Here is a 142,575-nt window from a genome sequence, read left to right as displayed (position 1 = left end):
TTTGTCCACCAAGAGATCTTTTTTGGCTGCCATCACTCATTCCTTTGCCTAGCAATCTCTTAACATGAGCCCAAGTCCTACTACAGTTGGAGCTCATTCTGTGGGACCAAAAGGCTCACACACATCAGTGGAAGTTCAGGTTTGTTATCAGGAAATGTTTCTACACCAGAGTGGTGCAGAACCCAGTGGTGGGTGTGAAACAAGTTCCCCAGGGCAATGGTCATGGCACTTTGCTGCCAGAGTTCAAGAAGCACCCAGACAAAGCTCTCAGACATAGGATCTGATTTTTTGTGTCATCCTGTGTTTTGGACCCAGGAGCTGGAATCAATGGTCTTTATGTGCTCCTTCCTACTCAAGATAGTCCATGATTATATGATAATTTGGATTTCACTGCCCTTCCCTTGAGCTCCAGTAAATCTGGTACCTTAACACTTCACACTTTTGCTTTCAGTCCCAAGTGGTCAGGGTTGCATTTGTGACAGACAACAAGGATATTGCTCGTTCTATAACCCATACGACCATTGGGACACAACAATGAGCATAGTTTTTCTGCTGGCTATCAAACAAAGCTTTGAAGATGACAGCAAGTGGCACTGGATCCCCTTTGAATTCTTATCCCATTATTCTGAAATTGCTCCCCAAGCTGCTCTGTTCATCCAGTACACAAGCAACCACTCATCATTGGTTGTTGGAATAAAAGATCAGCACATCTTTCTCCCTTAGTAAGGATACAAATACCAGTCCACCCTTCTAGCAAGAAAGGATTTTTTCTACTTAGTAAGAAAACATAAGGATAAATGTAGGTAATTTCAAGTTATCTGAGCTTTTATTGACCTATTATTGTTCAATTGCTTTCAAACAGTGCAGAGCTTAACTGTGGTTAAGAGGCAGGTTTTTAACCCACTGCATTCAGAGATGTCTGCTTTTGAACCTTTCAACTAACCCCACCAAAGGAGTTCAAATCCAGCTGAACAAGCTCACAAGATTTTCAGTGCTTCAATCACATTAAATAAATGGAGAAAAATACATATTTAGAATCAAGGTTGGAAAAGAGCACTAAGATCTTCTAGTCCAACCATTTCCTCACGCCTACTGACCACGTTCCTCAGTGCCACATCCCCACAGTTCTTGAACACCTCCAGGGACTCCACCACTCCCTGGGCAGCCTGTGCCAATGCATCACCACACTTTCTGAGAAATTTCTCCTAATATCCAATATATAGATATTGTGCATATATCCTTTGTTGACGGTTACCTGAGAAACTCCCCAAGGAAAGGCTGTTTGAAGGAATTAAGTGCCATAAGGTGAGAAAACACGGAGTGCTGCTTTACTGAATAGCAATTAGCCATACTAGAAATCACACCATAACATTAATTTTACAGCTACAAGACATTGGCCTAGAAGAGAATTAATACACTTGCACACACTCACTGCACAGTCATAAATTTTCGTAATGCAATTTTATGAGCCTCTTAAAAGGTAACCATTGCAAAAAAAAAAAAAAAAAAAAAAAAGTAACAGGAAAGACAGGGTAAAGTTCAGCAGCAATATTTCATTAGCAAGACAAGGCAAGAATACAAATGACTCAGCCTCCTTGGCCCTCCCCCCTCTCCTCTCACCTTTATGTGGGGAAAAACACTCAGAACTATAAAGATTTGTTCTACTGCAGGTAGCACAACAGCCTGGCAGGATGGGGAATTTTCAATGCAGACAGAGATCTGTCTGTCACTAAAGCAGAACTCACAGCAAAGCTTTTCAGCAGTGAGCAGACTGCCCATCGTTTCCACAGCTGGGCAGAATAATTGGCATTTCTCTTGTCCTTCTCCCAGGAAGGGCTTTTTCAGGACAGGTAATTCCCTTTTCCCCTTCTTCTGGCACAGGGGGACACCTGCATGTGGTCAAGGTGGGCATGAGTTGGAGCCCCGGGGTGCGATGGGAACAACGTGTAGATAGCACAGCTTGTACCAGAGAACAGAGCAGAGAACATTCACTCTGTGAATAGCAGAGTTGGGCATCTTTTTATAAGCACCAGAAATCAGAACTGCACACTCTTACCTAACAGATTTCACCCTTTTATTTTTTGTCTTCGATATACTAAACCAGTTTTCAGTCTTCTGTTTGTAGAGAGTGGTGTAGAAGTGCAACCTCCATAAAGCCCAGTGTTAAAGATAATAGGGGGCATCTTCATAACTCTGTGATTTCCAGGCTTCCACAATGTTTTGGGAGTCAGTGAGAGGAGATTCCAGATTCCAATTCTGTATTTTGTTTTGGCTGCCAGCTCCATCAATGGGACAAGGAGAACTCCCAAGACCAAGGAGGGCAGGGAAAGCATGACTAGGGATGGATTATAGGGAAGAAACTGCTGCAGAACATTTAGTTTCTAAAAGCCTCCAATCTCAGCAGCAACTGTATCTCCAGACATATACTCCCTGCCATTTCCTCAACCCTATAATGCATTTCATTTCACTGACAACCTCTCTGGTCCAGCAGGAAATGCAAGCCTCTTCACCTGCCTTCTTGAGCTGGGCTCACCCAGGACTATTCACGAGACCTCCTTGAAAATCTCCATGTATCAGCTTTAAGGAAGGATGAGTGCATCGTTGTTTTTGGAAGTGATTTGTGACTCTCACAGACTGTTTGACCATATTGCAGGAGATAAACAAAATCAAAAGGAACTTACTTAAAGGAGGAGCTGGGCTGCTGACAGCTTGATTCTTCCTTTCTTTGAAGAGTTGCTCCAGTTTCTAAATGGTCTGGGAGGATTTGTGTAACAGTAAGAGGTTGAACAGTCCATGGTCTCTGCAGCCATCACAACTGAAGTTTCCTGGAGGGATTACTGGCAGAACAGAGCTTTTTAAGGCATAATGCTGTTTCCTGAAAACATAACAAAGAAAATATCAGATTAAAGGAAGTATCTCATCTTTATAATTACTCCCGCAGACACTTGCCTTTTCCCAAAGTGCACACCAACACAACTGACCTTTCCTTTAAATAGGACCACACTGCAGATAATCTGGGCTGCAGGCTACTTTCACTTCTTCGGTCTGCGGATTCAGTGTGATGGAGTCACAGGAGCGCTGTGATTCAGTATGGCTCAGAGATCCGGTATTTCGTTTGTGACTCTTTTGTGTGCCAGGCAGAACCATTCACCAAAGCTCTCTTTGAAATAAAGAATTTATTCAACCAGGACAATTGATTGGTGTGAGCAATACACTCACAGAAGCAGAGGTTGCATGGGGCTGTGTCCTTGTGGAAGATACAGCATTGCACATGAGAGCTTCCTTCAACCTCGAGACTCACGTATTCTTTCCAGCAATGGCTGCAGAAAGTTGGCAGCCTCCTGGCCTTCCAGCACAATGATGACACAGATAAGGTCTATATATCCTATACATTCAGTTTCTTGGCTAAGGAACTAGAGCCAGAGACCTTTTTTGGCATGAAGCTAGCCACATTTAGCATTATTATGACAGTTCCTATTCCTGGATTTGCACTATAAAATAAAAATTCAGAGGGCACTTTCACCTGTAATCTTCTGGACTTGATGCTACAATCCCCCAGAATCAGGATAGTCCTTTTCAAGGGAACTTGTGCTGGTTTGCAGCCCAACCCACAGCCAAGGAGAACCTCACACAGAGAACTCAACAGCCCCATCCTCAACAGAACTGCTAAAGCAACGCATAAAAGGGGTTTTTGCAGTAGAGATGAGGAAATTGGGGTCTTAGCCTACTGTGTTTCCTGTCGTTGTTCACCATTTACATACATTGTCTTTTCTGCAGCTCCTCTTTACGGTCTTTGATGCTGCATTACTGTAGTTACAACACCTGGAATTTTCAACAATGTCATTTTGCAATTAACAAGTCAAAAGCAACAAATTAAATTCCAGTGGAGATCCTAAGCAAATGAATCTCCTGCTGATAGGTGACTATACATAGTTATCTGTTGCACTGACATAAAAGGAACAGCGGTTGCATAAACGTGTAAAGGAAACAGACTCCAAAATATTAGTCATGACCTTGTTAGAACAGTTGATACGGCATAATTCAGTCATGAAATAACCTACAAAATGAAATATTATGATTAGTGTCAAGAGCTAATCTCCCAAAAGCTCAGACATTGTAATGCAAAGGAGATTTTTAAAGAAACCCAACAAACTCATTTTTCATTATCTTCTGCCATCTTATTATTTCACAAGTGAGAAATCCATTAGCAATTCCGCCAAGAACTAGATGGAGTTCTTAGTTATCTAACACTGCGATGCTCACATCCCATGGCTATCTTGATGTCCCTGGAAAAGAAAAAGAGGAAAAGCAATGGGATGATAAATTACTGTAACTGCTTCATTAAAACTTGGGACACTGTAATTTTCAAGTTTATTTGGTATTATATTTAAATGAACCGAAAGGCAACATTGTACAGTTACTTTATAAAATAAAATCATTACATTGTACATTAACCAAAGCCCCATTAAAAAAAAAATCCTAAAAAGTCATTTGGGGACAGATTCTGTTCTTGCACTCCTACACATATGACTTATGGAGCTGATTTCTGCAGCTCTCCTGTTGTAGGAAAAGTAAACAGGATTCACCCCCAGAATACTATTTATTTAATTTTGTAATTCTTGCAGTTGCATTTTATCATGTGTAATATATCAAGTTTATAAGGCATAAATACGAAAAACAGTTCAATATGTTCATCATAATTTTAATTAAATAATACAATCTAAGACACTTTTTTTTTTTTCAATCACACCAAGGATTACAATGTACCTATAGCTTTAGTTTATTTTTCTTTTTAAATACAAAAGTCTATCATGTAGTATACAGCATATATGAGTTGATAACTGGTTCACAAGGTCAACCACAATATTCTCACAGGTTTCTATTGTAGGACCTCCCCTTGTTTTATACATTCTGCACAGGGCTGAAGGGTCCCTCCTTCCTGGGCCGCTCTCCTCTGGCAGCAGCAGCAGCCACCACTGCACCACCCTTATCTATTTTAAGCAAAGATGAGGAACTCAAGGGGAAGACTTGGAATGCCCATTTTCCATAGGGGAAGCTTAGGGATGCCCATTTTCTATAAGGGAAGGCAAAGTGGTGGCTCCTGGAGGTATCTGTGGAGCATGGAGGTGGAGCCGGGCTTTGCCTTCCCCACTGCCCATGGGCTCCTAGCACTGCTGAGATGCTTCCCAGACACTGCGAGAGCCAAATGGAGCTCAAATTAGGGATTTGTGCCAAACCATGTGCTGGCATGCTGCTACAATGGGATGGGTTGCCTCTGTGCAATGGGAGGATGGGCAAAAGCGTTTCAGTAAATTAGGGGTACTTGGGATGCTGAGCTCTTAGGTTCCTGACTCAATCTCCTCCCAGATCCTCAGGATATTTGATGTCCCTAATGCAAAAATTCCTTGATGCCAACGAATAACATTAGGACTTCCTGTCGCTACCTGGAACCAGTGAGATTTCTACATCTACAATCAACATAAATTGTGCATAAGGTAAAATGCAGAGCAATGGCTCTGCGGAGAGTATTCACATGTCTAAAATTAGACATCTTGCTGGCAGTTCTGAAACATCCCTGGGGGTTACTCTACCTGTCTATATTTACTACGTATGGAAGTTGAGCTCCTAAACATAGGTGCTCTGAATCACATGGTGATAGAAGGCCTTAGGGGAGCCCAAAATAGATGGTGTGAATTATTCCCTGTCTACTGTGACTCCATCCTGCAGCACCTGGAAGGAAAGAGAAATCTTAGTATAGAAATGGGGGAAAAAAAACCACAGGATTTGGGTCAGGATTGCACCAGGAGGTGCAGGTTTTGGTGTAGGCTGTGCATCCCATCCACCCAGAGAGGGACGGGCAGGGGACGCTCTCACAGCTGCTACATGGCTGTGAAGGAGCCAAATTACCTTCCGTAAAAAGCATTTACTGAGAGGATCTCATTTCTCTCAGAAGACCAGCAAGATCACGTTAATTCTTGAAAATACTTTTTTTAGATATTTTTTCCCATCTATCTGTGACAGAAGAGAAATACTGTCCAGGTATTTACTTACACACTGCATTGACAGGGAGTTTCTGTCATAGCTTGAGAATTCCTTTTAACCTGCTACGTGCATTTGGGATAGGGCATTAAATGGATGTTTCTCATGGGGTTACAGACTTCTTGCTGCCCAGTAGAGTCAACCATCGTTCTTAAGCACATTAGCACTAGGGAAGCAGAAGGGCTCCCTGCGCTGAATGCATTGCATTAACAGCAAGTTTCCACCAGTGCTGAAAAACTGTGCCCTTAATATAAGTGCTCAGTAACCACCAGCCCTGCAATTTGAAGAGCAATCTGAACTGTATAGAAGGCTTGCAGGAAAAGAAGCTCCATTAGTACCCATTATGCCATGATTTATGTTATGGGCTTAAAATAGCAAAATTAAACCGTTCTATTTAATCCACAGTCTAAAAAAAGGCACAAAGACTTTGTGACAAAATTATAACTGTTCAGATTACATTTGCAAGAACTTTAGCAGAGCGTTGCTTGGATTTGCCAGCTTTGCTTGCTGGCAGGAGTGAAATTGAGACAATTCCACTGTCTGCAGAGGTAAAGAATACCCTTTCGGCAAGGCATGTTTGCCAGCTCTATGCAAATGTTATTCAACAGAAGCAACTGAAACCTCTTTTGATTGCTTTAGAACATAATCTTTTTGGTCTGCAGCACATTGCACTTATCTAAGTACTCAGTGATGACAGTGGGTCTTAGGGCAAGACCAAATATAAAGAGCCCTTTTTAATCTGAACATAGAAATGAACTCTGTTCATGGCTACACAGTCTGCTTTCAATCAAATGATCATGATATGCATAAATACTATAAAATAAATACAATACATTCAGAGTTTTCTACATTGTAGAGCTTTAAGACATTTGCAGCTCCCCGATGTAATGCATACAGAACATTCCCTTCTATACAGTGCTTCCTGCAGGTACTCACACCTCCACCGAATGCAACATAGCTCAGACAAACCTCACCCTTTTTCTGGATTCTCATCAGTCTCTGGAAAACATTATATTGTCTCTTTAGGAAAAAAAATATTGCACTTCTAAAAATGCATAAAAATGGAACCAAGTTCCCATCAGCTCTGCCGCGCACACGGACCATTATTTGAAATAACACTTCTCAAAAAACGTTCTCTCTCATCATTTCACGTTTTGTCTGCGTTTGCAGCACTCTCCATCAGGATATCCTCAGAACGTTCCTCCTTAGCAGATTCCTCTACAGTTTTGCCACCGGCTGTTTGAAACAGGGAGTGAGCTCTCTGAGATGCGCCCAGCTGCAGTCACAGCTGTGTCCGTGGGTTCAGGATTTCATTGTACAAATGGGAACTACAATGACCAGGATCACCGTACAAGCGGCCGCTGCTATCAGGGCAGCTATCTTGCACACCTTTGCTCTTCTGAACTCGGCTTCTTTGCGCTTTAACAAGGAATCGTAGCCAGGAGTATAAATGTCTTCCATCCAGTACTCTAAGTTGTTCGGGTTTAAAGATTCTTGAGTCTAAAAATTAAAAGGAAACAGTTGTTAAGTGCCTGGGATCTGTCACCAATAAAGCAAGCAAAGCCAGAACGCCTCCCAGCTGCTGTCAGGATGAAGTGAGCTATGGCTGCTCCGTGCATCCCTCCAACTGCATTTCTCCCAATCCCACTTCCGCAAGACTGAAGGAAGAGGCAACAAAATACTGCAAGAAATAAACTCCCTCAATGGTATTGTTCTGCTGCAAAATACCCAACATACTTCTGATATGCTGGAAACGTCATCATCTTGGGTGGCATTTAAATAAGATCTCTTTAATCTCCTTGGCAGCAGAGATGTCAGCAACCGGGCTGTCACTGCTTTCTAAATTATTAAAGCCCAGCTGGTAGGAAGGGTTCCTCACACACATTCCTTACAACTGACATTTTATGAAGCTAACCCTAAATTTGAACCATGGGACCATAGGATACCCCAAGTTGTATGGGACCCGTAAGAATCACTGAGTCCAACTTCTGGCTCCACACAGGCCCACTCAAGACATTGGGGGTTTTTGAGTGTTTTATTTCTTATGTTTTTTTCTTCCTGTTTTTTTTTTCATTCATTACAATTTTTGAGCTCTTTGAGCTTTACATTTCCACCTTGCTTGTGGTTGTTTTTTTTCCCTTCCATCCTTTCTCCAAGGGAAAACGGGGAAAAATGGAAAACCCAAACAGCAGGCACTGTATTGTATTTAGTAGAAGAAAAGAAAGCAAAAGTGTGAAAAAGGAGAGAAAAAAAAAAAAATTAAAAAATGACAACTTTTCCTTAAAGCTGTCTCCTGTGTCTGAGTATCCAAAAGGCCATTTCTTTAAAAAATAAGGAAGATTCCCCATAGAAATCTCCCAGTGAGAATACCCTAACACAGACGTTTCTGCGCCATAATGGGCCCAATGCAAAGCTCACTGGAGCCAGCACAAAGAAACTCCAGCAGACTTGAGAAGGCTTTGGGTAAGCCTTTAATTGGCTCATTGAGATTTGTGGCCATGAGCTGCTGGCTGAAACCTTCCTTTGCCAGGAAGCACTATGTGCTTTATGCAAAGAAGCATTCCATGGCAGTACTGTATAGCCACCTCAGAAATAAACAATTAAGCAGCAGTTTCATGATCGTTTAACGGAGATCTCTATGACAGCTGAAGCAGAGACCATCAGCTGAGCCTTCATGCTGCACCATTCATCCTGACAGTGCCTCGTTATACACAGGACAAAGCACTGGGATCTCACCTGGACCCCATGCCTTTGACTCAAATGCAATTTTGCAATTTCTGCTTTAAAGGAAGATTAGGAGAAATTTTAAATGAGCAAACAACTGCATAAACAAAACCAAGGACAGCCGTGCTATGCTTCAAGGGAATTATACTTTCAGACCCCTCTGCATTGATATTGACCTTTTAACTACTTCAGAAGGAAGATGCATTATTAAAAAGGCCCATTACTGTTAGTCAGCTTCCTTTCCCATTTCATTGCCAGATGTAGGAATGTTCATTAAAGCATAATGTATTTACTTTCAGTTCTAATAAAATTAATCACTGAGGAAAACCCACTCATCAGTCTGCGTCTGTTCTTTAAGTCTGTCAGTAAGCTCTATTATGAAGTCTAGACGTGAGGTTTGTGGAGTAGATGCAATTCCTACAGTCCTTTTGGGGGGAGAGAATCAAACTTGTAAAGTTTTATCACCTTTATCCTAAAGATAAATGGTGGCACTAAGCTGCTTTCTCTGGTTTGCTCACAGTCGTGCAGAGCTGCTTACATGGAAGAAAGCAGTCCTACAAGGACCAGATGGAGAACACTTCTCCCAGGGGAGTTATGCTTCCAAATATCACCTCCCCAGTTGCCTCTGCTCAGCAGATAAGGGCTGTTTTGCTGCAGAGGAACTGCTTGTAACCTCTTCCTACTATAGCACATGGGCTGCAATGACAAGGGAAGGAATTTGGTAAACCCCTTGATGCTTTTAAATCCCAGAGAGCAGCACACAGCTGAGGTCCCTGTGCTGTTCAATTTCTGAGTGCATTTCAGCCACTGCAAGGAGCAAAGCTTGGTGAGGATAAGGGTGTTCACGAGAGCTGACCCTGGAAGTAAATATGCTGTGCCCAAATTCCTTCGCTATCATTTATGCAAGTTGCACTATAGCACTGTGGGGGTGACTGCATGCACTGCTGATCAGCCCTGGGCTGTAGGTCACTGTGCTTCCAACACTGCCAGCCCAGCAGCTAACCAAGGCAGCTTGCTCGGCTCTGGGGCATGCATATGTCTGCAAGCAGCCCAGAATGCCTGAGGTCAGCACCAGTCCCCTGCTGGCTCTACCTGCTGCTATATAGAATCATAGAATAGTGTGAATTGGAGGGGACCTTTAAAGGTCATCTCGTCCAAATCCCCTGCAACAGACAGGGACACCTAAGCTGATCAGGTGCTCAGAGCCCCATCCAGCCTGACCCTTCTTATAGCAGCTTCAAATATACAGTGATTTGGGAAAAATTAAACCCCAAATTGGGTTTGTCTTTCACTAACCCACTCTGCTGTTTTTTGTTATTCTTTTTAAGCTATATAGCTATGCCTGCATTAACAAGTTGTACAACCCGGTAGGAGCAGATCAGCAGAAAAGCAGTAAAGACCCTGGATCTCCCTTTCTGAATTTGAAGGAGGGAAGTGGCTTGGGACTACCTCTGATTTGGCCCAATAGTGGTCGGGAGTGCATCATTTGCTCAGGGAACACAATACACAATATAGTTTAAAATGAACAAACTCAGTTGGCACTCTGCAGTGTGAACCAAAATCAGGCAAGCAGTGACTATTGGAAGAATTAGCACAAAGGGACACACATTTGCAAACTGAACTAAAATGTGAGCAAGACACATTAACTGATCTGCTCTTCATGTGAGCTTGTTGTTCCAGCAGCCTCTTCAATGCCATAACAGCGATGTGTTTCAGAAGGAGTTACAGTATTGAATGTCTCCTACAAATACCTTGCTTCATGTTTCCAAAGTGGAAAAAGCATTAACACAAATTCTCTGTGAACAATTCAGACAGAATGAGGATAAAAGAAAAAGCAACAATGCTAGATTCCCCCCACTGCCTTGCTATGAGCAGTTCATCTCTGCACCCCGTTATCCCCATCTTCTTTGTTAGAGCTACAGATTTTGTGCTGGCCTACCAGACATTTCTCCATTACAGAATAAGAGGGAGCACCAACCTGGCAAGGATCATCATTCAGCAATCAAACATCCACATTTTTCTTTGTTCTTAGCCAGGATGGATAGGGATCAGCCAGACTAGTGGCTCAACACTAAATAGCTCCTTTCTGAGCTATCCAAATCCCTTCTTAAATGCATACTCTAGTAATATCCAGTCACAAACAAGCCATTCACATTAACAAAAAAAATGGGACTCACTTGTAGATCCAATGCTGCAATCTTGCCTTTATCCCCTGAATTCCTCGTGTATTCTTCTATGGTCCACGACGGCTGGGCACGTTTCACTTCAGCCAGTTCTGTCAACCTCATATCTGTGTAGAGCGGGTTGCTTTTCATGTGTGACTTGAGTGATGCAGGGTAAGGATGAGGACTAAAGACTTGTTCAATCAAGAAAGCATCTTTTGGCTGTTTGGGGAGTCTATGTGGCTGTGGGATTTCGTATTGCCTGTCTGCCTGCAATAGGGTTCAAAAGAATTTGAGAAAAGAAACAGGACTATGAGGGAGTTAAACACAGAGGATAGAGATATTCCTTTCAGACTCACCAAAAGATATTGCTTATAGGTCACAATAAGAGAAGTACCAGTTAGAACAAAGGCTTTGGTTGTCCTTAATCTTTTTTGCCCACCCTCTTCTCACAACCAGATCAAAGAGGTATTTTACAGACTTGGCTCTCCACAGCGTGAACACAAAGAAGATGCAAAGAGGAAATTTAGGTTTCGTGCTGTTTGCAGGCTATAAAACTATTCTGAAAATAGCCCTGACATGCAGAAAATCCTAGCTGACCTGGTAAAGCTATGAGCCCCATGCAAGCTTCCAGATTTGTGTTTCCAGATCAGATCTTGTCAGGAAGATGTCCTGGAATACTCTCCCCTTGACACCATACCACCCGTTGAATCAATCCGACGTGATCCATACTCTACCACAGAAGCAAGGAAGGGACTTTCAAAATCAGCATTTCATTCTGGACAGATGAATGTACAGAAATGCTGAGAGTTGTGCTTACTAAGGGTAACCCTCTTCCCCTTCTGCAATCTGCTAATAACCCATGGTTCATGGCTTCTTGTTCATCCCTTTGGACTTGCCCCATCAAACGTCACCCTCTCTTTCCTCAATCATTCTTTGCCCTCTATCCCCATCTTAAGGAGTCACAGCAAGGCCATCTTGTGTTCTTGGTAGACAATGGAGCTGTAGGATCCCCAGTGCCCTCTACCAGCCTCCACTTCCTTGAAACTGAAACTGCCCACATAGTACGCAGTTGTAGCTGAGCAGCAACCCTATCTCTGTGCAAGGACAGCCACAATAGGCATGTTATCTGTGAAGGCAGCAGTGGGCAGAGGTTGGGACAGATGGTCAGAGATCCTCTGACTGACAAAAACAAGACAGAGGAGGGTTTAAGACACTTGTAAATGGCTGTTACAGTCAGATACGTAACTACAGTTTGCATCTCATGGTGCACATGCAAAGATTCTTTTCCTGAGGGATTCAAAACCATGAATATATTTTTTTGCGTTTTAAATATGCTTCTCATATAATAGCCATCGCCATGCAATTTCAAACCATCTTTTTAAACCAACCTCTGGAGAATTTCAGACTGTAACAATTTTCCTCATGCTCTTTTCACCAAGTTAATTACCTGGCCTCCTTACATGACGATGATGAACATCATCTTCTTTCAAAGACTTCACCCAAATTACTCCTCTCTCTTTTCAAAAGAGCAAAGTGCTTTTAGGAACAACTTGACCATATTGCAGCTGCTCAGCACAAAATATGTAGGTACAAAATCACTCAATTACGATAACAATAAGGATAGGAATAACATGGCAGGGCAAAGAATTGCCATATCCTGAGGCTCGTGGTGACTGTGGAAAACATTCATAACTAGATTATTTTTAGGTGTTTATTATGGGAGCTAAGGTTGAAATTACCTCTTTAGATTTCCTGTGCCAGTCCTTGTTTTCTCCTCCATCTCTATCTTTCATTTCCTCGTCTGTGATGCCAACTTTGTTGGTGTAAGTGATGGCTCTCCAGTCTCGAGGAGAGTTTGAAATGCTTGCTATTTTGGATTCAGTTGCACTATTTTCCTCTGTTAATGATCTTGATGACCTCCTAGTAAATAAGCTTTTTTTTAAGGCCTTTACTCGAAGACTCTCACTGTTACTTCCGCTGGCGTCTGAACAGCACCATTCAGGATTGTTCTCTAATTTGCTCCCATGAGGAGTGTTGTGGCACTGAAATATCTGGGGGGAATTACTTTCATCTGACGCGGCATCGCTTGTCAATGAGTTGAGATCTATTTGCACGCTGACCTTCTCTGGCTGCTGAATTTTTTGATCCAGCTTGCTTAATTTTCCCAGGACCTGGGAGATTTCTTCTCGGACGCCTGAGAGCGATTCAAGTTTCTTCTCTATTTCACCAATCCTCAAAACTAATTTGCAGACACTCGTTTTCAGTTCATCATCCACGTTACTGATATCTGCCCGGACCACTTTATCTAATTTGTTGCAGGCACTCCCGTTGGAGATTTTAGTCAGATTGTGCTCAGGTGAGCTGTCACAGTCTGATTTATGCATCTGAGACAAGGAACCAGTGCTATTGTAGCACGAAGACTGCATCACTCCTGTGGACCCACTGATACTCATGTCATCCAAAAACCGGAAAATGTCACTGATATCATCACTCACTATTTCAGAGTCATCATCTGAGTGTTTAAGAGAGTGCCGCTCTGCATACTTGGCTTGCCCAGGTGCACACAAATCCTTACATTTCTTATGGTCCAGGACTTGCTGCTCCGTTTGTGTCCCAACACTCATGGTTCTGTCAATACTTAAGATTTGAACAGAAGTGCAATTAATGCTTTTGTCCTTAAACTTTTTGACTGGCTCGTGCTTTTCCACATCTAGAATGGAAGGAATTTCCTTGGGTTTGTGTCCATTTTGTTTCACAGCGTAGTTTGTCTGCATAATGGGTTGCTGATCCTTCGGATTTAGGTAGGACTGATGTCTGTCAGCTGAAGGGAAGTTTGGAGATGGGTTGTTTGAGCTCTGATACCGTGGCTTCTCTTCTGACTGCTTTCTATTAAAAAATGATCGTTCAAAGTCAGGTACCTCCTCAGTATTTAAACTCCAGCTTTTAGCTGGCCAGGCAGTTTGTTTGGTTGGCTTTCCAGTCCACTTTTTGGTGTCCTGGGGCCCAAGAATAGTCGTTGGGCCGAAATATGTTGAAGCTTGAAGATCATCTAAGCTCTCGTGCTTCACTCGTCTTTTATCTAGTATAGGAGAATAAACTGGATTCAAGTACTGGCTGCTGTATGGCATTTCAAAGCTGTGGTTGAAAAAAGTCTGCTTAGAGCTTTCTTTTCTGTTCTGAGGCTCTCTGTGTCCATCTTCTGGCTTTTTGTTGGATGGTATTAAGTTGGGAGATATTGTAATCAGATTATGAAAATCTTCTTTGAATATATTTCTTTTCTGGACACACGACTGCATCACAAATGGCTCATCGTTTGAAATGAAAGTTTCTTTCAGGCCTGTGCTTATAGGCAAAGAGTCTTGGTCTGAAATAGATTCATTTTCAATGTTCATGGGGAAGTACGTGCTCTGCATCTCACACGGTGGAGACGTGGCAATGGAATAGGATGCCAGAGCCTGCAGCCTGTCCAGAGATGCAGCCCGGCCCTTCATCTCCTTGTTAACTCCAAGCAAGAAGTTGGGCTCTGATGAGGGAACAAACTGCTGGCAGTCTTTGCAGTCCATCTTCCTGCATTTTGAAGACCTTCTGACTGCAAAGCCCTGGCTGAAGTCCTGCTCACTCAGCTCACAGTTGGGCACGCACTCTGCCATGTTGCAGATCTCCGTGTCAGACCTACATGACTCAAAGGACTCCTTCTTCTTCACTTTCTGCCTTGCAACTGGAAGTTTCTCCTTGGCCACTCCCCCGTTCATTTGTATAAGGTTGAATATCGTTACTATATCTGCTGCCACCATGATTTTCTTTGATTGCTGATTGTTTACAGTGCATCGCATTTTGTCTTTGAATAAAGTTGCTGGGAAATTAGGATCCAGGCAAGCAGTGTAAAACAGCACGCTACGGAGTTTGGCCAGCTGGGACAGATCAAACCTTGCACAGAGTGACTTGCAGAGATCCTGGTAAGAAACAGTATTCTGCTTTGTGTCCAGCTCCTCCAAGATCTTCACCAGAAAGAGTGAGGTTTCCTGGTTGGACTCCATAGTTTAAGCGTATTTTGTCATTTAACTGGAAACTGTGTTCCACTTCTACAGCAACACACAACAGCAAACAGAAAAGATTGTAAGTCACCCATAGATAATGCCCAGGACCTTGTAATTCAGCCACAGATGGGACCTGACTCTAGTCATGCAATCAAGGGATCGGTTTTATAACCCAGCCTCAAGTTTCCAACCTCCAAGGCTGTAATCCTAGCATCAATGAAGTCAATAATGCTTAAATGGAAGCAGGATTTCATCCAAGGAGGCTCATTTGTGTCAGTATCTGCCAAAATGAGCAAGTGAATAAACAGCAGGAGCTTTGCAGGGGCTGAACTCATGGCAGATGTACTGTGACAACCTGCTTGCTATTGAGAGAAGAATAGAAAGAGTTAAGGAAAAAAAAAATCTCACAATCTTGAAACCAATCCAGCAGATGCTAGAGGGCTGCCTGCCAATCAGGGAGCGTCTGAAGGCTGAGAAATATCAAGGACAGAGCACATCCTCTTCAGTGATATGATCCCAGAGAAAGCTGGGCAATGCAGCTCCATTCACCAGCCTGAAGAGACAGGGCAGAGGTGGGGAGAAAAGGCTGCACGTTTCTGTGAATAACAGGAATCACTGAAGCAAGCACAGCTATTGTGAGCAGTGCATTGGGAAGGTTGTGAAACCGTGCTTTTAGAGTGGGAACCAACCTCTGGCTGTTATGGATCTGGAAAGGATGCTAGCAATTCACTGGTCTACGCAGGTCACAGTATGCTGTAATCTGCCAATTCCTATGCCTGGTCACTTGTTATTCTTACTCCTAGGAATGACACAAATATTTCTCCTTCCCCAAAAGCTGTTGTATTTCCCCCCATTCATTCCCACCCTTAGATGTCCCTGAAAAAGGGCATCTCTATCCACACCAAGTGCAGAATGTCTATCTGAATGACAAAGCACAGGTTAGGCTTGCAAGGTTCCTTACTACTCCTTTAAAAAGTCACCCCCCATCCAAAAATATCAGAATTCCTGAGCACTGAGCAGAAACACTGAAAACTCTGTGCTGTGGCCTTTCATCTTGACCTGATGTTACACTGCTGATCGCTACCAGTGTCAGAAGCCAGCGTACAACAGCTTTCACAGCCAACACCACAGCAGCACCTTCCACAGGGAGAAAAAAAAAAAGAAAAAAGAAAAAAAAAAAAAAGCAGTTGCCTGTGAGGAAATCTCCATGCAGATTTGCCTTTTTATTTCAAAAGCATCTTCCTGCTGCCTACGATCAGGAGCTGAGTAGCAACAGCATCAATGTGTCCCTGTGATAGTAAACACCGCACTCGGAAACCAATGGCTACAGGGATTTTCAGGCACCTCCGCTGCAAGCATGTTTGCTTTTGAAGCTCCCGTATTATGCACAGCAGCACAGCTCTTCTGCTAACTGACAGGAGAGCAGAAATGTTATATTGCTCAGCGCTCAGCTGCAGAAAGTAATGCTGAAAGCTGCAGGAGGATGGTTGTACCCTTTTCCTCTTTATCAACTGAATGTGCTTGTGCACAGCCTCTTTATCACCCTGCCTTTGCATGTCTCTAACTTGTCACCATTAGGAAATGAAGCATCCTAGCCAAGTCCAAGCTGCTCTAATCCGCCACCGAAGCCACCGAGTGCTCCCAGAATTAACTTGACATGTGGGGCCAGCAACCAGGGGACCAGCGCAGCAACTCAATTTTCAGCATGCTATAAATCTGCCATTTGTGGAAATTGTGGCAGTCTGACGTTTTGCCACCTCAGAGCTGAATACAAGCAAAAGCAAACATCTCCTCCCTTCTGGAGCTTCACAGCTTCTCACCAAATCCACACCTGGACATGCATTTTCACAGCCTGATGTACACTTTGCTCTGCCTGCACCAATCTGCCAGAGCCCTGCTTTTTCCCCATTCGCCCTCCTGCTGAAATACACAAGTAGTCATTTTGCAATAAAATACTTCTTAAAGTCATTAACCCATTTTTCCCCTGTATTTCCCAGCGCACCATCTTTTCTCATGCCAATGAAAAGAAGCCAAGTAGAGTTTCTCAAAATTTTCTATTTTGCACAAAGCCATTCTTACAGCACTCTTCCCATCAGAGGTTTCAACTTCCTGCCAGGTAACTAAACTTCATGAATCCAGCATACAGAATCATAGTGGTATTTTCCAACCTTAATGATTCTAAGATCACCCAGCCCAACCATCAATCCACCACCACCATGCCCACTGACCACATCTCTCTGTGCCACATCCCCACAGTTCTTGAACACCTCCATAGGCAGTGACCCCACCACCTCCCTGCGTAGCCTCACCTCCCTTTCTGAGAAGAAACTTCTCCTAACACTCAACCTGAACCTCCCCTGGCAACTTAGTGGCAACTTAAAGCCATTACTTCTTGTCCTACAACTTAGGCGCTGCCTGCTTTTCAAAGTGCTGAGTGTCGACACCTTCAGAAGGGTTCAGAGGAAGCCTCTACATAATTCCAGGTCTCACAGTGCTTAGCTGGACCAGCACCAGCAAGGTGCTGGTAAGTCAGCTAATAAGGCAGCACGGGAACAAAGAAGTGACAGAGGCTTTGAAACAGGGGTTGTTGAGAGAACTGATCCTGTGGAGGTGGGATTTGGCCAATTTGCACAACTGAGACTGAGCTCTGGGAGTTGGGAATGGAAAAGGCAGGTTGCAAAATTAGACACAGGCCTTGAGGAGAAGCAAGCTAGCTGGGAGGTGAAATTATTACCCCTTCACTCCTTGGCTGTTCACAAGCATCTCTCCAGTGGGGACACGCTCAGGTGTAAAAGGTTCATTGAGCTTCAGACTGGCCGTGGAAGTGGGAGCACTCCTGTGTCAGAGCATCAGAAACTCTGCCAGTAGAATACACAACAGATTCATGCTGTGAGAATAAAATAAGATGCAATACCCCAGAAGGACTATATATGACAGCCTCCAAATCTTGTTTCCAGGCAAACCTGGTGCCCAGGCTTTTAGTGGCACGCAATGGTCTCCTGTCTCTTGTTATGCCTGTGACAGAGGCAGCAGCCTCCTGGCAAGTCATCGTAGGAGCTGCCACATCCCCAGCACTGGGGCCATGTTCATTCATCACATCTCAAAGCAGGACCAGAATAGACCTGGACATGGCACATAAATGCAAAGCTCCAAAATAAGAACAGGAAGAACTTTCAGAGAGGGCATAGAGTCATGAACCAGTCAAAGGCAGCAAAGAGAATGAAAGCACCCACAGCAAGCATACCAGCACAGAGGGGTGCTCACATGGCCTCAATTCCACCCAAGTCCTCCTGCCCTATCTTCACATTCAGCCCCCCCCCGACCAACTTTATCCTCCAGAGACACAAAGCTGACCAGGCACAGGGACAGGATCCAGCTTATTTATCCTCAGCAAGACAGCCTCTGATCAAACGTGCCACTTAACACTCCATCCTTAATGATTTTCTTCTATTAACTCCAGGAGAGTTACTTGGACTTAGCTTCCTCAGCCCCAACATCTGCAGCCCTAATAGCACAATTATATCACAGCATGGACTGTGCAGCATCATATTGCACGGGCAGTCGATGGGCTCTGGCTCTGACTGTGCACAGATGAGCTCCAGGCTCACCGCAAATCAATGCCTTCTTGCCCTGCACCAAGAGCAGCGAGCGGAGCTCTCATCTTACCACAAAGATCTCGCAGGCTCTGGGGGCACAGACCAAGAGTATGGCAGCCTCCATCGCAAGGAGAATGTGCTGTTCTCTTTTCTGGTGGCTCAACCCAGCGCTGGGGCATGACAGCTTCAGCCCAAACTCTGCCCCACTGCTTTGGAGTACACCAATCCCAACATGGAACTCCAAGTCCCACCTCTGGCAGTGGAAAGGTGCCTTGCACAAGCCCAGATAGGAGCTGCTGGCAGTCAGTTTGTGTTATCCTCCTCCGTGATGCCCTCCCTCATTTCCTTCCCTGCTCTCAGTGCCTCTGACATTTGCTCTCCCCATTTCCCACCGCTCACACATGGATGTGGTTACCAGAGTCATCATTTCCCTCTCCCTTTGGTTTGCTTTTGTTCTATCACTGTTGTTGACTACCGGGCCACCCTATAGCACTATCACCTCAACCACAAATAGATGAAATCCTCACATCAGTTCCCCCAGGAAGAGAGAGCTACTTCAGTGTGGGAGAACATTAATACAGAGGCTGTAATATGCTGTTTTACTATTAGCTTCAGCTCATAAATCTTGCAGCCTGTCTTCCCTGCGCCAGATACAATAAAACAAGGCAGGCAGGGTGCACTGCACGAAACATGGAATGCATGGAGATGGGGCTCCGGTTTTGTTTTCTCTCACGCTCACAGACACATCTCAATGCCCACACATTAAGAAATGCTGATGGACATGCACCCCGAGCTCTGTTTTCTTTCCACCCGATGGAAGCAAAGTCCCTTCCCACATGCCTTATTCCTCCCCCTGCCTTCTGCTTCTTAAGAAGAAAACTCAGGAGTGCACTTCAGAGCCCCATCCATGCGATAGGAATGGAAAAGCCCTCTCAAGCAGCTCTAGCTCACGCAGGGTTGGAGAGACTATACGCCCAGGATGGAGGGAGCTGTGCCGGCTCTGCGCCGTGCTGCCCTTTTAATTCACTCCTCTGGAGGATTTTAATTCACTCCTCTGGAGCCAGAAGGGAGGAATGGCTGCAGACAGGCATCCCGGAGGAGCTCATTCACTGGCACTGTTCTGTACAGGAACAATGCACACTTAGCACTCTCATGGGCATCACCACCGCTGGCCCCATCCAGGTTCACCTGGGGTGGGCTAACAATGGGAGAAGTTGCTGTTTTCTGGCACTGTTTGAGCAAGCCCTGTGAAAGCACACTGTGCTAACCCAGCTCCCAGCAGAGACCATGCTGTAAAGAGACTCTGCACTTCAGCTCCCCAATAAAATCCAGTAGCCTCCAAAGACTTCCAGGGCATCAGCTGACGGGGAACTTGTGGGTAAAGACAGCATGTCCCCACAGCAGTGTCAAACAGGGTTTGCCATAGGTTTTTCTCATACAATAACATCAGGCTTATTATTTGTATTGTTTGGTTATGTAACACGGGTTAAGATTTCTGTATGGTCTGGCAAAGTGCAATCAGTCTAAAACCGTGCAATAAATTACTTGAATTATTACTGCATCAGATGCTCCTAGTTATTCTTTGCCAACTACTGGCCAACAAGCACACGCAAACGCTGTCCTGCCAATGCACTATATCAGAGCAAACCCAAATTAAATTTTTTGCCAAAAATTTCTGTACAGTGAAACAAACACCACTGCAAACACTGTCAGACAAATACAGATCAAGTCAAACATGAGCGCTTCATTCCATCCATGCTCTACCTGCATTTCTACATGGCAAACCCACAAACACACTAGATCTGACTTCACTCAGATGGGCTCCTCAACCCAGGGGGTGCAGAATCTCCAACAGGGATTTGGGGGCCCAGGTTGGGGCTCACAGTGTTGGTCACCTCTAGAGACAAAACAATCTGTGCGGAACTATGCTCCATGCCAAAGTCATGGAGTTTCAAGATTTTTTAGTCTCCCCTTCCAGGGGAAGCCCAGCAAAGAGGTGACACCCCAGGTGTTAGCAAAGCACTGGGGGCTTCCATCCTGCACCCCACATCTCCAATCTGTGGAGGTACCGGTGCTGAGGTCACCTCCCACCCCCCAAATCCCTGCATTCTCCCGACAGATGGGGACCACTCGTCCCCTACACCCCATCCCGCACGTCCCCCCCGATGCTCACCTGGGGCTCCGCCTGCCTCTTGCCAGGGAAGCGCGGCCGTCAGGGCTGCCCCTTCCTCTGCAGCAGCCGCTTCCCAGCCGGGAGGAGGAGGAAGAGAAGGAGGAGGAAGAGCCAAAAGCCCCAGCAGGATGCCATAGCGCCGGGCTGCGCTGACAAAGGCGGTAGCAGGTTGGCACGGGAGAAGGAGGAGGAGGGACAGGAGGAGGGAGGGGGCTGCACAAGCCGAGCCTCCCCGCGCCGCCTCCTGAGCCCGCAGCTGCAGAAGGGGGTTCAGCCCGGCGGGAGCCAGCGCTGCGGCACCGGGGCTCGGCGCCCTACCAGGGATGCTACATCTTTTAAGCTTTATAAAATCCTTCTCACACGGTAGATTTCGCAGCCTCCCAGCGTCCAGCTTTCAGCCCCATTATGTCCTTCCCGCACCCCAAACCCATGGGTGTCTTGGTACAAAGGGGTGCATGTGTGCTGGGCTATCTTCCCACTTGTGGCTCGATGCGGGGTGCCTCGTCCCTCCAGCATCCGCCCCTTTGCGCCCGCCGGGCTGAGGACGCCGCTGCCTCGCGGTGCTTCCGCGGTACCGAACCGCATCGCACGGGGGGTTGGGGGCCCTGGTACCCAACCTCGTCTCACAGAAGGACGGTGGCCCTGGGTTGGGATGGGGTCACTGGCACAGGGAATGGCTTGCGCAGGGCAATCAGCACCTCGGTTGTTGCGTGATACACGTGCAGCACCAAGGCACTCTCACTTGCCAGAGCTCATCCAGCATCAGGGCACTATTCCATTGCTGATGGTCTACTTGCTGTGATACCCAGGAAATACTGCAGAGAGTTTTTAATAAAGGTGTTGCTAGGTGGATAAAGCCTCATATTTCATCTTCACAGTAATCTTCAGGAGGTGAAATGTCATGTTTTCTTTCCTAAATGAATCCACCCAAAGGACTGCATGCCGCGGACATCTGCCTCTTACTTACTGTGACAAACTTGGGTACAGATAATTCTGCTTTTCTGGAAAAAACAGGGGGCCAGGAGAGGGTTTTTGTCCAAAACCCACTGATACATAAAAGTCCTTCCACTGACTTTGAAAAAAATTGCACATGATTCAGTGTACATATACATATACACACACACGAATATATGAAAAGGGTAGATGTCACACTGAGTGACGTGGTTCAGCAGTACAGTGGTGATGGGATGATGACCTTTAGGGGTCTTTCCCATTTTTTTGAGATTCTCTCTCCCTCTCTCTGATATAAAAACATATGCATGCAACGACTAATAAAAGAAGAAAAGGTAAACATGGATATTGGCAAATGGAAAGAGTTTGTACTGAATTTATTCTCACCCACCACTTCACAGAAATGAAAGAGGCAGTGTCCTTGAGCCCCCTTTTCCATGCTTCTCTCTGAGAGTTCTGTGCTCTAAGTAGGTGCTTAGTTGTAAATTGCATGCTTAGATGACTTCAGCCCTACACCACATCTTGTAGAGAATGCCTTCAGGCAACCAGAATTCACCACAAAGCTCCCCACGTCCTTCAGAACTGCAAGTACTAAGAAGGCAGAAGCAAACCCAGGCTGCAGCTGGAGCACAGTTTGAGCTCTTCCCGTTGTTCCCTCACTTCCCCCTCAGCACACAGAAGTTATGTATAATAGATGGCAAGGCTCTCACAAGCTGTTTGTGACCAGTAGCAGATATTAGGAGTTATCTGCAAAAACTGATTTGAAACAGTGAAATGCTGCAGCTGGTTTCACACACAGTGTGTCCTGAACTGAAGGCAGCTCTGGAGAGAAGAGGGTTGAAATGTGCAGAGATGGCCCCAAACAGGAAACTCCCAAACAGCCCAGAATGCTGCAGGAACCACATCCCCCACTTTCCCATCTGGACAACAAAGACCCCAGTCCTCACCCTTCTAACCCACAAGAATCACAAGAATCACTAGGTTGGAAACGACCTATAAGATCATCCAGTCCAACCATCTCTTCATCACCATTGCCACCACTAGCACTAAACCATATCACGCAGCACATCATCCAGACGCGTCTTGAACACTGCCAGGGACGGTGACTCCACCACCTCCCTGGGCAGCCATTCCAGTGCCTGACTACTCTCTGAGAGAAGAAGTTCTTCCTTATGTCCAACCTGAACCTCCTCTGATACAACTTGTGGCCATTGCCCCGTGTCCTGCTCGTTGCCTGGGAGAAGAGGCCAAATCCCTCTTCACCACAACCTTCCTTCAGGAGGTTGTAGAGTGCAATGAGGTCTCCCCCGAGCCTCCTCTTCTCCAGACTAAACAATCCCAGCTCCCTCAGCCGCTCCTCATAAGGTTTGTGCTCCAGACCCCTCACCAGTTTTGTTGCCCTTCTCTGAACACGCTCCAGAATCTCAACATCTTTCCTGTAGTGAGAGGCCCAAAACTGAACACAATACTCGAGATGCAGCCTCACCAGTGCTGAGTACAGGGGGATGATCACCTCCCTGCTTCTGCTGGCCACACTATTTCTGATGCAGGCCAGTATGCCGTTGGCCCTCTTGGCCACCTGAGCACACTGTCAGCTCATGTTCAGCCGAGCATCAACCAACACCCCCAGGTCCTTCTCTTCTTCACACTCATCCAGCCACTCATCCCCAAGCCTGTAACGCTGCATGGGGTTGCTATGGCCAAAATGGAGGACCCGACACTTGGCCTTGCTGAACCTCATCCCGTTCACCTCAGCCCAGCGGTTCAGCCTGTCTAAATCCCTCTGAAGGGCCTCCCTACCCTCAGGCAGATCAACACCACCTCCCAGCTTGGTATCATCTGCAAACTTGCTGAGGGTACACTCAATCCCCTCATCTAGGTCATCAATAAAGATATTAAACAAGGTCGGCCCCCGTACCGACCCGTGGGGGACACCACTTGAAACGGGTCGCCAGCTGGACTTTACTCCATTAATCCACTTCACTCCAGGATGGGCAGCAGCTTCATTGGGAATCTCATGCCTGGGGTGAGAAGCATAGCAGCTCTCCCTGTCCCCATTCCAATTTTAGCACCATCATCATTTCCCCTCCCCACCTTTCCTAGACGTCTGCACTTTGTTTTCCACATTCCTTTTCCCTTTCATCTCTTTCCTTCAGTTGCTGGCACATTTTTCTTGTCTAACTCCTTCATAGCCTACACCTTCCTCCCAGATTCTCATCCTCCCTATTCAGCCTCTCCTCCCAGGTTTAGGGATGGTGACATGCCCTCAAGCCAAGGCTGCACACATCTGCCCTCCTCATGCTTCAGGAGATCTCAGGAACTCCTAAATCATTTCCTGATAAATCTCTTTTTGAGAGATAAAAGATGATTCTGTGATTTGGACATAATAAATTTCATTTTGCCTCGGCCCTGACCTGGCTGCTTTCATCCCATCAGAGTCTGGGCAGAACGTTTGTTTCTCTCAGAGGTTAAGACTAATTCCCAAACTTCCTGCTCTGTTAAATAGCACTTAGCAATAAGCAGCCTGCAGTTTGCTATTTTTATCCAGCACTCCACGTTTGCACTCCCTCAGATATCTCAGTAGGGTACCAATATTGCTTAAGTTGGCTTCTGTGGCCAGCGCGCAGTGCGTGATTGATAACGGGCAAACATCGTGTTCAGCTAAACAGGTTTTGGCACAGGATACTTTAAATATAGCAGCAACAAAAAACAGTCTGTTGAGCAGCATCCACCCATACCAGATGTACTGACTGGAGGTTATGCCAGACGTTCAAAGCAGAACACTTGACACGAATCCTGGACGATTTTTTCCCCTAAATTACTTACAAACAAAGAGAATGGAAAATCTGAAGCACAAAGTGGATAACAAAACAATTCCGTGAGCACTGACTTAAATTTTAAAACAAATTTCAGGATAGATATCAGGAAAAATCTCTTCTCAGAAAGAATGGCATTGCACTGGAATGAGGGGGAGTCACCATTCCTGAAGGCTCTGAAGAACTGTGGAGTTGTAGCACTGAGGGTCACGGTTTGTGGGCACAATGGAAGTGAGATACTGGTTGGACTGTGCGATTTTAGTAGTCTTTTCCAACACTAATGACTCTATGGTTCCCTCTGTTTTGCTGAATTCTTTTCCAGTGAGATGGGAACAACTACCTGTTCCTGGTGTAAGTGCCCGTTAGAAACAAGCCCACAGAGCAGCCCAATATTGTATGTTCAAGCATTCACAAAACAAACCTTTAAGACATGTACAAAAACACAGACGACTGAAGTGGTCACAGGCTGATACACCTGAGACCAGAAACTTCACATTTAAGCTTGTGTGACCAAGTGAAGCATTCCCACAACAACTCAAGTCTTTGTATTCATGACTGCTATGTTATAAATGAGCCTTCACCTGAGCTCTTTAGTTCAGCTTTTTCTGAACGCATCATTAACCACAAGCAACAGATTCAGGCACTTCTTAGGAGCAGCGCATTCAGACTCCCTTCCTTGAGTGAACACGCACACAAAAACACAGGTACAACTTGGTTTAGGGAGAAAAAGGAAGAGATAATTAAGGGCTATGTTTCAAACAAAGCTCCTAGGAGAAAAGGAGCATCTTGCAGTGCTGGAGGGCTGCGCAGATGGAGTCAGCATGGCTCTTGCTCATCTGTGCTCAGGTTTCACTCTGCTTCTGCACCGCTCCCTCCCAGTGTGACAGGTGACCACCTGTCTGCTCTGCAAGATGGCCATGGCCACAGCTTAGCAGCAGGCTGTGCACGGCCATAGGTTGGAGCTGAGGACATGTTTGTACCACATGAGCTCTGGGGAAGCTGTTTCCTTCCATACCACACACCAGAGAGGTGAAGGCTTTTCCAAGCTGTGCAAAGTGCATGCTGATTTCTTGCAAGTTCAGGTGAATCCTCTATGCAATCTGCCTCTCTGTTTGTTACTGGCCCATCCCCAAGTCTTACTGGTCATGGTTTTATAGAGGAAAAATAAAAATTACCCTCCTGCAAGAGGGAAATGCTGATGGAATATCTTTCACCTCCAGCAATGCTCTGGGATGGAGGCAGCCCTGCCTCGAGCCCTGGCACTGCTTCCCTAACTCATTGGCACAGTCTGCCCAGGGAGGTGGCAGGTTCTCCATCCCAGAGGTGTTCAAGAAACAGGGAGGTGTAGCACTGAGGGACATGGTTAGCAAGCAAGGGCTGATGATTGAAATAGGTGATTTCAGAATCATTAAGGTTGGGAAAGAGCACTAAGTGCCCATTGAAACCTGGAGGTCTTCTAGATGTATCATCAGGCATCAGCTTGCCCCCACTGGCAGCAAGGTAACGTGCAACAGTCCTTAAACCTCTCATGGACACCAAGGAATTCACAAGCACTTTGCTTTTACCACCCTGAGTAATTATTTGTAATTATTTGCTAGGATGGCCTTTTTATGGAAGCCTCTTAAAATGCCCATCCTGATTTTAGGGCAGGCAGAGACTATTATCTCATCAGCCTGCAGAATAACAGTCGATAGCATTTCACCCAATAATCACCATGCTTAACAGTTAGTATTTGATTAAAAATATCTTTCACAAAGACCTCAGCCTCCAACAAAGGCATCAAGGAATGAAGAAGCTATCATTGACATCAGGGATTTGTCTGGTACTTGATCCTTCTTGGGTTTAGAAGTGAAACTTTTATCACAGTTTTCCTCTTGGATGTGAGCACCTTTGGAAGGCTCAGCATCAGCATCCAAAGCCTCATCCACCCTCGGCATCCTCTCAGCTTTGTGTCCACAATAACCCCAGGTGCCTCACAGAAACATTGGGTACTGCCCTACTTGCCCCTTGCCCCTAATTTCATCTCTGAGGTTTCAAAAATGAAGGAAGAGCCTTTGTTATTCATTGGCAAGTAAAGGACAGAAAAATCCTATTTTCAAGGTGGACCCAAGGGCTCAGGGAAACACCAGTCACTGTAATGGAGAGGATTAATTCTGACTCCTTCCAGCAGATCAGATGTAGCATTTGTTTGCCTTTAGCTCTCACAATTGTCTCCCTGCTGTTTTAAGCTCTGGTTTCCCATCTCCCCTGTGAGTTCTGCTCCAGGAAGCAATTATTTTGGGAGCAGCCCTAGAATCACTGTGTTCACATCTGACAGTGGGTAGGATGCACCTCCACGTAACCTCTTTAGATCTTCTGAGAACTTCTTTAGATCTGCTTTAATTTCTATCTCCTTCCTCCATCTTTGGGAATAAAGTTCATGTATCAACCAGATGCTCCAAGGTTCTCACAAATTAAACAGTGTAGAGGGTACAGCCAAAAGGAAGGCAGAAGGTAACCGCTGTACAGGGTGCAAGGTCAGGTTCCTTGGGGGGAGACCTTTTATGGAAGAACCAGAAGAGCCATCCCACATGTTTCAGCCCAGATCTCTGTACCTTTCCCTGCTCCTAGTATCTGTTCCTTTGAGCCACATCTTCAAGAATTCTCATCCTCTTGTATTCTTTTTCCTCATAACAGCCCTGCTGTGGGTCACTGGATCATTCACATCAAATAACATACGGCATAAATAAGATGCATCACAACAACTCACTTCTATTAGCCAGGAAATCATGCTTCCTCATGCTGGGAAAAATGGCAGATGAAAGACAAATGACCCACGTGGATCACAGTAACTTAAATTACATTATGGAGACAGTAAACTGCTGGTGACACATCCTGTATGAGCCTCTTTAACCACAATAAATAGATTGAAACCTTCCTAGCATTTAATCTTTTCTCCCATTGACTACGAGCAGGTCAGAGAGAAAAATAATCTCTTCCTTCTACATCTCCACTGAATTTAATTAGTTATCCCAAGTCCATACAAATACATTCTCTTGCAGTATCTGACAGATTACATGCATGCTCAAGCCTAGATCTTCTATAACTGCTTTATCAGAGGGGACCATGTAGAACCACATCTGATGTGGCAGTTTTTACAGGATTTATTTAGAATATGGGAAATTTAAATACTTAAAGAGAAAAACAATGAGAATAGTTTAATTTTTTCCCATAGCAGACTGTTCTGGTTTCGCTCTTTTATGGCTTATATCAGTTTCACTTTTGGCACTCCATAATGCTCAGGTTTTGTTTTTTTGGTTTTTTTTTGTCCCCCCTTAGGTGAACACTGTGCCCTGGGAATGCATGCCTACAATGTTCCCTAAGATGTCTGCTGCTGCCTCTCCACAGTGACTAGACCTTGCATCAGTGGGATCCATCTGATCTGATCTGTCACAGAGGTGCCCTTGTATCTGCACTCCAGCAGGGCATGCCAGACTCTGCATCAGAGGATAAGAAGGTAATTGATCCCACAGAGGAAAAGGAAGAGCCTGAGGCCAGAGACACAGACTGGAGGAAGGCAACGTTTATGCTTTTACCTAAATCAATAGTACCCAGAAGAAGTGGCTTTTGCTGTAGAGTTATTTGCTTGACGTCAGGCAAGGCTCAGATCTGGAAAGGAGTTTGGTAACTCCTGTGGGTAAGAAAGCACCTACAAACTGTGCTTGGAAAGTGCAGAAAACTCAGAGAAGACACCTTGAATTGACTGCATCTGCAGACAGGCACGAGGCACAGCAGCAATCTTCCTGCTCCAAGTAGGGGCCTTTGGGGTGGTGGGTATTTGTCCACATTATTTTAGCTCCAGTGGCAGGTAGCACTATGTGAATTTATCATGGCAAAGAAGTCACTAATAAAATGTCTCAGGTTAGAGCAATAGTGATTTTTCCCAATCATTTAGTTTGAATCAAAACCAAACTAAATAATAGATAAATAGCACAGATCCTTTCCTGCTCCGAAGTTGGGAGGACCCAGGGTGCAACAACACAGCACAAACAAACAACATGAACAATTTGCAAATAGCTTCCTCTCCTCTAATGGCACTCCCCCTCTAACTTCCCTTTCAGTATGACTTGTGGAGGTAACAGCTATCGATTTACAACTATTTTGACCAGGAGTGGTGCTGCAGAAACAGCAGAAATCTCATCAGGTTGCTGACAGCTAATCTGACCACACAGCACGGGCACAAACAATTAACACCAAGCACTGACTGCTGGGCTCATCATTACCCAAAAGTATAAGGTCCTCTGAGGACCTGACTTCACATTTGGGTACAATTCAGAATATAAAAGCTGCACCTGAGTAATATGTGCCTGCAGAGGTGCTTTCACAGAGTACAGAGATACAAGCACAGGACCTGCAAACATGTTTTCCATTGACTGGAGTATACAACATCTTACTTATCACTAGTCAATTGATGACAAAACTCACCCAGCAAACTCATAAAAGCATTAGTTTGTATTTGTTGTTCACATTCAGAGACATTATATATCAAAAAGGTCAATGCTTCCCAACTAATTCAATTATAATGCAGCCATCTATCACACCAGCTCAGCTAAGACCACATTAGCTTGCAGTTTTTGGAGAATGATAGAAGTTGGAGAGTACAAACAGGATATTCTACCTTCATGACAAACCTCTCTGCAGCCACTCTTTGCTAAATGCTTTCCATCATACCTGAACTTCTTCCTGCAGGAGCCACAGTGGTTAAATATATTGAGACAAGGCTGCAACCTGAAGTTAAGCTAACTGCACCCAGCCTGAAAAATGGAGGTGCCCAAGAATGTTTTATTTGTCTGAGTTTGTTATTGCAGGTGTGGCAACTCAGATTCATTTGCTGGCCTTTTTCAACAGATTTCATCACAGAATGAACCTGTCTCGTTAATGCTTTCATTAATTACTCCTAGACAGAGCAGGAAGACGCTCATTCACTCAGTGGCATTAGGCACCACAGAAGGGTGTTGCCACCTTTGTAGGGCACTGAACAGGGTGAGCATTGCTGGGAAGGCGCAGAAACAGGGGAGGCACTGCCCCACATGAGCTGTGTGTTCAGAACACCCAGCTCAAAGCCAGGAGAAAAGTCACTGAGCACACAAACCCTGTGACACCTCTGAACTCACAGAGCAATCTGAGCCTCCGCTCCCCTCACAAAACCTCGAAGAGATTTGTGTTTTCTTCTTTACAAGGCTGTTGTTTCCCACCCCAGCAGCCAGGAGGGACACAGAGCACCCTGCACGCCTTCCTTGCAGCACTCATCACCCAGCAAACCAGCACCAAGACCAGGAGTCATTCCCAGCCCCAGAGATGGGGATGCAGCCCAGGATGTCATTCTGTTGTGTCAGATCTCAACACAGCACATTCAGGCTTGCTGTTTGCACACTGCCTCCCCATCAGATAAGATATTCCAGCATCTTCCCTGAGTCATTTCTTTCCCAGGGCAAATACATCATTTTCTCAAGTATTTTTACATTACGGCAGCAGAGCTGATTTGATGGCATACAACTAATGCAAGGCTTTGCTTTTACATTTTGTTGCAATCTGCAAGGAAATTAGATAGAGGGCTCCTGAGATGTATGCATTCTAAGTCTCTGTATCACACTGGAAAGTGTCAAATGATCTAGCAATAAACGAGTGGAATCCAGCAGCAGAGACTTAAGTGTACACAGTTATTTCAATGAGTGAGGCAATAGCAACATCATTCTCATTGCTCTTGCTTCATGTCATGCATGACAATTCTCCTGCATACCCAAATGAGCTCACGTACCCCTTCTGCGCAAATAGGAAATGCATTCCTCTACTCTGGACATCATCTCTTAGCTCGTGTTGATTCTTATTCTGCCGGCTGATAGATAACACCACTTTTGCCATCAATTTTACCTATATTTATACCAGCTGGAGTTATTCCCCATAACAGAGACCATTGCTGTTCTTTATAAATCTTATCAGGAGGATAAATCAAGAGTAACGCACATTGTTGTAGGCCTATGAATCCTCAACCAGCATTTACTCCCCGGTTTATGCAGATGAAGATGCTCCTCAATACACTTCTACACGCACAAGAAAAAAGTTACACGCTGTTCTATGAAGCCCAATGAACTGTAAATTGAAACCCTGTAGATTGCCTGTGCGTGAAGGCAGATTTTATTTCCACACCGAACAAACTCTTGGAAGAGTAACACATTCATTTCAATACTTACTGCTGGAACTTAAAGTGTTTTTTTCCTGGATCAAGGGAACTCGTAAGGAAAAAACTGCTGTTGGGGGAAGGAAGGCTGCAGCCTTCCCCATTCCTCTCACGTGATGTAAAATTTCTACTAAAGGGCAATGCCTGTTCTTCACAGGAAGAAAAATAAAGGAGTGACGCCCTTTGAAAGTGAATACGCGTCATTCCAAACTGATGGTTTAAATTAAATATTAAAGATTAAATAAATAAAGTCTCCGAAACAGAGTTTGATTTATGTAGTGCTGTGCCTTCAGAGAGGATTTGTGGAAGCAGGAACTCACGCTATTGTTCTTTGTAGAAAGAAGAGCAAAATCAATTTTTACAAAGCAAGATTATTTTGGGAGTCAGCTTATCAGAAATGCTGTATCTGGGACATCTGCTTTTCTCTCCCCCATCCTTCCTTTCATTTCTGGTGACTCCAGAGAAGACTGAACAGCATCCCAGATCCTGCCCAGAACTGGGTTACATATTACTGCTCTTATCAATGTGAGTACGTTGGGTTTTACTGCAGTCTCACCCATTTCCAGAAGAGTTATTTCTCACCAAACTCCAGACTCCTAATCAAATAGGGTGAGACTATATTAGTTAGGAGCCCGGGGCCCCAGTTCCAAACAACACTGGCACTGGGTGGTTCTTACTGGGTTCTAGGTTCCTAAAGCCCCCCACCCTTCTCCTCTGGAAAGGATACTAGGAACAAATGCTAATTAGAAGAGTGCTGATGCAGTGGCACAGGCTGCCCAGGGGGGTGATGGAGTCCCTGGAGGTGTTCAAGGGAAAGGTAGATACGGCACTGAGCATGGGTGGGTTGATGGTTGGACTGGGTGACATTAATGGCCTTTTCCAACCTCAGTGGTTCTGTGTCATGGAGCATCTCACTCTGCCACACAACTCAAGCACAACTTGTCCTGGCCAGGGCAGGAGAATTATATCAGAGCCTTTCACAGGAAAGAATTTTATAATCATGAGAAAACAGCTACAGAAGACAGGGAAAGTTCAAAATGAAAGTGGCAGGGAGAAATGGTGTGGGCTTGCAAGAAGTCACTGCAGGAATTCTGCTCTTAAACATGTCTGAAATCCCTCCAGAATGAAACGTTATTTTGGAGAAGGATGTTTTTTCATAGCCAGCATACAAGGATCAGTTGCCAGTGAACAAGCACAGCAAAAGAAAATACTGGAAAACAATTGGAGATTGTACTAGTGCTAATCACACTGATTAGCACACAACATTGGCCTCATTAACACAGCTGCACCTCAACTTAAACACATTGAGAACGCAAATGGACTAATGAAATGCACACAAGCATAATTAAACAGGTTCATTCCAACCTCCAGTCCACTCAGAGGGGTTTTCTCTCTTCCTGCCCTGTATGTGAAGCCATCTGTAAAACTGATGTGGGAGCTTGCATCAGGACAGCAAACATCTGCAAAACCCAGAATACTCTCAGGTCAAGCTGGATTTGGCTCCCTGAGTGCAAGCAATGAATGCAAACCCTGTTCTGTGTTGCACACCCACAGCAGGATATGGGCAGAGCAATGCATGGGCCAGGACCTTCAGTGAAGCCTCCAGCACATAACATAGCCTGGATTTTATATCACACACACATGCTTTCTCCAAGCTCAAAAGACAGACTGTTCTTGCTCAGCAGTGTTTTTCCCCATGTTTATTTTTTCCCTGAAAAAAGTTCAAAACAGTTGTTTTCTGTGATTTAACATGAAGGTAAGAGAGACAGGCTTCTCCATCCTCTTCCAAACAGCGTCCATTGCCACATGCACCTCAATTGTGTCATTTGGAAGACGTTTCCTTCATCTCACTTTCCCCAGGCTTTCTATTGACACCACTATTACAGAAATTGCTAGGTTTTAATGCCCTCTATCCCAAATGGACTGGAACTATTACATAGCTCAAGTTTCTTGTTTCCTGTTATCATCCAAAAACTGAAGATCTGAATAATCTTTCTGATGCTGCATAAAGTGCTGTTAGATACAAAGGGATTTTATCAGGGCAGAGATGCACCTCTTGCCAGGCATTCCTTGTATACCCTCCTGGATGCTCACAGGTGCAGACAGTGACAGATGAAAACATACAAATTCAACCTTCTTACACAAACCAACCCAAAGCTTCACTCATCCTACATCAGGTGAGGAACCAACAACCCTCATTCTATACAGAAAATCCCTCAGCCTAGACTCCCAGACAGAACCCAGCAGCTTTAAAGGTTAATTTCTAGGCACATATGTACGCTGATGGCTCAGCCAGCCTCATTATTAGTTTAGTAGGCTACAAAACTCTTAGTACATCTTGCCACGCTCTGCACTAGGACATTAAGCTGTAAGAATTTTCCTCTTGACACCAACATTTCATTATCTGCTTCTGTTGATTATTCAAATTGCATTAGATGTTGAGCCTTGCTAGATTCAAAGACCTCAGTGAGACGAAGGCAGTTATCTCCAGCACAGACAACACCAAGGAAGTGAGCATAAAGCCACACCATCCCTCAGGATAATAAGCAGGAGATGTGATATGAAGTACCAATGCCTGTCCCCCATTCCCTCCTGAAGATGTTCCATATCAGAAATATTCAATTTCACAACCTTGGTCAGACAAAAACAATGGAACTTTCACAAAAAAAAGAAAAGAAATTGGAGATTGCCTAGTTATTCTCTCAACTAACAGTGTTAACCCCATTTTCTCCTGCTAAGTGAATATCCTATGTGAGTTCAGTGCTAAAAGCAGCTGAATGTCAAAGACATTGATCTTGGCTCCAACTTTTGTTTTTATAGTGTTTGCATCTACCCTGTTTTGGCACCATGCTATTGGTTTCTATTAGTGCCAAAGTACCACTCTGTTTTGTTTGTGCTTGCTCACAGAGCCCAGCCCTTCGAGGGCAAACACCAGCCTGGGTACATGGGGAAGCTAAGCTGTCATGGGAAGAGGTTCCTCCTGCCCTACGGCATCTTTCTCTTCCCAGTACTTCCATGCTACCACCTGGAGGGGGAAAATGATTTACACGTGGATTTGCCACCTCATTTCTGTTCTGAAATCACTATGGACTCTGCCATGGGGTTCTGCCCACTGGCAAAGCATGACCACCCATTGCTGGCAGTGATGGGGAAGCAGAAGGAGCTGCAGCTGCACCCTCCTGACTTGGAACCACAGGGTCACTGTGAAAACAGTTCTCCCTAGTTTTGCCCTGCACAAACCACAGGATCATTAGATTTAAAGCTTATCTCTGACTTCTTGCAATAAACTACTTCTACATTCAGAGCATCATCATCCTTTCATTTCTGTTTCTTTCTCCCAGAATGCTGGATGCTGCCTCCAGCTCCCTGCCCGCTCTCCAGAACATGAGTACGAAGAATTCGCTGTCCCCTCATGATGATACACTGCATAAAGGCACATTAATCACAGAGCCCACATTCATTTATTCACAGCATTATAAACACAAAGAAGTTCTTTTGTTTTGAAGATTTGTTTCCTTAACAAATGAAGGTGGGGGTGCCGAAAGAGAAAAAGAGAGAAGGAAATAAAAGAGCTACATCAAAATATTAAATGTGGGAGAATATCGAGCCAATGCACTCACAGATATCTTGCCAAAATATTTGAAGGACTCCTATATCTGAAACCAGGACAGAATAATAGGAGCAGAAGCGTTAAATCAACCTGCTTAACAATTAAAAACTAAATAAAAGATGAAAAGAAGCTCTGACTGAAGAGATTTCTCTGCAGTCCCAAGGAGCTCCTGCTAAGCAGGAGAGCCCTTGTAAGGAGAAATTTCTTCTCTAAAGGAGCAGTGATGCAGTGGCACAGCCACCCAGCTGTGGTGATGGTGGTGGAGTCCCCATCCCTAGAGGTGCTCAAGAACCATGGGGATTGAGTGGCACTGAGGGATGTGGTCAGTGGGCATGGTGGGGTGAATTGAAGTTGGACTGGGTGACCTTGGAGCCACTCAGATTGGAAAAGACCACTATGACAATTATGCCCCAAGCCCACAGCGCTCATCTGAAGTTCAGCAGATGGAGAGAGGCTTTCTGGTGCTTGCCTTCATCAAGCCACAAACCTTAACATTGGGGGAAATGACATCTGCAGCTGCTTACCTTCAGGGGAAAGGATGAGTGTGGTGCTGGGAAGGCTACTTTGTGAGCATCTCCCACAATTACAAAGCATGATATTGGCAAAAACACCATTTGCAGGAAGGGTGATCACTCTCAAAACCTAATTAAGCCTTGCCTACAACTAAATGTCAGAGCAAAGTAAAGGTGTCTGCTCCAATTTTGTCAAGAGCCTTCCAGCATTTCCATAACAGACAGTTTGATTTTTGACAGAACCGTGATGCGCGAAGTCAAGGCTTGCCTGCAAACTGCAGATGATGAAGACATGATTAAGGGAATAAAAATCACCGCTGGAGATGGTGGTCTTAATTAGCTCCCACCCTCTGAATGTTTGCCTGCATTAACTCTGCTCTACGGCCATCTCAAGTGGGCACAATCCTGAGCAGCCAGCAATTTCCTGTAACACCCAGAAAACACAGTAACCTATAAAGCAGGAGGTGGATGCAAGTTATTAAGTCTTCCAAACTCCTCGCTCAAATTCCAAGCCAGCCATTATTTTGTAGTTAATCTTCTGTCCATTTGTGGTGATGAGGGAGACAGATGTTTAATTAGTTTTAACAAAAAAATTCCATTAAAAATTGCTTTGCTTCTACTGAGCTAGATTTATAACCTGTGTAGACAGCACTGAAAAGCCAGAGAAAAATATTCCGTGGGGAACACAAGAAAATGTGCATCTCGGAACATTTTCTCCTGCACTCGGGGACCTCCAAGGTCTGCAGAACTGGAAAGAGAAAAACACGTGCATTTTTCAGCTGTCACCATCACTTATTCACTTAACAAAGGAAGAAGAAAAGCCTAATTACTCATGGGTCCCTTTTTAATTTGCAGGGTTAGCGATGTTTAAAAAAAAAAAAAAAAAAAAAAAAAAAAAAAAAAAAAAAAAAAGAAAAGAAAAACACACTGATGAATTACCCCCGTGCTTACAGCAATAAAAAGAAAGCAGTGTTTCTGAGCAGCCACGTCCAGAGCAGAGTGCTGTCGGATTGCAGCCCACCCAGCTGCTCCAGTCTTGTGCTCCCAGCAGCCTTTGTTTACAAGATTTTAAGCAATGTTTTGCTCAGGGATCAGTTTCAATGCTACTCTGTCCAAACAATCTCATCAGGCCGCTGGTTTGCTCAACCTCCTTGTGCACCACTTCCCTAGCATTCCAGATTCAGCAAAGGTCTTAATCTTTATTTATTTATGCTGAATTTAAAAAGCACTTTTTCCTATCCCCCCCCCCCCATCTTTCTCCTTTCTTCCATATTCTATTTGCACTTAATAGGCCCCTTCCATCACACCCCCCAGCTGGAACAGGAAAACTCTTCCCATGCAGGCAAGCTGTCGTTAACGAATAACTACAAGCGATTTCTAGCTGACACTTTTCATCAGACTTCTTACTACCATTCTTTGGAGTGCAGAGATCTCTCTGCTCCTGGTTATTTCTGCCCTTTGGACCCTCCAGTTCCCCACACCACACTTGGGACAGCAGACCCATCCCAACCAGGCTGCTAGTATGCATTTCCCTTTGTAGTTTGCTTACCTCTTCTAATTAACATTGCAAGACTTGATGCTCTCCCTTAACCTATAAGGTCCTAGCACACACACAGTCACATCAAACCCTTCAATTAAATATTTGCAAATACCAATCAAGACAAATCTGGGGGCCCTGCACAGCCACATCAGTGCAAATTGGGTGTAGACATAGAGCTGATAGGGAGCTGAAAGGATTTCTTTTGATCACAATAAAAGCCTGTGAGCACAATGGCTTTCAGGCTGCATACTCCTGTTTTCTCATACAAAAAGAAACTGCAAGCAGCTCTTTCAGGGCAGATTTCGGCCTTATACTAAATTGAATCTTTTTTCCTTCTTTAAACAACACTGTGCTGTGGGATAAAGAGAGCAGCAAACCGCATTAGCAGGGGCCATTTTTTAAACTGCTGTTAAGAAAAGCAGGTCTTTGAGTAAACAACCCTGTGTCTAGACTGAGCCTGAGAAGCATCCACTAAATCCACTAAAACCACTGGAAGAGTCACAGGGCACACATGGGTCTCCTGCCCTGAGCACCTGACCAGCTGTAGGTGCCCCTATTCACTGCAGGGGAATTGGCCTTTAAGGGTCCCTTCCAACTCCAAGGATCCTATGGTTCTACAGGAAGCGATAGCAATCTCAGAGCAGCCTTGGGAATTTCCTGCAGCTTAGTCACTGCCTTTCAAGGGGCAGGTGGATTCCCATAGTGCTGTCTCCCCCCCCCCCCCCCCCCCCCCCCCGTCCCACATGAAGTAGGGCTCTGGGTTCCTGGGTATGGGGAGGGGGAAATAAAGACAAATCTCAACAGGGAAGAGTCACTGCACACTTTGCTCCCCTTGTGCTCTGCCTGCACAACTCCACCAGCTCCCATCGTCTCTTCAGTGCAGCATCCACCCCGGTGGCCTCCCACACCGCAGGATGGAGTCAAGGATAAATATCATAGAATGGCTTAGGTTGGAAAGGGCCTTAAAGATCATTGAGTTCCATCCCCTTGCCATGGACAAGGCTGCCAGCTACCAGACCAGACTGCCTAGGGCCCATCCAATCCTGCCTTGAATAGCTCCAGGGATGGTGCACCTACAACTTCTATGGACAAAATATCATTTGGTATGGTCCCAAAACTAACTGAACAGTTGAAGTTTCAGTATGTACTCAGAGAGATGGATTTTGAGCTCTGGGATTCAAACTGGATGACTAATATGAATGAGTTCATAGAAATGGAAATCATCCCCATCTGAAGTGGAAGAAAACTCAGAGCTTAGCACAGTCAGGTCTGGGGAACTGGGTAATTTCTGAGGATAGCAATAATTAAAAAAAGTAAATCTATCAAGGCAAAGATGGCAGCGGGTGCTAGGGAACTGCAAATGTAAAACAATGTTTAAGAAAAGCCCATTAATTCAATTGCAAATGTGTGCAAGATTTCTTGAACAAGTTATGAAGGGAACAGTAATTAAAAGATATGGTGGTTAATGGAAAGTGGTATAAAAAGTAGCACGATTTACAAAGGGAAGCCGACAAATCCAGTATCTTTCTTTAGAAAGATAACTGGTTCTCAGCAAGGGAAATATGGTAGATCTAATCTGTTTGGATATCTGTGAAGAACTTGGTAATAAACTGCTAGCATATCACCAATATTTCCCACTAAACTGTGTCCTTCAGTACAATATCTAAACATTTCTTGAGCACCTCCAGGGTTGGTGACTCCAGCACCTCCCTGGGCAGCCCCTTCCAGCATCTGATCACTCTCTCAGAGAAGAATTATTTCTAAACACCCAACCTGAATCTCCCCTGGGGCAACTTGAGGCCATAAGGAAATCCAGTCAGGATCTACTTCCCACATGTGCTTATGAAATCACCACTTTGGGAACAGCAATACTGTTCTTCTAAAAACTGAGTTGTCATTTTTATATGGTGCAAACAGATCCTTACTGGTAACATACATGAGTCCCTGCCCAGCTGATAGTCACATCTCACTTGGCACTAACCAGTTGCCAGCACAATATTTTCCTCATGCTTTGTTCTTGCCTTCCCATCTCTTACCTCAGATAAACATTAAAGGATTAAGGTCACTGCTGTTGTGGTTTTTTTTTTTTTATAGTAGATTAAATTCAATTTTCACATTTCTGATGCTTTATAAATCTACACGCAGAATGAGCTTGTTTCAAGGAGCTCAACAATTTCCTGTCCTTAGAAGCAGAATGTGACAGTGCTGTAAATCTCCTTTGTTTTTTAAAACGTTTTGTAGGAATTTCACATCATAAAACATCATGCTTCTAATCTCCCCAGTCATGTAGTTCTTTCCACAGTGCAGAACAGCAGTTTGGAGAAAGATACCTACCAGCAAGGAAAAGATGTTGGACCATCCTCCTGCCATCAAATGGAGGAGCTTACTGCATTTTTTAAATGACTGTTTATCCAATACTATGCTGCAAACCCAACAGCAATCACTGCAGAAATGCCCAGTGCACAAGTTCCCTCAGCCACGGGAAGATCTGATACCCTGCAGGAATGACATTGGTCCAGACTGCAGCCAACCATACAGGGCTCAGGAGATCTCTCAAAGCCATCCTCCTCTTGGCTTTCACAAACACATATCCACCCAAGCTCTCCTTGCTGCCCCAGCTATTTGCCCCACAAAGCATGATTTTCCCTTTACTAGCAGTGGCAGTTCACCAGCATGAATGCATATGTATGGCAATTAAAGAAATAAAATCAGGAAAGGCTGCTCACACTGAGTGGTGTAACTGCTATAAAATTCAAATCAGGCTGCGTGACCTCATACAGCTCTTCACCCCAACCACAGCAAGCCAGAGTATTAAAAGGAAATGATTTGAATACTGTAGAGCAAAAACAATATAGAAAGCTGGCACATAATTTTCCTGTCCCCAGGCCATAATGTAGCAGTGCTGCAAAGGTGCCTATTTTGGAAATACCACACAGGCACTTTCCATCCCAGCATGCTCTAATCAAAAGCATCCTGATCTCAGGTTCAGGAGCTATTTGCAAGAACAGCCAACAGCACGCAAGCTATCAGGGAGATTGCTGAAGAGCAGAGTTCTGCACCAAGCAGGCTTGCTAGGACATCACCTACTCAAGGATGTGAATGATAATTTGGATTATTTCTACTTTCTGTGGTGTCCAGCAGCAGCATTTTTCCACTACTTGAAGGAAGCTTATAAAAAGCAGGAGGGGGACTGACTTTTCACACAGTCTGATAGTGATAGGATGAAGGAGAACAGATTTAAACTAGAAGAGGAGAGATATAGGTTTGATGTCAGAAGAAATTCATTATTCAGAGGGTGATATGGCACTGGAACAGATTGCCATAGCTGTCCCATCCCTGGTCAAGGGCTGAAGGCTGGGTTGGATGGGGCACTGGGCAACCCAAGCTGGTGGGTGGTAACCAGACCATGGCAGGGGCTGGAACTGGATGTGTTCTATGGTCCACCCAACCAAGCCCTTCTTGGATCATGGTGTGGTGAAGAATGCTGAGGGGAGGCTGGGGGTGGGATGGGAAGGTGTTCAACCCATTGGGAAGGCACCTATAAGAGCAGCCGCATCAACAGTTGGACACTGGCTTGCCAATAAGCAACAGAAGTAGGACCTGTCATGATGTAATTTGTAATCATTTAGCTGCTTTAAAGCAGCTCAGGCACGCATCAATTCACAGCTCTGCTTTCCCTGAGACTACAGGTTCAGCCACAGTGGAACAGAAATCAATGACAATGAGCCAGAGCTCACTTTTTATTGCAGGAATAATGAATAAACAGCCATTCCTTGCAAAGGGTAACACCTACAATTGGAATCCTAGCAAGCTTAAAATATATGAATGTGGCAAGCATTTGATCTTTTATGAGAAGGGGCAGAATATAAATTTATTTCTGAAGAATATTTTGGTTTTTCACATCCCATGATGAATATTTCAGTCAAAAAAATCAAATCAGCTCACATTACCATACGTGTATCAGATCGTACCACGATACCACTCAGAAGGTAACCAAATAAAGTTTTTAATCTTAGATAACACTCAATAAGTAAAAGTGTTTTCTCACTATTAAAGACAATACCGCTCCTGCTTAACAGGTGGCAGAGGCTATGACAGCTTTTGAAGAGATTGCAATACTGAGCTGGACACTATGACAGAGTTGACAGTACCTCTACACTGGTCTTCTGAGAAGAAAATTTGATTGCAAAGTTCCAGTCTCACAGCATCTCAGGAGCTCACTGGGAGCCATCTATGTGTAAGAGGCTCAGAAATGTACAGATGATTAAGTGCTACGTGCAGGAAGTTATATATTTCAAGAGACAAGAAAGCTGACACCGATCTTTCACTATTTCACTCCAAGCCCTAATCAGCCACCACTGGAGCAGCACCACAACCACTTGCCTGGGGGTGTTTGTCCCCCTGCATGTTTTGGGGGTCCCAAGATCGCCAAGGCCAGCCACTCCAGGACTTCTTTGGACACCCCAGCTCCTGGCTTCCAAGCTGGCCCCTTCCTCACTGCCAAACACCAGAACACCACCTTTCTGCAGCACAGCAACCCTGCCCAGCTGGGTGCCCAATAGATACAAAGCCCAGCTACATCCCAGGAAATCCCTGCAGCCAGAATTACAATTGGTTGAGAATGCTTAACACCACCATTAGTTTCAAATGACCTGCTCTTAAGATGCAAGGCAAAAAATATCAAGTCAGGAGGAGTTCTCTTCTTTAATTAACTTCAGTAGAAAATAACTTTGTCAGATCAGGTATGGATGTGTTTGCTTTGGTTCACTAGATTTCCTAATAAACACATTAGCCATAACTTACTACTCCAAGCTTAATTGTGCAGCTATAACAGAACTCAATAAAGAGCACTGTTAACTCTTGCAAAGCTGCAGTTGCTCTCATTATTGCTCCCAGATGTCTGTGGCTGCCCTGGAGTGCAAGTAGCAGGGACCTCACTGACCCACGGGAGAGGCAGAAACAGGGATAGTAATACACAGTTCAAGAAACACGTCATGGAGTTTCATAAATTCTTACTTGTATGAGCACAGCTTCTCAAGGAGAATAAAGAGTGGGCAAGGAAAAGTGACAGAGACATGAAGAACCCTGGTTTTGTGTGACAAAGTCACGTTTCTATTTCTTCTGATGAGCTGAGCAGCAGCAATTGCTCCCTATGTAAGTATAGAGCACTGATTTGTGAGATGGATGCACTCCTCTACACGTATCCTTCAACCGCCGCAGAAATTAACCTCAGCCAATCCATCATTCTGCTATCAGCATCTATCACTGTGTATTAACTCTGGTGACAGGACAAAGTTCAGATATAGGCCTCTAAACCCTGCCTGGTGCAAATGAGCTTACGCAGCCCCAGCTTCTGTCATCTCATGAGAAGAAATAATACTGACTACCTCCAGTTTAACGAGTGCAGACTGCATATTGCACATTTACAGGTACCCTGGAGAAAGGTGGGGAGAAATGCACTGCTGATGAGTTATATAGAAAGCTCCCAGCGCCTATTAGACCTCTAATATGATGTTGCCTATTAAGGGGAACACAGGATGAATTACTGTACTCCATTCATTTTACGAGCACCAGGCAAGAGGTTAGTGGACAGTAAGAAGTTCTCTGACTCAAATTCAATCAGACAGCAGGTTAGCACACAAGTTTTCCAGTGCTGTTCCACCCATCATCACTTGAAAGGAGAAAAATGATCCTTGCTTAGCTGTGCTGATGGAGAATTATTATTGCCGTGCTGGGGTGGGGGGATTTTCTTCCCAAAATAGGCTCTGATCTCTGGCCGAGTTCTTTCACTTCTGCATCTTCCCCAAAGCCAACCATTTCCCAAACCACTCATTTCACATGCTTCCAAACTGATATAAATTTGTTCCACTCCTTGGTAAACTCCATTTTGGCCTAAAACAGTGGCAATTCCACAAAGGAAAATAAATTTGACTTCTTTTGGTCAATGGAGCATACTGGTCACGGACAAAATCTCCAGTTTTCTCCTTCCCCTTGGAAGGACATCCTGTATGTGGCCTCACATTGCTCAAAGCAGCTGTATTTGGGAATGGTGGTTGCAGATGTGCCCAGGAGACTAAATTGCCCCAGACAGGCTGGGGAACCAAGGCATCCACAAGCTCCCTTTCAAGTTCCCCTGCTCTTTTATGAATGCTCTGCATCAAAATGGTAAAAAAACAGCACAAAAACAGCCTCTACTGTAACACAGCAAAAGGCCCAGAGAGCATCAGTTTAGGTCAAGGGAAAGATTTAGAAGGACCAAGAGCACGGGAACAGTCAGCAGCAAAATATTGCCAATTAACATAAAAAGCACACAAGATGTTCATTCTATTTAAGCTAGTTAAATACAGAGATTAAATGCTATGAACTATTAAATAAAATTAAAGCCAAAATTAACTGCCATGCATGCTACACTTAGCCTTATAATAGCTTATTAGCAATGCTCGTCAAGAAGCATCACCTCAACACCGACCCCACGCTCTCCCATGCCCTGTCCCAGCACATGGGGTTGGAGCACACTCCTTGAGGGAGCCCAGCCCCATCCATCCAAGCCAGGAACAGCTGGCAACGGATCATAGCCAGCAACCATTGCCCAAACGATCAAGTGGCAGAGCTCTTCACAGAGCAGCTTTCAAGTCTCCCTCTGCTTCCTCATGCTCACTTAGCTAGTCACTAAAAATATATCGCTTGCCCCAGAGACCAAGAGGATTAAAGTCACAGATTTTTCAAGATATGGCTTTTTATAGGAAAGGAATTTGGTAAGCATATGGAAATTAACAGGCTCTCCAAAAAGGTTTGCTAATTTTAAATGAAGACAGCTCTGCATCACCAGATGTTTATATGCACTGACTGAAGGCTTAATTGACAAGCAATAATTGCTTATTCTTCCCAATATATGGTGAATTACACTTCTCCCACTCAGCTCATAGCACTGATTAGAAGCCCAGCGATGACAGGCAGAGCAACTCTGATGGAGTCATCTTGGAGAGCAGGAGCTGAACAAACTCCTGCACAGGAGCAATTCCTGCTGCCCACAGGAGCACAATGGGAGTCGTACTGAGCTTTGGCAGAAGTCCACAGTATTCATGAGGGCTGGGTTCCCACAGATCTACTTAAAGCAAGACTGAGCCACAGAAACCAGCAAGTTCACAAAGTGGGAAAATATTTTTCAGAAAGCATTTAATGGGTTGAGGAGCAGAAGTCCATTTGGAGTTCTTCCCAGAAGACGTGGAGATTAAGTTGGAGGAAAGCATTCTCACTGGATGTCAAGTCCAACAGCTCTCCAGCCCAGGAGCAGCATTCCTAACAGGAGGGTGCAAAATGGTCAATGTTGAAGAGGTCCTATACAAGACAACAAAACTTCCCCTTTATTAAGTACTGGTTTCAGTGCTCAAGCAAATGCATCAAGTGAGATGCACCACGGCAAGGCTTTACAAGTGCTCTCACAACCACCACCGCCCATACAGCAGTGGGACATGGCTTAGTGGGCTTGGAGATGGGTTGATGATTGGACTAGATGATATTAGAGGTCTTTTCCAACCCTAATGATTCAGTAGTTTCAAAGGCTTTGATAAGACTATCACACTGCAGCATTTTCCAACTCTTACCAGGTGAGAAGTTCTTTGAAACCCAAAGCAAGGATATTACAGTGCTCTTTTATTTTCTGAATGTTCATTCTGTGTCAATGGAAAGAGTTTCAGCTTTTCTACATTTTCTGCTCTGGATACAGTCAATATTTAGCCTAGACTGGCTGACAAACAGTTAAATGTCTCCAGCTCCTTTTTCAGTTAAGGCTCTCTTGAAAACAACCTATATCATATTTAATGAACTTGAAGCAATTAGTGCTTATTCAGTAAGTTTCACCGGACTTAATTTTTGTTTTGTATGCAAACAGCATTTCTGATAGGTTCAAGTACAGTGTTTCTTAAAATTAAAAACTGCTGCTGGAAGATGTAATCTAACATTTCCTTCAAACTAATGCCAAAGTTAATGAAAGCAATCTTGAAGAACGCTACTGTTCCAAAGAGCTCTTAAAATAAGAGATGGATAAGAAGGCACACTCAGTAATAAGGCATTTTCACAGAGGTCCAGGGTTCACCTTCCCTCACAGGGTACTCAAAGAGGTCATCCTTCCTGCCTCCAAGCATATTGGGTCTTCAGATACAGCATTGTTCCAGAAAGGGCTGCTGAAGAGACACAGCAAAAGGTAGAGAAGAGCTAACAAGACTCAAATGAATAGTTGCTCATCCGTCCTTTCCTCTTGCCTAAGGGAAGGAAAAGTCTGCAACAGCAGGAGAAGTGGTCCCAAGCAGCAGCAGAAGCCTTAGAAAGCCTCTAAATCCCCACATCTCTGATTTGCCTCCTATGTTTCAGCAGTGGGTTTGCTGGGTGGATAGGGAGTATTCCTACTTCATCCCCTGAAGACAGGCCCTATTTCAGTGCCAATGACTTGGCAAGCATTGCCAAAGGCTTTGCAGCTTGGGAAAACATCCCATGTTAAACACTGCACCATCACAGGCTTCTGCTGTTTAAGTCAGGGAGATGAGACAAGAACAGAGGAAAGCTGTGAGGCTGAATTGCATCTTTGAGGAATTTCTAGGGCTCCAGCAGTGATGCCCAATTAACAGAAACAACCAGTGCCAAGAGCTCTCCCAAAGCACTAGGCACAGATTACTTTGCAAAACACAGACATCAACTTACCACATTCACATACTGTGCTCTCCAGAGGTTCTACTGCATGTCACCAAGGAGATGCTTCTCCTTAATCTATTACTATAGGCTACAGGCTTAGAAGAAATACAATGAAAAAGAGAAAAATGAGGATAACCTAAAGAAAAAAACATCTGCACCTGCTCTCAAGAAAACAGACAGCTCATCCATCAGCCAAGAATTAAGCAGGAATGGTGGCTCAGTTTGGCGGCTGCTGCTGTACCACCCCAATAAACGGGGGAGTTTAGCCAGGATTCATTCATTCCACGTGCCAGTGAGGGTTGTTTGATACATGATTGGATGGAAAATATTGAGAACCATTGAGTGCTTCTGCAGCAATACTCCGATTGATGCTCAGGAAAATGAGTTACTACCCCTGTTTAGGCCAAAGCTTAACATGGCAAAGCTTGTCATAGACTGGCTTAGATTTAAAGGGACCTTAAAGATCATCTAGTTCCAATCCCCACTGTGAGCAGGGCTGCCAACCACATAATTCCCCTACTCTACTTACAGACATGGGACAACACGAAATGGATGTGGGTGTTCAGGGATAGCTACATGAATTGACCGTGAGATTCTCAGCTGCCCCATCCGCACTGTCCAGGAGGAATACTTGCTGCAAGACCATCTGGTGAGCTGGGAGAAGGGGAGCAGGAAGTGTTAAAGGACCACTCTGAGGCAGACAGACAGGTCTGGCATTGTTGCAGGAAACTTCTAATAGGGAGAAAAAGGAAGGGACAGAAGAGAGAGCGCTAATCTGAGACCCAAAACAGCAGGCAACAAGTGAAACTGCGCTGATGGACAGTTGGGAACACAGAGAAAAGAATTGAAGACGACTGAGAAGTGTTTTTAGGGCATGAAATTACAGGTGGAGATATCTAGCTGGCTTAAATACAGAGGCAATTGAATTTGAGCTCATTGGGGTCTTAGGGTCTAACACAGGAAAACCAGTGACCTCAAAAAAAAAAAAACCCACACCACTACTTTCTTCTTTTAGAACAACAGCTTTTGAATATTCTTGTTCTATCTATTTCTAGTCACTGAAAACTTTCAAGAGCAGATGTGACCCTTGGAGGCTTCTCTGCACTACAGAAAGGCGGAGACGCTGCTTTCTGCCATGGAATCGTGAGGACTGGAAAGGACCACTGAGCTCACCCTGTCCAGCTGTCAGCCTCTCCCACCATGCCCATTAACCTCATTCCTCAGCCATGGCACGCTGCCTTGAGCACCAGCTCCACATTCAGACAGAAAACTGCTATTTCAACCTTAAGTTCAGGGCCGTTGCCTTGGTGTCCTCCAGCTCCTAAACAGCACAGGCAGCTTTGAGATGGGCACTTCTCACCCTGCCATGGTGGCAGCTCCTGCTCCGTGGCACAGGGGATGCGCTTGGTGCTTCAGAAGAGAACAAGCTGCTGCAGGCGAACCAGCACATTTGAATTCCTGCCCAGCAAATCATCCCCCTGAACGGGAACTTTCAGATCAGCGTTTATTAATTCTGAAGTGTGATTTTGTTTCCAAGAAACTTTGTCGGTTGCAACAATAAAAAAAAAAAAAACTGCTGCGCTGGCAAAGTTTCTGATTGAGGAGAATTCAAATGACAGCACAAGTGTTTTGCTGATAACAAAATCATATACATTTGTTTTATAGCCATTGCTATTCACTGCAGAATATTTATGGCATATGCAGAAAAATTCTATGCATTCAGCACAGTTTAGAATCCTTTCCCCTGGATCGTACTTTTTCTGGCCAGAAGCTTTGTCTGGATTGCATAAACCAACACATCCACTGCAGAACTCTCCTGCTCCCACGTGCAAGGCACATAAACTCACATACAGCTGCTTTCCTCCTATATTTCCACTTAAACCCAAGCAATGTTAGTCTAAGCAGATACTTCGCTATAACCTGTTTCCAGGCAGCCTACCTTATACCTGTTGTTTTATCCAGATTAAGCCTTGTTTTTAAAATACCTCTTGCAGTTAAGACTGGGGGCATAAGGCAATTTCCAGCTCTGGCTCCTGCCTCACTCAGTTTGTCTAATAGATCTTTGGGCAATGCTGCAGATTACTTGATGTCTGCTGGATCTCATGTTGTCACCTCTGAAAAAGTGCTGATAGACACTGATGGCTGCAGGTCAGAGCAAACAGCTGGCAAATGGCTACTAGTATTGCTGTGGAGGAAGCTAGACTATCAAGCCTGGAGCATTTATCAGGCTGCAGGGAAGCTGACTTGCCTGCTAAACAGGGTGGTTGGCTTCCTCATTCAGATGAGGAGGGAGTAGGGACTCATATGGCTGTTTGCTGGAAAGGAACAGCTTTCCAGCCCAGCGATACAGCCTGCCTGAATTGCCACTATCCTGACAGCCAGGATATATTGCTTTACTCTTCCTTTCAGAGCAGAACTCATGGATTTGCAGTGCAGCTCCTAATCATTAATCATCTAGACCCAGAGATTTGACTTTCATGCAACTCCAACAGAGCCCTTTGATATTCAACAGACAGCTTAACCCCCAAGTGATGGCTCTAATACCAGGTTCAAACACAAGTCAAGACCATGTACTTCTACAACGCTGAAGTGGGAGGCACTACAAAGGGCCAGGACACCATCACTGGGACCTGCCTTCCCGAAGGACAAGTGTTCACTGAGAAGGTCTTCAGCCTATCTGCACCAAGTCAGGATATCCAGTTAAACTGTCCAGGCTCATGTCTGCCAAGCGAAGACACCCCAGGTACGTTCAGACAGGAGACTGCCCAGAATTTGTCACTTACCTACCATTGTTACCAAGCACAGCTGGTGTCCTGCATTTCTCATTTGAGCTCAATCAACAAAAAGGCTATTACTGTTATCAATATACCTCAGACTCCTGGAGTCATCAGACCTACAGCCCCAACAGCTTTAAAGTCATGAATTAAACCCTAAGCGTCATTATTTTAAAATTCTATGGATCATCTTAATGATCCATAGAATCATTAAGATGGGAAAGCTGGAAAAAGATAGGCTAAGATCACTGTCAACTCATCCTGACCATGCCCATCACCCATGTCCCTCAGTGCCACATCTTCACAAGTTCTTGATCACCTCCAGGGACACTGGCTCCACCACCTCCCTGGGCAGCCTGTTTCCATTCATTACCAGTCTTTCAGATATTGCTTTCTCTTCTAACAACCAGCCTGAACCTCCCTCACAACTTGAGGCCATTCCCATTCATCCTATCAGTAGTTACTTGAGAGAAGCAGCCAACCCCCACCTCACTCCACCTGCTGCAGTAGCATGCAAGTGCTCACATCAAAGTTTGCCCCTGCAAGGGGAAATTGTTAAAAGAACAGCTTTAATTTCTGTGTGCAGTAGGAATTAAAGAAAAATCCAACATGTTTGTCAAGCTGGGCTGCTCTTCAGTTAGTTTTCTGCTTTATAAAATAATCCTAATGGAAACACCTCTGTGCATACATTCAGTCACACTGTTTCAACACAAGAGGAAACCCTACCCAATATCATAGATAGCTTTAACAAATATTGGAAGGATTGCTCTGCAAATACTAGAGTCCTGCATGGCACTGGAATCAAGAACAGAGCTGGCAGGTGGATGTATTATATCTGTGCACAAACACACCACTCTCCTTCAGCAAGGAGGGCTCATGTCCTCATGGTGATATTCCCTACAGTGTGGGTCTCAACTCAGCTGACAACAGCAGAAGGCAAACTCACAGAATAACATCCACTACAAAAAAGTCACAAGGAACTCCCATGTTCACAGCCCCAGTAAGGTAGAGGCTCTGTTAAGAATGTATGACACTCAAGTATGACAGTAGACTTCATTCATAAGTGAGAGCCAATGGAAGTAGGATCATAGGGGTTGGAAGGGATCTCTGGAGATCATCAAGTCCAACTCCCTGAAGCCTTGCTTTGTTCCATGGGCATTCCATCTCATGCAGGCTGACTTTTGGGAAGTTGAGAGCAGATTTAGGAATCAGCAAGTGTTTACGTGAAGAAAGAGATCAGGCAATTTACATGGCCCCATTCATTTTAGGTAGATAAGAAAGAATCAACAAGGTAGGAAAAAACTGTTAAGATCTACTCCAATCATAAATGCTGGTAGGGCAAAAAAAAAAAAAAAAAAAATACATGATAAACTTTAATACCCCAAATAAAGCTGGAAATTTGGAGCAATTTGCAGATTCAAAACACACTCATCTCAGCTGAACCAATTAGTATTTCCTGCTACTAGTTGCAAGTTGTTCTTTCTGGAGAGCACTGAGTGCTCTAAAGCAGCTGTGTAACTCCTACAGGCACTAATAATTCCTCTAATAATTTTTAAGCCCCCTACCACACTGCCATTCAGGTCTCAGGGCTCATCCGTTGCTTCACAGAGGCCCTTTGTTAAGGCCTGATGTGACTGACTGTACACTGGCTGGGATGAGCCAACTCTCACCAAATACAGCTTCAACAAATTCTATGTAGCCAACCGGAAAGTTAAGCGCTGTCTTTTTCTCTGGGATTTATTAAGGTTGAAGTGGTTTTTATAAGAGTCTTCTCAATGCGCTGCTGCTATCTTCGCTTGAAGATAAATTAAGGTTGTGATCAGATTTTCTTTCACAGGAATTGACCTGATGGTCAGAGATGATGCCTCATGCATTATTCCACCCAGCGCAGGAAAAACCTCAACTGCAGCTTTCTGCAAGAGGCCAGTTTTGAGTGCTCAAGGAATCTGACCATTAGAAATCACTGGATAATACTGTTAACCAACAGCAGCCGTACAACATATTTGCTTTTCATTTGACTTCACTGGAGAACAAATAGTGATTCAACAGCTTAAACTCTGACCGCTTGAAGTGCACAGGGCAAAATGGGTTGCAAAAACACGCAGCTCTGTGCCGATGCCTACAATCGCATCTGTGCCACAACCACAAGAGACAAATACCTCTCTTATATGCAGGGCAGACAGGATCAACCCTATTTCAGCTGCTTAAACTTGCGGTTGAGCCAACAGAACTGCTGGGCAAATTCAACAAAGTTGCTTGATATCCTTCACTCCCTCAGAGACATGCTTTAAGTTCCCATGCATAGGTAAAGATCCTGAAATTACCATACATTCATAACAGGAAAACTACTGCATCGCAGACAATAAGAGTTAGAAAGTAATTTTTTCTGTGAATTATATTTGATGAGTGTAACACAAACCCCCCAGGAAGACAACCACCTTCGTGAACGTGTTGGTAGAACAAGCCAATGATACAACTGGGCCACAAGAGAGGCTAATGAGTTTCTGTAATTATTTCAGAAACTCTGCTCAGGAGAAGCTGAAGATTACTGCCATTGCTCAGCAGCAGTAGAATATGAAAACCAGGGCAAGGCCAGGCATCCCAATTCAACACTGACTCAACTCAGACCAGAAAAGGTGCAAAAAAAAAAAATTGTAGATGTTTAGCTAATCTCTGAAAAAGAAGATTGAAATAACTCATTTTGGTTTGAAAATTAAAGACTGGGGGTTCATTTACAGCCTATGACCAGATCAGGGAGACTACCAATATCAGACCCTGTCTGTTTATGCACCAAGTCCCAAGATCTGAAGAGATTTTGATCTCCACTGGCAACATAAGACAGAAATCATTCAGGCAGAAGAGGAATTTTTCTTTTGATTTCCAGAGTGAACTCATTGGTCAGTTATGGGATTAAGCCTTGGATGAAGGCAAGAAAAAGGTTTATTTTCTATACCAGCCTTTCTAGAAGCTCTCCTCACTAGATATTTCCAAGAAGCAGATACACTTTTTTCTGAAAAGGAAGGAGAAAGAAGTCTAATATTGGAAAATTAATAATTTAGGAGCAGAATCAAACTAATTGTAACTTATGTTCAATTATACAAGTGCAGGAATATCAGCACAGTTTTATCATTCATACTTCATCCAATAAAACCCTCAGGCCTTTGTCTCCACTCCAGTACAATCCTGCATCACAAGAATATTTTGGCATGGAGCAGAGGTCAGCCTGACTGCAGAACAGCACCTGCTGTAAACACAGTGACTCCTTCCCCTGTGGGATAGCATCAGGATGCCCTTTTCTAATAGGAAAAAACAACAACCACCAGACAAGCACAAGACCTGAGAGCTCATCATCCATGCTCTGAGGAACTGCATTTTCAGGACATACCCAGATTCCTCATCCCAGTCCCAAAGTGCCTGGAAAATGGCAGGGCAGCGCACCAGGTGGGGATCCAGCACCTGCTGGAAGACCCTTGGGCTCCAGCTGCCCGAGACCTGGGTGGGTTGGGATTTTATTCTGACCATGTGTCATTAATTACCCTCCGAAAGAGCAGGAGATCAATCCCACAATTTTTTAGAAAAAAAAAAAAAAAAAAAAAAAATCAGCTTTGGAAATCCAGCAATCGACTACACTGTGGCTGAACTGACTTGTGGCACGGTTTTGAGGAATTATTTCATTTTCCTTATTGATATAAGCTATGCATTCATAAGCAGCTCAGTGCCTCACCAGCCTCCTGCCAGGCTGAATATTTTAGCTGCAAGATGAGAAACGACAAAAGTTCAAGGTTGCCACAACAGCAATCAGGCTTTAGGTCTGCAAATACTGTAGACAGGTAAGCAAAATCTCTCTCAGCCTCAGGACATCTGAAATTCAATTTCATTTAATGAAGCCAGCTGCAGTGCACTGTGGCACGCAGCAGCACACAGCAGCGCTTGGCTGGAGATAGCAGTCACCCAACAGGACAACTCCATGGTGGCCAACCCAGAAGAACAAGAGCACAGACCCCCTAAAAAAAAAAAAAAAAAAAAACAACAGCGAGCAGCTGTATGCTTCCCCAGCTCACACAGAAGTAGCTGTAGTGGAGGTCAGAAGATTTCATCTATGGGGGGGGGGGAACCACAGACAGAAAGCCACACTGTTTTTCTTAATGGTAAGCCAAGATGAGCTTTACCCACTGCAGCTTCTAAACGGCAGTGAAGATGGTAGGAATTGACGCAGGTTGCCAAGAGAGTTGGTGGGTTCCCCATCCCTGCAGACACTGCAGGTCAGGCTGGACGGGGCTCTGAGCACCTGATCAGCTGTAGGTGTTCCTGTTCAGTGCAGGGCAGTTGGACCAGATGGCCTTGAAGGCTCCCTTCCAACTCAAACAATTCTATGCTGGAAAGAGCCACCAGAGCTTCTTCCCCAGTCAGGCAGTGTGACACCAGCACCCCACAGCCTGCAATGGACACTGGGGACAGGAACCTGTAAGCAGCACTAAGTGGGCACATATGGTCAGGGACTGCTTTCAGAACACAGCAATTTTGATTACATTTGTTCCTGTGACAGATTACAGCAGTTTACCTCAGGATTAAAGGCCTGCAGCTCCCATTCCCACACTGTGTTCCTTTTCTATCCAAACCTTACTTCATATTTTAAACTGCACTGGAACCGGATTTTTTCAAAGAAAAAGTTAGTAGCCAAACAAATACGCCCATGACATTGGATGAATGATTGCACATCTGAAGCAGTGATGTCTTCAGGATTAATCTTACCTAAATATTTCATTTCTCCATGCTGAATTATGAGCTCTTTTTTTACATAAATACTGCTGCAGATTATAGATCATTCCTGAAAGCAAGATGTGATTAAAAATCTAGCAAACCATTTGGGGAGGAAGGCTTCGGTATATAATAAGGAGGAAAAAAAAAAAAAAAAAAAAAAAAAAAAAAAAAAAAATCACTTAGTTGTGACTGAAGGACCTAGGCAGGATGACAAATTAGTCACTTATTTATGACAGTGTTCTGATTTTAACTAAGCTGGCTATCATAAACCTTTTGCTACCTTTGCCATCGTTGGATTATCATAATGAAACATTAGAGAACAAAGCCACTGGCAGTGGTTATCCCACCCCCACAGCTCTGCAAGGATTCAGTACTGTGCTCCTCACGCGTTGGGCTGTCAGTGCACTTGAGAAAATTAGAAAGCACAAGGAACGCTGTGGCAGGCAAGACAAGATGAGATGCAATCAGGGTAAATTACTGTCTGCAAAGGATAAATCCAGTACACAAGAAGAGAAAATGTTTATTATGACTATCAGACATACCCAGGTGCAACACCCACCAGAGGAAGTCACAAGGTTGCTATTTACAACTCATGGCAGAGGGCTCTCAGTGAGACCTGTTCAGCAACTGGAGCTGAGCAAGAAGCACAAACGCCGTGAGCAGCAATTTGCACAGCGTGAAGACGGGTGTACATTGCTGCAGCTAAGCAGAGCCAGATCTGTTATGCACCAAAGCCAGGTGCTCAACGCCATGGCTGGGCACCACCTCAGAGGGTCATAGGGTCAGCTAGAAAGAACTTGGACCTTCTATAGGACCAGTCCTGAATGGGCTTTCTAGTTGCTGTGCACATTCAGTGAGGTCTCTCTCTCCCATTGGTTGCTCTGTAAACAGGACAGATATCCAGCTTGGCAATGGAAAGTGCTCTAGGATACCTCACAGATGAGCCCGAAGGACAAACTAAGCCCAGCATCATGAGACATCTGAGTGTAACGACATAAGCTAGGTAAGTTACAAATCACATCCAAAGCTCTGTGTGCTTTCTGTGTCTGCCCAATCTCAGCAGCAAATCACATCCCATAACTCTTTCCTAACTAGGAGATAATCCTGTTAATTACCAACAGGCCAGGGGATATCTGCGTTCCCTACTGCCCCACTTTTTCAGGCACCTGGATAAATAGTGAGCTTCTTCCTGCAGGGAAAGGATTGTATCTGCACAGCATTAATAGTCTAAAGCCACTTCCAAAATAGCTTCCACCAGCTGATAACTTTATCCTAAATCTCAGCACTTCAAAAACAGCAGCTCCAAATATTCTCCCCGATCAATTTATCAAGATTTATATCAAATTTGGGATCTCTATCCCAGCTTGACTCACCCAATTTTTCAGCATTCTATAATCAAACCCTGAGAGGCTCATATTCCTGCGTGCCACATTTTTTGTTTTCAAGATGTTCCCACGTGATGAAATAGAAGCAACAGAGTCAGGCAATGAACAGGAAGAGACTATTTCATAAATGCAAAGAAATAATTAGAACTCAGCAATTGATCTCAGAACACGCACGTGCTTCCATTGGAAGGAGAATGTCATCCCCTGCTTTTTAATCTCAGGATCCACTGATATATTGTGAGTTTTGTGCTTCTCAGTGCCGTGCATTTACATCCATCCTGCTCCTTCCAGTGGGGCAGGCTTACCAGTGGGCTGTTGCCATTTAGTAATTACAAATATAAATGTCACTGCTGTCAGATAGCATAACGCACCTCACGCATCAGGACACAGGCTGCTTCAAATCAAACTATTCTAGTAAAGCCGCCTCCGTGCGAATGCGCATTGATTAAATTTCTGGGCATTAATCATTTTTAATAAAAACTGAATTTTGTCAAGGCAGCAATGAACTTTCCAGAAGACATTGGGATGAAATATCTCCAGAAGGCACTGATCCTCCAGACATTGCCTCGGTGCTGGGAAACTGCTCGAGTACATAATGTACAGCTGCAGAAACCATTCTATGACAACAGCTTCCATGCAGCACTTCAACCAAGACAAGTGCAGGAAACCTGAAAGCTGCAGCTCCCAGAAGGCCAGTTCCTACTGCACCAACACTCTCTGAAGAATAGAAGTGCGATGGCTGTAACCTGAGCTCCAAAGGAGTTGGTTTCCCTGTGCCATCAATCTCACCCCAGGAAGAGATTTCTATGCCCAGAGTCAAAACATTTTCCACTTCCCACTCTGTCACTCTCAAATCCTATCAGATTTCTTGCACTGGAAGATGGATTATCTCAACAGTCCTATGACAGATACACTGCTGAGGATGTCCACTTACTCAAAGAGAAAAGGGTAGATCTGTTCCACTTGTGTTTCTATCAGTGTCAGATCCACATACTGCCCAACGCCATACTCATCTTTGACATATCCCAGAAGCGTGCCACAAGACTTTCAATAGTCACACATTTAATTAACGTGCTTTGATGGAGGGACTTGAGAAGTTGCTTCCTAGAGAAGCAACACCCTGGGAAAACAAGCGGTGGCTATTGCCCCTATGCATTACATGAAGAACTCAGCACTGGGATCAAATTGCAGTCACGGTGCAGAGCAGCCACTTGGCACAGTGAGAGATGGCTGTATCAGTCATACCTGTGAGCCTTATTTACAGAAGCAACACAAAAATATTTGAGCTGGCAGCACTCTGCTCTGACAGCAAATACAGCTAAAAGTGTTTTCTATCCTATAAAATTTACAACTTATAAGAAGTATGGAAAACAGATTTCTCTTTACAGTCCTTCCACTTCTGACTGATTGGTATAATAAGGAAAAAAAGCCTTAAGAGCATGAAGCATTTGCTAAAACACAGGCAAGGATGTCACTACCGTTGCTCGGTCTCCTTACAGGAGTCCAGTTATGAGAGCAAAGGAAAGGAGGGAAATCTTGTTTGGAGCCAGACGCTGCCCAGCCTCAGCTTGCTGCAAACTCACCTGCCTTGGGGCTGTATTCCTCTCTGGGTAGAGCACAACAGCATAGCTGCACTGCCAGTGGTGCTGAGTGTGGTTCAGCTTGGTCCGAGCCAAGATGCTGGTGCCAGGCATGGCCCCACTCCAGGGGTGCATTGGGCATAGCCACCAGGACACCCTCATGGTCCATCCCAGTTCCTCAGCCCCACACTACTACCTCCATGAAAGCTGCACAATAAAACCAGATTGATAAGCTGAGTTAAAAACAGGGGAAACTCTTCCTAAGCAGATCCTAAATTTAGCTTAAGGCCACGCTGCAAAACCATCATTGAACAAGGCTGGTCTGCAGGGAATAAAGCACTGCAAGATGCCTCCTAGCCAGGCAGGCTGTGCTCCTCCAAGCAAACACACAGGTGGAACACAAGTTTCTCCACGCTGCTCTTGTGCACACCAGCACCACACACAACAGAACCCATAGCATCAGGGGACACCTCAGTACCCAGAACAAATATCTACCAGAAGAGAAATTGCACCACAGCACAGACCACATTGCTTCCTACTGAGTTAACAGCACATCTCGCATCTCCAAGCACCTCCTGCAGGATTGGAGCAAATTCAGGCCAACAGAGGATCTCTCCAGCACCAGGTGGAGCAATCCTGCTGAGCCCCAAAGCAAAGCTGCTGCTTCAAGCACAACAAAACCAGAGCACTCACCACACCAAACTCCAGCCAGGCCCCCAAGCAGCTCCTCTTCCTGCAACCAGCTTTTCTTCCACAGAGCATCCTCATCTCACAGGCACCAACCCAAAAACCTACCCCTACCACCATCCACCTGAGCCTTTATGATAATGAGCCTTTATTAACCATGGCCCTTAATGATTTTCAGGTGGATTCAATGCACCAAAAGAGCTCGCTTTCTTCACCTGGAGGTTCTAACCCCTCCTCCACTAAGCCTCCTGTTAGGAGGCCTTGATTTCTGTGCTTTGCAAGTTGGGTCAGCCTGATGGTGAAGGATGTTTTGGTAAAATTGATGTGTGCAAGAAGATGCTGAAATATCCAATGAGTTGAAGATCTTTACTACAGGCTCCTAGAGCTGGAAAATAATGATGTGTTGAAGTAACAGTGCTGGGCCTTGTGTTAGCCAGTTGTTCCCAGGCAATAGAAGGTCTGGGTCCCATCAAATCATTTTCTCTAAAGAAAACTTGAGGTTTTGATAAAGCACAAAGTTGAGTGGTTTTACAAGATACCCGTTTTTTACATACTTTTCTTCTCCTGTAGAAGAAAAACAAAAAGGCTCAAAACCTCAATTTCTTTGCTACAGAAAAGCTGTCACTGAGCTCCGTGGAGGTTTCAAGTGTGTTTTCATCCACACTGCATTGTGCCCTGCAAAGCAACGATGGATTTCATCCCTCGATGGATTTCACCCCCTATATGCATTTCCCAGGGAAGAAATGTGTGACTTTCGTGGCAAATCAGTGTTGCTTCCTGGGAGAGAGAAAGGAGGCCAGCGCAGAGGAAGAGGTGGCTGTCCAAATGCAAAAAGCCAACGGTGGCCTTTTCAGTTCTGTTTTTTCTTTTTTCCCATACAAAGTAACAAACATTTCTATGTGGTAAAAAAAAAAAAGTGAAGACATAAAGGCCAGCAAAGGGCATATATTGCACTTTATAAAAAAAAAAAATGTGTCTATAGATATAGAGAACACAGCCGTGGAGCTGAGCTTGCATCTCTATAAAGCTCTCATTCTGATCAGAATCTGAAAATCTTTTCACAACCCTTTCACACACCTCAATTATTTTAACCACTTAGCCATCACGTTCTGGTATTGATTTGAACACATACCAATTATTTAAGTCAATTGCCTATTAAAATTCATTTCCAACAAAAGGTCAGAAATGCAAATTGAAACCAGATGCAGTACATTACGCCTATCAGCGTTGTGATCTGCACACACGTTCATTATTATGTTCCTGCAGAAGTAAATCCTCTTGCCACGTTTCGCTCTGTTATGCCAGAGTGGCTATTATGGGCTCTATTAATTAAGAGGGTATCTTTATTATTATTATTATTATTAACAGAAAGTTTTAAGTCCTGCGAACTTCCACAGAGGTGTAGAAAGGCACTGGGGGCTGCCTACCTACAGGTTCTGCAGGTGGATGTGTGCCTTCTCTCCTTACAGATCTGAGCTATAAGGCTCCCAGTGGGGAATAACGGAGAAGTGGCACTTATCCTGGGTGCAGCCAGGGCAGCACCACTTCAGCATCACAAGGAGTCGTGTGCCAATTCACTCAAAGCCCATTGAGGGGAGGCAGCAGTCACTGCTTGTCACCCTGGATGCTCTTTCCTGTGAAGGTGGAAGGAGGGGGAATTTGACACTTCTGGTGGGAAAACTTGGTCTCTGACTGTCTCTGAGCACCTGAAACATCTGCAGCTTGGCCCATGTTATTGTTTCAGGATGTTGCAGCTTAGGAAAGGTGAAAGAGGGGGAGTGAGTGGCACAAGATGAAGAGATGGGGATGGAGATGAGCTCTTCCTGGGCTTCCGAAAACTCGTGGCCAAACATTTACCTGCTCCCTTGCATCTGTCCCTCAAGTCAAGCCCAAATGTCACTTAAATTAGGGGAAAATATTTTTGTATATTGTTTTTTAACTCGTGTTTGGAGCAGATGGTGTAGCCAGCCTCCAGCTGACTTCTCTTCCCAGCCAGACATGTACAGAAAAATCTGTGGGACCGTGACTGCAGGGTAGGTTGGTTCCTACTGGGGAACTGCACCATCAGCTAAAAAAAAGCCATAGGAAGTGCCTTGGAGCCATGTAACCCGTGGTTAAATCCCAAATCCAACCTATTCTCTTGCTTACTTTATTAAAACAAGAAAGAGATGAGCAAGAACCCAGCCCTGTGCAGGATGTGAAGGTCTGTGGCAGGCAACTACGGTCTCTGTGAATGCCATTCACTGAGGAAAGGCAGCTCAGAAATGACCAGCACTGAGAAATTACAGCAATTTGGCTGAGTTCATCCCAGTGCCAACACGACGGTCCCCAGGCAGGGCACACAGCTGATGCGAAACTGATGCTACACTTGATCTTAGCTGAAAGGCCATTAAAAAGGAATCAGAAGAGACTGGCTAAAAGCAATTTATGGGGTTACAAAATGATGTATTACGTGCACCACGGCTCCAGGTTTGCAGTAATTTAGGCTGGTATTGATTGAGGAGAGACTGGGGCATATTCCACCACCTTTTTAATTTCAGGCTGATTTGGCCACTGCTTGCAGGTCAGCAGGCAATGTGATGAGACAAAAACAAACCCAGAATCAGAGCAGTCAAAATCACCCCTCTCAGAAGTACCTTGTAAATAACTTTTAAGGCCGAGGAAGGAGAACAGAATGAAAGCTATTAAGGAAAACAAGACTGGAGACCCAGACTGAGAAAAAAATGGTTTCAAGGCACCGCTAAGAGGGAATATCATGCATACATCCTACCATTGCCTGCCTATATTTTCTCAAACAAATAAGCTGGGTTTATTTGTGTATTATGGTGCTAATTTTGATTCAGTATGACAAGGTTAGGTACCAAAATAAAGCCAAAATATACAGGGCTGCTTACAAAGGCCTCTAACCTTATCATTCCAGCCAAGGATGGATGGTTTGGTGGTATTCCAGGACATGCTGCAAACCTGAGCCTAAATCTCCTATGAGGGTAAATCTGGAGTGCTTTGCTCCTGCAGGTAGCAATTACAGCCCCAAGTGCATGGGCAGTGATGGTGAACAGAAGAAATCCATCACTACCTGAAGTTAGGAAACGGCCCATTGGCTGACATCAGCGCAGGATATTTGCTGCATACATTTACCAGGTGATATTCATAGAATTATAGAATTATTTGAGTTGGAACGGGCTCTTAAAGATCATCTGGTCCAACACCCCTGCACTGAGTGGGACATCTATGGCTGATCAGGTGCTCAGAGCCCCGTCCAGCCTGACCTCGGGTGTCCCTATGGATGGGGCACCCACCACTGCCCTAATGCACCGTGTGCTTGGGAGCCTGGCTGGAATCTGGCTGCAGGGCTGGGCTGCCAGCAAGGCCAGCTCCTCCCTTCTGAGCACAAGTTGTGCCATTAAGTGCAACCACCTGAGCACCTTGTTCCTCTGCTTCCGCTCCAGAAGGCAAAGACCTCCAAAGTTATTGGCAGATTTAATTAAAACTAGCTTTGAGATGCAGAGCGATATATAATGGTGACGGCTCATTCCGCATAATACTGTAATAACCCTCTCTCATATTAAACACAGCAGCAATATTGTTCACCAGAGATGAGGACATTAGCACAAATAATCAACCTGACTGCGATGAGGGTGCACTGAAACGGAGAGGAGGGCTGAAATGAGTGCTTCCTTAAGGTCCTTTTTCTTCCCCCTGCTCCTCTAATTAGATAATGAAGACAAGCAAAAAACCCTGGATTTGTACTCAAAAGTTGAAAACATCTTCACAAGGTTTTTTCAAACTTCCTGGGGAAATGCTTACAACTTTCTGACAGATTATACTCACCTTCCTTATATAACCATAAGCTCCTGCTGACTTGAAATCCCTCCGATACAAAATGCACTTCAGTGGCCATTCTGTTCAGGATCAGTTCATCCTTGGGAAAATATTACTGCCAGAATGCTACGTGAGTCCGCAGCTTCCACCTGGACGGCGATTTAAATCCTCTAAAGAGGCTTTAGGAATTCATAGCAGAGCCTGATCTACCTTGTGGGGGAGGGAACGTCTCTTTGGAGCTGCAGCAGCTGAAGGCATTGCTTGGCTGATTTTTCCACCAACAACTGGTTATTTTTGACTGTGAGTCTGTTCTGTTAGCCCAGTGCCTTGCTAATACCTCCTAACTGCAGGATGTGGTAAGAGAAAGAGTTGCTAAGGCCAACTTAAATGGAAATCCACATGCAGAGCAGGTGGCCTAAGTGTGCTCCATGTCTTCTTAGCAGATTTGGAAGGTTCAGAGTGGTCAGAAAGGGAAGCAACATGAAATTCAGATCTGGATTTCAGCCTCTCCCTTAGGTGGAGAATTTACAGAGGAAGGCTTTAGATTCGATTCATTTTGTAAAGGAACTGTGTAAGTCTCTACGCACTCTGGTTCACAAAGGTAAATAACCTCAGCCCCTCTGATCCCTGAGGAACGATGATTTACGACAGAGGTAATGTGCGCTGAAGAAAAACACAACTTGCTCCTGAAAACCACTGATTACAGTGATTAAAGCAAAGCAAAATGACTCTGGGCTTCCTTCTTCTCTCCTCTACACCTGCTTTTACCCCTGGGAAGCTGGAATGTTACCTACTCAGGCTAGAATGGGGCGCAGCTTTGGGCAACAGAGGTAGATCAGCAACCGGGACAACTTACCACAGGCTGTGATGGAGTCCGTCAGACAGACAGCCTAAAATTGGGCTACCAGATTTTCAAGTGATCGATGTGTTTCAGACTGGGGTTAAGTCAGAAGCATCCTTTATGTTGTGTTTACTCTGCGTGACAGAGCCATGTTACATATTGGAGCCATATTACATATATAATTGGTTGTTAGGTGAGGATTGCGGACTGGCAGGTTCGTCCTCTTCACCTAATTAATGTTTTTTTTCCTCATAGCTCAGCATGGGACTTGTTTTTCTTCCCCTGCAGAGCTCCATTTCCTGCCCACACCCCCTCACATCGCCCACTTATTCCCTCTCCCTTGGCCCTGGAACAACAACCTGGCCCTGCACACACAGGAACTGCTGGTTGTTCAACTAGGCTGACCCCCAGCCCCTAATCCCACTGAGGAGCTGGGGGCAGGAGAAGCATCTCACCCTCTGCAGCTCAGGCCAGTTTGCCTTGCAGATGCTGCATGGTGATGTGAGTCATTGGCCTTCCTCTCCTCTTAGAGCATGGACTTTCCTGGGGCTGAGCCAGCACATGTCACTACAGAGATGTGTGTCACAGGAGGGCCTGGCTCTGGCGATGACAAACCCTCTGCTACTGCTGCGCTGCCTAATGTGCACAGCACAGCACTGCCCCTGGCCTCAGAGGGCACAGCTCTGACTGTCCCCTCCCCAGAAGGAGGGGGAAGCCTGGAAACTTGCAGGGCTCCAGCCAGAAAGCAGCATCGCCCAGTAATCATGCACATCCCCTCTCTCTGACGGTCTCAGCCAACTTCCTTCTCATTTTGGCCTCAGAAACACAGCTGACTTCCCATCCTAGCCAGTATCAAGCAAAAAGGGCAGTGAAGCCAGGCTCTCCATGCCCCAGGACAGACTGACAGCACGTGAAATACTGTACCGGGTCCCAGACAGAGCAGTACAAGAACTACAGTGCAACCACAGACTGGGACAACTGGAAGGGGTTTGCAGAAAACCAAAATTAAACTAGACTGAGATGCCTGAGCACAAAGCACGAGGGAAGATTAAAGAGTAAATCTGTGTACTTTGGCTCAACAGCACAACTCCAACTATAGCCTGGTCTCAAAGAACAGAAGTGATAGGGATGCAGTACGTGGCTCCCCTATATCCAGGAGCTAGAGCTGCACCCTACACCTGTCTATGCCCCTACATCCAGAGAGAACAGAACAAGCATTACTGGGCCCGCTCTGCTCCAGTACCCGCCGTACATCCCAGTGTGCTACAGTGACACAGCTTGCCCCCACAGGGCACAGAGCCCCTTGCACATTCCTCCTCAGGATGGCTTCAAGTTGCATGTTAGCAAAGTGCTGGGGGATATAAGGACTGCCAACACAGGTGCAAGGAACAAACAGACCCAGGACCACACTCCTTCCAACCCCACCAACAGGGCTCACCCCAACAGTCCTTTGCTGGCCCTCAGGAGTGGCAGAATCTTATCAGATCAGCCCAATTTCCTTCACTTCCACAGCACATGCAAAGAAGTAAGCTGACATTTGGATTCTTGCAGAGAACAGCAGATCGTTTAGAGAGATTAAGAGCAGCTCCTCTCCCCCAGACACCATCTCCGCCCAGCTGGGCAGCAGGCAGGCTGTGCTGAGCAGTGCTGAGCAGTGCTGCTCCAGCGCCTCTCTGTGGATCCCAGCCCTCTTCCTCCTGAACACAATCCACCAGCTGGGATGTTTTTCCCTTCTTAAACATAGAGCCTGACTGTAGTACCTCTCAGCTTGTCACTTGGCCCGGGGAAAACTATGTTTCATCTTTTGACAGTCACCTTTACAATACCTCTGGAAGCTTTTCTATAGTTTCCAGCAGCGAAACAGCCCAAATTGGCTCAGATTTACAGTTGCCTGGGGCTCACGGAGCAAAGGGAATGACAAAAGAACTGGCGGGGGCATCCTTGTTGGAAGAGGCCAGCAGGTGCCCCTGATCCTCTGCAGAATGTGCCATGAGCTCAGTGCACAGCTCCATCACCAACACACGTGTCAACACCCTGATCGTATCAATTCTCTTGTATCCCTCCAAAGAAGCAGAAACAAACGGTCCCCCGCTGAAGTCATGAGGAAAAACAAAGGTTCTTCATCAGCCTCCTGCAGCTGCTTGTTGTTTTCCTTTCTCTGTGCAGCCTGCCAGCTTCTGGTTATCTTGGCCAAGCGCATGATTAGGGTTTCAGAGCAACTTCCAACTGCAAACAAACAAGCACATCTTGAGATGAACACACACAAACTGTTGGATGCACAGCACATCTTGCTTCTTAGCGGATCCTGCCCTACCTGTCCTATAGATGCAGGGAAAGCCCTGTCCTGATTCTGGGCAGGCAGCAGATGGGGTGTGATTAGAGGACTCAGGTCCCCAAGCCCTTCATGTGTGTGCAAACAGCAAGAATTAGCTGTTGGAGCAGCCACATATTCATTGTGCTGGCTGTCTGCAGAATGGGAAATCCTGCCTGGAGCAATCCCCCATGCCCAGATATGGCAGAAGGTCCATTGTTTCTTAAACTGCCACAGAAACAAAATAATTCAGCCGTTACTGCCACCACAGCAAGAGCAGAGCAAAGGATGGAGGACTGCTTCTTGTTCACTTCATTGCTAAACCAGGTGGTTCAGCTTAAACAGGCATTGGAGGCGGTTGGAACTTACCAGCTTGGCGTTGCACAGAAGCAGATGGCAAGTGCTCACACAGCCCAGTATCGATATCCATAACAATCAGACGAGCTGTGAGCTGTAAGCTGTGGCAGACGGAAAATGGCAGCACAAAGGGCCTTACTGGGGTTCTCAAAACCCTTCACCAAGGCAGCAAATAGGAAGGCTTACATTCAAACACTTGTATTGGAAACTGCAGAACAGTTGGGATGCTTCTTCTGTTTCCTACCTCCGCACCAGACTGGTTGCTTTTACAACCAGAAGAGCTGAGATCTCTCACCAAAACTCAGTGCAAAATAAGACGATTTGCTATGAGAACCCAAAATGGGACTTCGGTATGGGAGTGCCTGCTTAGCTCTGCTGAATTCCATGTATTGATGCGTTGCTGAACCTTCGGGGGAGTCACCAGCAGGAGATGTGGAAAAAATACAGCTCAGCCATGCACACAGGAACGGCTGTTGGCAGCTTTGGTACATTCTTTGTGGATTACACAGTCACCCTGGAAGCACAGTCAGTTGTAAAGAGATTGAAGCTTTCTGATGGTATTTATATAAATCTTTGTTACATGCATTAACACAGCCCCTCCTGAGGTGGTGGCTGCAGTGTCACAGCTCCACAGTGCCAGGAGCCAGGCCAGTATGTTTTGTAGATGCTTGAAATGCATACTTTCAGTCTCCTCTCCTAAATCCCCTCAAGTTCCTTTGGCTACCATAGGAAACAAAGATGTCCAGTGCAAAAATGCAGTCAGCCCCCAGCTGAGTGGCCGTATTCTGCAGCTAACACCAAGGTGCTGCCACACAACTACAGACCTGAAAATACAAAGGGATGGTTCACCTTTCTACGGCCTCTGACCTGCATTTGGCTCAGGTGAGGCCTGAGTCACTCCGCAGTGTCACTGCCCTGCTGTACTCTGGAGATGCCCATCTTCATGGCTGATCTGCTGCCTGGATTAAAAAGACCAAGTCTGAGCACAGGGATGTTGCTGCCTGCCCACCTGGCTCGGAGCAGTAGACAAGACATAGAGATGAGACTCAGCAACAAGAAGGACAGAAGACTGGAGTCTGGTAAAACACCATTTCTTGGAAGAAAGGCTTTATTCAGGAGGGAACTGTAATCACACCATATTGCTCTGATGTTCCAGGGCCCTGAGAGGACTCAAACACTCAGCGCAAATCCTTAGCTGAAGCATGCAGGTGTTAAACCTGTCACCTCAGTAATAGTTCTTTCCTACCTGGAGACTCTTCCATCAGCTGTGTTTGTCCCTGATGAGGAGGAGCTGAGCCCTGCTGGAAGGAGCTGAAGATTAGGAAAGAAGAGAGGCAGGCTACAGATCCTGGTGGCTGCAGTGTGGCAAGCAAGCAGGCAGTTCACATGACAAATTGCCCCAAGCTGGATAGAAGCAGGATGGATTTGAACAGAGCTGCTGATAAAATATCTGTGCTGGAGCATAGGTCTGCATGGCTGTGATAGAGCAGAGCCTGGCCCTCAGGTTGCAGGGCTGACTACAGCTTCTTCTGTCCCTTTATGTTCTGACTTTCCCTGCTGCTCATACCTGCATCCACTTCAGTACTCAGATAATGCTCCCTGAATCCTAGCAGTCACTGCTGCCTCACAAGGGAAGGAGAGTGTTAGCACAGCCCCTGCTATTCTCCCAGCTGACATCATACAGACAAGAGCATCCTTTCCAGCTTTTTAAGATTAAGGAACAGAGCTGTTGGCATGGGATAAAAGTTTTCAGTCCCTAACTGACCAGATAACACCATAGGATTCACTCTGGATACAAGGAATTTAGGGAAGCCTTTCAGGTAGTAAGTGCTGTAAGGTCATACCTGTGCCCATCTGTTCCAATTCAGATTGGAAAATTAAAAGTTAGTGATAAGAATGAACAGAATGTCATTGACGTGGATCTGGCTCCAGGTTAAGAATTGAAGGAAGAAGTGACCCAATAAGAGATATCACATTGCCATCTAGTGACAGCATGAACTCAGTGCACCTGCTGAGCTCTGCACCCGGTGCCAGGTTGCCCCTCGAACCAAAAGACCCACAACACAAACCTGCTTAAGTATGGAATTGACCTAGGAATGGTGGGGAGCAGCGTGGTACAAAGAGATCCCAGCTCTGCCTGGCTGTGGGGACCAAACGAAGAGGCACGCAGTTAAGCAAGCATTGTTATCTGACAGCCTTGCACTATGATTTACATTGCACAAATTCACCTAGAACCAGCACGCTCTTTACCTGGAATGAGAGGCCTGTCCCAGGCACCCAGATTTACAGCTGTGAGTTATCCTAGGGAGGACAGAAAGGAGAGGAGGAAGGGACACACGTTCTGGGCCGCTGGCAGGGGTGCAGTTAGTCAAACATCAACCTTATGCAGACAGATGTCTGTGTCACAGTGCACAGAAGAGCCCACAAGCTCCAAGATGAGAACTTGCATGGATGTGACACCACAGCTTGCAATAATGCACTTACCTTACTTACCTCTGTGCTTACAAATCTCTTAATGGCAGGTTCTCTAAGGACTTGAAAGGCAAATCTGGCTTCTCTGGAAAAGCCTCCTTCGGTAGGTAGGAGTTGACGTGAGAAAGGAAGATGGTGCTGTGACTGGCTCTGCTCTGTGCCCAAGGCATCTGCCTGCTGCTGCTGCTCATCCCTCAGTCAGAGACAACAACAGTGAAGGACTGTAGAGATGTGCCAATATGTACCGGTATATAACAGCTAGTCAGTTCTGAGCAATTCTTGTAGATTAACCCACGAGGTCATGTTGTGAGAATTTGTGCTCCCACCCTCCTCTCAGACATTCCCCTGACTCAGGATTATGCCACTGCTTGACATGTCTTGTGTACCACCAGCAGGTTCTAATAATGACAGTGGCACTATGTGGCAAAGGGGCTGATGTGAGGTTCCAGCCAATCCCCTTCCCTATGGAAACAAAGCCTGCTTCCTTTTGAAGAAGAGCCCCCAAAACCTGTCTCAGAATGATGCTGGAGTTGCAAGTCCCATCTGCCATGCAAGCAGGAAACCACAATCCCCAGAGCAGCAGAGTTGATAGAAAGATGGCAGGAGACACTTATTCTGTCTTCCAGGTAGAAGTTACTCTGTCAAGAACAGAAGGAATAAGAAAAAAGTGCCCTGGATACCTGGCAGAGAGCTGACCAGCTGAACATCAGCCCTGGAGCAGGAATACCTGTAGTTCTGGCATAACCACTGGATTTCAGGGCCGGGACCGACTCCTCACAAAACCAAGCTGTGTGGCATGGCAAAGCTATCTGAGTGAAACTAGTGGAAAATCTGAGCCTCCCAGCTGGACCCAGGCACTGTAACACCTTGCTCTTCGGACTGAGATCTACCAGATGCTGCCTCACCTGTCTGACACGTGCATGTGATGCTGAACTTCCTGGCCCCGCATGCTCTCACCAAACACAAAGACTCCACTGTACGCAGCACTAGAAGTTCCACAATGGGAGAGGCAGAATCTACACCACAGGGCAGGATGTCCCATTGCTGGCAGCTGCAGCACTCTGCAGAAAATGGATGCAGTGGATGAGACAATCCTCTAGAATGGCAGCCAAATAGTGGGTAACCTGGGGAGGCATTAAAAAGTCTGTTTTCAGATTTGCTCTCCTCTTCATTCCTCATTTCCTCAAATCGTGAAGAACTGCCTGAGTGACAGCTACTGGCCTCTGAACACTGCCACCCCCACAGAGTGCTCTGAGAGGGAAAGCAAGAAGTTCTTACCCTGTCCCCAAATGATTGAAGCAGAGATTGTGCTTCCCATCCCAGTGCACACTGGTACCAGCTGGAACATCTAGCATGCAGAAGGGGACAATAAATGTGGGAAGGAGATAAGGGAATGAAGAAAAGAACAATTCAGGACACCAAAACCCCACCAGAAAACTTTTGTTAGAGCTCTCACAACTGCTGTGGAACTGCTCCCACAAACAAGAACACAACAAGCCCTCCCTTACCTGTGATTTATTATTATTATTTTTTTTTTAAACTTTGCCTACTGCTCTCTCATTTATTTCAAACCAAGGAGCAAAGTTTGTTTGACTCCATGCTGGCATAGAGTTGACAGTTTAAGCCAAACTTTTGTTCTGGAAGATGGAATTTACAGAGTCAACCCAACCCAGAGTCACTGATCTCTAATTGGAGCTCAATGTCATGCAGTGACATAGTTCACATGTCAACAACTTTTAGCCCAGTTGGATTACCTGACAGGGTAATGCTGTACCTACAGGATCCAGCGGGGGAGGAGAAAATGAAAAATAGCATGTCTGAGTAAGAAAGGAAAGAAATATATGTAAAAGAAAGGCCTTGATAAGTAGCTAGCACTGCAACAGGATCTGGAATGATGCTAATCCCCTCTCCTGAAACCTTAGGATGAAAACAGGTGAACCAAGTCAGTTCCATCTGCACTTCACATGTCCCACACTGAAGTTTCATGGAACAGAATGTTGACTGGGACTCCCACTCACCTGAGGACCTCATCCTTGCTCTCATTCTCACCCTCACCCTCCAGATACCCCTGTAAGTGCTGCAAAAATTGCCTCCTGCTTCTCCCACTAGAAGTCCTCACTCAGGTGACTGCCCAAACTCCCCAAACCCAGCATGCTGCCATCATCTGCTTTCTTCAAGGCATCCAAAGGGCCTTGGAAATTTGCTCCTAGATCAGAAACGTAAAGGAAAGAGTCACAGCCCTGGGAGAAACAGACACTATGGAAATGGAGAAAAACCCAGATGCACATTCAGTATCCCATCTTCAGGGAGACACTGTCCTGAAAAGGACCACAGTGCATTTTCCTGGTAGAAGTAGTTCACCATTAAGAACATACACTAGGGAATTTACATATCACTAGCCCATTTTCCAGTATTTGAAGGGAGAAATTAGAAGTCATCTGAGGACCCAGCTCACCTTGCCTTTCTGAGGCATTTTGACATCATCTCAGTACAAGGTTAGCTCCCTCCCCATCTCGTCTGCAGAAGAGAACATTCTCATGAATCCAGGATCAAAGAGATAAGATAAGGGTGCTGTCAGGTTGCCAGAATCTAGGAAGCAGCCTCCTCTCTCTCTGGTGGCAATGAAGCCAAGGACATGCGACATCTGATTCCAGACACAGTGAAGTATTTTTTGTTAACAAAAGCAACACGTGAGATGGTTGGGCAACAAGTAGCTCCCACTACAAGATTGCAGGTAACCACAAAGACAGCACAGAGAGGAAGGAGGGAGGACATTTCCGAAACTTTCTGGCTATTCTGTAGACTTAAGGGCCATGATTCTTTTGCCACCTGCGTGTTCCAAGTACAGAAACAGCCCCTGACCTGTAATGGGTTTGGGTGGCTTCACTTTCAGCAGCAGCAGCACTCGGAGACTCAGCTTTACATCAATTTTGTCTGCAGACACAGGAGACTCCTGCAACAGAATAATGAAGACTCGACAAAAAATAAAGCTGCAGAAGCAGGACTAAAGGTTGCAGAGTACTGATGAGTGCAAGGAAAGATTCGACTTCAGAGAGCCTAGGACTTTAGCTCATAGGCATGCTTTGCTGGGAACAGAAAATCCTAAAGGGAGCCGCACTGCTGTGTCCCCACCACCACCCACACACTAACACACACCAAGGACTCAGCTAAACGGAGAAGTTCTGGTTAAATTATCTACCATGTCTGACAAGGAAGAGTGAGACCTCAGGTGGATAGAGGTGAAACCTAAGAGGGTGAAAGTGACACAGGAGAAGGCTTCGCACTGACTCAGCATTTAAAATTCCCCAGAACAGCTCGGAACATTCACTGAGGTCAGCTACCACCTCTGCAGAATCATCTCTGTGCTGCTCCAGACTTCTCTGCTGAAGAACAGAAGCGGCAGTGGTCAGTCTCTACAAGCTCTCTGTGCCAGGGTGGATTCAGCTATGAACCCACCAGGCTCCCCTCAGAGGCAATCTAAAACATGAACCCAAGTCACTGTCCTTACCAGGACCAGACTCTCCAATGGAGGTACAAGGTCTGATTCCCTGCTTTCTCCTTCACTTTCCCTGAGCGACACAAGGGAGAAGCTCTGGGAATACCCTTGCACAGGGCAAGGGTGGATGGGGCAACGCTGCTGGGAAAGGAGCAGGCAGTTTCAGGGAGGGGCAGCAGGAATGCTGGCCCTGGGACCAAAGGAATCCTGTTGGAAAGCATGTCCAGGGAGAGTACACATGTCCCAATAGCACAAAGGCCTTGTGCAATGCGGGCTGGGTGGCTGAAGCAGCTGCAGACACATCCCTCTGGGCTGTCAGACTCGTTCAGCCTGTATCTTGCTGTCACTGCTTGCAAGAGCAAGACCTGGGGAAAGACCTGTAGGCAAGAGGGTATAAGAAGAAGTTACACAGAGAGTGGGGAACCATTCTGTACTGCAGATGTGTGTTTGACCTCCTTTCCCTAAACGTCAGCCTTGCTGCGGCCCCTGAACTCCTTCCTGTCTCCTTCAGCCAGGAATCCTTAGGCAACCCGTAGACCTCCAGCCAAACTTTTGAGCTGCTTGCATTGGGAAACCTTGTTGAGCAACTGGAAGCAAGGAGGAAAGGTCTCTCAAGCAAGCAGCCTCCATTGTCTTACATCCTTAAAACATGTGGCTATTTTTTAAAATACAAAATCCCTGTGAGATCCCTGCAGTCCACCTCTCCTCTCATTTAAGGATTCATGTGCATGACTGAGACCGACACCACAGCCTCCTCAGCCTCCCAACGTCCCATGAGCACCACAGGAAGGAAAGCTGCTTCAAGGAGCCTTCTGGCACTGGAAACTGCACTGACCCGTTCCAGGGAGCCAACTTTTGGGATCAGCACTGATCCACACCAGGCCTTTTGGAGAAGACAAGGAGTGACAGAAGAAATTCTTTAAGCTGGAAGACGAATGGGGATGGTTAGAAACAGGATTCCTTGGCACCTAGAATGCTTGGAATATTTGAAAAGCAGTGGAAATCACTTCCCCGAGACTAGTCTAAAGGCAGGCTGATTCCTCTGGTCCTATATGGAAGGTATCAGGGACCTCCAGCAGCTGCTTTTGCTGCAGATACACCCCTGAGATCTGACATTCAGAAATGAGTTTGGCACTCAGGAAGCGTACATCACATCACAAAACTACCTGCGTGCTACTGGCTTAGTGAATAGGCTCTCTGCTGACCTCGGGAAATTCTGTCACGGGCAATTAGTGCTCTTCATGACATTATATGCCTGCCCTTGACCAGTGTCTCATGGTTGACAACTCTGCCTGCAGCAGAGGGGTTGAAACTGGGTGCTTCTGAGGTCCCTTTCAACCCAAGTACCATGATGGTGGTAACTGACTCGGTACTTACCACCTCGTTTAGGATTTTAATGAGCAGGAAGTTCCCTTGTGAAAGCAAAAGAGCCCAACAAGCCCTGCAATGAAAATACAGAAGTAGCAGAAGGAAAGTGAGCAGATGGCAGCCATGCTCTTGAGAGAGGGCTGTTACAAAGCGCTGGGGTGTGAACAGGGCTATATTTTTTTCCTGTGCAGGTGGGAGAATATCCCACTGCTACCAGCAATAAACTTTCATTGGCTTCCTTATGTCAACACCAGCAAGCACTCGATTGTACTCAGTGATGCATAATGGATTTTGAAAGCTATCTCTGCCAGAAATGATTGGCTTCAGATTAATCAAGAAACAAACCTATTTACCACAGGACTGTGCAATTCCAGATACTGAAACAAAGCAGAGGCGAGAGGTGACACCTAGCAATGCTTTTTTCTGTCTGGTCCGATGTATTCCTAAAATATATTGCACTCAGCCTCAGCTCCACATCTGCCTTTGCTGTTCCAGTCGGACACCGAACCCACACCCTTTTCTAATCCCAAGGCCCTAGGGCCACTCTATCACCCTACAATCTGTTATCTAACACTTTTCTCAGCAGGGCTTTCTAGGAAACCTGTCAGCCATATTCACACTCCTCCTGATTTAGCACTCTTCCATAAAGTAGCTGCCAACTCTTCAGCACAGCGACCCACCAGTCAAGATGGGGAAGCCCATGTCCCGCTCACCAATTTCATCCACAGCTTGTGCAGTTCTCATTCCCTAAATTTGTGGAGCTGATGGTACAAACCTCTGTCTTGACTGCATCCCAAGCACTGACCTGCTTACAGTCAAACATCCTGAAGGCAGCCATACCCACTCACAGACCAACAAAGATGTATTTTCCAGACACTGCCAGGCAATTGGCTACCCCAGTTACCTACCAAGGAAGGGAGAAGATAAGCGCACCCAACTAGCAGCGGACACAGCTTCCTAGGTCGGAAAAGACCCGTAAGTCCAAATGTCAGCCCAACCTGCCATGCCACTGACCACATCCCTCAGTGCCACATCCCCATGGCTCTTGAACACCTCTAGGGACAGTGACCCCAACACCTCCCAGGGGCAGGGGACAGATGAGACAGGCAGCACTTCTGCTCCAAACAGCCCTGTGGCCCCAGGAGCAGCCCTTTTCTCTAATATTCACCATAACACAACCCTGAGCTCACTCGTTTGTATGCTACTAATTACCTTCTCCTGAGCAATCAAGGGCGGAGCCAGGCAGAAAAGCAGAAGGTGAATTTAGTGCTGTTTAGCATCTGCTTCTCTCTTTTCAGAGTGTGTGATAGATGAGTGAGAAGCAGAACCTGTCAGGCAAGCTGAGAAGCTGCAGTGAATTAGTGGGGTGGTGGTGCGTTCTGAGGAAGGTGATGGATGGAGGGATGCAAAATCAATTCAGTAGATATTCTCTAGAAACACTGCTAAGGTAATCAGTGTTCTCCTCGCTCTGAGGTGCTCTCTATCTAGAATTCAGCTGTAGGAAAACATTTGGTGGAACAGGCCTTCCATTTTTCTGCTTCTTGGAGTGCCTCCCTTCTCTCAGCGACTGTCAGAGACCAACACCACCACTCTGCTGACCATCCTGAGTGGTTGAGGTGCAGCATCACACAGCCGGCTGGGATCCTGCAGGAAGAAATCCTCCTCGTCCTCCTCCAGACCTGCTCGGATGGCAGCAGAATCACCAGGGGATGCTGCCCAACACGCACAGACATCCTTCTGCCTTTCCAGATGCAAAGCACAGCACAGATGCAGCCCCCAGAGGAGATGCAGAACGAGGAGCCGTACAGTATCAGCGTTCATGAGGTAATGGGGGAAAAGAGAAAGGTGATCGATGAGCTCCAAGTGGGAATGGGGTTCCTTGCAATGTAGGCAAGCCTGTTAGATACAGCACATTTCTGCTTGTTACATGCATTACTCATGGCCTGGGGACACCTGCCACACGGATACTGGGGGGCTACACGTAAAAAAAAAAAAAAAGGAGAGAAAAGAGAGAAAAGAAAGAGAGAAAAGAGAGAAAAGAAAGAGAGGAAGGAGAGGAAGGAGAGGAAGGAGGAGGAAGGAGGAGGAAGGAGGAGGAAGGAGGAGGAAGGAGGAGGAAGGAGGAGGAAGGAGAGGAAGGAGAGGAAGGAGGAGGAAGGAGAGGAAGGAGAGGAAGGAGAGGAAGGAGAGGAAGGAGAGGAAGGAGAGAAGGGGGGGAGGAAAAAAAAAAAAAGACAAAGACAAAACAAAAAAAGAAAAAGGCAAAAAAAAAAAAAGCCTTCGCAGTGAATAAACCCAACCGAGAGGCAAAAGACAACAAATGAACGCAGCTGCCTGCCCCGAGAGCCGCTATCCCAGCGCGGCGCTCCCGAGCGGACCCTTTTAGAGGTGACACCGCCCGCCCCCCCCATCCCGCCCCACTGTGTACGGGTTGCCATGGCAACGGCGCCGCTCGGCCGGAAACGCGCTCCGAAGCGGAGGGTTCCGCCGTGAGACGGGGCGGGGCGGGGCGGGGCGGAGCGGAGCGGAGCGGCCGCGCACCTCCCGGGGCGCCCAGCTGCCACCGCCATGCAGGGCTTCGTGGAGTTCACCAACCGCAGCCAGGGGAGGGAGAGGATCTTCCGGTGAGTGCTCAGCACCATCCCGGGTTCCTCGGGGCTCCCAGCCGCTTTCTGCCCCGGCAGCTCCCGGGCCTCCCCCCCGTCCCCCATCCCGTCCCCAGTAACTACTCCCCCCCCCTCCCGGCTCCCACAGCCGCCCTGCCCTCCTTCTGCCATCCCTGCGAATTGTCCACGTTTCACCCGCGTGCCATTTTCCTCGTTTTTCCATTCCAGAGCCACTCAGTACACATGCATGTTGCTTAGCTATGTCGTAGAGCGTCATGCTGATAACAAGAAGCTGGTGCTGAAACTCAAGCAGCTGGAATCTAGCATGAGCTCTGGCCGTAAAAGTAAGTACCGGTGTGCAGAGGGGTCCTTCCCACGTGCTCCTTCCATCCAAACAGCTCCTGGCCTCGGGGGCTTTCTTTGGGCTGCAGAACCCCCTTTAGTGTATTCGCAGAACTGCCCACAGTCCTTGTCCCTGTAGTAACCAGCCAGAATCAATAGGGCCAGAATGACATGTATCGCTTCTGGGAGCTCAGTCATGCACCGTTCTGTACTTTCCTCACACTCTAACTTGAATGCATCCCTCCATCCCATGTCACACTTGCTCCCCTTGTGCTGTTGCTGCTGTTGCAGTTTGTTTTCAGGCTGACCTTACACCTACTTGTCAATTGCTCAATTCCAGAACAACTTCCAGAGGGAAATACACAATCTTAATACATTACCATAGGTTAGTTTTATTGTTGCAATTACTCTGGAGGATCATCATTTCTAGGAGAGAGAATCAGCACAGCTGTAATTCTCTTGCTTAATCAATTCGCTTGCAAAACAAATCTCTAACAGACTTCAGGCCTAAATTCAGAGCCTTGCATTTCCACTAACCTTGGGTGCTGCCAACATCTGCCACTGTTGTAGTGCTGCAGGTTATAAAAAGTATTTTGCATACTGTTGTATTAACATATGTGGGGTTGAAACCCAACCAGCAGGAGGGATGAAATCCAGCTTGCCCTGTGGTAAGGCTTAAAATGGAATATACTGCTCCTGCTTGCAGGGAACTGCGTGACAAATTCATGGCTGGGGAGGCACAGTTTCACAATTTTCCTGAAGACAGGAGTTGTTTAAACATACAAATGCCCAAGGCCTGTTAAGGTTTTGAAATGTACGCATGGAGCAGTGACGTTCTGAGTCGTGCACAGAGCTGCGCCCCTGCAGCAGCCATTCTGACCTTCGTGGCATTTCTTGCAGTGCTCCGGCTGGGCAATGTGGTGCACGCCTTGGTAGCAGCCAGGAAAACTGCAGAGCTTCCCGAAGTGCTTCCTCGCATCTGCCTGACAGCCTCCAACCTGACCCATGCTCTGTACTTCTTCTGCGACATGGTGCTGTGGTTGAAGAACGTTGGACTCCAGTCTGACATCAATAAAGCAAAGTGGCAGAACTGGGCTACCAAGTGCTACTACTTCTCACTGCTGATGAACCTGGCCAGGGATTGGTATGAGGTCTCTTGGAGGCTGGAACAAGCTGTACAGGAAGAAAAGATGAAGAACTATTTCTGGGACAAACAACATCAGCAGCTAAACTCTTCCAAATGTAATGGCTTGCATGGTTTTCTCTTCCTGCTGTTTCAAATACTCAGAAGTCATCCTCCTCTGCTGCTAGATCTGGTGAAGAACCTCTGTGATCTCTCTGGTCCTTTGGATACATTGGGGATCTACAAAACCAACCCAGGGGTGATTGGTTTCTGTGGGCTCCTCTCCTCTCTGGTGGGGATCCTCACTCTAGCAAGCCCACACCTGAAGCTGTAGGAGTGATGTAAGAGGAACTGCTCAGTGCACAGTGAGCCAGCAGGTTTGATCCTCTGACAGGTTCTTATTCTCCACATGGCACTTTAAAAATGAAGATGTCTCACTTTAACCCCAAAATGAGTTTGTTTCCCTCCAAATAAGCCACTTCTGCCCTTTGTCCTTCCCTGTGCCTTGGCAGATGAGCTTGGTGCCCAACAGAGTGAAGGTGGAAGAAGGCAGAGTAAGATTGCACAGACAGAAGGACTTGGAACATGGCTGCTAGATAAGGAAATATTGATGATCCTGTATTTTGATACAGCTTTATGAAATAGCTGCCTAGACTACTGTAGTATGTGTATGACTCATAACTAATCATGTTTACAAAGGAAAGCTAGAATTCAGCAATCAAACATTCTTGTAGCCAAATTTTCTGTAATATGTTCAGACAAGTTAGAAACCGTGGTTAGATAGCCTAAAGTAAAGCCTGAGTGTTCTGACAGGACTGGATTGCTGGATCCTGATTTCTGTAGGCAGTGGTTTGATGATAACTGGAAAGTGGTGTCATCTGAGCTTTCAGTGATCCCTGTGTAACATGAACATGCACTGCTTACTCTGGACCTACAGTTTGGTGAGTGCCAATTTACGTCTCAAGAAATCAAAAACTTCTTTTCCTTTGATTATACAAGCCAAGATGGGTTGGCCACCAACTAACTCTTCCAGCAGGCCATGGCTGAGGATTTTGGTGAAGAAAAGCATGTGGGAAATGCTGATCTCATTGCTGCTAATGCTGTGATTTGTAGGGATCTGAGTGCAGTGAAGCTGTGAATCTGGAACCTGTCATAAGCACTGCCTTTCCCATAACATCCACACCTTAATTCCTGTGATTCCAAGTGAGCCATTTTACATTAATGACAGTGTGATAAGCAGCTTGTTCTGCTGTTTTAATTTTACTTGAAAAAGTCCAGTGTAATAAGGAGCTTTGGAACCTGCAGTTAAGGAGAAAAGGCCGTCTTGGAGCTTGTCAAGTAAGAAAAGCTGCAAGGGTGTTTCCAGTTGAGTAAGCTCCCAGAGGGAATGGAGTCACACTTGATCAGATATCAGGACGTCCTCGAGAAGAGAAGCTTATTACCTGGATTTGGGCATTCACGTTTCAGATTTTCTTTCCTGATTCTCTTATTCTTTCATCATGACAGCAAGATTTCTTGTGTGTTCTCTCACTGGTTCTACTGTTTGAAAATGCCTTTTGTTTGACCTGCGACTGCATAACTGCTCTTCAGTTTTCTGGCTGGAATGATTGCCTGGGTTGTGAGCGAGGTTAGAGGAGAAATGCTGTGTCCAGCAGTCTAACAGCTTACACGATGTGCTGTGTTTGTTGCTCCTGACTTTGCAGAGGATCAGTTCTAACACCATCTGAGAAAAACTTGCACGTGGCATAGGACACAAAATTATTGCTTTTCTTCATCAGTGCCAGGCCTGTGTGTTCTGTTGCTTTCTGACTGTAAGGGCTGCTTGTTTAATCAGTCAGGAGATGTGAATAGAGATTATCCTAACCAGGACCAACATACTTGATTATGATTTCTGATACTCTCTGTAAACAGAATTAAAAGGTGCCAGTCACCTTTATTAAAGGAGGAGGCTGTGGAACTGAGCAGGCATGGAAATGCAGTGTCCCAGTTTACCTGAAGTCATTGTGGTCGTGCTTGGAATTACTTCCACTTTGAACCTGAAGCATTAGGCTGCCAATGAAGTGTTTGAAAATAGAGGTTGCTGAGCAGGGTAATTAAGTGTGCCTGAAGACCGAATATGGCCTGTAGCAGCTCTTCTTTTTAATATGGAAATGAATACCACTAAAACTAGAGCACTCTGCAGGCCAGGCCATAATGAATGCGTTGTTGTCTTCAAGGGTTTTTTCTTGCTACTTGTTTGGCAGTTGGGTTTTTGTTGTTGTTTCTTAGTTTCTTTATACAATGTGCCTTTGAGTTGCTGGCACTGTGAGGCCAATCCCTCCCTTGGTCAGATTTGAGCATTATCCCAGTGTCAGCAACCCGGTAAGGAAAGGAGAGGAGTCTTGGTGATGTATCAGCAGAGCCCTGGGCACTCTTTGCCTACAGAATCTTTCTTCTTGCAAGAGCCGCATTAAGAATTGCTCTCAGGAGACCTCTTGGGTACAAAACAGATCTTACACTGGTCTGCAGACTGATTCCTCTTTTTCCTATGTAGTTCATAGGCAAGGGGGAATGGATTCACACACTGACGTGGCCCTGGCTAGATGCACATCCCTGCGCCAAGGAAACACTGTGCAAAGTCACAAAGCAGACCTTGGTGTTCCTCCTGGAGGGGCTGGGGTGGCTCAGCAAGTACAGACTTAACCTGGGAGAAGGGACAATGACTTTTCAGCCTTCCTCAGCCTTACCTCCATTTGGCGTAACATGGATCAGAGCATACAGGAGTAACTTTAGTGAATGTGAAGCACTAATATTGCCTTTCTGCTCCCCTGCTGGGGGCTAGCAGTTTAATGTACCTTAATGTAACGTGACTGAAGCCATAGAATTGCAATCAAATGGAGAAAATCCTTTCAGTGCCTTTTCTGTGTATGTTCCTCATACGACAGTTGGAATAAGGAGAGCTGTTTGAACACAAGCAATAAACTTTGATGCGTATAACACTGCATCTGTGTGTGACTTTGAGGATGGGGAAAAGAGATTCTGAAGGAGTTCTCTCTCATATCACTGGGATTTCTGAAGCTGTTGCAGATGTTTGATGATGAATCAAGGGCAGAGTGAAGGATAGCATCTCCAGCTGAGATGGGGAGAGATGGAGAAGGGATAACCAGTAAAAGTGAGCTCTTGCTGGTAGCTCACTGCTCTTACTGCTTACTCCCATCCCCTGCAGCAAGAACTTTACAAACATGAAGGCTCCAAAATGTCGTTCCCTGAACAACACACAAAGCATTGCATTCAGCAACAATTTAGCAAGAGTTTCCTTCTGAATAACTGCTCTTACACTCATTTCATAATAGCAGCAATTAACAGCAGAATAGTAAGCAAGATAAGTAATCTACTCATAGACAAGGCTTTCCTAATGTTAACATTGCACTTGGCATGATATTTCAGGAAGAGTGAGCTGCTCAGCATTCCCAGGTGAGCAGCAGGAGCAATCAAAGGTCTAAAAAGCAACATCTCCAGGGAGGGATCAAATGAGCTGTTTTGTAGAGGAAAGGTGACTGAGGGAGGGCGTGTGGAGGGTTTTCTGTCAAGTGGAAGGCAATAAATTAGTCTCCAATCCACCCAAGGGGTAATACATATCTGTTGCCACAAAGGAGAATCAAATCTTGTGGGCAATGTCGTTTGAAACTTCTGTAAAATAAAACACTGAAGAGATTGCCCAGGAAGACAGAGCCCCACAGGAAGGGCAGAGGCTGTGCTGTCTGCTGATCCCTGCTCTCACTGGGCAGAGGGAAGGCTGACGCTGCCCCTGGTATCATGCCTGTTCACCGTGGCCAAGGGGAAACCCGTGAGCAGGCTGCTGCCCTTTGTCCCACTGTCTGGAGAGCCCTGAATCACCGCAGCACTGTGCCAAACCCTGACAGGCATCTGTGTGCCTCTGCACAGGGTGAGTCCCTTAATGCAGGGCTGTGGGCAAGCCCAGGCTCTTCCAGGAGTCGTGGAGCATTAGGATCACCCAGTCCAACCATCAGCACACCCCCACCGTGCCCACTGACCACATCCCTCAATGCCACATCCCCAAAGTTCTCGAGCACCTCCAGGGATGGTGACTCCACCACCTCCCTGGACAGCCTGTTCCTCTCACAGGACACTGCGCATATGCCTGTCCTGCTGGTCTAAGTGAGTAAGGATCCAGCCAGGTCTACTTTCCCTGTGCCAACAATCCCTTCCTTTATTAGTGGTGAGGGAAAGTGCTCCTGCTCATCCCCACTCAAAGTCCTTTTACCCTCCTGTCCTGCTGCTTGGCTACACCACAGCCACCTTTCCATCCCTCCCTCAACTCCATCGTCTGTGCTGCTCCAAACCCAAGCTGCACACTCACACATTCTATACCCTATCCTCCTCCTCAGCGCCTTGGTGCGCTGCCACAGTACTGCACAAACACAGGCAGGTCTTAATCTCTTCTGCATTCATCATCTCCTCATTTGACATACAGGGATGATTTTGCAGCCATCATCCCCCAAGATGGGAGCCTTTGGGGAGCTGTTTGCCCACTTTCCCCAGCAACTCATGCCCCCCTAGCCCAGCCCAGGTTGGAGGTGGAGCCTGGGGGTAGCAGTGCCCCAACACCACACAGCCCAGGCACAGGACCCAAGTGAGGACGGGCTGCCCCAGCAGAGGAAGAGCGTGTGGAGCATTGGCTCTAGGATTTAACTGGTAAAAAGTCAAAGCTTGGGCAATGCCACAATCACAGTTCCCAGGGGAGCTGTATGGCCCAGCCCAACCCCTGCACATCATGCTCTGAGCCCCAGCCTGGCTCAGACCTCACTGCACGCTCTGCAGCTCTGCACTTTGCTTTGCAGGAGGACGTGGCACAATGACGGCGAAGAAGAATCAGCCCTTGCAGAACGGAAGGGCCAAGGTGAGTGTGGGGAGAGGGAGAGGAAACAGGGGGAGGAGAATAGCTCATACCTGTGCTGTCTTGTGTGGTATCTTTGCTTGTAATAATACAGAGCAGCCATCAAAGTATCGTCACTCACATGCCTGAAATAAAATAAACGAAAATCAACAAAGGTAACCTTGATCTAATAGGACCTATCAGCATGTATCAGTATTTATCCATGGGATTTCTGGGTCAGCTGGCTCCACGTCAAGACAAAATTAGCAGGAGGTGTATTTTCCTTGTTGAACATGCAGATTCACAGACGAATCGGGCCATGAAGCCAGACTCAGCTTTTCTTGAGGAGTGGCTGCTGGCTGGCCCCTAACTGGTCCCCATCTGATGCACAGGAGAACGTGCTGCAGCGTGTCCTGCAGCTGCCGGTGGTGAGCTCAACCTGTGAAAGCTTGCAGCGGACCTACAGCAGCACCAAAGAGATCCACCCAATTGTGGCCTCGGTGTGTGAGGTCTATGAGCAGGGAGTGAAGGGCGCCAGCGCCTTGGCCATGTGGAGCGTGGAGCCTGTGGTACGCAGGCTGGAGCCTCAGTGTGAGTCCATCAGCAGGGATGTGATGGGGTATCCAACAGTGGGACACCACCTGCGCTCACCCCTGGCACAGCCCCCAGCCTTAATCTCCACCCTGCATGCTTTTGCCCAAGGCAGTCTCCGTGGCCAACAATTTGGCATGTCGGGGCTTGGACCACCTGGAGGAGAAGATCCCAGCCCTTCAGTATCCTGTTGAGAAGGTAAGTCATGGGTGGGAAAGCCTCTGGGACCCTCTAGACACTCCAGCCCCCCTGCAGAGCCCACGGGATTTCTCCTCTGGGCCAAAACCCTGGTTCTCACCTGGCAACCTGTGATGGCAAGGGGCTTCCAGAGGGCACCTCAAAGCAAGGACTTGGCCACAGGTGTGGTTGGATTGCTCCTAAACATAAGCCAGCAGGTCCTGCATGGCTGGCTATCTGCAGCCCAGGCTATAGGAAATCATCCTGCTGCTTTAGGGGATGTCTTCTTGCATGGCCCATGGTCTCTCCAGCTGCTCTGTGCCATCCAGAGCACATCAGAAGGGTTCTTCTCCGTCTCTCTGCCTGCAGCTTGCCTCCAAACTGAAGGACACCATCTCCACCCCCATCCAAAGTGCCAAGAGCACCCTTGGGTACTCCATGGACAAGATCCTGGGGCTGGCGGTGGGGGGCTATGAGACGACCAAGACCACAGTGGAGACAACAGCAAGGTACACGAGGAGCAACTCAGTGAGCCAGATGGCAGCCGCCGGGATGGACACTGCCCTGGGTGGGCTGGAGAAGCTGATGGAGTACCTGTTGCCAGAAGAGGAGGAGGAAGCAGGTAGTATCGGTGCCAAGATCACCTCGGGGTGTCTGCAGAGGGGTGTCCTGGTAAGGCAGGGGTCTGCTGGGGTGGAGGAAGCACCCAAAGCGGTCCCCATGGAGATGGGGACTCACTGATGGGGTGTAGGTGGAAAGAAAAAGAACTTGGTGCAGGGCTGTCCCACCAGGCTGTAACATCCCACACTCTCCCTGTGCTGTTCTACCTTTAGATCTGAAGCCCAAGAAGACCTGTAGGCCAGCAAAGGTCTCCCAGCAGCAATCCAGGACATACAGGGCTCCCAGTGCTCCCAGCAGTGCTCCCAGCACTCTGGGCCGGATTGGAGCCCTGGTCAGCACCGCCTCTCACCGTGCTTACCAGCACACCGTCCAGAACCTCCAGCGTGCCAAAGCCAAAGGACAGGAACTGGTCGTCTGGATCCCCATCTTGGTGAGTCCCAGCCTGTCTCAAAGCCTTGGGGCCTGGAACTCACCCCAAGCACTGGTTTCTGTCCCCCCTGCAGGGCAGTCTGGCCAAGCCGAGCCCACCTATGGTGCCGCAGAGCCATGGTGAGAGGCAGAGCACTGCAGGCAGCTGGAGGCAGAGCAGGGTGCCGGAGCAGAAGCAGGAGAAGGCAGAGAAGGAGGACAGCCATGCTGGTGAGGTAGGGAAAAATGGAGGTAGTGGTGAGATGGGGTCATCCCAGAGCATCATCTCGATCCCACCATGTTCTCGGCCTCTTCTCCAGCAAACCAAATCAAGGCACTTCCTTTCTGGCATTCTCCCAGGGGCTGGGTGCGATCCAAAGGACCCAGCAACCGGCATCTCTAGCTCAGTCCTCCTTAGGAGAAAAAGCTCTGAACTCCCAAACAGGGCTGCGACAGCCTCTGGGCCAGGCAGTGCTCCAATTTCCGAATCGGCACCTAGCTCCCAGTTGTTGGTTTGGGGTCTCAATACAAAACATACTCCCACTGTGGTCCCAGGACTGAACAGGAGGACCCTGGGTCTGGGGGGGCTCTGCTGACAGCACACGGGCTGGAGGACATTCCCTGGTGGTAGCAGCTCTGCTGGGACATGGGGGCAGAAAGCTGCAGGTCAGGGTCGGTGCCCTTCACCTTCACTTGCAGCAGAACTGTGAGGTCCCAAAGGGCTGGGGGGGCTACCATAAGTCACGCTGTTTTCTGTCTGCAGGCAGGGGACGGCCTTGGACTAGTGGGCAGTGTGGCTCACAACCTGCAGAGTGCTTGTGCCTCTGGCATCTCCAGCATGAAGAAGGTCCCTGCTGTGGCCTGGGACGCTGCAGAGGGGTTGATCCTGTTCACACCCCGCAGGCTGTCCAGGGCCATGGAGACGGTGGATGCTCTGGGAGGGACGCTCATCAGTGCCCCTAAGCACCTGCTGGGCAGCCTGTACAGCTACGTGCCGGTGAGTGCATCCCAGCACCTTGGGGACACACAGGGATCGGGTCCCACCCACCTCCAGCAAAACCCCTTTTGGTCCACTCCCTACATAAAGGCGAGGCACAGGTTAATACTGGGACCACATTCCCTTCCTCCACCCATCCTCTTCCTACCTGCTCTCCCCCGGGGCTGTCCTGCGGTCACCTACTCCTTACTCTGAGGGCCTCCATGGGGACAAACCTCCCGTCCCAAAGTCTCCCCAGGGAGAGCCCTACTGCTCAGCCCAGCCCTCAGCTCCGCAGGCAGTCCAAGGACGAGGCGGCGGCGCGGGGCAGCAAGCCGGGTCCTGAGGCCGAGCAGAAGGAGGAGGAGGAGAGCAAGCCAATGGGCACCAGCGCCGAGGAGAAGGCCCAGCTGAGGGGTGACTGGCGGCTGTACCGCGGCCACCACCCGCTGTCCTTCCTGGGCCTGGAGGACCCTCTCTTCATACGCAGCAATCTGTACCGCAGCTCAGCCCTGGAGCCCGAGGCTGTGCCGCGGAAATCGGCCTTCGTGCCCTACAGCCGGCGCGTGAGCGAGGGCTCCTACCGCTTCAGCCCCGAGGCCATGTACAGCCGGGCCTACTATGCCAACCTCTACAGCCCAGCCTTCAAGAAAGAGTGACTCTGAGCGGGAGAACCTCGGCCCCAAACTGCCCCCAGCACGCTTCGCCTTCACGTACCCACATCCCACATTGCTTGCTTACCCACATCCCCAACATGGCACAGATACGGTTGTCCATCTTGGGTTGTCCATCTGTCCATACGTGGTTGAGGGTCCCTGCTCTGCTCCAGGCTCGGTGACAGCTGTGCCAGGGGATGTCCCCTCCTTGGGGCCAAGAGGAGAATAAAGGCAGCCCAAGGGGCTGCTGTTGGAGGAGTAGATAGAGAAGAGGGGATGAGTGAAGGAGAAACAGTGACGGAGAAAAAGGGACCAGCCAGCTCTGACACTGGGCCAGCTGCTGCTCGCTAAAGAAGCAGTGTCAGACAGGTGAGGTACAGAGCACTGAGATGGACCGGAGGGAACACAACCATCAAACATCGCAGAACAACATAGAATCATCACAGAATGGCTTGAGTTGGAAGTGACTTAAAGCCCATCCAGTCCCACCCCCCTGCCATGGGCTGGTTGCCCCCACCAGCTGAGGCTGCCCAGGGCCCCATCCAACCTGGCCTTGAGAACCTCCAGGGATGGGGCACCCACAGCTCAGGGCACCCTGGGTCCTCACCCTTCTTTCCATGGTTTTGGGGTCAGAGACAAGACCAGAGCACCGGTACCCCAGCCTCCTGCAGGAAGGCCCCATTCCCACAACTTGTGATTGTACCTGCTGCAGTAATAAACCTTCCCCCTTACCCCCCCATCACCCTTTGCATAGTCTGCTTTACAAGAGCTGCCGAGCCTTAAAGGGCTGGGAACACTGAGGGAGGGAGAGCACTGACAGTGCAGAGGGCTTTTTGCAGTGCTTGGGCAGTGCCCAACACTGTACGTGCCCCTTCCTATGCCTGGAGTACAAACTCAGAGCCACCAGGGGCTTCCTGCCAAAGATTTATTCCATTTGCAGAACAGTGCAGAGCAATTTCTGTTTGCACTGCACATACACAACCTCCTTCCTACACACTGCATTCCCAGGAACAGCAGAGAAGGGGAAAGGCCTCCCTGCCCCCCTCCTCCCTCCCCTTCCTCCCCGGGGACAGGCAGGCTCAGAGGTCTGCATTTATGAGACACACGGTACAGTCCCACACCCTGGGAAAAAGCCCAGTGCCTGACTTTCCCATGCTGAGCCTGGGCTGTCACCAAAAGGCTGCAGGAGGGAGGTCAGCAGCACAGTACTGCTTGGAGTCACTTAGGATGAGATGGGGTGGGAGAGGATGAGATGCAATGGGATGGAAGGTGAAGGACTCTGCCTGCTGTCCTCCAGGCTCAGTACTGGCACAGCCAGGATGCCAGGGTGCCAACAGGGACACGGAGCAGGACATAGCTGCACGTCCTCCCTGCTAGCCCACAGAAGGAGCTGGGGATGCTGCAGACAACAACAGAGCCAAGAGCTGAGGGCTAAGCAGAAGAAGGCCCTTGCCTTGCTGGTCACGTACAGCCAGAGACCCAGATCCTGGGGTCTGGAGAACTTGCCATGCTCCTGGGACACATCCAATCTGCACAGAACACAGGAGGCCTCACCCAGCTACACAACAAGAAACAAAGACGCTGCTCAGAGCGAGTCCGTCCGCTTACGGGCAAACACTGCTGACACAGTCCTGACGATGCCTCGGATGCCGGCACCTCTTTTCAGCCTGGTGTCGGGGATGCGCTCAGCCAGTCCATGGAACACCATGAGAGCCCCATGGTAGGCCTCGGCCGCAGAGACCTCATAGAAACCACAGTCCAGAGACAGGGCCAGGAGCCGCCCCTCCTCGCTGGAGACAGCCCGCCGGTGCTGCAGGTCCCGCTTGTTGCCCACGATGACGATGGGCACCTGCTCCTGCCCCTCCTTGGCCGCCCTAATGAACTGCACTTTGAGGGGCAGGAGGTTGAAGCTGGCGCGGTCGCAGATGCTGTAGACCAGGATGAAGCAGTCTGCCCACTGGATTCGTTTCTCCTCCGAGGAACCATCATCAGCCTGGTCCTGGGGAACGGGGAAAAGGAACGGATTGGGTTTCCTCTTTAGGAGGAGGGCACACAATGGGAAGGAGCCCTCTCACCTGTGAGCTGGGGACATCCCAGATGTGGAAGAGAACCTCTCGGCCATCCACGGTCAACGTGTGGCTGTAGACGAATTCTGCCAAAAAAAAAAAAAAAAGAGTCTGAGACTATTTGTCTCTACAGACAGTTCTCTCACAGCTGATCTCCTCCAGAACCTTTAGGGACCCAGGGCTGTCCCTGACTCAGCCCACGCACAGCTGCACTTTCTGCACCCCAGTACAATGACAGTACAGCTCCTGATCAAACATGAACACCAAGCCTCTGGGGAGCTATAGAATAATATGGGAGAGGACAGGAAGGAACCAAACCCTGCAGGAGGATCTGGCTCGCCCTGCAACCTCCCTGTCCCTAACAAGAATGGAACGGGGCTGGCATGGTCAGCACTCACCCATGTCTCCGTACTCCCCGATAAAGCGCCTCGTAAGGAAACGTACAGTCAGGGCTGCAAAGGGGAGAACAAGGATCACAAAATAATCCCGAACCTCTGAGACTTTCATCTTAAACCCAGCCCACACACAGCTTAGACCTGAACACACTCAGGATGCATTCCCCCACAGACTCCCACTGCTGGGACCGACCTCTGATTTTCCCCTTTCTGAACACCAGCAGAGGCAGGACTGCTCTCTGCAGCTCATTCTGCAAACCCTGCTGCAGTCTGCAGCCTATTTTTGCAGTAGAAATGGGTTTCCCTGCCTGTAAGCTCTCAGCTCGCGCTCATTCCTCACCTGATTTCCCCACGCTGTCTGCTCCCATCACCAGCACATTGGCTTCTGCTCTCAGGGCAACAGGGCTGGGCAGCTCCAGGAGAGCCGGGTGCTCGGGGGTGAAGCTGGCACTCCTGCGCAGCCGAAGCCCCATGGCAGCACTCCCAGCTCCTCCACGTGCACCCAGGGGACCTGCCAGGGCTACGGGGTACTGCCTGCAGCTGCAGGCAGCGGGATTCAAAATGTTGCTATGGGTTGGATCATCCCCACAGTACGTCAGTGCCGGGGCTGGCCTTGTCACCTCCCAGCACGCAGGGCTGGCTGCAGAGTATCCCAGGAGGCTGCCCACGCTGCTGCTCCTCAGCTGGGACATGTGGTCCTTTTGTCTCTTCTCATGGAGGCTGGAGGATCACCCACAGAGCATCTCATAATGGAAGATGCGCCTCAAAGCACACTAAGCGTCTCAGAAGTGATGGAGTGCATCACAACTAATGGATCCTCTTATAGATGATAGAGCATCTCAAGGCTGATGGAGCACGCTGTCATCGATCACAGAATGACTAAGATTGAAAAAGACCTTAAAGATCACCCAGCTCCACCCTGCTGCTGCGGGCCGGATGCCACCCACCAGTTCAGGCTGCCCAGGGCCCCATTCAGCGTGCCCTTGAGCACCTCCGGCGGTGGGGAGTATCGTGACGGAGCACAGCACAAGTGATGGAGAACCTCAGAAGTGATGGACTTGTGGGTACGAGCAGATGTGGAACTCTCCACAGGGCAGCGAGGCCCCGGCACCGCCTGCCCAAAAACCTGCGGATGCTCCAATCGGGTGGGATGGGGTTTTAAGCAAAGCCGATCCGGTGGGCGGCAACCAGCCTGCGGCAGCGAACGGAACCGGACGGTCCTAAGACGCCTTGCGACCCACGCCATCGCACCACTCTACGAGCGCCCCAGGAGCGGCGGATCACATCGCGCCCCGATCCCACCCACCGCCCCGCCGGGCGGAGCCGCCTGACGCCATCGCAGCGCGCCGAGCAGCGCTCCGCCCCGCCATGGGCCCGGAGGGGGCGGCGGTGCGGGTGGCGGTGCGGGTGCGGCCGCTGCTGCCCAAGGAGGTGCTGCGCGGGCACCGCTCCTGTCTGCGCGGGGATGCGGCCACCGGGGAGGTGGCGCTGGGCCACCGCCGCCGATTCCGCTTCGCCGCCGTGCTGCCCGAGGCGGCGGGGCAGGAGGCCGTGTACGGCGCCTGCGTCCGGCCGCTGCTGCGGGCCTTCTTCCAGGGTTTCAACGCCACCGTCTTCGCCTACGGGCAGACGGGATCCGGCAAGACCTACACCATCGGGGAAGCCAGCGTCGGTGAGTGGCGGGCAGCGGCTTCCCGCCCAGCTCATCTCCATCACATCCCCATCCCGTCATCCCATCCCCTGCCGCCGTCCCATCGCCCCCATCCCACCCATCCCTCTTTCCAAAGTTGTTTCATTGGTATTATTGGATCTATAGTTACCTTAGTGAGTGCGGCCACAGGGCAGCTTTGGTTAACTTCGCCGTTTGGGAACGCTGAGTTATGTCCATACTTTGAGATTCGTCTCTGCTTCGCTCTCAGGTCAGGCTGTAGCTCCAGGTGTGGAGTTGCAGTTCTGCGTGGCTGCTGGAGACAAAAGCAGAGCAGCTTAAGATCACAATGGCAGAGCAGGCAGATAACGAGCAGGGAGAGCTGATGGGGAAATGCTGGCTCCTAAGGGCAGCACTCTTTAGCTTTGCGCTCAATATCTGTTATCAGTGGGAACGCTGACATCCTTTTTTCTTCTTGAGGAAAAACTGTTGCATGAGTCCACCACCACTGTGCAGTGGTGAGATTTTCCCCAAGTCCTAAAATCCTTGCAGGAGTTTGAATTTAGGCAGTGCAGGGCTCTAGGAAGGCTGGGGGTGTGCTCCCCTCTGATGAAACCCCCACTGCAGCCCTGGCTCCAGCCCGTCCCCAGCCAGCGTGGCTCCAGGCACAAGCCATAACCCATGATCGTGTCCATGTCTCTTTGCCAGCTTCCATCAATGAGGATGAGCAGGGCATCATCCCACGAGCCATGGCAGAGACCTTCCAGCTCATCGACGAGAACGACCTCATTGACTACACAGTGCGCGTGTCCTACGTGGAGGTGTACAAGGAGGAGTTCCGGGACCTTCTGCAGGTGGATACGGCCAGCAAAGACATCCAGATCCGAGAGGATGACAAGGGCAACATCGGTATGTGCAGCTGCCCCTGGGCTTCCTTTTCTCCTCAAAGGCCATTGTTTGGTTTTGTCATTTTGTTGGGTCTCTTATCCATTTGCCATTGCAGTGCTCTGTGGTGTGAAGGAGTCTGAGGTGGAAGGACTGGATGAGGTGCTGAGCCTGCTGGAGATGGGCAACACGGCCAAGCACACGGGCGCCACGCACATCAACGCGCAGTCGAGCCGCTCACACACCATCTTCACGGTGACGATGGAGCAGCGGCGCGGCGCTGGCCGCGTCACTCGCCTTGCCCTCTCCAACCAGCCCACCATCCCTGCTTCGGGGCAGGTCCTGGTTTCCAAGTTCCATTTTGTGGACCTGGCAGGCTCAGAACGGATCGTCAAGACAGGAAACACTGGGGAGAGGCTGAAGGAGAGCATCCAGATCAACAGCGGGCTGCTGGCCTTGGGCAACGTCATCAGTGCTTTGGGGGACCCTCGGAGGAAGGGCAGCCACATTCCTTATAGGGATTCCAAAATCACCAGGTACAGATGGGGAATGGGACTCCACACATCCCATGGGCTGGTGGCCCAGCAGCAGGGGCGTGAGGCGTCTTGGTGGTCCTTCTCATGCCCAGCCTACCTGGTTTGCTGGCAGAGACCCCAGGCTGAACAGGAGAAGCTCGCAGGGCGAGTCATCCCTTCTGCTTTCATGCCAGTGAGCACAGAATTGGGTGATACCTGGCTCCAACAGTTGTTCAGGTAGAAACTTGGTCACAATGCAAGTTGTTACTCCTCTATCCTCTGCCATTCAGAGAGATCTATACAGGCTCAAGCACTACACCCAGGAGAACCTCATGAGTTCAACAAAGCCAAGAGCAAGGTATTGCATTTGGGTCACAGCAAACCCCACTGTCAGTACATGCTGGGGATGTAAGGATGGAAGACAGACCAACCAAAAAGGTCTTGGGGGTACTGGTGGATGGCAGCTAGGCATAAGTTTGCAATGCGCCCTTGCATCTGAAAAAGGCAGTTGTATTCTGGGCTGCATGCAGAGTGGTTACCAGGGCGAGGGAGGAGATCCTGCCTCTGCTCTGTGAGACCTCACCTGCAGTACTGCATCCAAAGGTGGAGTCCTCAGTACAGGAGAGACACAGACCTGTTGGAGCACATCCAGAGGAGAGCCACAAAAATGACCAAGGGATGGAACACCTCTAAAGGACTGAGAGCAGCGCAGTCTGGAAGGAGAGAAAGCTTTGGGGAGACCTGAGAGTGGCCTCTCGGTACCCAACGGGGCTGTAAGAATGAGGGGGCAGACTCTTTAGAGGGGTCTGTTGTAATAGGACAAGTGGAAATTATTTCAAACAGTAAGAGAGGACACGTAGATTCGATATAAGGAAGAAATATTTTTTTTAGCAGTAAGGATGGTGAGGCACTGGCACGGGTTGCCTAGAAGGGTGGTGGATGCCCCGACCCTGGAGACACGCAGAGTTGGGCTGGACAGGGCTCTGAGCACCTGATCAGCTGTCAGTGTTCCTGTTCGGTATGGGGGAGTTGGACCAGATGACTTTTAGGGATCCCTTGCAACTCAAACAATTCTATGATTCTGTTTAATCATTCTGCTCTCTTCAGTAGTGCAGAGCACGTGTATCATTCTCTTTGGGTTTAGCCTCTGGAAAGGACTGGAAACCTGGTTGCCGTGTTACCATGCATCCCAGCCGTCTCTGTCACCGCTGTCTGTGCTTTGTGCAGGATCCTGAAGGACTCCCTGGGGGGCAATGCCCAGACTGTGATGATAGCGTGCGTCAGCCCTTCCTCCTCTGACTTCGACGAGAGCCTCAACACACTGAACTACGCCAGCCGAGCTCAGAATATCCAGAACAAAGCGGTGGTGAACTGCCGCAAGGAAACAGAGCAGGTGGAGGAGCTCCACCTGCAGATAAAGAACCTGCAGAAGGCGCTGGAGCAGCGGCACCGCTCCGAGACGCGCATCATCAACCGCTCAGACGCCACCAAGCGCTGCCCCCAGGAGCCCAACGCTCGGCTGCTGGCTGAGTGCGCGCACTACCGCACCTGCACAGATGCCGCTTACCGGCTGCTGATGGAGCTGCAGGAGGACAGCAACCTGACGGTGGAGCAGATCCTGCGGGTGAAGGAGTGGCTGTGTGCGGTGGAGAGCGAGAGGAGCGAGCTGACCTCGGCCGGGCTGGATAGCGGCATCGAGAGCACTTCTGCAGAGGATCAGAGCCTCGAGGCACAGGGGTGCAAGCTGCCCAAAGCTCAGGTAGCAAACGGCTGGGGGGTTTGGGCTCGGACGCACTGTCTGCCTGTCCTGTATCTGCAGACTGATGTCTCTTCTGTATCCCAGGGGCAGGCGAGCACTGAGAAAGGCTGTGAGGCCATCAAGGACAAGCACGTGGCCAACCTGCAGAGACAAGTGGAGCGCCTGGAGGAGGAGAACCGGGATTTCCTGGCTGCCTTGGAGGATGCCATGGAGCAGTATAAGCTGCAGGTATTGCTGGGATGTGCTTTCTTAAACGAAACCTGCCCCGCTTCAGGGTGCAATCCAGCCTTGGAGTTCCTCTGCAGCACCTCTGGGATCTGTGTTACTTTGTGACATTTTTCTCACTGCCTCCCTAGAGTGACAAACTGCAAGAGCAGCAGGATAAGATCTCAGAGCTGCACGTGCGCCTGGAGATGGCGATGCCAAACCTGTGTGTGCCAGAGCTGCTGGAGAACCTGCACCTGGTGACTGCCACCCAGCGACCACACACAGCCCCGCTGGCAGCCACGCAGCCCCATAGCCTCAGGGGCCATTGTCAGAAGGTGAGTTGGAGCTCTGCCTTTTTGCTGTACCTAGCAGCAATGCCCAGCTGGGAGTCAGCTGCCTTCCTTAATTCTGGCTGTCCTGCAACACATTTCATCTCTTTGCAATTCTCTACCCCAGCAGCTCAGCAGCAGATCCTCCTTAAAGGAGGACTCGGTCAGCTGTCACCCAAACCTACCCAGCAGTGCAGAGCTCAGGGACATGGCCCTGCAGAGGGAACACAGCCAGGGCTTGGAGAAGGCAGCCGAGCTGTCCTCAGAAGAGGATGAAGAATGGGAGCTGAGGCGGTCCCTGTATCAGCGCCGGTGAGCTGAGGCTGAGCCAACACTGCACACTGCCATGACAGTTGTGCAAGTTAGAAATGACAGTGCTCCAGCAAGGGGCTGCCTAGACCCAAGTGATCAATTTGCTCATCTTTGTAGAAATGGGATTCCCAGCTGGAGTAGGAGAGAGGTGAGCAGCAAGCTGAGCGAGGATCTGAGTGGAGGCCATCCCTTCTTGATTCAGGAGGAGCAGCTGGAGCTGCCCAAAGGCAAGTGGCAGCTGTAGGCTGAGGGGCAGTTCTCCTGGTGCTGCACTGGTCCTTGGCTGCAGCTCTTATGTGTGATTGTCTTGCTGTCCCCTGGGCATCCTTACCCAGCAGTTTGTGTTGCAGAGGCGTGCAGGAAGCAGGAGCGCCCTGCAGGGAAGGACTCGGAGTGGAGACTGGTGCAAGCGCAGCAGAAGATCCGGGATCTGGCCATTAACATCCGCATGAAGGAGGAGCTGATCACAGAGCTCATCAAGACAGGTGCAGAGCTACTGGTGGGCAGTGTGCAGCGGGCAGCTAGGGAGCTGCTATGTGGGATATTCAGTCCCTGTTTCCATCCTCACATCCTGGTGTGCTCCACCCCTGCACTTTCTGTAGCTACCTACCAAAGGCCTTGTGGGGGAGGGGGAGGTAGATCTGCCATCCTGCAGGGCTGGGACAGCAGGGACCCAGAGGTGAGCATGAGTGGTTGTGTTACAGGCAGGGACGCGCAGGCTCTGAACAAGCAGTACTGCCAGAAGATCGGTGAGCTGGAGCAGGAAGCAGAGCAGGTGCGGGCTGAACTGAGTGACAGCCAGAAGCAGCTCCAGGAGCTGGAGGGCAAAGAGCCCTGGGACCCTGGGGAGAAGCACAAGCTGCAGGAGTACCGCACACGCGTGGCAGCTGCCCAGAGCAAGGCACGGGTGAGTGTGGATGGAGAGCACATGGCTCTGCCCTGATGGGAGGTGGCAACATTCTTGCCCAGAGCACAGGGGCAGCTTCGGTCCTCCGGCAGGTTCTGAGCAAAAAGAAGCAGGCAACCGAGAGGCTGGTGTCGCTTTCGGCCCAGAGCGAGAAGCGAGTGCAGGAGTTGGAGAGGAACATCCAGCTGATGCGGCGGCAGCAGGGCCAGCTGCAGAGACGACTGCGGGAGGAGAGCGAGCAGAAGAGGCGGCTGGAAGCAGAGATGAACAAGCGGCAGCACCGTGTCAAGGTAGGAACCAGCAGGAGCAGGGGTAGCTCCAGGGGTGACTGTGGTCAGCGCAGCACTGGGCTTGGAGGTACTGTGCTTTTTAAGAGTAACCAAAGAGGCGCTGCTGTGAGAACATTAGCTGCCCATCAACCCGCAGCCCTTGGTTGTATAGAAACAGCTCACGCCCCTTTGAGATGGCTGACAGTTGCTCCTTCCCCTGTAGGAACTGGAACTGAAGCACGAGCAGCACCAGAAAATCCTGCGCATCAAAACAGAGGAAATTGCAGCTTTCCAGAGAAAGCGGCGGAGTGGAAGCAATGGCTCCGTCATCAGCCTGGAGCAGCAGCAGGTACAGGCACCATCCTGGCCAAAAGGGGCTCCTGCAGCAGCCCATCAGCTCACAGTGTCATTCAAATCTGACAGCAAAAAAACTCAAATCGTATCTTGCTTCCAGGACCAGGATTTCTTATAAATCATAACATCAATAAAAAAAGCTGCAGAACATTTGCAGAACGGTAGTGGGAGATGGAGCATGATAGAAGCAGCGATGTCAGGGCTGCATGGGTTAGCAGAGATGGAATCAACTCTGCTGCCCTCGAGTCCAGCAGTCCCTGGAATTGTTGCTGTATGCACGCATGTGTGTGACTTACGCCTTCTCCCTTCAGAAAATTGAGGAACAGAAGAAGTGGCTGGACATGGAGATGGATAAAGTGCTGGAGCAGCGCCAGGCCTTAGATGAGCTGGAGGATGAACTGAGGAAGCGTGAAGCTATCGTGGCCAAAAAGGAGGCTCTCCTGCAGGAGAAGAATGGCCTGGAAAGCAAGAGGCTGCGCTCCAGTCAGGTAGGACAAAGAGTGTGACACCTGCGTCCCTGCTTCATTGTCAGCAAAGGTGGGAGGCTGAAAGACAGCGGTGCCACATGGGGCTGGCAGAAAGCTGCGCATCGGGATAAGGCGACGGTGTTGGGAAGGGGGAAGGAAATCTGCTTGTGCTGCACCTCACCGAGTTATTCTGATAGTGCTTGGTTTAATGGTGCAGTAGAAAGGGGCTGGGGACTTGACTTCCCATTAGAGCAGTCAAGCGTAGAATCATTAAGGTTAGAAAAGATGACTAAGATCACCAAATCCAGTGCTTAACCCACCCCACCGTGCCCATTGACCACGACCCTCAGTGCCACATCCCCACGGTTCTTGAACACCTCCGGGGATGGTGACTCCACCACCTCCCTCGGTAGCCTATACCAGCGCCTCACCACTCTCTGATAATATTTTTTTCATTAACATCCAACCTGAAACATCTGTTGCAGGCCCTGACAGATGACATAGTCCGTGTGTCGAGCCGCCTGGAGCACCTGGAGAAGGAGCTCACAGAGAAGAACGGGCAGCTGCGCCACGGCAGCGCCCACGACCAGCAGCAGATCCGTCAAGAGATCAGCAACCTGCGCCAGGAGAAGGACCAGCTGCTCAAGCAGAGGCTAGAGCTTGACAACAAGCTGCGCCAGGGCACGTTGCTGTCCCCAGAGGTACCTGCTCTTTGGCTGGGCAGATGCTCCTCCGCGTCCCCAAATGGCGCATGTCCCACCTTCCCGCCAGCGTTGTCTTGGCTGTGAGATGATAAAGGAGGTAGGGATGGGGGTCGCACGGGAAATCCTTTGCTCTCTACTAACTGCTGCTCTGCATTTGCAGGAGGAGCGGATCCTGTTCCAGCTGGATGAGGCAATCGAGGCTCTGGATGCAGCTATTGAGTACAAGAATGAATCCATCACATGCCGGCAGCGCGTGCTGCGGGCCTCAGCCAGCCTGCTGTCCCAGTGTGAGATGAACCTCATGGCCAAGCTCAGCTACCTCTCCTCTTCTGAGACAAGAGCTCTGCTCTGCAAGTACTTTGACAAGGTGGGAGAGAACGCTGTCTGTGCTGGAGGGAGCTGTAGTGTGTGAACAACCTCTTGTTTTCCTCTGCTGCCTTTTTTTCCCACCCTGCAGAGCTACATGACCCTTTAAGTCCCTGCTTCTCCCAACACCTGGGAACAGGGTTTAAGTACCAGGGATAGGATGCATACATCCCTGTAGGGTTCTGCCGCACCAGCGTAGCCACACATTGCTCTTCTTTCATATGATACACTAAAAAAATCTAACTTGGTGAAGCACAGCAGGGTGAGGAAAGCTCAGACTCTGAAGGAGCTTGCTTTTGTGCCCTGGCCAGGTGGTGACGCTGCGAGAAGACCAGCACCGGCAGCACATTGCCTTCTCAGAGCTGGAGATGCAGCTGGAGGAGCAGCAGCAGCTGGTGCACTGGCTGGAGGCGGCCGTGGAGCGGCAGCGCCTGGAGATGGACCGGCAGCTCACCCTGCAGCAGAAGGAGCACGAGCAGAGCATGCAGCTGCTGCTTCAGCAGAGCCGTGGTAAAGGCCCAGTTCCCAGGACAGCACTGTTGTCGCCTTTCCTAGGGCTCGCAGCTTGCAGTATTGATTGCAATGACCTGGTTTTCCCTTGCAGAGCACATGGAGGAGGGGCTGGCCAGCAGCAAGCTTCAGTACGAGGGGAGGATCCAGGTGCTGGAAAAGGAGCTGAGCCGTTACATGCGGGCAAACCAGGAGCTGAGCCAGAGGCTTAATAGCATTAATCTCCATCCAGGAGCAGCCAAAGGTGAGAACAGGCACAGGTGGTGCTTTTCCTACCAACTTCAAGACAGGATTTTAAATTCTTTTCCCCAGTGGGAAGACAGCTGAGCCCCCAAGGAATAGCACCAGCAGGGAGCAAACGCTTTCCAGGAAGCAGTTCTGATGTAGCAGTAGAGATCCTAAAACTAATCTCGCTTTTTCCCAGCAGGGATGGAGAGAAATGCACTCACAGGGACCTGTGAGGAATTCAGCCACGGGGAGCTGCCCCTGCCTCCTGCAGAAGAGAACCATAGGGGCAGGGATGAGAGCAGGGACCTGGTGCACGCTCCTCTGCCTGCAACATGGAGACGTTCCTCCCTGCCCACCGACAGCACCGGAGACCTGAGGCATGAGGTGCACTTGCCCCGCAGCCTGGGCCCTGCCAAGCCACGCCGGGAGCCCCGCAGAGCCAGCCTGAACGTCCCCCCCCTGCCTTACCATCCAACAATGATTGATGTTAGGAAAAATCCCCTCTAGGCACAGGCTTAATGCTCAGCTAGCACAGGGCAGGAAGGATATTGCTGGTGTGAGATTAGAAGCCTTTCTGCCCTCTAAACCAGCCTGATGAGGCCCAAGAAAGAAATACAACTTTTCACTTGCAACAAGTGTGCAAGGTGTGGGACAGACAGTTTACACTGTGTTGCTGCCTGTCTGGGCAGCACTGATCCAACACTTTTCCTCCTGCACCCTCAGCATGAATGCTGGGAAGCAGGAGACACCTCCCACCCTGTCCTCTAACACTAAGAACATTTTTACAGCTTGGAAACCTCTGCTGGAGGGCCTTCTCAGCTTTGACAGCCTGAGAGGGAGATGCTCAGCAGTTCTGGAGAATTTGTACATAGATTTTTTTTTTTGTAGTAACTTTTCTAAAGAAATACATTCCTACTGTAACTTTTCTAATAAAGCAGAGTGAGTTCTATGAAGCAGTGAAGCAGTCATTTGTCAGAGACTTCGTGGACATGGCATGTAGGAAAGATGCTTTGTTTAAAGCTCACTGCATGGGAACTCAGCCATGCAGTGCCACAGTGGTGCCTTAATGTTTGAGTATCTGGTTCTGTAAATGCTCAGAATAATCTGGACAAATACCTTCTCATGAAAAGGCTTGTAATTTACTAGTACAGCATTTCTTCCACTCATAGGGAATGTGGAAGGCTTCCTACAGTAAGTAGGCAAAGCACCTCCAGACAGCAATACAGGTGCCTGAAAAATCCAGAATAAAAGCAGCCCTGGTTCAGCACCATTTTCTGCTCCTGCAGGACAAGAAATAAAAGCCCAAGTACCCGTTCAGGAGGGCAAGAGGGAGGGAAGCAGGCGCATGATTTCAGCTGAAATCATGAGCACTACCACAACTACTCTTCTAGGCATAACACACTAAGAGCCAGCATCTGAAGCACAGTCACCTTCCTGCACACTTAATCTTGGCTGCAGGGCTGGTTTTGGTGCTTGAAACAGGGACTTAGCATTATTGAGCACTCTAGGTTTGGCTAAGCTGCACATTTAAGATCAGAGCCTTTATTTTTTACAGAGATATTCAGTAGAGAAAGGGAAAACTCATCCTACTTTCTCAGAAATAATTAGTCTTAGAGCTCAATACTTCCCAAAGCTCATAAGAGAAGTGCACCTATCACTTAAGGACACCATTCCTCCGCTTGAAGAAGGAAACAGCCAGCTTTCCTTCTCTGAACAAATAGGGTTTCCATGAAGCAAATACCTTTGCATGAAAAGCAAGTTCCATTTGACACCATCAGCCCCTCAAGGCCTTAAAACCAATCAAAAAGCTCCAGAATTGCCATGCCTGGATTCAGGATGAGCAAGCCAGATTTCTGATGAAGTGACACCATGAGAATCCACATCAGTTTATTTTATAAGTAAAGTAGAAGAGTGACAATCCCCCCTCCTTACCTAGCAGGATTGAACCCTTCACTGCAGAACTCAACTACTAACTATACACAGGAGAAGAGCCAGAAAGGGTGGAGAGATGCTGCGATTCAAGTTAAAACATTTAGAGTAGTCCTTATTTCCACTGCCATCCCATCTCACACCACTGCAGACAGCTCCAGGCCAGAACCAAATAAGAGTTCCTTGTAAAAATCCATACTGCTCAGCTCACGTAACACAGTACTTCCCATAGTGTTCTGGCTCCAGACTTCAGCTCAGCAACCTTTTCCGTGAGTAAGTCCTGCTGAGGGAACGCTTCCTGGAAGCCATGCTGTGGAATGGAGACAGCTCCTGATTGGTAATAACTTCAAGGTCATCAGATTCCTCATCTACAGAATGCAAAGATGAAATTAAAGCCACAATTTATTACAACTCACTTCCCAGTGACTCCAAGAAAACCAACACAGACAGGATCAGCACGCTGCACTTCTTGTTAAGCTACTCTTTGATTCATTGCTTACGCCTCACCCTCCTCAACTTCCCAGCTCACGCAAAGCTTGTTGGAAGCATGCAAGATAGACACGGTACAACACAGCAATGGCAAATACACCCACACGCTTTCTGCATAAAGAACAACCCATAGCACAGCCTGCTTTAGTTCTCTTAGTTGTAGGCATGCAGAGCACAGCCCAGCCCTTCCTTCCAGCACCAGAGGTTACCTTGGACACCCTTTCTCCGAGATGGCGGCGTCTGTCCCTTACACAGCAGCGGAGACTGCGTCAGTGCCAGGAGGCTGCTGGCACACAGCGAGCTCTTCACTGGAGGGGTGGCACCTGGAGAAGCACAGTGACAGACTGCAGCAAACTGACAGCTCAAGAGCTCTTTCAGTCAAGTCTCAAACACAGCCCTTACTCTGCCTCGAAGCTTCCATCAGCACAATACTTGGTATTCATCCCCAGCATAGTCCAGGCTAGCACAGTGCATTTCTGCCACCAAAAGATGTCTGCAATAGCTCTTGAAGGATTTAGCTTAGTAGGCAAGCACTCCACTTTTACTAAACGTATCATTGCTCACAGCTCAAATGTCCTGAATGAAAAATCACCATTATAGCCAGTCTGTAAATGCAAAAATAAGGTTTGTAGGTACAGATGGTCCTCTACAGAACCAACTCGAGGTTAAGCACTGCTGTTATTTCACACCCTGAATATGGTCTAATGTTGCCTGCAAGTTCATTCATTTTTTTCTTGGTGATACCTGTTGTAACACCTAAGGCACTGCCCTCTGTGAACAAAACTTTTCTTCTAAGAGATAAGACACTGAGATCTGGCACTTCAGGGCACACAATGACTATAAAACACCATCTGCCATAGTCCTCTGTAAAGCTGAAGGTTGTTCTAGACAATAAATACTGATTTAGAAGTATTTGAAATTCACAGGGCCTTGCTCCAAGAGATAGCTTTATCAAGGTCAGGCACAAACGAAAAGCAGAGACCTTGCTTAAACTTCAACGCCTGATACAATATCACTGCTACAGAGCAAAGGTTTCTGATACATGCTTTCAACAGCTACACTGCCACAGGCCCAGGGGAGAACTGAGCACCAATACCATCATCATATAACATCAACCCCCAAGGTGCTGATCTACACTGAAGAAGCTGAGGCTTTAGACTTGAGACAGCTGTATTCAGTGAGGGATAGAAACAGGGCAGAAACAGCCAAGAATATCCACGTAAACTCAAATCTGCTGCCCAGTCTAACTTTCAAAACATACTGCAGTGTAGTGCTGCCAGTCCCTTAAGTCATGGTTTCCATTCCATCCTGAGCACTGCAGTTACCTTACAGCATCTTTTTCCCCCATTCAAGTTTCCATTATTTCCTCCTACAGATAGTATTTGGTTGTAACAGAGATCCTCCCTTAAACAAAACCAAGTTCTTAATATTTCAATTCTTCCAGCCTCCCACTCTTCCCTGTTTGTAGCCTCTTAATTATTACTCCACTGATTAAATGCTCACAGGTGATGACAATAGCAGAACTCCTCACACCTGATCTGCCTCTCCACATAATTAGCTTACATTCCATTTGCAACCCACTCTCCCCTTCCATCTTAGCCTCCCTCAGACAGTCAGACAAAACAGTTGTCTTTTTTTTTCTCCCCACTCCGAATTTCAGTAGTGTCACTTGTTCCACTTAATTACCTGACAAAGGGAAGACATCATCATCCCCTATGCAAATGTGCCGCACAGGAGTTAGAAGCAAACACGCTCTGGGCTTCTCAGGAAGTACCGAGTCTGTCCTTGCTTTGTTTCTGTTGCCCTCTTCTGGGGAAAAGGCACTGAGAACCATGTTGCACTTAGCAGTGCAAGCTCTTTTGGCCTCATGATTCTCCTTCTCTGGTGATAGATGGGTAAAGACTCGCTTACGAGATGTCAAGCCAGAAGCCCCCGTGGCAGATCTCTCTTCATCTCTGGGTTCTGTGTCATTAGGAGACACTTGATCCTGCAGTCTGTAAATCCCCTCCAGTCCAAACTCTCCAAAACCACACGTTACTTTGCTACTGCAGTTCTCCAAGTCCTTCAGTTTTCCTTCTCTGCTTGTTGCCATTGCTTCATCTGCATTTTTCTCACTTTGACCACAGCTACTATTAGCAGTGCTGCTTGCTGCTCTCTTTCTCCGAGGCCAGTCCTTAATAGCATCAGGAGTTGTCTTCCCCTTCAGCTTTGGAGGAGTCAAGGGAACTTCTGCTTCCAAGGGGGACGGGGAAGTGGTGTTAGAAGCACAGCTTGTCGGGGTGTACGACTGACATATGTAGGTCTGCCCTCCACCCTTCCCAGGTGTACCGTGGAAAGAGCGAAAGCAGGAGGGTGAAACACAGGCAGCTGCTAGTTTTCCTGGATGTTTGCTGCACCAGGTCATAGCAAGATCACCAAAAGGGCTTTCCCCTCCCTTGGGTTTGCTAACATTTGCTTCAGATCGAACATCTAATGCTGAGCAAGACCCAATTTTCTTAAAGCGAAGTTTGGGCAGGCCTGAAGCTTGCATTTCAAGCTCAACTTCGTAAGTCGTTGAGCTCTCAGAAGGCTGCTGGCAGCGAAGTTTAGGAGTTGAGAACTTGGCTGGAAGCTCTGGATTTCCCATCCGCGCTGCAGCCTCCCGTTGCCTCCTGTCTGCAGTACAGCGTAAGGAATAGGCAGGAGCTGACTGAGGCAGGCGACGCGAGGCACTGCGGGCAGATCTGGAGTGTCTCTTAAGACTCGGTGCCTTTCTCCCTGTACATTCTTCTTTCTGCAGAGTTTCTGGTTCCAATTCATCGATGCTTGTTCGAGAACTGCTTAAGAAGGAGTCACAGGTGCTTACACCGGAGTTGCCCTCCTTACTCGATGGCTCACATTCCATCTCAGCATCCAGCATGTGTTCTCCAGCAGACAGCTCTGGAGAGGAATGCTTTTCCAAGTTTTCTTTCGTCGGAGAAGAGTTTTGAGCCACTGCATCCATTTGTTTATTCTCCACTACATGGATATTTTCAGGAACTTGGGATTTACAGAACTGGAGGCTTCCTGAACAAGAATTATCACTGCTACTGTGATGACTGTCCTTACTTGTGGAAGGTGTTTCACACACCCGTTTTTGGCTCTTCCCTCCAGAATTTGGTTCACCTTTGGCCTGCTTGGAAGTGTTAAGGGGGGACTCCAGCAAAGAGCCACTGACACCTGGAGATTTCAGAAGAGATTTTTCAGGCATGTTAAATTCCCTGTCAGACTCCTTAGTCTCTGTGTGGGAAGGAGAGCTGATTGCTAAAACATCTGTAGCTTTTTCAGAGAAAGGAGAACTGAAGGGAGATTCCAGTTTCATGGTGAGCTGAGACATTTCTACATCACTCAGCGGGCTGGTTGAGAGTTTTGAACCTGAATCTTCAGCTTTCCTGGGAGTACTTTCCATGGCTTCAGACGCCAGTTCTGGCTGCATCTCAGTTTCTCTTGGAAGGATTTCCCTCCGAGCACCAACTGGAGACACTGATTTGAAGACGGATCTCAAGGAACGTCTTGGAGTTCGCAGTTCTGCAAAAATGCTTTTCTGGGTGTCAGGTAAGGAAGCAGCAGCTGGAGTTGAGTCTTGCAGAGGTAATAAAGGATTCACAGTGCTCAATATTTCATTGTGTTCTGGCATCTGTAAACCAGTATCTTTGTAGGGAGATAACAGTTTTTCAGCTGGAGAACAGTCGTTAGTTACTTGCAGTAAGCAAGCTTTTTTGCCTTCTGTTAACGCAGACGGTGACCTGATCCTTTGTACAGGATGAGAAAAGTACTTTCCCAAACACTTAGCTACAGTCTGCTTAGCAGCTGGACTTTTGCTGGGAATCTTCTCCACCTTTTGTGGTGTCCTGTGAAGAAAACGAGGTGATCTCCTCGGCGGTTTGCTGGCAGAACTCAGCAGTTTCTGTGCAGACTTACGAGGTGTTTTTCTAGGAGTCTACAGAGAGGAGAAAAATAAAAAAGAATTAAGCTTGTTCTGCTCCAGTACTGTTATTTATTCTTCCAAATCTTGAGAAGTGAATAAAAACTAAACTGTTTTGTTAGACTTGCAGAAGCACTAAGTTTAAGACATGTAAGTCCCACTAAACATTAATAGAATAAACAGATTGAAGAAAGAGAGAGAAGCCAGCGTTTGTCTCTACCTGACAGCTAGTCAGCTCTTCTAAGTTCAAGGAATCTTTTCTTGTTCTCCTCCTTCCAGGTGAATGCTTCACTGCAGGACTACACGCATCAATGACTGCACCAAAAAAAAATCTCTTGGGAGTTGGACACCCAGAATGCAGCCTGGCACCTAGAAAAGTGGAATGGTACAATTCAAACAATTGTCTCAATCACTTCACAGTGTAAGGACAGGTAGCTTCTCACAGCCCTAGCAGGTTTTTTTTGCTTGATGTTTAAGATTCAGTAGAATTATTTCCCAATCTAATAATCATCCATAGCAGGAGTGCTCTAGAGGGAAAAAAACAACCTAGATAGCTCAGCTTCCTATTCTGTTTATAGCTCATAGCATCAGAAAAATTTGGTTCATGACTAAGGATCCTAGTAGATATGATATAAAGAACTAAGTGTCACCATGTATAGCTGATAAATCCTACAGAGAAAGCCTGCAAAGATGCCATCAGTCATTGCTTTATGCTGCCAGAAGAGACTGAAGGTAGCTTTAGGATTTCTGTCCCACATTTTACAGGGATTGCACTGCATTTAAGGAATGCAGACTGACAATCAGTGATGTTCTGTTAGACAGGCCTGACTAGTTTCTTAAGTTGGCAGTATATTATTCGTTATAGAGAAAGCTGCCATTCCATCCTCCAAATTCAGATTCTCAATTCAAATACTAATTCTCAATACTAATATTACTCAATTCAAATATTACTAATCCTGCCTAAAGATGACATTACATAATAGCTCTTAGCTCCTCACAGTCTGTTGTAGAGCCAAATCAAATCAAACTTAGAGGTATCCAGGTCAGCTTTTCAAAGCAGCAATATAAGCCTACTCAAAATCCATTTGGTACCTGCTACATCCTGCTGAGTACAGCTCTCTTCCTCTTGTCCCCAGTGGACTTGCTGTGAATTCTGTGAGCTGGACTGTGCAGCAGAATAGAAAACACCAGAGTGGGTCCTATTCAAAGTCAGCTGTCTGATGCGAGGACTTCTTCTTAAACCTGCTTCTGAAATGTAATATGACAGACTGAGCCTTCTTTCTCCTTCAGTGATGGGGACATCTTTAGGAACAGATCACAGTGGAAAAAGGCACACTCTAAGCAGCAGCTTTTGTACGCTTAACATCTCACATACTGAGGCATTTGTGTGAAAAGATTCAGCTTTCAGGGGCTTTGGAATGCTAATGCATGCAAGCCTCCTTCCAAATCACAGCACTCTGTCCTCTAAATCATGATTACTTCCCTTCCCCTCCAGCAATGACACCAGAAGGAATACTAGAAAAATCCATATTTGGTTCAAGTAGCATCCAGGTTACAAAATTAGTTCTCCTGTCTCTTTTTACTAGAGACTTACTTTCCTATTTACCCAACTATACTCTTCCTCTTCTTCCTTCCTGCACATAAGAAACAGCAGCAGCCAACTTTTTTGCAGAACACTTGCTTGTTACAACACAAATCAGAGCATTATTAGGGCCCAGCCTGGCCCTATCCTCTTGATACCCATCCTTTAGATAACTGGGGATGTTGTGCTCCACCAATAGTAATGTTATATTGCCTATTTGTGCATTATCTAAATTGTAGCTCATGGGATGAATGTGCTTTGAGTGCTTCAACACAGCAAGAACACCCTATTAGTGCTTACCACTTATGGCTTTTTCTGGAGACTCTTCTACAACACCAGTCTCACAGCCTGGATCAGACGACCTTAAGAAACAACACAATGCTGACTCATCAAACCATCCACATTTACAAAAACAAAATTTACCATGAAAACTGAGAAGCAGAACCATATTCTACAGCAACATATTGCTCTGTGAGGTACTCTCAGCAATTAGCATAATAGAAGGTAAAGTTCATACTATGGTCTTTCTAGCTGTATTAGAAGTAACAGTTTTAAATGGAAGTAAACACAAGTTTTAGTCTGAACTGCACAGATTCCAGCACAGGCCTTCTCTTTGGAGGTCCTTAAAGCAGAAACTAAACCTAAACAGCACCTTGCTGCAGGAATTAAAGTACTTGGACACACAGTGAAGCAAGCAGATTTTCCCCACAGCCATACAATAGGACATGCCTCCACCAATTCTCTTTGCTACCTTAGGTGAAAACAACACTTTGACCACAGAAAGGAGAGCTGGTTCTCATGCTCATAGCCATTAATTAAACATCCAGCACTTATTGAAGAAATTAAGAGCTTACTCACCGGCCTTTAATCTGCTTATGCAGCAGTCTCCTGGAGACCTGTTTATGTAGTGGTGTTTCTGCAACTCTCTTGGTCAGTAACTTGTGATGATCTTGAGAACAGAAGCAATGGAAGCAATGGATATAACAGCACATAATTATAAAGCAGTTAGAACAAGTAGTTTCACATGGGTTTCAGCTTAAGAATGCCTGCCAATACAGAATCAATGTGTATCAGCCCCCCAGCACTCACAAGCTATAATCAAGCTATACATACTGGACTCTGAAATATATCCCCTACTCCTTCAGTATTATTTATTCATGGTACTGACTTTGATGTGACAGACATAATAGGCCTACTGAGGTAACTTTCATTCCTCATCCTTCATTCACACATCATTTCTGTAACTATTTTTAACATTTCATTTGAGAGGCGTATCAACTTCTAACTAAAGTAGGTTTCTGTTTCAGAACCATCCTGTTCACTATACAGTAACAACTGTGATCCCAAATGTTTTCTCCTTTACTGAAAACAATGCACAAATTAGTTATCAATGCAGCTCTTATAGCTGTTCTACACCTGCAAGCCACATCCTACCTTTAGCCCCTTCATCAGTGCACTTGTATCTTAAGCCTTCCACAGCAGATACTGACTGACTTCTGGGCATTTTCTTTGCAGTTCTTTTGGATGGTGAACGTAGCCCTTCATTGAAGAGGTTCCTCCTTACCTTCGTAACCTCTGTGTGAAGAGAGAAAACAAGAAATTAAAAGGGAAAAAAAAAGACATATTTCAATCAGGGATCAGATACCAGTGTAGGAAAAAAACCCCACAAAAATTAGGCACATTGGGAGGGGCTGCTTGTTTGGGTTTGTTTTGGCTTTTTTTTTTTTTTTTTTGTCTTGAGGTGGAATAGTTTATTAGAATATAAGAATTATAAGAATAGATCTTATATATTCTTATCTTATATAGAATATAAGAATATAATAGTTTATTAGAATATAGTTTATTATTATTGGAATAGTTATTACCACAATGTGTCCTTCCCTAAATCTATCTTGGACTTCCTACAAGTTCATATATTATTCACTCTTTACAGGAATATGCTATTAGCAGGCATCCCAGCAGAAAGTATGCTACCCAGATGAAGTACACGTGGGCTCAGGGAACACATACAGGATTTAATTCTCTTAAACATTCTGAGGAGAGATGTGTTTCCAGGTGTAAATGCTTACTCCTGTCATCAATTTCAATTTTTTTTTCCAATAGATGGAAATAATTGCAAGAACCAAGGAAGACCTGAGGCATTTTCTTTTCATGACACAAGTTTGCTGTGTGTAAGCACACAAAACAACTACTTTTTTAACCCTCAATTTTATTTGCTTTTTTTCAAAATTCAGCAAAACTTCCTTCAATATTTCAGCACGCTTCAGCATGATTGCAGCACAGCTCACTGAAATTTACAGGGATTTACAGGATAACGTGCTGAAGGCACGCATCTTTTCTTTCCACAGAAAAGCCAGAAGTCAATATACCTTGCACTGCTTCTTTCTGCAGCAAAGGCATTGGTTGGGATTTCTCAGTAGCAAGGTAAGAACGTGAGCTCTCCTAGAAATAAAAAGAGCAGTGATAATTAAATTAGACTCCTCAGTAGTTCTTATATGCCTACTGAGTTACAAAGCGAGATCTCTTTTTGCACTCGTGTCACTTCACAGCACTGCTACACCCCTGCATGAGCAACCCACCCACAGTGCTTCTGGGAGAGTTTTACCTTTCTGATGAGATTCTTGTCTATCTTGGGAATCTCAATCTGACGCAAGTTCTGCGATGCTTCTGTCATGCTCCTGTGTCTGGCTAATACATTATTCCTTTAGAAGTTACACAAAGATTCAGTTAAAATAAGATCAGAAATGGAGTTATCAATCTCACTGACGATTCAACACCGGCTCGACTCCAGAGACAGAAAATCTTAACCTGAACTCAGACTGCAAATTCTCTGTGGCAGTACCTCGCCTACATTACAACTCATCTGCAATATAAACAGCTGTAGCTAACTTTAAGGTTGGTATTAAAACTCATCTCATAGTTTGCAGAAATGAACACAGGATCCCCACCACAGAGGTCCACAGCAAATCTCAGTCTTAACTTCAGTGATACAGGGTCACTTCATGCATACTGGAACATCTTCTTCCTCTTACAGAAGACTTACAAACTCTATTAATGCATAGAGCAGACACACAGAACTCACCAAGTTCACACTAACGATAAGCACACAGTAACAATAAGCAATTAATGTGAAAAACTGGAGTCCTTTCTATGCTCCTCAGGCTCAGAGTTCTCAGCAAGCATGCGCTCACCCTATCTATTCAGCAACAGAAATCAGAATGATTGAGCTATAGTTCAGGTAGCTCCACCAACACAGGTCAGATCACAGCCAACTGGCTCCCTTATTTGGGATTATTACTTTCTCTTTTGGGCAGATCGAGTGCGCAGTTCCTCCAGCTGATCACTCTCACTGAGTAGGCAAACAGCAGTGGGAGTTAGGACAGATGATAGAGATGGTGGAAGGCCTGGAGATTTGCTATCCGCAGTCATTGAATCATCACTGAAGAAGTCTGAAGGCAGGACTGCAGCCAGCTTTGGGGGTATTTGTGTACCCAGACTGTAGTAAAGATCTCCAAGGGTCTTTGGTATAGAATTCATATACCTAGAACATCAGAGAACCCACATCAAATACAATCACCAACAAAACAGTCAACACTAACAGCCCCAAGGCTTGAACCAAAGCTTTGTTTTTAACCATCAGTTCAAAACACAAAGCATTATTAGTTTACTTGCTCATTAGCTACATTTAGCAGCAAACAATAGCTTAAACCCTCAACATCACAATAACACACCAAATCAAATCTGTACATTGCTGTTCTCTCAAAAAAGATATGCGACAAAACCCACAGTCCCCAGTAACACTCAAGGCACCCCAAAGAACTTACAATTCCAGTATTTCCTCTAAGAACTTCGTAAGGTACCCTGGGTCTTCAGTCAGACATAAAATGCGCAGCATATCCGTCATCTGGAAGAGAACGTCAAGTGGGAAAAAGGATTAAGGTGTAACAGTTGTCAACACCACGTTTTTAGCAAGGAACATAGAATGTCACAATAGATTCAGGGGAAAATTACAAGTCCTGGGTCTATATTCCTGCTCTCTATAGTATACTTGCCTCTTCTAACAGTTGCTCCATTTCATCAGCGTTGTTTTGCAATGAAGGGCACTGAAGACACAACTCAAGCCGCAAAAAAACCTGAAGTCGACACCTTAGAAAAGAAGCAGTCATTTACTGCCCAGTTTCCTGGTGGGAACAGGGTATTTACCCCAAAACAATTGCTCATAAAGCAGTAAGGTCTGGACAGCATAATTTGGTTAGCACTTCTTTTGGCAGCAGGAGAGATGCCACATTTTACATTTAGGCTGCAATGCTTATCATATAACGTACGTGTATTTGCATTTAACGTTTCTATTTCACCACCGTAAGTATTTTCACTTGCACAAAAAAGCTACCACTGAGAAGTGCAACCAACTCCACTGCATCTCAGGAGTTAAAGGAAGTAGGGTGTCTCGTACTCTCTGACTTTGGTTTCCTTCTCTGAGCCATGCTGCTGTCTGAGCAACTTGCTTGTCTTCAGGAGATGGTTTCTGACTTTTTCCACGCAGGCGACCTGCAGATACACACAATTAGAGCAAAAACTTCAAGTCTGCTCCTTGTATGCAGGACAGGTTCTTCCCACCCCTCTCTTCTCCCAGTCTTTTTAGAACAACTTAATTTTGTTCTCTTCCTTCAAGGAAGGAATTCTCTCTTGCTTCCAGTAGTAAAATCACAGTGCAAGGTGTAGAAAAACATACAGCCTAATGACAAGAGGCACAGGGTTGCTTGCAGCTTCAGGCCTCAGTACCTATGGATCTGTCTCTGAAAGCACTTGCTTTGACTAGTGACAATCTTACCAATTCTAGCTTAAGCCAGCTACAATCCATAACACTACTCAAACTGAAATACTTTCGACTATTTCTCTCCCTTGGAGAATTAACCTGCCTAGATGAACCATGAAAAGCAAAAACAGACACCATATTTTAAGAGTTGTCTTCTAAGAATTTTCTTTTTTTGAAAACACTGTCTTTAAATGAAATTAAAATCCAGATGGAGGTCAATGTACGGGGAAAAAAATCTGTTTCAATGTGTTACACAGAGGTGTAAACTACTAGCTGAAATGGATTATCCTGTGTTCTTTATTCATACTTTCTACAGTATTTTATTTTCTACAGTCTTCTTTCTATTCAGCACAGATAGAACAACTTGCTGTGGTTTTCACCAAGTGTGCACATAAATAACTTACATTGAAGGAAAAGTAGTTTTAAAGACCTTGCTGCTTCATACTCAAACCAGTAACAGCTCTGCTCACGTGTTCTTACCTACCTCTTTCTCTTTGGTATCCTGTATTTTCAAGAACCTTTTAATGGCCACGATCATATTCTGTGCACACACAGATGAAAGCACTTCCTCAGCAACCACCTTCTGATAGCTCCTAATTAAGTGAGACTGCAGCTCCTCTTCAGTTTTCAAGTCTGAAAGGGAAATGGTCCACGTCAACCAAATATCAGCTTACCACACATTACTGGTAGAAAAAAAATAAACCAACTCACTTCAGCTGAAGAACGGAATAGAGGTCATGATGCAAACACACATGCAAGGCTCAGAACACTAACAGAAGTGGTCTTCACTCCAGAACAAATAGAAACTTCAGATCCAAGCATTCCACCAACCCTCTAGGTTACTGTAATGTCTCACTGCTCACCACACCAGCCCGGGGCAGTTGCAAGGACAAGCCTTACCCCACATCAGAATAAAGGGTAAGTCAGTACACACCTACTGATGTTTTAAGTGCCTTTTCCTTCCCTTCCAACTTCTCATCCAATCTTTTTGCTGGAAGCTTCTGTGGAACCTTCTCGCTCACTGCTGGCATACCATCAGGTTGAAACTTCTGTGCTTTTACATTCAACCTTGCTACGTTGAGCATCTGCAAGGATCTGGACATGGTCTTCATCTTCTGCCTGACTGGAGTCCGAGGAACCCCACCTGTAACACCACGAGAAGGGAATTTCAGACACACTGGGTGGGGTAGGAACTATTCTATCAAGATAGAACACAACATAGAATTCTGCACTGCAGTCAAGCAAGATAAGTAATCAATAGTTAAGAACACACTCTAGAAGGTGTTTATTTCTCCATAAAACAGATGTACAAGCAGCACAGGAGGCAGCAAGTTCTTAAAGCCAAAAGCAGATAAAGGCTTTTGCCCTGCTTATGAAGTAGAAGCAGCAGCTGTATATATAGGAAAGAAATCTTGTGCTGACTTAAGTATACATCAGATGAGTTAATATGCACCTTTGGTTTGTACATTAAAAAGCAATGAAACTCTTATTTGAAATTTCTCCACTTTCAAATGAAGTAGAGGTGTTCCAACATTCAGAAGTTGCAGCGGTCTGTTCCAAGAACCAGTGAAACTGCAGAGCTCTGCTCTCTGCTCTCTTCACAGATCTGCCAGTCACTGAGCACCCTGCATTTAGGAGTCAGTTGGATTGTTCTGAACAGTAATACTGGTATGTAAGTTACGCTGCCTTTAAAATGGAGAAAAAACCTAAAGCATGCCACTACTCGAGATCCTGAGCACAGAGCACTACGGTTTATGCACTAAGGCTTCTCTATCATCATTCCTGGACAAAATGCACACAACCCCACACTGTACATACGTCTTTTTTTGTTATTTCCTGCTCCAGCAGATATTTCTCTTGATTTTCTTTGGTACAGCTCAGACAGGCTTTCTGAAAGTTCCACTTCAGATTGGTCTGCATCATCCTTCACATTAGTACATGGAACCTGCAGGAGTCTGCAGACAAGGACAAGTCAATACAGGTATGAAAAGCAATGGAGAAGAAAGCACACTACTTGTCCTTACTCCACAGGACCTGTTTTTCCTACATCCAAGCAGTAGGAAAAACAATTCTATACCACAAGTAACATATGCCAGTATTCTTCTAAAGCCTAAAAGCCTTACCTAGGAAACACTGAGGAAAAACAAAGCAATCTTAAAAGGACTGCACCAAAGTGAAAAGAAGCATAGCATTGTTTCAGAAAAGTACCTGAATGAATCCATCAGATCTGAGCTGGCTCCACAAGCATTTGAAGAAGAATACCACGCTTCAAGCACTGAAGGGTGCCAGCCCCCCGTACTGCACAGCTCTCGTTGGACCCACTCTGGCATAGGACTTTCTTCTGAATAGAGAAATAAAAATATCAGAACAAAGCTCTAAATGAAATGGAAGAAAGCTTGGCCTTCACAAAGGCTCTAAGGCAGCAGTTCCCAAAGCTCTGCTCATGGAGGGGCAGTTTACTCGCCAGGCTTAGAAACTCATAAGATTCACAACAACACAAAACAGGTGAGCCAAATGCAGTTATCTTGAAAGCACTTGTAAAGATTTGACTGGCCAGGGATGATCCACATGACAGTTTTTAGGAACCCTCATTATAAAAGCCTGCACCCATGCATGTGCAGCTGTGCTTTACCTGTAAGCCAATAAAAACTAACACTGTCAATAAAACTGTAAAGTACATCAGAGCAGACTTCTGCATAGCAAAGCCTGAGCCACAAAAAAACAAGCCCCAGGAAATGAGACTCCTCATTAAGGAACTCATAACTCATGAAGGAACTCATAAGCACCAGAGTCTTCCACCCCAAATTAGATCTAGAGATGAACAGAAGACTTGCTTTGCATTTCCTAACACCTACCTGTAGTAGCCAGAGAGTCTTCCACTGCCATGTCGATTTCACTCAACACACTCTGTACAACGTCCGGGAGGTGCAGAGCACCATCCTGGGAAGAGGTCTCCACTACAGCTCCCTCAAGGTTGCACCGCTGAACTTCAGCTGTCTTCTCAGCACAGAGCAGAGCGAGGACAGCAGCGCTCTCAGAGAGCGGTGATAAAACAGCAGTGCAGGGGCACGAAGATTTAGCTTGAGACACTTCAGCAATCTACATTCAAAAAGAAAATGTATCTACATTTTCTAGAAATATACAGAGACTTAATTAGATGGATGTTCTAATTTTAGCTCCAAATGACCAACTTGCTGCATAACAAATACCACTGCTATTGTCTTTATGATACGACGTGTGAGACTGTCACCTTTCCTGACACGGTTCATTTAGAACTAGCTACTAGCTGATGGCAAAGAGAAAGATTTACCATGTGCAGTTCTTTCATCACTAGATTCCGTAGCAGCTGATGGAACCAGTTCTGCTCTGTGCATTCAGTCTCAGAGCTTCTCAGTATCCAGCTCTCTGTGAGAAAGCTGACAGCCTGCATCCAGTTCCAGCTCATCGTGCTGCCTTTCAGGATGATGTTGAGCGGACAATGCAGTTGTCTTTGGCTCATGGCTAGAGGTTCCAGAATCACAGCACAGCTTTCCTTCTTTCCTTCTGTGTAAGGGTAAAATAAAATGTAAGTCTAGAGCAGTATAAAATGTATTTCTCATCTACGTGAAGAGAACTTCAATGCAAGGAAGATGAATTGCAACATCACACAGCTCCACAGCGAGTTCCCTGCAGCTTCTCTCACGAAAGAGAAGAGTGCAGAAAGGGCCTACTAAAGAAAGAGCAGATGCACACAACATGTTGCTTTAAAGGTAATCTGTTTCTTTTGACAGGCCTTTCAATTAGTTTCTTTAGTTCAACCATATTGAAGACACTGAAATAAGCATGTAAAAGAGTGCTGGACCCACACTATAGAGGTGTGTGCAAAGAGCTCATCAGACTCCTAAGATTTCCCAAAGTCTGGGTACATAGAGAGCAGACGAGGAATGCAGACCAATAACTCTCGTATCAAAGCAATTAGAGCACCTCGATAACTTTGTTAATCATAATAAAAAAAACAGGTCTTTAAATACCTGAAGTTTCTGCCATACATACTCTTCACAACAGAAGCTCATCAAGAACTCTGCATCACAGACCAATTATATTGTCTTAGAAAAAGAAGAAAGATTACCAGGCATGCTGAGAAATAACGTCCCTTCTTGTTGGGGGAACACTGCACGAAATACAGGGGGCTTTGAAAACAAACTGTTTAAGGCTGAGTCCAATGGCAGAAGTGTTGTCCATGGCACAGTCTGTGGCAGTGGGGAGTCTCTGAGAAAGACATCAGCAAGGTCTGCCCTGTGGTGACTTGGACGTTGCACTAAGGTTTCAGATGGCAAAATGGTGCCTCCTATTTGCTGGAGCAGTTGGAGCATTATCCAGTATCCATCGTGATCTGGGGATTTAATCAGCTGAAATGAAGACACAGAAAAGCCTCGAGTTAACGCTGCCCGAAGAGGCAGTGGATGTTCCACCCCTGGAAACATTCAAGATCAGGCCAGACTGGGCTCTGAGCACCTGAGCTGTTTATTACAGGAGAAGTAGACTAGATCTTTAAATGACCCTTCTGATTCTATGATTCTAATGATAACAGTGAGATTACATCCATACAAACAACCAACAAGGACTGCACTGCATCATTTTAGAAGAACCAGCGTAAGAAATCCATACAGAGTACCTCAATGCAGCATCTTCCAAGTATTTTCAGGGACTTGAACTTTCTCAGGAATCCAACAGAGGTAAAACTGCCACTGAATTAAGGTGTAAACAGTATTTTCAAGCGTGGGCTTTTTAATTTAGCATTACGGTACTCGAACTGTTGGGCTGCCACTCTGGATACCTGTAACTTCCACCCAACTCCAAGCACAAAACAGCCCATCAATAAACTGCTGACACAGCTCAACCTCCACAGGGATCATCGCTCCTCGTTTTCAGCCTCGCGCAGAACAGAATCACTCAGCAGTAAGCGAAGACCCTTCACACCTCCCTCACTCAACTGAGAACCAACGGGAGGACGGCACACAAACGCCTATCGGCACCACAACGCAGAGCCGCGCTCCCTTCGCTCCTCACCTGCGAGCTCTCGGCGGTGTCCACCCAGTACAGCGTGATCCTCTGCTCGGCCAGCAGCTCGCGGACGCTGCGGGGCAGCAGCTTCTCGGCCACCTCCAGCAGTGTGGGGGGCCCCGCGGGGGCCGCGCCGCCTCCGGACACGAACTGCCGCAGCTCCCGGCTGGAGCGGGGACACGGCGAGAAGAGGAACACGGCGTTCATGAAGCCGTCGCTCGGGGAAAGCTCCCCGCCAGCCCCGCCGCTCCCGCGGGGCGCTTTGGCGGGGGACGCGATTTCGGGGCGGTCCCATTGGAAGTCGAGGAGAGTTTCCTTCAGGCCGCTGTGCGTGAGGGCGAGGCGGGTCGCCGGGCCGGGCAGCGCGGCGGAGCCCCGAGCTCCCAGCCGTTCCGCCAGCTCCTCCTCGAAGCGCGCCCAGGCCCGGGGTGCCGGAGGACGGAAGCCGCCGCCCCGCGAGGCCCCGCCGCGACCCCCGAGGGAGTCGAAGAAGCGGTAGGCCCAGCGCAGGCGGGGCAGGCCGAAGCGGCAGCACAGGTGGTTGAGGATGCGCAGGGCGCACAGCTGCAGCCGCTCCCGCCGCCCCGGGCTGGCGGTGTCCAACAAGAACACGGCGCTGGGTGAGCACGCCATAGCGGGCCGGCCCGCCCGCAGCCGCTCACGGAGCGGCCACCCCTACGCGCCCACCGCCGCCATCATCCTCTCCAACCGCTCGCGCGCTCTCACCACGCGCTCTCATTGGCCGCCGCCTCGAGCCCACCCCCTCCGCTCCTCGTTTCTCATTGGACCGCTGACGCAGCGTGGGGAGAGCGCGCTTGCGCGGTGAGGCGCCCGCGCCGTTCGCCACCAGCTGAGGGCGGAGCAGAAGAGCGGAGCGAGGGCGGCCATTGGAGGGGAGTTCTCCGCCCGTTGGCCAGCGGCCGTTCGCAGCGGGGTGGAGCGTGGCGTTCCATTGGCCGCTGTCCGTGACGCATTGAGGAGGGGGGTGGGGCCAGTGGTGCGAGCGAGCTGATTGGTCGCTGCTGCAAATTTAAAATTTAAAGGTGGGAGGGAGCGCGTGACCGTGACGTCACTGTTGTCACCTCCTCTCGGGCAGATTTGGCTGCTGAGCCCTCGGGGGGCGATGGGAGCTTCGCGGTGCCCGCCTGCAGCCCCGGCTCGAGCAGCCCGCCCAGAACCAGCGCCTGTTATAAAGCAACAGGAGCGGTCGGCTGAGGAGAAAAAAACAGAAACCTCGGGTTCACAGCCTGAGAGAGGGGAGTTCGAAGTCTGCCAAGGACAGGGAAATATAGACAACTGATCACAAATGTGAGTGAAAAAACGGCAATTTAGGCACAGGTTTGCCGCACATGAGATAATGTACCCCATAAGTGGCCTAGGAAGCATCCTGTAAGTGACCTCTAGGTTCTTTCAGGGCTGGTCACGCACCAAACTGTGGGTATGGTGGTAACCAGACAGCAGCTGTCCGTGTCAAATCTGGTCTCTTCTACCCGTAACACACGAGCCCAGCAAAGTGGAACCGATTAGAAACTGCAAGGACCGATCTGTGAACAGCCACACATAAATAATGCGTTTCTGTTTGGGGGTGCTGCTTTGTGATCGATCCTAAGCACTGAATGCTGCAGAATTAAAACAGGCCTTCATGTGGGTTCCAAATTTGTGAGCAGTGTTAATGAGTTGGAACAGGGCTGGGGCTGTCCCACTGAGAGCAAGGAAGGACGCTAGGTGGGCAGCCCAGGGTACCCGGCCTGGCTCCCGCCCCAGCGCTCCCTTGCTGGCATCAGAGCCATTTCTTGGCTTGCCCAAGTCCTGTCCTGTGGGCCAGGAGCCGTGCTGGGGCTGCTCTCAGCCCCATACATCACTAGCATGTGCCAGCCCTGACAAAGAGCTTTTGAGCCGTCGCTGCCACTATTGGCAGCTGGCATCCGTCGCAGCAGCCTCCAGGACACTCAGCACAGTGTGACCGAAACCGCCTTACCGTGGGCTGCCTGGGACCAGAAACACAGTCAGAAACACAGCGTGGCAGTTCCCAGTGTGGCACCCTGCAGCCCTGCTCTGGTGACTGCCACCTCCCTTCTCCCTGTGCTGCTCCCTCCCTTCCCGCTCCAGGTGTTTGCTCCAGCTCTCAGGAAAGCCACAGGAGATAGCTGAGCCCCAGGGAACCTGCTTGTTTGGCAGCTGGAGCTGCTCACACCACTCCGTCTCACTGCCCTGCTGCTCGCTGGATCGTTCGCCCTCTCTGCCCTCTCCCCAAGGACACCACTGACTTCTCTTTCCAGCAGAGCCATTGGGCTCTCGCTGGGCAATCATTTACTTGCTGATAAATGCAGTTTCATGGGAAGAAGGGAAGGATGCCAGAAAAATCATTCGTAGATTGGGCTCACGTTTGGTTGGCACTTTGACTTGAAAAGTTTTGGTTTGGGGTTTTTGTTTGTTGGTCGGTTTGTTTGCTTGCCGGTTGGTTTTATTTTTGTTTTTACTTAGAAAATTCTTGATCCATTTTGACCTTCTTCCAATGTTTCTGAGTGATATTTATTGGCAAGCCTCGCTGCGTACAAAACCCCACACCTAAATGAAAGATCTGATCTCCTGCTGTATGAACGCTCTCTTCAGCCCCAGAGGAAAGTTTGTTTTCTGTTCTGCCGAGCCAGGCAGAAAGTTTTGTTTTGGATTGCCTCAAATGCTTTGCTTACAGGACACTTCTCAAGGACCTGCACGAGAAAGAAGTCGCCTGAGATGCTGCACGATGCCTGGGCAATGCCCAGTGCTGCATGAAAGCTTTGGATCCTCCCCACATCCCCTCACCTTCCCCATGCTGTTTGCCCAGCACTGCTGGTAGTGGCTGCTGTTCTTTTGCTCCTAATTATGGAGGAGGAAATTGAGAGGATTGGATGTGCTTGTTGGACATTAAAGACCGCAGAGATGGCTTTGGTGTTGTGATTGCCTGCAATTGAGGCAAATTCCTTGTTTCTCTGTCTTAATGGATGAGATCCGTTGCCATCTGTTTGCCAGCATGAGCTCCAGCATAAATCCAGGAAGGAGCAGGATATGTCCCACCACTCTCCCTCCAGACGAGGGTGATCTCTGGCACATACCTTCTGAGGTCACCTCTGGGACCAGTGCCTGTGTCCCAGCACTGGCGGTGATAAGATCTGCTGGGACAGTTCGCAGTGAACCAAGGAGTCCCCATGCCCTCCTCTCCTGGGCAAAACTGCCCAGAGTGCTCCGGGCAAGAGGGAGGGATTTCTGCACACTTCAGATTTTGTGTTTATGCCTCTCAAATGTTTTTAGTGCTCATAAAATTGAGAAACTGGAAGAGACCCAGCTGGGACCAGTACGGTACAACCCTCACCCAGAGCCTTCCCAAGGCGACCGGGACCTGCCCAGTGCCATGTCTCAGATCAGAAGGACAAATAGACCTGTTCCAAGTCCCCTGCACAACCCAGCTGATTTCTTTAGGAAATCTTGGGGGGGCGGGGCGGAGGGGGGTTGCCTCTCAGATTCATTTACAGTCACATACATACTCGTGGGGAAGTGGTGGTGGCTGAATCTCAAGGGTGTTAATTGCTGTGAGGGAGGGGAAGCTTGCAATGAATCTCGTTTTATGGATGCTGGATGTGATGGGACAACCCTGATGTGGAGTTTCCAGTATTGCCCATTCAAGCAGCCTGAGAGTAGCTGCTACTGAAAGAGGTTCCCAAATTATGGGTACAAGCAGGAGAGGGGTGAGTCTTGAGTGCAAGCAACCAGCAGAGCATGCCAGCTCCAACAGGCCAGTAGAAGCATGGTGATGATCTGCAGATTGATAAGAAGGGGCCATGCAAGGCAGTGCAGCAAGGTGAGACTATCAGGCCAGTGGAAAAGCTATTATCTTTTGTGCTCTGCCTGCAGTTGGGGAGGGAGGCAGGGACAGAGCTACTGCCACAGATGGCCCATGCAGATCCTCCTGGACTCTGCAAAACAGGGCTTTGCACATTTGGGAGACATCACCAATTCAGTGAGAACCCACATTGGAAAGCTTTGCAGTGTGGTTTCTTCTGCTGAAATGTAACTATACAGTGTAATTGCTAGCGACTATGCTACCAGGATATAGCAAGCTCCTTTATGTTGTAAAATGCTCCTTTGTGTCTCTATGTCTCCTATCTCAAGATTTCTAAGAGCTGCTGCAGGGCAGGGTCGAAGTCTGGTCCTGGCTGTTAGGAGAACACACAACTATCAACAGTGCTTCTGGCAATCAGCGCTCCAGTATTGCTTGGGGTTCAGCTTCTTGCTGGCTGAAGGTCTCAGTGTGTACAGCTGCAACTGCCCTGCAGAAATCACAGGTAATGGGATGCCCAGTGAATGTCACATAGATAGCTCAGCTCAGCAGCAGCACAGCTTACTTGCTGCTCTACTCCCAGATGACCCTACATGGTACGCCTGTTGCTGGCTTGTTGTTCTGCCATAGAGAAGTGTTCCTTGCACCTGATCTGCATTTCCAAGGCTTTTTCCAAAGCCCTGTATGGGGCCCAAATGAGATCTGACAGTGATTTTATGTAGCCATCAGTCTCTTCAGGATCATCCCCAGCATTTTTCTGCCATTTGTCAGTTTGAGAAGAAAGGAAACAAGAAATAATAATCAACTCAAATTATTGCCTAATCAACACAGAAATCAGTGCTGCTTGCTCAGCCTGCAGGCCACAATTAGATGCCATCAGCAAATTCGGGCAGCTTGCCTGGGCTGCAGTCTTTCATCTCTGGAAGACTGACAGGCCTCTCTCGGATCTCCAGGCAGAGGAAGGAGCTGGGATGCGTTTGAAGGACTTGGCTCGTGGGGAAGGAACACATGGTTCAAAACCACAGAAAAAGGAAAGCTATGTTTAATATAACACTAAAGGAAGCCCTGTGCTGGAGGAGGGGACATTAACCCTGCAGCTGAGGGTTGTAGTGCCAAGCTCTCCAGCCCGCTCTCTGTCACCATTTCAGGGCACTGCCCTGGTCCACACAGCACTAGCTTAGCTTGCCCTGCCAAGAGGACAAGGTGGTTAAACCACCAGGAAACGATGAGACATGTCAGTTCTATATCCCTGTAGATATATGGCGGCTTTGGCAAGGTCACTGCATGCCTGCACATGATCTTGACTTTTGGTTGGAAGCGCCTATCTTCCTCTTCCTCTTGGGACTGTCCCACAGTCTTTCTTCCCATCAGCAAACAGCAGGACCTGCACCCAGTGACTCAGGCTGACTTGGTATTCTCGGTTCTGGTGTTGGGGAAGGGCACATACAGAGCAGGACCAGTGGTGAGGGGAGAAGGATGTGTTGCAGGCAGGGAGGCTGCCAGGGTGACATGGTCAGGATGTCTGGCCCAGGTCCAGGAAGGGGACAGGAAAGGGTGTGGGGCAGGACTGAGCAGGGGGCTGGACTGGACACCCAGGCTCCATAGCTAGGAGTCCCTGGGGAGGCAGGGCTCATTACTGCAGCAAGCTGCTGGGAGAAGAGGTGCTGGAGCCCCGTCCTTCCTTGCAGAGAGCAAGGAGGGTTAGAGCAGAGAGCAAGCGTGGAGCCTCCCGCGTCTGAAATGTGATCCTGCTGGAGGCACCTCCCTGGGCCCCACCTTGCGCTCCCCAACATATATATGTCACCCGCCAAGGGCACAGGGGACACGGACTGACACACTGTGCCCGTGCCCCGGCATCCCTGCAGATGGAGCGGCCAAGGCACCAGGGGATGGCAAAGAACACCTACATGCGCTGGCGGCTGCCACTCATCTGCCTCCTCTGGGAGGTGGCGATGATCATCCTCTTTGGGGTCTTTGTGCACTTCGGCCCTGAAGCTGATGCACACTGGGAGGAAGAGAAGCATCAGATGAACCTTACCAGTGACATTGAGAATGATTTCTACTTCCGATACCCCTGTGAGTATTCAGGAAGCCCAGTCCCGGTGTTGGCTGGCCACCGTCCTACCCCCCATCGCACCCCACCCCACCCCATCCCATCCTGTCCTCTTTGTTGTTGCCTCAAGGGTTTTGGGAAAAGGTGATCGAGAGGTTTCAGGATAGTAGTTCTGAGTTCCTAAGTGATTCTTTTGTCTTTCCCAGTTAAATCTGGCTTGAGACAGAATCCGTCAGAGGTGAAGTCTACAGTGACTGCTAGGGAGTTGAGCTTCACCTTGACACTGCTGTGAGGTGCCCCAAAGAATGAGAGAAGAGCCTTGTGGCCCTCCAATGCTCTGGGGTTTTGTCGACAGGGTGCCACCAGCATGTGATGCCTTTTCTCCAGGAATAAGGCTGACGCATTCCCAGCACCCTGCAAGTTTCAGCTTGCTGCCCCCTCACTCGGTTTCCTTCTACGTACGGAGGAACGGCTGTCGAGATCCTGTGACATCTTCCCCCTTTTCCTATGCCCTCCCCCTCACTAGCTCTTTAGCTGCTGCCACTTTGATGAGTCCTCCCAACCTGTCAGCTGCCCATGGTCCTTCGGTCACTATGCCTTATTGCCATGGGGATCGCTCAGGTGGTCAAAGCTTTTCAGGCCAAGTAGTGCACTTGGCTGGCTTTGATCTCTGGGGCTGGTCATCTTCTTTGTGAGCGGATGGGAACAGGCTGCTTCTGTAGGCAATTGTTTCCAAGGAAGCAACGGGCTTGAGTCATGCATCTATTTAGAATATTTCCATTAAAAAACACCTGCTAAATCAAAGGAGCTATAGAAACCTGTAGCTGCTGAGGATTAACTGGTTCAGACAAGGATTTGCCTGCAGAAACTTGCTGCTCAGCTGGCCTGGTTAGTATAAGCCATGGCTGCCCTGAGCTCTCCTTCCAAACTACCTGTGGATGTATCCACACAGGTTGCTGTGAAGCAGCAGCAGTGCTGCTGTAATCTCTGACAGGACGGGAGAGCAGCAGAGAGGCCGAGAACGAGCCTGTAGGAGCTCGGGACACTGCGCCTGTACTGTCCTCATCTCCCATCTCCACTTTGAAGCGCCAAATATTCCCCTCTTAAATGGCTGAGCGGATTCACGCAGCTAAATCAGCCTCAGTTTAGCTGAGTTTTATCTGTTTCAAACCTGAGGAAGGGCTCACGTGTACAAAGATCAGTTTTATTTTGGTTGTTTCTTCCTCCATTACATAATCAGAAAAATCTCTCTGCAAAAATAGATGAAAATGGTAAGATGGTAGAAGCCGAGCATTCTGATCCATGTCCATCCAGCCCTGTTTAGAAGAGAATGCAATGGCTAAACACCCGAGGATCATTTGTGCTATCACATCTGTGACTGCTACTGCCTGTAGGACCTGTCCAAAGACGTTGCAGTGGGGGAGCAGTGACAGCCTGAGATGATTAGCCACTGCAGGATGTTTGTGCGGTCGTGTCAGTGGTGCCCATTGCCAGGGCTGCCAGTGCAACGTGACACATTCTTCTAATTTATAATCACACATTGATACTCCATAGTGAGTGAATCATCTGCTCTCTAGGGAAAAGAAATGAGATCCTTCAGCACAGGTAGTATTCTCAAAGCCCAAACACCTCCTCTGGATAGTGACTGCAATTGCCTTCCCACAAAAGCAAGGTCAAAATACCTCTTGAGCATGGCAGCACCTGGGCTGCTTGCAACACAAGTATTATTCTTCTAAAGGAAAAACAAAGGCAAGATTTAGAAAAATGCTTTAGGCTGGGTGCAGTTTGAAGAAAAGCCTGCTTTTCCTCCTGGGCATTTACAGGGTAGAAGACATGGTGGAAATTCTCAGTATTTTCAGAGGGCACACAGTCTGCAGCCCTAACTCCAACCTGTGTATTTCTGCTTTCAGGATGAAATTAAGAATATATATAATGCACATGGCTGCAGATAATTCTAGCTGCGTATTGTGTCACTTAGGCTTGAGAAGAAAGCTGATGAGAAAAAAAATATAGCTGCAGAGGGAAACTGTGTATGACTGCATGGTTAAAAGTAGAGTTAACAAGACCATTTCTTAGGGCGCGCAGAGAAGTCCACATGAAGAGACTTCAGCTGAGCAGGGTCACCTGCAGTCTAGTCTCCTTTATCTCTCATGAGTAATTTCATAGGCGTGGGGGCATTTCTGAAAGCAAACAAATTAACCTGTCTCCTCAACTTGACACTACATCACTGGAGCCTGTCCAAATGCTTGTCCTTACACAAGTTGCAAGATCTTGTAAAGCACCAGAGGACAGAAGCCGAGACTTCTGCAATTGCACACACCCAAATCCTCAGCCAGCGCATAGCAGAGGCAGTGGGTGCAGCCCCACCATCCCTGCAGGAGGACTCCAAGGTTCCTGGATGGCCAGCATGCCTTAGGGCCAGCACAGGGCCAGGGGACACAGCAGATCCTTAATCACTGAATTTCTTCTGCCCTAAGCTTATTACATCTCCTGCTCTTTTCATTGGAGTGGCCTCCAGTGTGATGGTCTGCATGGTTCAGATTGTAATTATGCAGCATTTCAGCTCACTTAATTGCAAAGTGATGCTTATCTGAAATAAACGTTTAGCATTAAGAAGTACAGCAGGTTTATCGCACCAAGAATTTCCCTCAAGAGGCTCATGCAGGTATAGTTTCCCCCAGGGAAGGGCATCTGAGGGGCTCCAGTTAGCAGGTATGAGCACTTGTTGGAAGAACTGCGTCTCTCTGGTTCAAGCACTCGAAATCCCACAGGGTGGGATCCTCCTGGCAAAAGTATCTTGCCACCGATTTCAGTGGCAAATAAAAACATATCTGTAAACTTCCCTTGCTCTTGTCTTTTCCCTAAGAGCTTGCACCGAGCCACCACCAGGACCCTATATTGCATAGGCTTACCCAGAATGTGTTTTAACCCGTCGTGGTTAAAACAAAAATTAGTGTGGTTCATTCATTGGTACTGTTCATGGTACATGACATTTTTGGAATTGTTTGGTTTTGGTTTTGTTTTTTTAATGGGAAAAAAAGACAATCTGAATAGAGAAGTTTTCCTTCATACACTCCATTAGTGTCCAGTTTTCTCTTGCACACAGCTTGCAACAAAGATATTTGGGTTTCAAAACTGAACCTTTTCACCAAAAAGCCAGCTTCCAAAAGCCAGCCATTTTCAGACTTAGAAATGGGAGGACGCAGGGCAAATGCATACATTTTTCCTTGAATTTTTTTCCTTACAGCCACTGATGTTGTTTCCTTTCACTGCTAAATTCAATTGACAGCTCTGCCTTCTCCTCAGAACTGATGATTCCCTCCCTGTGCACAGCTTTCCAGGACGTTCACGTGATGATCTTTGTGGGCTTCGGCTTCCTCATGACATTCCTCAAGCGTTACGGATTCGGAGCTGTGGGATTCAATTTCCTCCTTGCTGCTTTTGGGATCCAGTGGGCTCTCCTGATGCAAGGCTGGTTCCACTCTTTCCAGAATGGGAAGATCCTTATTGGAGTGGAAAAGTAAGGAGAGATATGGGGTGCCACCTCTTGACTGTACAGTGGAAGAGCTGGGATGAGAGCCAGTGCCTGTCCCTGTGTTATGTGCAAACTGCAGCCTCCAAAATGTTGTCTTCCTTCTACATAACCCCACTTGCTTTCCGCCTTTTAGTCCACAGGTACCTGTCTGATGGTGGTACTGTTACATGAGAAATGTGAGATGAATGCCATCTCTTAGTACCCAAGCAGAGCACCACAGACCCCAAGGTTAAGAGCACATAAGATCCTTCAAACTCATTATTTAAACAATTTGGAGGAAAGCTCCATACCTGGCAACATGTCGTGTTGAGAGGAAAGTCAATGGGAAACCTAATCGACTATATGCCTTACAGTGGGATCACTAGAGTTCAGTGTGGGTGAGGGTGAATAATTATGGAATAGTATTTCCTTATAAAATCACCGTTTTCCTTCCCCTTTTCCAGCCTGATCAATGCTGATTTCTGCGTGGGTTCTGTGTGTGTTGCCTTTGGAGCCATCCTGGGCAAAACCAGCCCAGTACAGCTTCTCATCATGACTTTGTTTCAAGTCACACTCTTTGCAGTGAATGAGTACATCCTCCTCGACCTGCTTCACGTAAGCTTTAGACAGACCCCTTGTCCCCAAGATTGAGTGGAGATTGGGAAGACAGATGGGTAAACAAGCTGGGCAGGACGTAGACCACAACTCATCTCCAGAATAAGCAGTGACTCCAGAAATGAACCTCAGTTTTCCCACGGCTGCAGGTTAAGGACGCGGGTGGCTCCATGACCATTCACACCTTTGGAGCCTACTTTGGCCTCACTGTGACACGTTTCCTATACAGACCCAACCTGGAGCAGAGTAAAGACAAGGAAGGCTCTGTGTACCACTCTGACCTCTTTGCTATGATTGGTGAGTCAGCCATAACCTCTGCAGCATTGGTATTTGTGCACCACTCAGTTGCAGAGAGCTGTTCTCTCAAATGTCTCTGGGAAAACCAGACCAAAACCCAGATCTGGGACCAAGATCTGCATCCCAGTTTTCAACACCTGGGAACTACTCATCTCCCCTCACTAATGGTTGGGCTGAGGTGGTGCCTGGGAAGACAAGGCAGCATTTTGGTTCCTCTTCACTGCAAGGCCCTTCTGGTGCTGATCCCATCATGGAGGGCACAGCTCTGGAGCGTCATAACCAGGGGATTTAACTTCGCTCTGCAGAAACCTCCTGTAGAGTTCTTTTTTCAATGTCTACATTCTTTCTTTCCCCTTCTTCTTTTTTGCTCCCTCCTCCCCATCCCACCAGGTACCCTATACCTGTGGATGTACTGGCCCAGCTTCAACTCAGCCATTTCTGAACATGGGGATGCCCAGCATCGGGCTGCCATTAACACATACTGTTCCCTGGCTGCTTGTGTCCTCACCACAATGGCCTTCTCCAGCATGCTGCAGAAGAAAGGCAAGCTTGACATGGTAAGCAGGGAGCAGAGAGCCTTACACTAGCCAGGGAACTCACAGTGAAGCTGACCAAGGGCCCAGGAATTGGGTGACATTCGTCCTTTGCTGCACTGGGTTTCACAGAGTATTGGTGCAACCGGCCTCCAGCCAGAAACTCAGGCTGCACTGAAAAAGCAGATGGGAAGTGAATCCTGATGTTTTCGTTGCTGTCCCTGCATGTGATGTGCTGATGGCACAGCAAGGGCTGCATTTACTCTCCCAGGAGAGCTACTGATGGGCATAATTCAGAGCCGTGTTTGGCAGCACTCTCCAGCAAGCTGAGCAGGGCCTGTGCAGCAGCTTGTGAGCAATCGGGGGGCTGACTTGTACGTGTTATGTGTGTGGGTGCACAGTGTGTGACAGCAGAGCTGGCGTGACACATGGGTGAGACAATTTCCATCTCATCACAACTCCCCAGCCAGATTGGTGGAAGCAAAGAATGTGTGTGGTATGGAGAGTGGGAGTCTATGTGTGCCTGTGCTACAGACAGAGGCTGCCTGTTCTTTTCCTCTTGTTTTTCACCAGCAAGCAGGAAAGTGGGCCCCGATATTTCCCCTGAAAGTATTTTCAGAGCTGATTCTCCTGCTTTACCATTTGCACACACTTTGAACAACTGTGATTTCTCTGAGATGCCAAGACAGAGTGGTTACTCCTGCAGGTCCACATCCAGAATGCAACGCTGGCTGGTGGAGTGGCTGTGGGCACCAGCGCGGAGATGATGTTGACCCCATATGGCTCCCTCATTGTTGGGTTCATCTGTGGCATTGTGTCCACAGTGGGGTTTGTCTACCTCACGGTGAGTGCTGCTCTGGAGGTCTGCAGCCCTGTTCTCTTGAGGAGACCAGGAATGGATTCACCTCCCTTTGAGGGTTCTTGATTTCCATTGTCCCTTATGAAGATGCACATCTGACTCCATTTTCTGTCTCAAAATGCTAAGTAAGGCTCAGTCTCCTAGCAAGAGAATGGAGGAGAGCTCTTATTTTGTCCTGAGCTCATTTCACATATTTTTCTACAAGTCCTTAGCATGGGAACACAATGGGACACATAATACCACTCTTCTTTCTCTACTTATCCCAGTCCTCCATGAAAGGAACTAATCCTTCCCAGGACTACACTCATTCTTCTGATTTCTCTCTACCTCCCTTTCCTTCAGCCTATTTTGGAGTCCAAGTTGCACATCCAGGACACATGTGGCATCCACAACCTCCATGGCATGCCAGGCCTTATAGGGGGCATTGTGGGAGCCATTACTGCAGCTGCAGCCACAGAGGATGTATATGGAAAGGAAGGGTAAGACAGCTTGAAACTTTCACAAGTTTTTTTCTGGGACTTCTGGGGCTCTTCGGGGTGGAAGAGAGAAGCAATTAATAGCATTTGCTCTATGTTCACTGTTATCTCTTTCACATGGAGTGCGCTATGTTGGGCTTAGTGACTTCTGGTGTCTTCAAAAAGTGAATCGTAGCCCTACTCCTTGGTAATATTCTGGGGCACAGAGGATGTGAAAATACTCCTTTTAGCTCTGCCTTGCTCTGGGGCTCAGGTAAGGCTGAAGTTTTGAAATACAAAATAAATGTTTGTATTTTGAACTCTTCCTAGGTAAAACCTTGCCATGAACCATAAAAGAAGGAAAAGAGCAGTGTTTTATGTCTTACAACACTCTCCCAATCCATTGCAGAAGGTGGATGGGGTTAAGGAGGAGTCCACAAGGGCTCAGGGCAACAGAGCTCCTGTACCCTGGCTCAGCACAACCTTTTTCTGACTGGTGAAGATCTTCTGTCAGAATCAGACCTCACAATTTCTACCCTATGCAGGTTTATCAAGGCATTTGACTTCACTGGCAGCTACAAGACGCGGACGCCCAGCATTCAAGGAGGGTTCCAGGCGGCCGGCATTGTCGTTTCTCTGCTGATGGCTTTCGCTGGGGGAACCCTTATGGGTAAGCAGGGGGGCAGCATGGAGAGGCGAGAGCCTGCAGCCGAAATGGAGACATTCACACGCTTTTCTGCCTTGGCTGGATGGGTCCTTGCCGCTTGTGTTGCAAGCGTGGGTCAGACCACAGCCTCCACTTCTGCTCGCAGGGAGATGGGGTGGGAGTTTGTGGGAGACAAGCCCCAAAAACCAGCCCCAATCGGCCCCGCTCTAGGAGCCATCCTGAAGCTGCCCATCTGGGGCGACGCGGCCGACGAGAACTGCTTCGAGGATGACATCTACTGGGAGGTGAGACCGGGGGTGGCGGGCGGCACAAGATGGCGCTGCCGCCCTCCGCATGAGGGCCGGCGGCGGAGCTGAGCGGGCCGCGCCGTGCTGCAGGTGCCCGAGGACGAGGAGAGCGACGTGTACCACATGCACAACCCCGACAAGGCCGCCTCGCCCTGAGCCGCCATGCTGCCGGGCTGCCGCGCCTCAGCGGGACGGCGGGGCTGCCCCCGGGGGCGGGAAGATGGCGGCCGCCATGTCAGGCGCACCGCCCTGCCTGTGAGGAGAAAGCCTCGTGGGGAAAGCGTGGGGGGGGGGGAACACCCGCTTCCCCACTGGCTCACTTTTGTAATTAGTTCCTGTGAACAAAATAAAAGCATGGCTCTTTTTCGTAGTATAGGCCTCTGGTGAAAGTGGAGGGCAGCGGGGCACGGCATCCAGGATGGGGCTGAGCCCCTGTCCTGTGATGTGGGGTTGATGGCGTGGGGTGTGGGAGCTCACAGTGCTGCCCTAGGCCTGCTTGTTGAGTCACAGAATGTCCTGAGATGGGGGGGAACCAGATGGATCATCAAGACCAGCTCCTGGCTCCACAAAGAACCACCTAAAAATCAGACCATATTCTTGTGCTGCCCATCATCATTTTGTCTTGGCTTCTTTACTGAGACCTCCGCCAGCTCTTTGTGAGCCTTGTTCGTGTGTGGCGTGCAGACCAGCAAGGCCCTTTCCTCTTCTTCAGTGTCATGCGTTTGTTACAGTATCGTCAGTACCCACCAGAACCTGATGAGGGTCAGCAAGGCCATGTGCAGGATGCTGCACTTGGCTCCAGGCAATTCCAGGTATGCCTACAGATTGGGAGAAGAACCCACTGCGAGCAGCCCTGCAGAAAAGGACCTGGGGGTCCTGGTGGATGGAAAGCTGGACATGAGCCCACAGTGTGTGCCTGCAGCCTGGAAGGCTGATAGTATCCTGGGTTACATCAACAGAGAGGTGGCCAGAGAGAGGGGATTGTCCCCCTCTGTTCTGCCCTTGTGAGGCCCCATCTGGAGTATTGCATACAGGTCTGGGCCCTCCAGAACAAAAAGGATGTAGAGCTGTGGGAGCAGGTCCAAAGGAGGGGCACAACAATCCTTAGAGGGCAGAAGCACCTCTCCTATGAAGAAAGGCTGAGAGAGTTGTGTTTGTTCAGCTTGGAGAAGACTGGGGAGACCTCATTGTGGCCTCCCAGTACTTGAAGAGTGTTTATAAGCAGGAGGGCGACTGACTTTTTGCATGGTCTGGTAATGATAGGACAAGGGGAAATGGCTTTAAACTAAAAGGGGAAATTTAGGTTAGATATTAGGAAAAAATTCTATACTGATGTGGTGGTGAGGTCCTGGCACAGGCTGCCAGAGAAGCTGTGGATTCCCCGTCCTTGGAGGTGCTCAAGGCCAGGCTGGATGGGGATCTGGGCAGCCTAGTCCGGTGGGGGACACCAGCCATGGCAGGGGGTTGGAGCTGGGTGATCTTTAAGGTCCCTTCCAACCCAAGCTGTTCTATGATTCTATGATCACACCATTTTTTCCACTTTATGGTGCTATTCTGGTGGGAACGGCCCAACAACAGATCACTGCCTCCATCTGTTAACTGGACCATCTTCCAGCCAGGAAAAACATCAGGTTTCAACCAGAGTCAAAGGAGACAGGAGTAAAAATCAGGCCTAAAACCTGTGTGTTTGCCAGCATGATATGTGAGGAGCAGGAGAGGAAAAGAGGGGGGAAAAAAAAAAAAAAAAAAAAAAAAAAAAAAAGGAGGTGGGAGGGCTGATAGGTCTCTTCACCGTGTCTAGCTGTAATTCTCACACCTGAGGGGGGGAGTCAAAAGTAGCTATTCACATCCCCTTGGGATATGACACCCTCATTTTCCATGCTGGGTAAAGACAAAAACCCTTTACAACATGTTTCTGGAATTTGTCAGCGGCTGCCAGCAGCAGCATGTTAATTAAATGTCGGCAAAGATGGAAGCAAGAGGCTCTGCTCTAATTGGACACTTTGCTTGGTGGAGCTGAAAAACATTGTGACAGAGGAGGAGGTGCCGAAACACTGTGTTCCCCCGCCATGTCGAGGGGACGGGGACAGCAAGGCATAGGAAATGCACTGTTCTGCACCGCGGTTGTCTTTGCTTAGCCTGAGACAACCTCACTGGTGAAAAAAAGAGGAGTAACAAAAAAGGAAAAGGCCTAAAATCCTCCACAGGAATCATCACCAGCACAGCAGCAGCGTAGGATGCAGGGAGACAGCTTTGTAGTCTAAGAGGATGTTCAGCTAAATTGCTGATTTAACGGGGCATTCCTGGTTCCTTGGCTGTGCCCCCTGTGGGATGAGCTTGGGGCGTCACTCAGTGTAGCAGTTCAGCATCCCTAAGTAATAGATGTGAGCTATGAATCTCCCCATCTCATGCCAGGCACTGATGTTGTCTGTAACTCAGAAGGCTTTGGCCGGAATAGTTTTGCTCCTGCCCTGGACTGTCCAGCTGGATCACTCTTTCCACTTTGAAGCGGTGCGGGGACAAGAAAATGAGGAGCTTTGAGTTTTTGGACACGTCAGCCCACACATTTTGGGGAGGCAATGTCCCACTGTGGGGAGGCTGCCAGATCTGGCTCCAGAGCCTCTGGTCTGTCTTCCCAAAAGCTTGAAAACAATCTCAGGATTCAGTAACCAAAAAACCAAGCAGCCTTCATTGCTTTAGCAAGGCTGTTAGCCCCCATCTCATTCCTCTCTGAGCACCAGGACACAGTCCTGCCCCATGTGCTGATGTGGAGGGGAGCCCCAGCCCCACTCCTTGTCCTCTGGGCTCTGCCTCCTCCTCGTGGGAAGACACCTGAATTGCCCAGACTCCTGGGCAGTGAAGCGTTTTATTGCCCGTGCTCTCGCGGGGCTCAGTCTGGTCTCAGTACCTAAATCACTCTCTGGGGCCGGCCTTGCAGTTTTAATTCCCTAATGAACAATGCCGGGGTCGGGCCAGCGCGTTTGAAGTGTGGTCACGGCCCCAGCGGTGGACAGAGGGTTTCTCAACGGGGAGTGGAGGATTGGCCTGCTTTGGCAGGCAGGCAGAGGAGGTGTGAGAAAGGAGCTGTTGATACCCATGGGGATTAGGTGGTACAAATTGGCTGGGAAGCACCGGAGGCATTGACCAGAGCTGTCCTGGGGCAGGTTCCCATGGGGGGGCTGCCTGAAACAACCCTCCTCCAAGGAGGCTGGAAGGGCCAGCCTGGCTGCTAATCCCCTGGGAGCTATGGAACACGAAGCAGAAAAGAGGTTAAAAAAAAAAAAAAAAAAAAAGAGAGAGAGAAAATCTCGTGTAAAGATGGTGGTTTCCCCAAGGGGATGATAGAGAGAGAGGGAAGGGGGCGGGAAAGGGGGGAACGGCACCATTTAATCCTGCTTTTAATAGGCAGGTGGTGGGCTTAGATCACACTCCCGCTCCTGCAAGCTGCTGCAGAGATTTTGGAGAACGGCCGTGCAGACTGGCAGGGACCTCCACATCCTTGCAAAGGATCCCCATCTGCGGCAAGAGGACACGTGCTTATGTCTGTGCTTGTGTGTGTGCCTGTGTAGGTGTGGGTATGCGACGTCAGCCCAGGTTGGGGCGGCTGTGGGCTCAGCGCACGCCCAAAGTTGTCCCCGTGCCCACGCTGCCGTGTGTGGGTGCAATCTCCCATGCCCATACCCCCGGCACACACTTTTTCTGAGCACACGCACACACTGCCCGGCACAACGAGCGCCCTGTGCCAAGTGTTGGCACATCTGCGGGTGCGTGCCGGCATTGCACGTGCGTGTGCCCTTCACCACAGCCGCAGGGACACGTGCCAGCTGTCTGGCCGCATCGTGGCCGTGCCCATCCGTGCACCTTTGTGCTGGTGCGAGTGCGTGCGTGTCGGACCTGGTGCGTCCACGCCTGTGTGAAAGACTCTCCAGCCCCTTCTTCAGGAGTGCTGTAAATTGTAATCAGATTAAGGCAGCCAATCACTTAGGGCCCTTGAAAAGGGCATACGTTCCCTAATCAGTACCTAGCATTGAGTCTCACAAAGGGTCTAAGTAACTCGGCAGGGGTCGGGCCCTCTGGAGCGCAGGGGAGGGGGCTTGCCTTTCTTTTCTCTCTGTCCCTTGTAATTATGTCAATTTGCTAGCCAAATTGTTTGCTTGAGTGGACAGTGGGGGCTTGCCCCCCTTCCCGCCTTCCCCCCACCCCCGGCCCCATTCATGTGCTAATGTGGGAAGGAGCATGGCCTCCTGACTTCAGGAGGTGGCCGTGGCCTCTCGAGGAGCAGCACGCGGTGCCCGCACCCAGCCCCGTGTCCACAGGCTGCTGCCTCCCCATGCCTCAGCTAGAACTTCTGGTCTCCGCATGCTGATGGACATGAAGACATAGTGTTGAGTTTCTTGAGCTTCTCACCTCGTTGCAGGGCTCTACCATGCCGAGGGATTCACCCCTCTGACTCTGGAGAGGGAACAAAACCTCAAGACCAGCATGGACAGAGAGGTGGTGAATGATGGCAGGGAGAGATGGTATCTCCATTGATGGACAAGGAGAGATGCTGCCTACATCTCTCATACCTTGTGAGCAGGCAAAGGGCATGCACACCCTGAGCTGCCTGCTGGCACTGCCAGTTGTCCTGAGCCTATGGAGACATGGAGGAAAAGGTGACAGTGACAGGAACCTATGCTGCAGGCATCCATGAGCTGTCAGATGCTGCTGTGACAGACATACACAAGGCTCTCAGTCACACCACTGCCACCCAAGGCCACCTTTCCCCATCCTGCCTGGGGACAGCAGGGAGTAAATTACATGTGTGCCCCAGGGAGTGCCCTCTGCATGCCCCTGGATGCCTTCTCATGCAGCCCTGAAGACCGGGGCCCTCTCCTGCTGGCTCCTGCTTGTGTCACCTCCCTCACCTGCACCACGTCCCCTCCTCACCCCGTCGCAGGGCCGGGAGCTGTGCCAAGCTGCACAGAAGCTCCTCCGACACACCTCCCCACCCACTCCCAGCATTTGCATACATTCTGCCCGCAAATCCTTGTCAAGGGGAGCCTCTTTATTGCCTGTATAGATCACAGGGTGTTTGTTAAGGGGCTTCTTTGTATTGCCTCAGACAGCTGGGGTCATCAAAAGTCCTGCGGTGGGAAGGAGAGACAGGAGGAGGGGGGAAACCCTGACAATGCAGACTGAAGGATTAAAGGAGCATATAAAGTTCCTATTGAGTGAGACAAGAGGCTGTTCACTCCCAAGATTGACAGCAACCAGGAGGCGATTCCCAACACAATGTCCAATTAATTCTCTACCCTCTTCACTGCCGTCTCCTCCCTCCCTCCTCTCCAGGGCTTGTGTATGAGCAGGGAAGGGCTGAAGCTAAGATCCTCAAGAAGGTAATTAATTATTCCTGACCAAGAGGAGCTTGCTGGGGCGTGAGCCTGTCCCTAGGCTCGCTGGGTACCCTGTGTCCCAGCCAACAGATTCCGTTAGCTCAGGTCACTTCAGGGAGTTTTCCTTTCTGTCACTGGCAAAGCTGTCCCTCTGATGGTCTGCAAGATAACCACGGTTAGTGCTGAGCCAAACGGGAAGATTTTGGCTTAGTTCTGGGCTGGCAGTCCTTGCAGCAGGGCAAGGTAGTGAGAGAGCTAGGGAGCAGAGCAGGGCATGTGGGCAAGATGCTCAGGCACACATAGCACTTAGGGAGAGGCAGAACAGCGTGTTTGAATTTTAAAATTCTGCATTTTGGATCAAAGATGGTAAATTCCGTGGTTTGGGCCAAAGTGTTCAATTCCCAGCCAAAAGCACCACCTTCGCACTGCCCCTCTTCACTCCCACCAGACTCCTGTCTGGGCTTTCAGGAATAAGCATAGCAGTGTTTGGATCCAGTGAGTGCTGAGCAGAGGAGCAGTGAGAGCACAGCCAAACAGAGCCGGGGGGGCACAGGCCGCATTGTCCCCGGGGTGCTGGTAGGAGGCATTTGTGTGCTCCTACCTCTCCCACTAACGGCACCTCTGGGATTAACCCCCACATATGGGAGTCTGGGGCCGCTGTATGAAATTCCTGTAAGCTATTGAATCTAAGTTGCTTGATTCATCTGGTCTGGCTTTTTTCCCTTTGAAAATTCATCAGCCTGGAGGGAGGGAACAACCAGGAAGGCATCTTCCTCGGAGCTGGCCACCTTCTTTTGTTACTCTGCACTGCTGAGCTGCCCAGGCACATCCTTCCACACCAACAAGCATCTCCAAAACCAGGCTGGGAGGAGCAGGACTGCGAGGACCCAGCTCTCACCACAGGGCACACTTTGGCCAACCCATCACTTCTGCCCACAGGGGATTGGAGTTGCCCACTCCACGCACCCAGTGTGCAGGAGATGCCCTGGGGCTGCCCGTGGCTCCACGCCTCCGCCTGCTCCCTCACCGCACACGCTCCCAGTGAAGTTGTTTGAAAGTCTTCCGGCAGTTTTAGCGGGCAGGAATAACAGATTAGCCATGATCTGATCAGCCCAGTATCTAAGCTGTATTCTCCCCGCTGACAAGTATTTGAAAGAGGGGAGGGGCCACTTTCAGCCCAACGATGAATCTTTCACCGACAAGAAAAGGCCCTTTTTTCTCCCGCGAGCCACAGGCTGCTCTGTGCCCTGTTGCTAAGTGAGACCCAGGGCTGTTGCTTGCATGCTTGCATGGAGCCCTTGGGTTAGTGGGATCAGGAGATTCACACCAGACGTCTTGTTTTGGGGGGGAGTTCTCTTCTCCCCCACCTTTGACTGGCAGATAACAGCTCGCAGGCGAGGCCCAGGGATGCCCCCGCTGCACTGCTGGTCCTGGGGAAGGGAAGATGCAAGAGGCTCTGCAGAGTGGTGTCAGGGCTCAGCCCTAAATGTCTGGGTTGTGCTGGAACACATGTGAGTTTCACTACAGCCCCTGTATCTCATTGGATCGAGGTGCATAGGGACCTTGGGGAAGCGGCCTTAAAGGATGCTCCAGTGCTGGCCAAGCAAAAGCCACCATCAAGGGCCATCAAGAGTAATTTGTCTTCATGCTTTGATGCCTCTGCTTATAGTGTGAGAAGGGAACACAAGGCAGAGAACAGGGGGACAGTCTTCAGCCCTGGGCTAGCTTTGTGGTCCCTGCAGCCCCATGCTGCTCCAGAGCACCCTCACCCCCTTCCCACCCCAGCCAACCCTGTGAGAAAGAAATCACTAAAACAAAGGTCTCCCAGGCGATTTCTGGAGCTGCCAGCATGAGGTGCCCTCGCCTCAGCCATAGTGCTCACATCCCTCCTCTCCTGCAAGGCAGTGATGCAGGCAGGGCTGCCCGCTGCCAGGATAGGGGCTGGGGCTGGCACCATCCCAGTGCCCTGGTCGGGGGGAAAGGGGGAGCAGGGGACTCTCCTTCAGCTGAACCAGACACCAGAAGGGCTGTGAGAGTTATTGCCACTTTGAGCAGCACCGAAAGGAAAGAAACCCCCCAGCCTTTGGGTTTGAAACACAAAAGGCCGGATCTGTGCCTGTGACACAGCTCCTTTCCGGAGCTCAGGCAGCACAAAGCAGCTGAAAAAAAAATGGCTTTTCTGGCAAGATGAGCTCTCCTCCAGCATGGGATGATGGCAGATCTCTGCCTTGCTGTGCAGCCAGGACAGGTTGCCCTTTCCTTCACGGTGCAGTCTGCAATCACCTCACCCAATACTTCATGGACAAAAGGACATGCATCTGACTGGCCCCAACCTTCCCACCTTGATGGCAGTGACCAGGTATCTAGGACCTATATGTGCTGCGGGTGGCAGGCCCCCAGCATCCCATGGAGTGCTCCTGACTTCATTATTTTTGCCTCAGTCGTTCCTCCTGGCTTTACTCCCAGGCCTTGGCTTTGCTGGGACCATTGCTTGAAAGGGACTCTGTGGCGAGAGCTTTGCATTTCTGCTGGAACTCTTAAAGCACCAGGACCCATTTATTCTGCTCTGCACAGAAAAGGCCCCAGAAAGCTCCACTGGCAGGCCTGGGAGGGGTCCAGCTGTCCACTTTCCATGCCAAACCCATGGGCAGCACAGGGGCTTTTCAGGCCCAGCATCACATCTTCAGGTAGGAAGAAGGAAAATTGGCCTTCCAGGAACAGTAAGCAAAACCTGACCTGAGAATTCATGTCCCAGTGCTGAAATAAACCATTGTGCAGGAAAGAATAGTACACAATATAAGCACTCAGGAAAGAAGCAAATAATTTTATCCTGATTTCTAGTGTCTTCCTGACTTGTGCACACCCTCCCATCCTCACACATGTCAGCAGAACGAGCGCACAGCAGAGATATTTATATGAAAATCCTGCTGTCTCCACAGCTATCTATAGCAGCTCTATCTGTGCCCATGGTTCCATCCCATGCTTTGGTTCCCTTGGAGTAGCTCAAGCATCCGGACTGCCCCCATGCACCTCACCTTCACCATCATCAAAAGGGACCAAACCAAAAAGCCATCGTGCCACGGAAGCAGCGGTTTGGTGGAGCAGGAGGACATGGGGGACAAACGATGGGGACCGATAGCACCGATCGTTATTGGGGGTGCCAATGGGAGGGGATCACCCCACTGCCCCCACCCTACAGACAAGGGCCCCCGTTCAAGAAGACAGGGAGGCAAATCAGTATGCAGAAGTGGTCTCCGCTCGCCAATAAATTAGCATAAACCACTCTAGGAGGTAAATAGACATACAAGGCGCCAGTGTGTGCAGCGTGGGCTGCGGCTTTGTCTCAGCGCCACTATTGTCACGGCCCCTGCTGCAGGCTGACCGAGTGGGGCTGTGTGGTGGTTTCTTACACTTTTGACTGCTGGATAAAAGGGGGGAACATAAAGAGAGGGGAGAACTTTTTTTCTTTTTTCTTTTTTTTTTTTTTTTATAAGTCCAGACGAAGTTACAGACGTCTGTTAAACGTCAATTACAGCTGAATAAAGACGTCTGCTTAAGGCTTAGTTATGGCTCCTTTCAGCCACTGAGATTTTTCCAGGGTTGGCCCGGGATGCCTTCGGCAACCTAATTTGGAGATTGTAACTCTATAAACAGGCTCTGGCATTAATCAGGGCTGGTGGAAATGCAAATGACAGTGTGGAGGGGGCTTGGGGATGGGTTGGGGTCCTGCGTCTTGGAGCCTGGGCAAAGAGTAAAAAGAGGAAAGCAAAGGCAAGGAAGAAAGGGGCCGTGTGGAGATGCAGGGACCCGTAAATAGTGAGCTTGGTGGGTTTTTACCACTTTCCTGCTGGTGCTCGGAAATCTGGGCCCATCAGGTCCCTCCATTCCCTCCCAGTGCTTCCAGCTGCACCAGCCCAGAGCCAGCTGGCCCTGGGATCTTTCCACACCAGGCTGCCTAAGCGGTTTCCTCAGCTAAACCAAGGCCAAAACATGAACAAAGCAGGCATTTAAAGCTTTCATATCCCAGAGGACCATCGGGTGCTTGGAAGAGACCAACCTGTATGAGAAAGGGTGTCCAAGCAATGGGGAATTCAGTGCTGCTAAGAGGCACTGCTACAAAAGGACAGATTGCATATTCCCGTCTTTTATTGCAAAGCCTGTTGATGTTGTCTCCATTTTGTTGTGGGAAAAAGGCCTCTAGCTGAGCAGGAAATAAAGTTCCAGGGCACGTTGTGCACACCATTACAAGCCACCCTGATGACCACAAAGACCAAAGCACCTTTCCATGAGGAGAATCTAGGGACCTTCTTCCCTCTCAGATACCTTCATGGCAGGTGGATAAGGATAGAGAGCAGCGTCACTGCCTTGTGTCATTGCCACCCTATGGGGAACATCCTTTTCCACCTTGGGATAGCTATTGAGAGAGAACAGCTTAGGGGGAGGACAGGGATGAGTTTTGTTGGAGAAGGTTAAAATAGAAAAACACATCCCAGTCCTTCCTCTATGGCTGCTCAAGAGAGTCTGTGTCATTCCCAAGCCAGCAGAATGAATTCAGGAATATTTCCTCTGGTTGACATTCACACACCCATAGGTCCACCTCATGTCCAGCCTGGGCAGAGAGGGTGGGATTGAAACTGGATGAGCTTCTTTTGGCTGTGCTTTCTACACAGCTGTGCTGTTTCCTTGCTGAAGTCTCCTAAGAAACCCATGGCTTGTCCCAGGGAAGTATGAATGAGGGAGGTGATATGTCAAGGTCTTGGGAAGACTGTGCAGGGGAGCTGTGTTAGTGAATGTATTTTTCAGGATTTTATTTTTGATGTCTGGATGCTGTTCAAGGGAAGACCAAGAGGAGGATGGGAGGTGAGACCTGGTGCAGGCACAGAGGTCATGAGCTCTCCATTGCACCAGGTTGATGATGTCTTCCTCCCCTCACCTAGAAAAAAAAAAGACAGGTCACTTTTTTTTTTCTTTTTTTTTTTCCCAGGGAAAGAAAGGTCAAACCTTGCAGTGAGGAGGGACCACTGAGCCCAGGAAACAGGAGACAACAGGAGATGGATTGGATATAGGGAGATCAGAGGGTCAAAATTGGAGATGCGGTGTGGGATGTAGAGCAAACCCCAATGGACAGCACCCAGGGCTCCCAAAACGCAGGAGGACGGTGGACCAGCGACAGCTGGAAGATTTAATTGCTCCTCTCCGCAGACCTGCTCGGCTCCCTCCCTCTCAGATCTGCATTTCAATATGAGAGCAGCAGTAAGTGGGATGCCGCTGGAAGGGGTTAGAATGATTAATCATTTAAAAAGCAAGATCTTAATTACAGGGTGCAATTTTTGCTATTTAAGGAGTCCATTAGTTTCCAGAAAGGAGGGAAAAAAAAAATATATAGATATTGCAGGTTATTCTCCTTTTGAAGCAAATTGGGGGGGAGGGCCGAGGGGGCCGCAGCACCCATGCTGTCGTGGCTGCCCCTGAGGGGCCGAGGGCTTTACAGCATGAGGATGGTGAGGGGGAGGTGGTGGCACCGATTTCCCCATGGATATTTTTGCAGGGTGCCAACTGTGAGCATCCACCGTGGCACGATGTGCGCTGCAGCGGGCAGGCAGCTCGGCACAGCCTCCTCCCCGGGAGCAAGGGGAGGATGCGGCCACCGTCAGCCCCGCTGACCCCTAGGCCCAAATAGCTCCCAAAGGGCGCATCGGGGTGTAATTGCTGTGATAACAGCGCGTCCGCTGGGAGCCGGGCCGAGACCTCTTGCCCGTGGATAGGAAGTGGCCGGGGGCTGCCGAGCACAGCACGCTCACCACCAGCATCGCGGGGACGCAGGGAGTGGGATCGGCTCCGTCTCCCCCCGCGCCGCAGCCGGCAGGGAGGTGACGGGGGTTAATCGCCCACCGCCTCCCCTCTGACCCCTCTGTGGGTTTTTCTCTTGTATGGTCATTTAGCCGTCCCCCGACACAAAAGGGAGCGATTAAACACAGCTCAGGCCCTTCATGCTTTAGTGGATTAATTTGCTGATCCCCCACGGATTAAAGGTCTCGACAGGATCAGCGGGAGCAGCGGTGCAGACCCCGACGGGAGGAGGACAGCGATAGTGCCTGGCAGGGCCCAGCCCCGAGCAGCCCGCGGGGACCTCGCCCCTCCTCGCGGTGTCACCGAGCCGTGTCAGGGTTCAAGGCATCGGAAGCTCGGCTAAATACCGCCTTCCCCAAATCCTCCCTCTGCATTTCGTGCCCCTTGGATTCAACGCTTGGATGGAAAGCCGTATCCAGTGCTGCTGGGGGCGCGGCATGGGGTGCGCATCCCTATTCCTGCTGCAAAAAAACCAGAGCAGCGCTCAACCCCAGAGCCTCCAGCCAAGGTGCAGAGGGGTGACCGGGAGCAGCCGTTCTGGGGACAGGGGATGGGGTGGGGGCACAGAGCCGGCGGGAGCTGCTCGCCCTCCCCAGGCCTGCGGGAAGCGGGGATTGCATCTGCCTTTAATTACTCCCTCTCTGCATATCAGATGCTCGTGCACCTTCTGCACATGAATGCTGATTAATTGCAGGGTTAGGCTCTGAGGCAGGCCGGACCACATTATTTCTGATGTTTGCTCTTTTCACGAGGAGAATAAATGCCATGAATCCACAGTAATCAGTGGCTTTTAGCTTGTCACTCTTATGACACTCTTTACTTAGACCAGGAAATGGCAAATGTGGTGGAAATAAGAACTTTATTATCTATTTTTTTTTCGATCCCAAAAGGGAGGTGCGCGCTGGGGAGGAGGGGTGGCAGAAGAAGGTGGTGGGGGCATCTCGCCGAGCAGGAGACGGAGAAAGAGTCTCCATTTTCCCTGCAAACGAAGAGTTGCGCTTCACCTCGTTCGGTGACGGAGAGAAGAAAAGCAGCGGCCGTCCTTTTGTGGCAGCTCCTGGGGAGGAGGACCGGCAGGCAGGAGGAGGCTGCACCATCCCAACCCACTGCTGTCACGGCCGTGAGCCGTGTCACAGCACCGGGGCACAGGAAGAGAAGGCTGGGGATGTCCCTGGGCTCACCTGGGATGCTCAGGGCTGCTTTGAGGTGCTGGTGGCTGTGCCCTTGGGTAGGAACGGTAGGCAGCAGGGCCTCACCCCTCTGCGACCTCCGTCATGGCCTTGCCGTGAGGGACAGCCCAAAATACCGAGCGCGTGCGGACCCCACGTGCAACATCCCCTGTCCCTCGAGGGTCATCCCGTCCCCTCACGGCACGAGGAAGCCCTGCAATGTAGTGCAACCCAAGGCCCCCGTTGCCCGTCCCTTGTCGCGGCCTTCCCTGTAGACACAGCCCGCCCGGCCCCATCGGCTCAGGTGGGAGCGCCTTTCACCGCCTCCCTCAATGCCCTGCTAGCGATCTCATTGCCGCCGCTTAGCTCAGTGCGAGGGCAGCCCTCTGCTTTTCAGCGCCGAACATCTGGCGTGCAGCGAGCGGGCGGCCGCCGGCCCCCTCCCTGCGCCCCTGCAATTAGGCGGCCCCGAGCCCCGGCCCCGGCCCTGCTCAGGTGAGCGCCCGGCCGAGGAGGGGTAATTAAGGTTAATCAGAGGGCCGGGGGTCAGGGCGGTGGTGGGGAGACCCCGCCAAGTCTAATGGCGGCCGTAATTAGGCAGCTGTTGAGAAGCGGTTAATGAAGACGGCGACCGTTAATAAAGCTCTTCCTGAGCAGCCTTCTGGCCCGGGTAATTGAGGGATTTGCAAGTGCCATCTCCCCCTTAACCCCGTAATGAGGAGACCTGCGTTAACCCTTCCGGGCACGGAGCCGACGGCGGGGCCATGGTGTGCCCGCGGGGCTGCGGCATCGCCCGGCCTTCAGCCTCTCCCACGCCAGGCGCTCGGCACCGGGTCCCCGGGAGCCCTTTGAGCCTCGCTCAAAGCGGCTGGCAGGGACTTTGCTCGCAGATGCCTGGGTTTCCCACGCCCGCCTCGGCATTATGCAATCCCCCCCCCGGCCCCACCACCCACCAGCGCCGGGATGTCATCATCAGCCCCGGCCCTGGGAACCCACATTGTTAGCTTAGTAAATAGAGAAATCCCCACTCAAGCATTGCAAATGAGGGCAGAGGGGGAGCCGGGGAACCGCTGCGGCCGCTGCGGCCACGAGGTCTCTTCCCTCGCTCGCTCCCTTTGAGTTGTCAGATGAATTCAGCGCTTAACAAAGAGCGAGGAAGGAGCGGAGCTGCCGCTGCAGCTGGGCAGGGCAGGGGATGCAGGATGGCGATGCCGCCGGGCCGTGCAGCACCGAGTCCCTTGCTCCGTGCACCGTACTTGAGCATCATGATGTGCTGTGACAGGGGGGACATCTCTGGGCGTGAGGCGGCCACGCTGGGGAAACGTCTCATGCCCACTCAGCATCTCTGCTGCTGCTTGTGGCTGCAGCGCCTGGGAAAACCTGCTGACACGTGGGGCGCGAGGACCCAGATCCCAGCCCCTGGAGGCTTCTGAAATCTTCACAGAGATGCAGTGGTGTGGGTGCCTTTCTCTGACAGACATCTTAACTCTGAGCCTGAGGAGGTCACCGTGCCATGTGGGAGCTGTGCAAGCTTTCTCCTCTCTCACTCCCTGCCTGACGCTGTCCCAAAAGCCCGTGTTCTGCAGTGTGCTGAGGTGTGCTGGCCCTGCTCTGCTTTGGGATGGGGGGTAGAGCACCCACACGGTGGGCACCTGGCTCTGCTACAGCAGAAATCTGCTCCTCTGGCACAAGACCAAAGAAGGGGGGTGTTGCATGTCCTGCCCCCGTACATCTGCATGTGTGGAGATAAGGAGCTGGGAGGAGAGCTGCCCCGCATCCCACAGCGCCTGAGGTTGTCACTTCCAGCTATTTTAGGAGATCTTTTTAGGGAATTTAGCAGATCAAATTCCCTTTAAATTGTAGAATAAAAAAATAAATAAGTAAGAAAAGGCTCAGAGGTGACCAAATGCAGTCCGATAGCAGCCTAGTGGTGCTGGTGTTGGGTGTTACCACTCACTGATAAATACATTCTCACCCCAATATTTGCTAGCAAACTCGCTTGACAGATCCCACATGGAACTTCGATTTTCATGAGAACATTTATTTGTTTGTTTATTTATTTGTTTGTGTTTGGCTCCGTGCTCCAGAAAACACTTTCACCTGGTCACATGCAAAATACATTTATCCCATTTCCTTAAAACAAATGAAATAACCTCTCTTCTCCATCTGGCCTCTTTCTGAGCTCCTTTCTAGCCTGGTCTGCTTCTCTACTCCTCGCAATATGGAACATGACAGGGTATTTTCAATGCTATTTTTGTCCGTTGTGTCATAGCTTATATTTAAAATAGCATTTAAATCTGCCAAGTAGTGCAGTGTTTTAAACTGCTGTCAGACTGAATTTCTCCTCCTACATACTGCATATTTCAGATATGGCTTCAAGACAGCTGAGGGGAGCTTGGAAGGAGGAGGGAAGTGGGGGTGGTTGGGGATCCAATTGTCTGCAGGTGTGAGGACAGCCAGAGGGAGGGCAGAGCAAACAGAGGTGCTGAGCACAGGGGCAGAGGGGGGCACAGAGCCGTGGTTAGTGCCCAGGGAGGACCCATTCCTTATTCCCCTTCCTTATATCTGTTGAGGTCTGTAAATGCATACACGGGGAAGGGCATGCAGCTTGTGGGGAGCCCCATGGATGGGCACAGGCATCACTACCAGCAGCCCCCCACTGGAGATGGGGGGTGCTCCCCATAACGGGGGAGGGATCTGAGCATCCTTTCAGCATGCAAAAGCTGCTGGTCTGTGCCATTTCTCTCAGAGGGGGCTCTGAGATGGCTGGATGTGGTGGACGGCAGCTCTGGCCCTCGTGAGGCAGCTTGACAGGAGCTAAATCTTGGTTTCATCCTTCACAAAACGTCTTCAGCACCGTTTAAATCACACTTATCCCTGGAATCTGCACAGTGCCCGATATTTGCTATAAACACCTGCCTGGTGCCCTGGGTTGAACCTGAACTGCTCCAGAAATGTTTTTTTTCTCCTTCATTGGCTTTTGCTTCAAATGTATAAACTTCAGGCCAACATTCTGGGTGCCAGAGTGATCCTGCATGCTGATACCTAGTAAAGCAAGAGGGGGTTCATGGAAGTGGAGCATCTCTGGTCCAAGCCTTATCCCATAGCAGAAAATCCCAGTATCTCATCTTCCACATCTCGTCTTTGGGTGTGTGGACCAGGAGCCTCGTGCTCAGCAGGTGCAGGGATCTTCTCACTACATCACCTTCCCCAGCACCGGGGAAGATGTCAGATGGTGCTTCGGGGGCCTCCAGCTCTCCCGCATGATTTGAGGTTTTTCCCCATGCTCATGCTCATTTCTCTCTCCAGCACGATGCCCAAAGTCCTGCAGATCCTCTCCTGGGACACACATGTCTGCTGCCGATATCTCCTACCCATCCTCTTCTGTCAACACCGCCTGAGGAAGGGAGAATTTCATTTTTAGCAGCGTGCCCTCTGTGTCAATAGCCCTCCCCATCCCTGCTCCGCAGCACAATCACCTCCTTGCCCACCTCCCTCCCTGCTTCTCCTCCGTGGGGACTTTACCACGCTCTCCCCTTCGCAGAGGTGGCCCTTCCCCTGGAAGCGACCCTTCCCCAATCTTCTCTTTGTCACAGGGGCTGCCTGGTGATGGATCTCTCCCGGCGGGGATGCCGGAGGCCGGGGCAGCCCCATTTAGATTCCACAACAGCTCCTGCCCTGCGCGAGGTGGCTGGGAAACGCCGGGAGCCGTGACAGGCAGACAAAGAGCCTCCCGTGGCCGCCCCCCCCGGCTCCGAGAGGCAGCGCTGTCCCCCCCCCCCCCCCCCCCCCCCCCCCCCGGCTCCCGGTCCCTCCGCTCCCGGTCCCGCTGCCCCGACGCCGGGTGGCACCGCGCGGGGCTCAGCTCCGTCCCCGTCCCCGCAGCCGCTCCCCTACGGAGCGCTCCCCGAGTGGAACCGCACTCAGACCGTCCCCCATCCCCGGTTCCGGCCCCGTGTCCCCTTGCCAGGGCCCCGGTGGCTGCAGTAATGCGTTTTGCCACAGGGTGCCACTATGGCAAAGCTGGAAGTGGCCCCGTTGTGTAAGCGCTACCTGGCGCTGG

At 48.4% G+C, this 142,575-nt stretch overlaps 7 protein-coding genes across 7 annotated transcripts; 4 read left to right on the top strand and 3 right to left on the bottom strand.

Annotated features, from left to right (window-relative positions):
• Positions 1 to 7,341: 7,341 nt before the first annotated feature.
• On the bottom strand, positions 7,342 to 14,965 carry MINAR1 (membrane integral NOTCH2 associated receptor 1; the record flags this gene model as incomplete). Its single annotated transcript, XM_079541187.1, has 3 exons — positions 7,342 to 7,539; positions 10,941 to 11,195; positions 12,668 to 14,965. 3 exons carry the CDS (start codon positions 14,963 to 14,965, stop codon positions 7,342 to 7,344), a joined length of 2,751 nt encoding a protein of 916 aa, XP_079397313.1.
• Positions 14,966 to 73,490: 58,525 nt separating this feature from the next.
• PEX11A (peroxisomal biogenesis factor 11 alpha) lies at positions 73,491 to 75,327 on the top strand (the record flags this gene model as incomplete). Its single annotated transcript, XM_079540732.1, has 3 exons — positions 73,491 to 73,546; positions 73,757 to 73,872; positions 74,771 to 75,327. 3 exons carry the CDS (start codon positions 73,491 to 73,493, stop codon positions 75,325 to 75,327), a joined length of 729 nt encoding a protein of 242 aa, XP_079396858.1.
• Positions 75,328 to 79,848: 4,521 nt separating this feature from the next.
• Positions 79,849 to 83,301, top strand: PLIN1 (perilipin 1; the record flags this gene model as incomplete). Its single annotated transcript, XM_079541103.1, has 8 exons — positions 79,849 to 79,893; positions 80,262 to 80,460; positions 80,576 to 80,658; positions 81,007 to 81,259; positions 81,471 to 81,688; positions 81,762 to 81,902; positions 82,430 to 82,663; positions 82,933 to 83,301. The coding sequence occupies 8 exons, from the start codon at positions 79,849 to 79,851 to the stop codon at positions 83,299 to 83,301; spliced, it is 1,542 nt and encodes a 513-aa protein (XP_079397229.1).
• A 1,582-nt stretch (positions 83,302 to 84,883) lies between these two features.
• LOC306950621 (ras-related and estrogen-regulated growth inhibitor-like protein) lies at positions 84,884 to 86,232 on the bottom strand (the record flags this gene model as incomplete). Its single annotated transcript, XM_079540920.1, has 4 exons — positions 84,884 to 85,297; positions 85,374 to 85,450; positions 85,763 to 85,816; positions 86,100 to 86,232. 4 exons carry the CDS (start codon positions 86,230 to 86,232, stop codon positions 84,884 to 84,886), a joined length of 678 nt encoding a protein of 225 aa, XP_079397046.1.
• Positions 86,233 to 87,079: 847 nt separating this feature from the next.
• Positions 87,080 to 95,726, top strand: KIF7 (kinesin family member 7; the record flags this gene model as incomplete). Its single annotated transcript, XM_079541164.1, has 18 exons — positions 87,080 to 87,431; positions 88,116 to 88,316; positions 88,411 to 88,828; positions 90,035 to 90,566; positions 90,651 to 90,794; positions 90,923 to 91,108; positions 91,230 to 91,414; positions 91,532 to 91,641; positions 91,765 to 91,899; positions 92,119 to 92,321; positions 92,414 to 92,611; positions 92,814 to 92,939; positions 93,256 to 93,432; positions 93,897 to 94,112; positions 94,276 to 94,482; positions 94,793 to 94,991; positions 95,086 to 95,235; positions 95,416 to 95,726. Exons 1-18 carry the CDS (start codon positions 87,128 to 87,130, stop codon positions 95,724 to 95,726), a joined length of 4,002 nt encoding a protein of 1,333 aa, XP_079397290.1. The 5' UTR covers positions 87,080 to 87,127.
• A 1,671-nt stretch (positions 95,727 to 97,397) lies between these two features.
• Positions 97,398 to 113,654, bottom strand: TICRR (TOPBP1 interacting checkpoint and replication regulator; the record flags this gene model as incomplete). Its single annotated transcript, XM_079540884.1, has 22 exons — positions 97,398 to 97,516; positions 97,847 to 97,960; positions 99,324 to 101,595; positions 101,801 to 101,949; positions 102,673 to 102,828; positions 103,463 to 103,524; positions 104,021 to 104,111; positions 104,597 to 104,737; positions 105,532 to 105,604; positions 105,768 to 105,864; positions 106,461 to 106,703; positions 106,987 to 107,066; positions 107,215 to 107,308; positions 107,616 to 107,710; positions 108,463 to 108,611; positions 108,913 to 109,122; positions 109,797 to 109,933; positions 110,187 to 110,319; positions 110,834 to 111,077; positions 111,289 to 111,521; positions 112,087 to 112,366; positions 113,028 to 113,654. 22 exons carry the CDS (start codon positions 113,652 to 113,654, stop codon positions 97,398 to 97,400), a joined length of 5,799 nt encoding a protein of 1,932 aa, XP_079397010.1.
• A 5,049-nt stretch (positions 113,655 to 118,703) lies between these two features.
• Positions 118,704 to 126,274, top strand: RHCG (Rh family C glycoprotein; the record flags this gene model as incomplete). Its single annotated transcript, XM_079540693.1, has 10 exons — positions 118,704 to 118,914; positions 122,225 to 122,411; positions 122,870 to 123,020; positions 123,170 to 123,317; positions 123,708 to 123,874; positions 124,557 to 124,694; positions 125,052 to 125,188; positions 125,710 to 125,834; positions 126,042 to 126,115; positions 126,209 to 126,274. 10 exons carry the CDS (start codon positions 118,704 to 118,706, stop codon positions 126,272 to 126,274), a joined length of 1,404 nt encoding a protein of 467 aa, XP_079396819.1.
• Between the last annotated feature and the right edge of the window lie 16,301 nt (positions 126,275 to 142,575).

The sequence above is a fragment of the Tetrao urogallus genome (genome assembly GCF_951394365.1).
Source record: "Tetrao urogallus genome assembly, chromosome: 11".
Lineage (NCBI taxonomy): Eukaryota > Metazoa > Chordata > Aves > Galliformes > Phasianidae > Tetrao > Tetrao urogallus.
Note: the sequence above shows the minus strand (reverse complement) of the source record. Positions and strands in the feature narration are given on the sequence as shown.